Source organism: Hippopotamus amphibius, chromosome 10 (assembly GCF_030028045.1).
Source record: "Hippopotamus amphibius kiboko isolate mHipAmp2 chromosome 10, mHipAmp2.hap2, whole genome shotgun sequence".
Lineage (NCBI taxonomy): Eukaryota > Metazoa > Chordata > Mammalia > Artiodactyla > Hippopotamidae > Hippopotamus > Hippopotamus amphibius.
This window is the reverse complement of record NC_080195.1, coordinates 51,975,820-52,119,998: the sequence shown is the minus strand read 5'-3', so window position 1 is coordinate 52,119,998 and position 144,179 is coordinate 51,975,820. Positions and strand designations below refer to the sequence as shown.

The window sequence follows — 144,179 nt, the reverse complement described above, 5'->3', positions numbered from 1 at the left end:
TTGAGTTGAGACTTGATAGACAAGGAGAATTTTGAGAGGCAGAGAAGTGAGAGAAAGACATTCCAGGCAAAGAAACTATATGGGCAAATACTCACACTGAGTCACCGTTGACTCACTAACCTCAACGCAGGGCTTGTTCCTGGAATAGCAAGGAGTTTTGGGGTTCTATGCCTTAGGGTATCTATGCGGAAGTCCTAATTTGGTAGATGATAGTAGAACCATAAAATCTTGGAGTTGAAGGGTCCCCTAAGGTCATCTAATCCAATAACTCATCCAATGCCCAAATCTCTTTTAAAATCCTCCTGCCAAGTGATCATAAAATCTAGGCTCATACCATCCTAGCAAAATATACATTATTATCTCCTAAGGCAGCTGATCTTATCACTATCTGAAATTATGTTACTCATTTATTTGTTTACTCACTTATTTTCTGTCAGACTAGAACTCAAATTCCAACAGGGTAGAGACTGTCTTGCCTATCAGTGCCTAGCACAGAGCAGGCATACATTAAATATTTGTTGAAATGAACACGTTCAGTTTCAGGACAACTCTGACATGCATAAAGTTCTTAGGTGATTTCCACAAGATGGTCTTTTACATGCGAAAACTATAGTAACCCCCTTGTATTTTCTCCAAGTTAAATATCTCCAGTTGGTCAGCAGTTCCTCATGAGGTATTACTTTAGGGCCCTTCACTGTCCTGGTTACTCTCTCAAGCTCCACTTCATCCCTTTATTTTAATATTTGAAGAACAAAAGACAGTAGTCTAATTGTGTGACACCCTCCATTAAAGAGGTCCAATCACCTCTCTTGTTCCAGGTCTTACAGCGTGACCCAAGTTGGCCTAACTTTTTTAAGGTCCACTTCACACTGTTGTCTCATGTTTCTAACCTCCAGCTAAGAACCCTTCTTCCTACTGCCTCTACCCCTACTAATTTCTGGTGCTTGCTCACATCAATCCTGTTTTAACTTGTGCAGGTAGACTTTGAAAATCAAGCCCAAGGCCTTACATTTAGCAGGCTATTATAATAATCCAGGACAAAAGACACACGGTACTGAACCAGTGCAGTGTGGCCAGAAAAGAAGAGACTTACCTGAGGCATTACCAATGGAACACGCAATCCACTGATTTAGTGACTGTTAGCACACTTTCTCAATGGGTGCCTCTTCCTCCAGACCACTTATGAATTAGGAATTAATTCCCAGCTTCTCGCTCCCTCACTGTCTCTGAAGCAAGCATACTACTCTTTATAAGGCCTTAATATATTTTTTCACAGTTACTGTACAGAAGCATGTTGGAAAAAGCCAAAGGCAGCAAGATCTCTAACTGAGATGACTGACTAGATAGTCCCCTCATTATCACAATGGTTCTTCTACTTTGTAAAAGAAAGACATTTCAAATCTTACAGTTGTACATGACCCTGAAATGTTAAACCTCCAAAGCAACAAACTAAAGGACATTGTGACAATTCCTTTAATCAAGATACTATAAACTGCATCTCAATCAATCTCATTAAGAGAGGTATTTCCAGCAAAGTTTTACTTTTTTTTCAACTCATCATCTCCTAGCTTTTTATTTTGAAAAATTCCAAGCCTTCAGAAAAGTTGGAAGACTGGTACATGAGCACCTAGATTCACCAATGGTTAACATTGTGCCATATTTGTGTTATCACTTTCTATTTCTGTGTGCCACTCTTCACCATCATCTACTTCTTTATAAATGTTTCTTAAATTTTTATACAATTTTAAAGGTTACTTTCCATTAAAGTTTTACTTTTTAGGTTTAATAAGACTATTAAAATTTACAGGCTGTTCCGCTCAATTGTGCACTCTTAATAATTGTTCCAGTGTTCATTGCAAAAGAAACTTTTCAACACTTAGAGCTTTAGTGTGTTTTAAGCTTGAGCGTGTTTTAAACTTGCAATGTATACATGTATATATTTTTATTGAAGAATGATAGGGTGATCAATAAAAGATCTCCAAACACAGAAATATGTTACACAAGGTTAAAATCTGTGGAGGAAATGGAATGGAAATACAAGTTTAAGGAGGCCATATAAAATTTTCAACTGTGAAAGAAGAGCTTGTTATAAATTTTCAAAGTGAATGAGGTGGATATCAAGATACCCTGGCATTTAGATATCATTGGTAAAATTTAAAAGTGATGAAATAGATTTATCTGTAATATCCTGGAAACTATATCCTTTTGAGCTTTCAGCTTATTATGAAACATTTAAATGTCGACTTAAAAATATATTAGAAAGAACATAACTTTTCAAAAAATTTTTAGAGGTTACTGCCTAAACTACCACCTCAGAATCTTACCCTTATTCTTCCTGGCGGAGGGAGACTGTTTTATTTCTGGTTTTCAAAAAGTAGACACACACAAACACACACACACACACACACACACACACACACACACACACACACACTCATATCCTCGGGGCCTTAGATCCTCTTCCTCTGACCGCACATCCTCTCCTTTGCCCTCTAGGGATATATCTTTGGCTCGAAGACCTGTAAGCTTATACTTCACATTTTTCAACCCCCCTGTCCCCATCCCCCACTGACTTTCTTCTGAACTTTTCATTTTCTTTCAATATTGCTGAATTGCTCCAGTCATTAGGATCAGGTGGCATCTTCACCTTTTGCTCTAACATTAATTCTCAAACTTCAGCATGCATCAGAGTTACCTGGAAGGCTTGTTAAAACACAGACTACTGGGTCCCACCTCAAGAACTTCTTATATGGTATGACTGGATTAGGACGTAAAAATTTGCATTTCTAATAAAGTCCCAGGTATTGTTGATGTTGCTGGTCTGAGGACCTCAGTTTGAGAACCACTACTGTAAGCTAATGTCTGGTCTACTTACCAGAGGTCATGTGCCCTAAATGCAGGTACCATCATGTCTGAAGCTAAGAGTGGTACCAAAAGAGGTAAGCATATGAACTTTCTCAAATAGATTTCTCATACAATCTAAAAATTATTCAGAATTAGATTGTTTTAGAGCAGAATTCAGAAAAAAAAAGGCCACAAATAGGGAAATATTGGCGAAATTTCACAACACTCACCACCACCCTCCCAAAAAAATAGAGGAAATCACATTCATGGTGGATCTTCTATATGCTAAGTATTCTGCTAGGCAGGTTCTCACATGCTAACTTATTTAATCTTCACACAATTCTTATGATCTGTTTTATTGTTTATTATTATTATTAATTATAATATATTATTATTTATTATGTGTAAATAATACATAATACTTATTATTTATTCTCTTTACCCATAAGAAAATTGAAGATCAGAAAGGTTAAATCTATTGAAAATTGTTCTTTAAACTATACTAATTTCAGGTGACCATAGAGAAGGATGAAAAAAATCATTGATCTGTCAACCTCCTACTACAAGCAAGTAAATACTTCAAGAAAATCAAGTGAAATCATTTAAAAAATCAATAAAATGGGCTTCCTAGGTGGCGCAGTGGTTAAGAACCCGCCTGCCAATGCAGAAGTCACGGGTTCGATCCCAGCTCCAGGAAGATCCCACATGCCACGGAGCAACTAAGCCCGTGTGCCAAAAAAAAAAAAAAAAAAAAAAAAAATCAATAAAATGAACAAGCAGTTTTCACTAAAGGATAAACAGTTGATGCCATTCATCAGCAGAGAAGAGAAGAGAATCTGGAATCTCATTCCACCCACTACTCTTTATTGATTTTTAAAAATTTATTTATTTATTTATTTATTTATTTATTTGGCTGTGTTGGGTTTTCGTTGCTGTACATGGGCTTTCTCTAGTTGCAGCGAGCGGGAGCTACTCTTCGTTGTAGTGCATAAGCTTCTCATTGAGGTGGCTTTTCTTGTTGCAGAGTACGGGCTCTAGGTGTGTGGGCTTCAGTAGTTGCGGCACATGGGCTCAATAGTTGTGGTTCACGGGCTCTAGAGCACAGGCTCAGTAGTTGTGGTGCACAAGCTTAGTTACTCCGCGGCAATGTGGTATCTTCCTGGGGCAGGGCTTGAACCCGTGTCCCCTGCATTGGCAGGCGGATTCTTACCCACTGCGCCACCTAGGAAGTCCCTCTTTATTGATTTTTAAAAGAAGCACTCAATTTCATCAACCATAACTCAGTTCTTTCAGCATTACTGGAAAAAAGAAACTGCCAATAATAATGTATGATTTAGAAACTCAACATGTAAGCCACAAAAGAACCCTAGATTACAGAATATTCTAGTATCCCAGAGAATGAGCTGATGAACAGTAATAATTAAGGAATGTTTCCCATTGTATGGAGAAATTGAATAGTGGTGTGTGTGTGTTTGTGTGTGTGTGTGTGTTTGTGTGTGTGTAGTGTTTTCACATCATTATTATTCTCAGTGCCTGGAATCTGATAAAAAAATTACCAGGCATGAAAAAAAGCAGGATATGTTAATGTTTTGTGAAAAGATGTATAAATCAATCTAAACCAACCCAGGGTTGACATATTTTAGAATTACTGGCTAAAGATATTAAAATGGTATTCCATAGGTTCATAACTTAAATTGAGACATGAAAGTTATTAAAAAAGAGCAAGTCAAACTTTTAAAGATCAAAAGCACAATGTGTGAGATGAAAACTACCATGGATGTGATTAACAACTGATTAGACATTGAAGAAAAAAAGATAAGTAAACTTGAAGACAGCAGTAGATACTACCCAAAATTTAAAAAGTGAATTGAAAAATAGGTTAGGACATAGTCATATCTTTGGGGGCAGGGGGGTTCAACATTCAACCCACTATTCTATCTATCTATCTATCTATCTATCATCTATCTGTAGTCCTTTTTGGTTTTTCTGTCTTCCAGAATGCTGAGTACACAATAGTAACTAATAAATGCTTACTGATTTGAAAAAAAAAAAGTGAATTAAAAAATAAATATGATGGAGCTTAAGTTAGCTGTGAGACAACTTAGGCAGTAATTGGACTTCTTGAAGGAGAGGAGGAGGGTGGGCAGAAAAGTATTTGAAAAAACAATTGCTAAAATTTTGTTGAAAACCATAAACCCACTGCTCTAAAAAGTCTGGCAAACTCTAAGCAGAAGACACAAGAAGAAAACAACATGAAGAGACATAATAAGTTGTTCAAAACCAGTGATAAGGATAAAAGCTTAAAAGAAGTCAGACATTTTAAACAGAGAAAAAAATAAGAATGATAGGAAATTTCTGTTGGAAACAATATAAGTGAAAGGACAGTATAACAATATCTTTAATGTACTGAAATGGGATAAACACCTGTCAACCTAGAATTCTATATCAGGGAAAACATCTTTCAAAAACAAAAGTGGAATAAAGAAATTTTCAAACCTATAAAAGCTAAAAGTTGAAAGAATTCATCACCAGCACACATTCACTATAAGAAATAAGGAAATTTAAATTTCTACCTTTCCAATCCAGATGCCTCTATTTCTTTTTCTTGCCTTATTGCACTGGCTAGAAGTTCTAATACAATGTTCATTACAGAATGGACATCCTTGTCACAGTCCTCATCCTAAAGGGAAAAGGCATCTTTGTAAATTGTTCTTTTATCAAATTCTCTTTAGTCATCCATTTTGAACATACCATCCTATCAGGATCATATCAATTTTTTTTCCTTTAGGTAGAAGGCAAGTAAGAATCACAGGGTAGAAATTACAGAAGACAGAAAGTGACTTGACATTTAAAAAAAACAAAACAAAACAAAAAATAAATACCACTTTCTAATAGTGAGAACCATTAAGAAATGGAAATGGTTGCCCTGGGAGAGAAAGTATCTGTCTAGAAGTTCCAGAGGACCCCATGCTATGAAGAGTGTGGCAGTGATTTTAATCCTTCAGGGAGGAAGAAACTAGCTGATCTCATCAGCTTTCTTATGACTGTGGTGATTCTGTGATAATCTGAGGCTGTGAGATATTTCCTCAAAAAAGGGAAATTATAAGCAAACTATGTATTTGAATGCCTGTGGACAGTGTTACATATAGGCAATCCAATACACCACTATTCTTCTGAGCTTTTTTTAGTTTATTAAACCTGAAATTTTCTTAAGTTTTGTTTCTCAGCTTATTAACTAAATCCTGTCTTAAAAAAAAAATTTGAGAGCAGTTTTAGGTTCACAGCAAAATTGAGAGGAAGGTACAGAGATTTCCCATATACTCACTAACCCCCTCATGCATAGCCTCCACATTAATCAACATCTTCTACAAAAGTAGTACATTTCTTACAATTGATTAACCTACACTGACACATCATAATAACCAAAGTCCATAGTTTACATTAGGGTTTACTCTTGACGTTCGTTGTACCTTCTATGAGTTTGGATATACCGCTATTTTTTACAGATATATGTTATGTTCAAATTATGTGTTAAATGCCTTCTTGAAATCTTTTTCAGGGAATCTTTAGCAGTCAATTCATTGTAAATCCCCAACACTTCATAGCTCAATAAAGAAGTTCCATTGCCCAGAAGTATTTGTACCTGGTAGGATTCACGAAGCTTGCTAGAAGAAATTCTGGTTGTCAAAAGAAATTGCTGATTGGATGAGACCATAAGAAAAGATGGTGCTGAGTGTTCTGATGGTACTGGACTCTGGGGTGTGTTTGCTTGTTTGCTTTGATGGGTGTCTCTCTGACTTCATTAGGTCAGTGGAAAGTGAACAAAGGCCTCTTCTCTTGCTAATTACACCACCAGGAAGCCCCAGGTAGTTGAAATGAGAATGTTTCAAAATACAGGAATAGATACATTCCCAGAGAGAAAATAGGACAAACAACTAATTAAGAGCTGAACACTGGAAGAAAGACCAACAGAACAGCCCTAGAAACCAAAGCAGTGAGAATGAGGCCTGCAAAAGATCTTTAGTTGAGTGTCAAACTTAGATCTGGGTTGACATCCCAGCAAATTTGGCAACAATTAACAATGCATGAAATTTAGGTGGATTGGGACTCCATTTGTAGCTAATTATTCATATTTTATTATTTAAGAATTAATAAATGCAAAGGTGTATAAAGAAAAGTCAGTCTCCTCTTTTACCTAATCACTGTAACCTCAGTCAACCAAGTCCTGTACCCAGAAGCAACTTCTGTTACCAGTCTGTGGTGTCTCCTTCCACAGATAATCTATGAACATACAGACTGGGGAGGTGGGGAGGCATAACCCTAACACAATGGACACACTGTCCTGTATCTCACATTTACCTTTTAACAGCAAATCTTTGAGACATTTTCTATCTGTACATAGAGTTCTGCTTCATTTTTGTAAACAGCAGCATAGCTTTCCATTGTGTGAAAGCACAATTATTTATTTGACCAGTCTGAATATGATGAATATTTAGATTGTTTCTAGTCTTTTGCTAGCATTTTCTGCTGCTTTTTACAAAAGTATGCACCTTTTTTTAAAAAATTAATCTTTATTGGAATATAGTTGCTTTACAATGTTGTGTTAGCTTCTACTGCACAGCAAAACGAATTAAAAAGTATGCTCCTGGGCTTCCCTGGTGGCGCAGTGGTTAAGAATCCGCCTGCCAATGCAGGGGACAGGGGTTTGAGTCCTGGTCCTGGAAGATCCCACATGCTGCGGAGCAACTAAGCCCATGCGCCACAACTACTGAGCCTGTGCTCTAGAGCCCGTGAGCCACAGCTGTTGAGCCCATGCACTGCAACTACTGAAACCTACGCACCTAGGGCTCATGCTCCACAAGAGAAGCCACCGCAATAAGAAACCTGTGCACTGCAAGGAAGAGTAGCCCTCACTCTCCGCAACTACAGAAAGCCTGCACACCGCAATGAAGACCCAATGCAGCCAATAAATAAAAAATAAGTAAATAAATTAAGAAAACTTCCCCCACAAATCAAAAAAAAGAAAAGAAAAAAAAGTTGCCTTTCTCAGCTTCTGAGATGGCCCACACCCTGTCTGCGGAATGTGTTTCTCTCTCAATAAATCCACTTCTTACCTTAAAAAAAAATTTTTTTTAAAGTATGCACCTAATGGTGCCTTTTAATGAATATGCTCAGTAAAGACATAAGCTAGGAAATAACATTTCATACTTAAATTAGCTAAAAGAAAAGATTTTATTTTAGGGGTCATGGAAAACAGACACTGATATGTGTATATATATATATCTATATCTACATCTATTTATCTCTAAGCGTCATTGGAAGTATTCTCAAACATAGCTGTTTATCAGAATTTCCTTACAGTTTTTTCTCAAAATACGGATGCTGCTTGGGTCACTTTCCTGGAGATTCTGATTTAGAAAGATTGAATTAAATTTTCTACACCTAGGAGCAGGGTTGAAAGAACCTCTCTACCATCCTCACCCCAAGGTTGGATGTGCAAATACATATTGGCAGGTACCAACACTCTAGAATTGGTTCTTAGAGGAAATGACTTTTATAGACCTTGCTTCATGAATTCAGCCTTATTAAAGGATGATGCACATCACTGTCCCTGTTACACATTTTTAAAAATTTTATGGAAATAAAACACAAAGATTTCATTGTGCTAACAGAGCTATTTATATAAATCTCTAGGTCCTTATTTGTCATAACAAAAGTATAATATATAGTTTTAATACCTATGTACATACTAGTTTGATTCTTTTCCCACTTAGGTTTAGTTCTTATGCACATTTAGATACACAAATATAGATCACCAAGTGATCATTTTAATAGTTATATGCTTACGTTACTTTACTTTCTATTTTGCAAAACCAGTCCTCAAATCAGGACATCTGCATTGTGCCCAGTTTTTTCCTTTTATTAATGGTGCATGTATAAATATCATTATTCAAACAACTCTTTTGTTGTAAATTATTTCCTCATGCATTACTAAAAGAAGTTGTACATCAAAAGATAAAGAGTCTTAATAATTTTGCCTGTATAGTCTGCTCTACAGAAAGATTCTAAGTTACTGTGTTCTGAGGAATAGACCAGTATGCCTGTTTTCCCATTGCCTCTCCAGCAAGGGGTTTTATTGCTTTTATTTTAATCTGATAAATATTGTTCTATCTCATTCCTGATGAATTTATTTTTCTCTTTTTAAAAAAATTATTTATTTATGTATTTACTTATTTAAGTTCATTTTTGGCTGCATTGGGTCTTCGTTGCTGCTGGCAGGCTTTCTCTAGTTGTGGCGAGCAGGGGCTGCTCTTCGTTGCAGTGCACGGGCTTCTCATTGCAGTGGCTTCTCTTGTTGCGGAGCGTGGGCTCTAGGTATGCAGGCTTCAGTAGTTGTGGCACACAGGCTCAGTAATTGTGGTGCACAGGCTCTAGAGCGCAGGCTCAATAGTTGTGGCACAGGGGCTTAGTTGCTCCGTGGCATGTGGGATCTTCCTGGAGCAGAGATCGAACCCTTGTCCCCTGCATTGGCAGGTGGATTCTTAACCACTGCGCCAGCAGGGAAGTCCTTTCATTCCTGACCAATTTCTTGAACATATTTATTAAAAGGCATTATAATGGTTTAAGTTGACTCTGGCACCAGACTACCAGGGTTCAAATTCTTGCTCTGATATATGACTTTCATTAAGTGACGTACTTTCTTTCTGTCTTAGTACTCTATGTTTATAATGGCAACAATAATGGTACTTACCTCAAAGGCATATTGTCAAGATAAAACTGAGTTAAGCCCTTAGAACTCTTGCTGGCATTTGGTAAACACGATGTAACAGAGGCCATTATGAGTGCCCACGAGAGCTAGGAGCAGTGCTAGACTCCAGAGATAAAACTATAAATACAGCAAACACAGAAGCAGTTTCTGCACTCACAAAGCTCACAGACTAGTTGAGGATAGAGGCAATTCCAATCTGTAAGGCAGGTGTATGGCAAGGAAACATGTTGGGAAGAATGTCTGACTCGAATATTTGCTTTTTGCATTAGAGAAGCTACATAAATATTCTAAATGTTGGTTTGAGGTTCTAATTCTTCTCATATTAGTTAGTCATCAGCCATTGTCTACTTGCCCATTTTCCATATATAAAAGCAATGCTTGCTCTGTTCTGGCCACACTGACCTTTGCTTTTCCTTGAACAACCAATTCTCCTTCCTCAGAGCCATTCATTTGCTCTTTCCTCTGCCTGGAAAGCTATTCTCCCAGTATTCACATGGCCTGTTCCCTCTCCTCTTTCAGTCACTCTCCTATTTAAATTTGCAACCTTCATCTCCCAAGACTCTCTATTCTCCTTCCCTGATTTTTCTGCATTGTACATTTCACTTCTATACTAGAAAACATATTTATTTTGTTTCAGTCTCCACCATTAGAACTTAAGATCCATAGAATCAGGAACTTTGTCAAGTTTTATTCTTCACTAGATCCCCAGTAGTTAAAACAGTGTTCAGCACTTAGTAGCTGCTCAATAACTATTTGTTGTCTAAATAAATTGTCATTTATACAAAATTGACATAACACATAACAGTCTGGAGCTTATTCTCATTAAAGGTTACATCTTTTCATATTGGTATACATAGATCTTCCTCATTCTTTTTAACTACTGTATAATTCTTCAAAGTAGTAGGAACCCTAGTTTATTTAATTTTTCTTTAATAGATGTTTGAATCATTTCCAATAACGTGTAACAGTATATCTGTGTTCATGTAACTGTGGTTTTCCTATAGGACTGAAAATTTCTTTTGAGTATTGAGATTTGTCTATCATATTTATGACAAATTTTTGTTTATTGCTTATATTTTCATCTTCTGCATGTGTTAAAACTTCAAACTGAACATGAAAATACATCTCTCTCCATCCCCCACTTCCCCTTTAGTCACATATCTCAGAGATAGTGCGTATAAAGCTTATGTGATGGAAGCAAAATTTTCATAAAACATACCATTTATGACATTCCGTATACTTTGATACCTTCCATTCTGTTCTAGTCTAATGCATTTCGTTTCATTAAAAACCGCTGGTGGAGACCCTCTAAATTGGTATCAAATCACTAGTTCACTGAGACCCATGGTGTGAAAAGCTCTGCCCTCTTCTCCCCCACCCTGTGTTGAACTCAGCTATAGAAGCAGGCATCCATTTGAGTTTCCCTGTCTGGCAAGCTGGTAGCCTATTAGAACTGGAGACCTCCCTTGCACCTCAGCCCAATGAAGTAAGCTCTAGCTGTCATCCATCTTTTCCCAAGAGTTGAGACCCAGCTACCATACCTGCCAAGAATGAGCAGATGGTCTCAAACTAAACCACTGCTACAGATGGCACCCACCTGACTTTGAATGTCACTGTCTGCTGCCATGCCTTGCCTACCAGATTGATATTAGCCCCACTCACACCCCCATCTGCCTAGATAAACAGGGATATCATTTTAAGACTGTTGGCTCACTTCCATGTTGATACTGAAGGGAGGTCACTCTGTCGTATGGGAACTCTTTCTGGGCAATGCTAGCATTCAGGAAGGGACCGGATCATAACTTTCCAAGTTCAGTTTATTCACATTCCTGCCCAGCCTGAGTCTGCGAGTGCAAGGAGGGAATGGGAATGTGCTGCTGGGATCCAGGTAAAGAGTTGGGGCTCTAGCCAAACGGACTAGAATCTCAGGCAGAACTCTGGGCAAACAGGAGGAGGTCAAGTACAGACAACTCAGCATGGCATGTTGGGGTATGTAGTAGCACAGTGACACCTGTGTTGCTAAGGCCCACCTGAAACTCACAACAAATGACAAGATTGTGTCTAGCCCTTACCAGCTGATGGAGCTGGGCTCCTGCCGTGGTCAAGATCAGCTCAGGAACAGGGTGGCCCTCAGCATGTAGATTAGGGGTATCCAGGCCTTGAGCTGAGAGTGCCAGGGCAGTCAGGGACTCATAGGAAATAATCAATGAGAAAGATTCCTTGACTTCTTTAAAGCTGGGAGTATAACTCCTCTCCTGGATATCTGACTCAGGACCTGTGAGGGACTCATACCGGGTAAACAATTTAAATGCAAATTGATATGATCAGGATTGGAAGAGCAGAGCAGATCAGCAGATTCTTCTCAGTTAGGAAAAGAAGGAAAGAAACATGTTCTATTCTAGGAAAGAATTTTCTGATGGGTAAGTTTACTCACTCACCCACCCATTCATTCATTTATAATGTAGGACACACTTAACTAGGGATGTCTGCTTTCATTCACTCTTGCATTGTCAGACACACATATTCTTTCATATTTTCTCAGTGTCTTTGGATGTTAGGTAGATGGGCAGGTATAAGGTACTTGTACAATTTAAATATGCAGATTTCTCAGGCAACATTGTTTGACTTCAGTGTCAGTGGGTCCCTGAGCGCAATTGTAAAGAACTCAGAAGTCAGTTCTACACGAGAAGTAAGTTCGTTTAACTGTGTTTTTCTCTGTTGGGTAGATGATTCTGTATATGGCAGCAAAACACAGATAGCGATAAGGACGAACTCCTGAAAGTAGATCATAGGAGGTGAAAATATTCAACACCAAAACCCAGACGTCAGCAGAGATGACTATGACCTTCAAGATTTAAGAAATTGCTGGTGTCTTATTCCACTTCCTGCCTGCATTCTGAGGAGACATCACTGCACTCTGCCATCCTCAGGTAGCAAGGGCAGGAAGCTCATGTTGTCATGGTCACATGGCTTCAGTTCTGGTTTCCAATGTCTTGTTTTCATCTCCCCTTTGACAGCTCTTTCTTCCCTGTGTTGTTCTGTCAGACCCAATATGGAGCTCAGTTCTCCTGTGCTCGTGCATTCTCTCTCTTTCTCTCTCCTCTTCTCCACCTCCCAAATCTCATATGAGACATTTGAGTATGCAGTAGAGGCCATTGAAGACTTGGGGTGAAATGGAGGTTTTACAGACCCTAGATTTTGCTTACCCTAGATTCCTTCTTTGTCTACCTTTTGGCTCCCCAACTAAAACTCTTGGACATTCAGCCTGTGGGTGGGGGAGATGTTGGTGTTTGCTTGGTCTCCTTAAGCTCCCTAAAAGCTAAAACAAAGGGGCCATTTCTGCAATTAACAGCACCTAATAACCGGTAGGTGTTTTGACCTCTCAATCTTTCTTTCTATCCTTCTTATATCAATTGGAACAATTCATCCTACCCCATAAAAGGGGAAAAAATGGTCAGTTGGGTTTAACATATACTTTAAAAATCATTGTGCTAGCATGCACAAACCCTATTTAGCTGTCAATGGATTGCATGTGGTCATAATCACAGTGCTGTTTTAAAATACATAAAATTTTACTGTGGACAACTGCAAAGAGGAAAACAAAAATTGGCCCATAATTTTCCCAGATTGTCTCTGTTGATATAATATCCAGATTTTGATGATTTTTCTGCTACTTCCCTGTTCCAAGCTTGCTGGAATTACAAGGTACTCATTGGTACAAGGAGAAATGATACTTTGACCAAGAATCGTGACCTGGATCTGTCAGTGGGACCCAAAACACCAAATCACAAATTAGCAGCTGGCTGAGGTAAGGCAACAGAACAATTGAAGGTAGAAAGTCTATGAGGAAAGAGTGAAATTAAAGGTGGTCCAGGGCCAGAATTCAAGACAACCATAGAAGATGCCAGGCCCAAGAAAGGACATGCATGGAACTCAAGATCCACTTGAAGCTCTGAGATCTGAGCAAGAAGAGTTGCAAAGAGACTAGGGAGGAGAACCAGAGTGGGTGTTATAGATCCAGATGATGTGGTCCAGGAAGTGTCTGTCACGGCAGAGTTCTACTAGAGGCCCTCAGGTTTCCCCGATGGGTGAGCCTCTGCTCGTCCACCAGGCCTGGGCCTTGGCAGGCAGCTGCTGGCGCTACATTCAGTCAGGAGGCAGTCACTGTGGTTAGCGGAGTCCAGGACCTCCTGGCTTTATGGAATGATATTGGTAGACTCATAATAGGATCAGGTCAGCCAGGATCATTAAGGGTGGCTAGGAGGTCAGTCTGTACTCTTCAGTCTATAAGGCTTAGGTGAGGTTGAAGGTCAGGAAACCAAGCATAGCAGCTGTGTCGTAGACAATTTGAGTTGAAGTTCCTGTTACTTGCATCTAAAAGCACCTTAACTAATTGTGTGTGTGCGCGCACGTGCACTTGTGTGTATTTTAATGTATATAGATGTGCGCACGTGCACTTGTGTGTATTTTAATGTATATAGATGTAGGAAACAAATTCTGAATGGCTTTAGAGATAAAATGTTAAAGGTTGTTATCATAAAGGAGATTGAGTGATTTTATTTTTTTGCCTTCTCTCTCTGTTTTTCTTTTTTCTTTTTAAACAATGAACTTATATATATCAGCCAAGGTTCTTGCAAACAATAGAGGTTGATCAAGGCTGATTTAAGTGGAAAAGGAACTTATTCAAAGGATATTGGGAACTCACAGAACCACCTGTCTGTAAAACTGTAAAACTATGTTTAGGAGGAAGGCAATAACCAGGGAGCCCCAAACCGTACCTGGAACCATTCTGGTAAGGACACTGCTGTTGCTGCCACTAATTCTTGGACATCATAGCTCACGGTGCTGCCCAGCTTTAAGTGCTGGATACCACTGCTGCTGACTAGAGGCTCTTCTGCCTTCACCAGTCACCAAAATGGACATGTGCCTCTTTGTGACAATAACCCCTGCTTCAAAGTCCAGGGACTTCACATTGGTTTGACCGATCTTAGGGCACTCTCCCATGCTCAAGTACAAAGAAGCTGGAAAGTGAGAATCTGCACTTTTGCTTTCTATAGTGGAAGTCAAGGTTTGCTCCCATCAAGACTCATAGGTATGGAAAATATAGCAAGACAAATATAGAAAGGCAAAATAAAAATGAGGAATTTCCTTTACTTTTGTAATTTTTTCAAAAATAAAGCAAAACAAAACAAAAAACCCAACCCAAACCAAACCAAACCAAAATAAAAGTCTAACATCCATGTAAGCACTTGAAGAGAGAGAGCACTATTTTTGTAAATAGGAAAATTAGATGCACACATATTTTACACATTTGAGGAAAAAAATGTATGAAGTCATCTGAATGTACATACCTTTTATATTTGAAATATATTTATCTCACATTTTCTGGTTTGCTAACCAAAAGTTCAATTCAGAAAGCTGCCATTTTTACAATCTCTCTGATGAATTTATTGTTACTATAAGCTATTATTCTAATGTACCAATAGGTAAATTATATATAGTCTAATGTTTTAAGCAGCTGAGCTTCCTATAAACATGGTTAAGGGAATGACAAAGAGTGCTTCTCTACTCAGTAATTTTTTTTTTGCCATCAAAAATAGAAAATTTTAAATTGTCAAGACAATATGTACTTGGTACATTCACTAGAATTAGCAATAACTGTATTTAAACAAGCAATTTAGAGCAAGAGTCAAAGAAATCAAGTTGGATTTATTCCAGGGATGTAAGGATGGTTCAACATTCACAAACCAATCAGTGTGCAACACATTAACAAAAGGAAGGATAAAAATAATATGATCAGTTCAATAGATGAAGAAAAAGCATTTAACAAAATTCAGCATCCATTCATGATAAAAACTGTCATCAAAGTGGGTATAGAGCGAACATATCTCAATGTAATAAAGACCATTTATAACAAACCCACAACCAACATCACACTGAACAGTGAAAAGCTGAAAGGCTTTCCTCTAAATTCAGGAACAAGATAAGGATGCCCACTCTTACCACTTCTATTTAACACAGGATTGGAAGCCCTAGCCACAGTACTCAGACAAGAAAAAGAAATAAAAAGTGTCCAAATTGGAAGGGAAGAACTAAAACCATCACTATTTGCAGATGACCTGATACTTTATATAGAACATCCTAAAGTCTCCACCCCAAAACTATTAGGACTAATAAACAAATTCAGTAAAGTTTCAGAATACAAGATTAATATAGAGAAATATGTTGCGTTTCTATACACTAACAATGAACTCTCAGAAAGAGAAAGTTAAGGGGAATTCCCGGGTGGTCTAGTGGTTAGGACTTGGTGCTTTCACTGCTGGGGCCCGGGTTCAATCTTGGATTGGGAAACTAAGATCCTGCAAGCCACGTGGTACAGCCAAAAAGATAAAATAAAATGAAATAAAATAAAATAAAATAAAGAAAAAGTAAAGAAAAAATCACGTGTAAAATTACATCCAGAACAATAAAATATCTAGGAATATATCTAACCGAGGAAGTGAAATACCTATAATCTGAAAACTATAAAACATTGACAAAGGAAATTGAAGTTGATACAAATAAATGGAAAGATATCTTGTGCACTAGGATTGGAAGAATTGATATTGTGTGTCCATACTACCTAAATAACCTATAGGTTTAACGCAATCTCTATCAAAATGCCCATGACATTTCTCACAGAACTAGAACAAATAATCCCAAAATTCATATGAAACCACAAAAGATCCCAAATTGCCCAAACAATCTTGAGGCCAAAGAACAAGCCTAGAGGTATCACCCTCCCTGACTTCAGACTATTCTACAAAGCTACATAATCAAAACAGAATGGTACTGACACAAAACAGACACATAGATCAATAGAACAGAATAAAGAGCCCAGAAATAAACCCATGCACCTACAGTCAATTAATCTAGACAAAGGAGGCAAGAATATGCAATGAAGAATATACAGTCTCATTAACAAGTGGTGCTGGGAAAACTGGATGGCTACATGTAAAAGAATGAAATCAGAACATTCTCCCATACCATATAAAAAAATAAACTCAAAATGGATTAAAGACCTAAATGTATGACCAGATACTATAAAACTTTTAGAGGAAAGCATTGGCAGAACACTCTTTGACATAAATCACAGCAATATCTTTTTGGAGCCACCTTCTAAAGTAATGAAAATAAAAACAAAAATAAAAATAAACATGAGATCTAATTAAACTTAAAATCTTTTGCTCGGCAAAGGAAGCCACAAACAAAACAAAAAGACAACCTATGGAATGCAAAAAAGTATTTGCAAGTGATACAACTGACAAGGGGTTAAGATCCAAAATATATAAACAGCTCATCTATCTCAATACCGAAAAAACAAATAACCCAATCAAAGAATAGGCAGAAGACCTGAATAGACATTTTTCCAAAGAAGACATACAGATGTCTAATGCATATGAAAAGATGCTCAACATTGGTAATTATCAGAGAAATGCAAATCAAAACAAAAATGAGATATCACCTCACACCTCTCATAATGGCTATCATTAAAACGTCTACAAATAACAGATGTTGGAGAGGATGTGGAGAAAAGGGAACCCTTGTACACTGTTCATGGGAATGTACATTGGTACAGCCATTATGGAAAACAGTATGGAGGTTCTCCAAAAAACTAAAAATAGAATTACCATATGATCCAGCAATTCCACTTCTGAGTAGGTATCTAGAAACAAATAAAAATACTATTTCAAAAATATACATGCACCCCAATCTTCATAGCATCACTATTTATATTAGCCAAGATATGGAAGCAACCTAAATGCTCATCAACAGACTGAATGGATAAAGAGGATGTGACATATATGTGTATACACACACACACACACACACACACACACACAGCTGTTAGCCATAAAAAAGAATGAAATTCTGCCATTTACAGCAACATGGATGGACCTACAGAATATTATACTTAGTGAAATAAGTCAGACAAATGTCACACAAAGTCACTTATATTAGGGATCTAGAAAATAAAATAAACAAACATAAATAACAAAACAGAAGTAGCCTCACTGATACAGAAAACAAACCAGTGGTTACCAAAGGGGAGAAAGAAGGGACAGTGGCAAGTTAGGGGCATGGGATTAAGAGATACAGGCTGCTATGTATAAAGTAGATAAGTAACCAGAATATATTGTACAGCCCAGGGAACTATAGTCATTATCTTGTAATAACTTTCAGTGGAATATAATCTGTAAAAATGCTGAGGCGCTATGCTGTACATTTGAGGCTAAAATCATATTGTAAAGCAACTATACTTTTAAAAATAGCATTTTAAAATGTATCAAGAATAACACAGGGGACTTCCCTGGCAGTCCTGTGGTTAAGACTTCGTCTTCCAGCACAGGGAGTGTGGGTTCGATTCCTGGTCAGGGAGATAAGATGCCACATGGCTCAAGGCCAAAAAACTGAAACAAAGCAGAAGCAATAGTGTAGCAAATTCAATAAAGACTTCAGAAATGGTCCACATCAAAAAAATCTTAAAATAATATGGTATCCAATACATTCCCTGGAATTAGCAATAACTATATTTAAAAAAGCAATTTAAATCAAGATTCAAAGCAATCCAAAGACCTAGGTACAATAAGGATATTTGTCTGTATCTCCTTCAGATTTTCTCTCCTATATTTTCTGAATACAAGCACCAGAACAATTTTCTTTAAAATGCTGATTTCATCATGTCATTCATGTGCACAGAATCAATCTCTCTCTGTATCTTTAGGAAAAATCCAGACTCCTGAGCTGGCATTAAGACTTCTCTTCAATGTGGCAGTCCCAAATCGATGTTTCCAGCTGCATCTCCCACTCCCAAAGTTAAAGCCAAATAGGTCACTGGACAAGCCTTGTGTTGTCCTGCCTCTCTGCTCTGTTCATACGGTCTTCTCCACACAACAAGCTTTCACCAGCTCTTCCTATCCACATCAGTTTACTTAGCACTAAAAACCGGGCTCATATCTCACGTTCTGTGTGAAGACTTTGATGCTCAGCCTAGTTGAATCAATGCTGTGAATTCCTATAGCAAAAACCATCCAGCTTTCCAGTTCTTCTTAATGGTGATGTCAGATTGTGAGATGTATCGCCATTTGTTACCATTAAGCATTAAAGCAGGAGATTGTAAATTTTAAAATAATTATTGAAGCAATTTTAAGATTCTCTCTCACATTAACACTACCCTCCATCACTTGAGTCCCGATAGGCTTTCCAGGTGGGGAGCTACCTCTGCAGCACTGGTGATTACACATAACCACGGGTCTGCCCAGGAGCGCATCTCACTGTACGATGCTAAGTGCGGCATCCCATCAGTCACTCAGCCTGCCTTTTCACCCAGTACTCAGGGATCATGTTGGAGACTCAGAGGCTTGTAAGACATTGGGAGCCCCATGCAGAGATAAAGGGATGGGGGCACGTTTGAGATGACTCTAAATCTATAATGGGCTTAGTTACCTATGTGGTAGAGATATTGGGGAAGGAGTTACAGCTTGGATGTAGAGACATGCAGGAGGTAACACCAAAACTTTCAGAACAGAGAGGGGTAGAAGGGTGGATGAGAAAGATCACTTTGTAACAGAAAAAAACTAGTTTGGGAAAACATATGAGACCACCCCCACCCCATCCTAGCTTAGGGACTCCCAGAAATAGGTGGGTGGAATTTGAGAGTGGTCAGATTTCCCAAAATTGACGGTGACAGCAGATCCTGAAAAATGCTACTTTTAGCATTACTGTGACTCTATTTTATTTCAGACAGGTGTGGCTTGGGACAACATGGGTTATATTCAGATGTGTTTATTTGTCTTTTTAAGGCACACAGGAATGATAGAGAGAGAAAAATAGTTGTATTTAGGTGAAGGGGTTATGGGTAATTTTTGTGGCTTCATAACAAATTTTAAATAAAGTATAAAAAGCTTAATAACAACTGTATATAGTTATTAAGCTGCTAGAACAAAATTAAGAAATATTAAAAATTAAAATGTTATTAAACTGTTACCATAAAATTTTATATATAAAATATACATATTCATATGTGTAAATATACATAAAATGTATAGTGAAAGGCACACACTGTTCACATTGGTCTGGGAACAGTTTCTGACAGGACACTTCATGGGCCAATGCCGGCTTCCACACAGGGACTGTTGGCAGATTCTGTTAGGAAAGCCAACGTGGTTGGAGACAGAGGAAGAAAGGGTTCTATTAGGACCTGAGTAGGAGAAAAGGGGCAAGGAGTCACTTCCTGCATACCAAGAGAAAGATTAAAAAGAAGAAAGGAAACAATACAAGCTGGCTACACTCAAGGTCAGCTCAGGGTAAAATTGGGTTGTAAACAGAAAAGGTCTTCAGTTCCAATCCCATTCTATTTTTATCTCCTTGGATCTCATTTTCTTCCATTTCTACTCTGTGTCTTTATTAAAATTTATGAAAGTATGTTTCCTTTCTTTGCCTCACTTAGTTCTGTTTCTTAGAAATTTCTTAGCACAACAGCTCGTTCTCCGCCTGTCTCCTGAGCGCCAGTTCCGGCTTTATTGTCAAGTCCGCACGCCTTGCAGGCCCTCAGGAGATTCTTCACGTTGAGCTGGCTGTGAACACATCGGCTGCCTAAACCCCAGGCTGACACCTGCTGTTTTGCCCTATAGGTGTTCCTTTACCAGGGATGCACCCTGGCAATCCGTATCCCTTCATGAATGGCACGGCCTCCTTTCCCAGGTGGACTCAAGCCCTATCTTCCCTGAGAACATGCTCTGCTCTGGGAACATCGTGCTGCCCCAATGACAGAAAGCAGAGTGTGGGTGAAGTCAGCCCCAGGCCATCCTTGCTGGGCCTACTGCTGTGGAAGATTCCTGGGGTTCACCACGGTTTAGTTAGGGGCCTCTTCAGACTTTGTGAATATCATTGAAGGAAGCACAGACCTCCCTCACAGGTCCCAGGCCTCCCTATTCCCACCCCAAGTGGCTTGCTAATTCTCAGTCTGATGCAGTTACAAAGAAAACCTCATTCTTCATAGCCTGTGAGAAAACCTTCATTTTGTCTTTACCTGGTCTATATGCTACCCCAGGGAACCACAGGTATCATGGCCTGGTTAATGTTGAAAAATATTTTGAGAGCCTGACAGAGACCATGGCCTGGGGTACAGGTTGCCACCAGTTGGGGCTTTATGGTTAACTCCCAGTGAACTAAAGAAGTGTCAGGGCTGTTTAATGCCTGGACATTGCCAAATAACGGGCTTTCTGTTAAACACCTAAAGCATACACAATTGACTAATTCCACTGTGACCCTAGCTTTTTGCGATGAGACAGAGCACTGCAGAGTTTACGGAGACACCACACCCACTATGAAACACTGTAGCCTCAAGGTGTGCTGTAGATCAGTCTTCTTAGACTTTATCATGCATGTAAATCACCTGGGGATTTTTGTAGACATGCAGATTTCAATCCAGCAGAACTGGGTGGGGCCTGAGATTCTGCATTTCTAGCAAGTTTCCAGGTGTTATTAATACCGCTGCTCTGAGGACCACACTTTGAGGAACAAGACTCCGAAGGAAGCAGAGCAGGTGGAAAATATTCTAGGACGTAATTCCAAATTGTGTCCTTCTATGGGCAATTTTCTTGCAGCTGGAAAGGAAGTCAGCTTTGAGACAGACGGAAATGGCCTTCATCCATTTGGCCATGTTTCCCAAACAGATGACATTTCTTTGTGAGCCAGCAGAGATAAGGGAACTGATTAGTGTCCAAAAGGAACCCAGCCATATGTCAGCATTTCCACACCACAGCACATATACCTCCTCATATCCTCACCTAAACACACCCCATTCCTCACCCACCCACCTAGTGATTCAGCTCTTTAGGCCCTAGGACAGGGCAGAAGAGATGATGTGAAATTGCTCAGTGACTGACTAATGGTTAGTTCTGACAGCTGGGATTTTCAGAGAAGGTCGCAGGGTTCTCTTCTTTTTAATCTCCACCTGCTGTCCAGGTGGTGGGTGGCAGCTTGCTGGCCTGGGCACTATGGGAATCAGAAATGCTCTCTGCACACTTGCCATCGAGTGAGGAAGGCACATGTGGGCAAATAATGATGGAATGATGTGTTAACGCTTTTATTTATTTATTTTATTGGCTGTGTTGGGCCTTTTTTGCTGCGCACAGGCTTTCTTTTAGTTGCGGTGAGTGGGGGCTACTCTTTGTTGTGGTGCGCGGGCTCCTCATTGCCGTGGCTTCTCTTGTTGCGGAGCACAGGCTCTAGGTGCGTGGGCTTCAGTAGTTGCAGCACATGGGCTCAATAGTTGTGGCTCACAGGCTCTAGAGTGCAGGCTCAATAGTTGTGGCGAGATAGTCACTGGGAAGTTGTTGTATAACAAAGGGAGTCCAACTCGAGGATGGAAGATGCCTTAGAGGACTGGGGTGGGGAGGGTGGGGGGGACTCGAGGGGGGGGATTCCAGGAAGGGAGGGAATACGGGGATATGTGTATAAAAACAGATGATTGAACTTGGTGTACCCCCCAAAAAATAATAAAAAAATAAATAAAATTAAAAAAAAAATAGTTGTGGCGCACAGGCTTAGTTGCTCCGTGGCACGTGAGATCTTCCTGGAGCAGGGATCGAACCCTTGTCCCCTACACTGGCAGGCGGATTCTTAACCACTGCGCCACCAGGGAAGCCCTGTGTTAATGTTTTAGAAGTCTTATGACAAATATGTTTTGAACATATCTGGTGAGAGCATGGGGCTAAGGTTTGGGAAAGGACTTAGAAAAGGCTTCACAGAAGAGCAGCATGGGAGCTAGGACTTTCCCAGGTACAGAAAGAGTCATGGGAGGGCAGCCTAACCAGTGTATCCTGACGGGGCTCCTTGAGAGGAAGGCTGGGAAGAGAGGGCAGCTTGAAAGAGGAGTCCCCAGGACCAAGGTTTTCCACAGCACAAAACGTAAAGAAGGCTCTTGCTTAATGTTAGATAAATATTGGGTCGGATAGAACTCCTACTGAGGTATAAGGGTTTTCTCTTTTCATTTTTAATGTTTCTCTGAGTAATTTTAGAAGTATTTCTAGTAAAGTTAAAGGTAGATAAGAAAGAGTTGATTGCTGTAATGAAAGGGTGTTTGTGAGCTTCCCAAAGATCTTTGTCCCAGAAAGACATGAAAGTCAGACCGCGGTGCTCCAGGACAGAGCTGTAGTCCAGGGCCAGCTGCAACAGCGGAAAGGGGCGTAATTGCCATCTAGTGGCCCAAACCCACAAGTGTGAGCTCCACTCGAGGAATCTGGAGTCTCCTCAGGTGTGGAACCATTATGGTCTCGACAAGTCACTTAGCATAACCCCCTCTATCCTCTTCCAGGGTCTAGCCCCTTGGTTTGGTTATTGGAGAATACTGACCCAACTATGAAAATATCAAATGGGCAGTATTCACAAGAAATTAATTCATACTAAAGTGCAAAGAATTACTGAAAAATATCAAGTGACAGATGCTGCGCTCGTGCCTAATTTGATGGAGGAGAGAAACTGATGGCTAAACCGTGGAGAGTAGGAAAAGCAGGGGTGGGGGTGGAGTGGGGGAGTGGCTCGTCTCCCAGAGAAGAAAGAAATACAGGAAGAGGCTGCTGGTGCAGCAGCTGCCTTTGATTTTACTTGTTTACCTTCTCCTGGGAAGGGGCAAATAGAAGTGCTTGTGATATTATCTTTAGAGCTATTTTCAAACAGTGTGGCTAGAAAGGGCTGAGGTGCTCTTTGGCTGTGAAGAGTGTTTAGCATGCCTAATTTTCTTACAGAAGGGCTTTGTTCCCAGGTGCACCAGCATTTTAAACACGCTAAAGAAAGAATCCCGTATCAGTGCCCCCAAATGGTGTGGGGTGGCTCCTCTGGCACCACGAGGGGCCCTGGCATGCCCTTCTTCTGGTGCCAGCAGGGGATGGTCTGATTTACTGTTTCCCCCAGACTCTAATTCTCCAGGGTTCCTTACTATTTGCCAAATTCGTACATTACTCAGAGAGAGCCCAAGGGCTCCTTTTAGCCTGCAAAGGTAATTTCGGATGAGGAGGCTGTAGAGAGGCAGAGCCATTATAGAGCAGGTGAGAGAGAGGCCAGAGAGGCTACCGCAAGGAAGCAGAAGGGGCAGGGACCAGGGACTTGACAGCCAGACAGACCCGATTCTCATCCTGGCTTCTTAGGACCTGTGCGACCACTTAGGCAAGTTAGCTCATCTCTCTGGCCTTAGTTTCCTATTCTACAAAATGGAGGTTAAAAATAATTAGTGTTGGACTTCCCTGGTGGCGCAGTGGTTAAGAATCCGCCTGCCCATGCTGGGGACACAGGTTCCATCCCTAGTCTGGGAAGACCCCACATGCCTCGGAACAACGAAGCCCATGCACCACAACTACTGAGCTTGTGCTGTAGAGCCCACGAGCCACTACTACTGAGCCCATGTGCCACCACTACTGAAGCCCACGCGCCTAAATCCTGTGCTCTGCAACAAGAGAAGCCACGACGAGAAGCCTGCGCACTGCAACGAAGAGTAGCCCCCACTCACCGCAACTAGATAAAGCCTGCTCGCAGCAATGAAGACCTAACAAAGCCAATAAATAAATAAATTTATAAAAAAACAATTAGTGTTATTGTGAAGATTTAAAGGAGAAGAAGAATGTAAAGCACAGAGTCTGGCACTTAGTAGGTGCTCCATCATTTCCTTCCAATGCCTACCTTCAAATTTCCCTTCTAATCACCCCATTTTCTTTGCTGCTTCTCTCCATTTCTTGTTGGAAGGGTACTTCAGTCTCCATCGTTGCACCAAGATCCCCATCTTCTAGGAGTTCTCATTTGGTGTGAAACAAAAGGATATGTTACAGCTGAAACGTCTGAGGGCCTCCAGGTGGGCAGCCTTCTCCTTTCAGAATGCTCCTCTCCTCTTTGGAATCACTTCCTCCTTCTCAGACTCTGGGGCTGTCAGCGACCTCTTACTAAAAGGAGTGGGTGGCTCTGTCTGAGGCAGGGATGCTCTTTCCTGGGGCACTAGTTCTTTGGTGCCTTTTCCAAAAGAGCTCTTTTCACCTTCTGAGTGTTAAAACCTCAAATGTCTAGGTTAAGCATCTACGCTTGAGGGAAATGTTCCAGAGAGAGATCCTCAACTGCTTTTAGTTTGGGCTGGGATTTCTCATATTTAAGTAAGGTATAGGCTTCTCCCCCCCCGCCCCTTTAATTTGGTAAAATGGGAATAACATAAAATCTACCATTTTAAGGCTTAAATTCAGTGGCAGGAAGTGCAATCATAGTGTTGAGAAACCATCTCCACATCCCTCTCCAGAACTTTCTCATCATCCCAAACTGAAGTTCTACACTCATTAAATAACAACTCCCCATTTTCCTTTTCCCACAACCCCTGGTAACACTGTTCTACTTTCTGTCTCTATAAACTTGACTATTCTGGGTACCTCACATAAGTAGAATTATAAAATATTTGTCCTTTTGTGTGTGTACAGGTGTCTTTTAAAGGAAAATTATACATTACAGATTTACTCTGTCACCTATTCTGATGTTGCGCACACACACACACGTATGTGTAAAAGTAGGTATAGAATCCTATGGGTACAGCTCCAATTACAGGTTAGACAATTAGAAAACCACATCATCAAACTAAACCTAAACATCCACAAATTCTATGTAATTAAATGTAATGCGAGAGATGATATTTTGCTAATACAAAACCCCAAAGTTGTTTAAAAATAAAGTTTTGGTTCTGATTCTATGTTCAGTTTTTGTCCGCATTTTGACTTTATTTTAACGCAGAGAATAACTTTGCATACATGCGTTATCGGGAATGTCACTATTATCATCAAAGCTTGGTTTGATAGTTCAAAATAATAAGACCACACACTTAACCATAACAATGCCAGCAAGTCTCGAAGACCAATTTTAATGAAGTTTTACTAGATAATAATGTAAAATTATCTTTTCTTAGAGATAAGATTACCATTGTGATGTTATCGAAATCTGAATTAAAGGAGGCATCTAATCCAACTCTTATTAGAGTTGGGAATGAAAAAAAATCCTTTACTGTAATTACCTACCACACTTGATGCTAATGAACTGTTGCAAGTTGGTATATAGAAAGATAAGCTCTGAGCAGTAGAATCTGAATATGGAGTCATCTTCTATGGCAAGGTCTTTTTTTTTTTAATGAGATGGCAAATTTTAATAGGTATAAACCAGCAGGTGGTTCCTTCTGAGACCTCGCTCCCCACCCTGCAGACGGTCACCTCCTCCCTGTGTCCTCACATGGTTGTCCTTCAGTGCCTGTCTGTATCCTAACTTCCTCTTATAAGGACAACAGTCAAATCAGATCAGGGCCCAGCCTAAAGATGCCATTTACCTTAATGACCTCTCTAAAGACCCCATCTCCAGGCAAGGTCTTCTTGAATCCAGCATGCTTATAAAACGGTTTCAATCACCTATTGCTATGAAATAAGGCATCCCAAAATTAGTGGCTTAAGACAGCAGCATTTATTTTGCTCAGAAACCTTTGATTTTGGTTGAGGCTTGGTGGGGACAGCTTGTGTCTGCATCCTAGGACTTACCTGGTGTGGCTCAAAGACTGGGGTCTGGAATCATCTAATGCAGAGGTTGGTAAATTTTTTCTGTAAAAGATCAGAGAGTAAATTATTTTTGCCTTTGCAGACCATATAGTTTCTGTTGTAACTACTAAACTCTGCCATTATAGCACAAAAGAAGCCATAGACAAATAAATGGATGTGGCTGTATTCCAATAACACTGATAAAAACAGGCAATAGTCAGATTTGGCCTACAGGTCAAAATATGCTACCCCCTGATCTAAAGGCTTGTTCACTCACAGGCCTGGCAGTTGACATTGGCTTCTGATCCTTATCTGGGTCTTCCAGCCAGAAATCTACATGTGGCCTCTGCATGGGGCCTGAGCTGTGCTCCCAGGGCAAGTGTTCAGAGAGAAAGAGCCAGGAGGAAGCTCCAGCTTTTTTATGACCTAGCCTGGGAAGCCATGCAGCATTCTATTCGCTGAAGCAGTCACACAGGCCCACTGAGGTTAAAGGGGAGGAAATATAGACTCTATCTCTTGAGAGGATAGTGACAAGGTTCTGGAAGAGCGTTTGGGACCAGGGATATTGCTGGGACCATTTTTGGACAATAGAATCATCCACATTTACCATCTGCCATGTGATGATTCGATTCCCCCACTAGTTTTTTTTTTAACATTCAAACCATTTCAAAATCATCGCTTATACATCAAGCCCTGACATTATTCGAGCTTTATTTGTTACGAAAACATTCACAAGCACAACCTTTGGTACTCAGATTTCATGGAGCATTCTAAACGTCATCCAGATGATTGAGAACAAGTTAAAATTCGCTTCTATATTATCACTAAAATAAAAAGCCAAATGTCAAAAGAACACTCACAGAGATCTTGAGAATATCTTCTCTATTTGAGAAACTCCAACTCAAGCCTCAGGCCACAGGGGAAAACAAATTCCTCCCAGCCTTTACAGGATCCAGTCCAACTTCCCGGAGTGAAGGTCGAAAGTCCCGTAATCATAAGCTGTGTGCATTTGCTGCCGGAGTCCTCTCCGCAGAGCTCCCAGGGGAAGCTGTCATCCCAGGATTTGGTCTCATTCCCTCAGAGACACTACTAACAGCCCCTCGTTGTTTATAACCATTTTCACTTGCACTGTGGCTCTTCAGCAGCCTCTTCGCAGCAGTGAAAATTTTCTCTCCTTTATTATTGGCTGGACTTTGGATTGACATGCCTTAGCTTTCTGGATCATCTTCCAAAATCTCTGTTAGGGTTTTGCTTGGAGTCCAACCCAGAGGACTGAACACCTGCTATAGGTGGAAGAGAAAGCATGGGAAGTCTTTCCTGAGTAGCCATCTGACTTCTCTTTCTTATCTGAGCAAATAGATCTTAAGAATGCCGCCCACTCTGACAGAGCCTTGCTGAGATCTGCATTCAGCATTTTTAGTGGAGGATGACGACACAGGAAACACGTCTTCAGGTCTGGAATACCCCCATTCAGAGAATCTGAGGTGGGTGGACTGAGATGCCGAATCTGAAGTCCGTAGGGAACAATGTAACGCGTAATAGACCTCAGTGAACGTCAGGCAGGATGGAGGCAACAGCTCACACCTCTCACACCCATGCGTCTTCTTTTTTTAAAATAAATTTATTTATTTATTTATTGGCTGCGTTGGGTCTTTGTTGCTGCACATAGGCTTTCTCTAGTTGCTGAGAGCGGAGGCTACTCTTCATTGTGGTGCACAGGTTCCTCATTGCAGTGGTTTTTCTTGTTGCAGAGCATGGGCTCTAAGCGTGTGAGCGTCAGGAGTTGCGGCACACAGCCTCAATAGTCGTGGCTCAGGCTCTAGAGCACAGGCTCAACAGTTGTGACACATGGGCTTAGCTGCTCCAAGGCATGTGGGATCTTCCCAGAGCAGGGCTCAAACCCATGTCCCCTGCATTGGCAGGCAGATTCTCAACCACTGTGCCACCTAGGAAGTCCCCCATGTGTCTTCTTTCTGGGTTGTTGGATGTCGAGCTTTTCACAGTTGGTCCAGGGACTGAGGATGGGGGGCCCAGTTGGTGTGGAGCTTTGCAGACCTTTACTGAGCGGCTGGAAGGGAAGTAGCAACATATCCTGAAGGTGGGGGAGACACTTGGTTAAAGCTAATTTGCTGTTTCTATTGCATTTGATGACTGAGAGGCTGAGCTATGGGCCCTCCTTTTCTCCTGTTCATCTTCATAAGGGTTCTCTCTCTTAAGATGCTTTCCCTCTTTCCTGCTGTTCATTCCCCTACTGAGAGCCAGACCTTCTCTCTGTGACTCATGTAGTTGCTGTAGAGATAATTCTGATGTCAGAAGCAGAGGCCATTGATTTGAGAGGAGGAAAGCAACGACTATTCAGAAACAAGTCTCCTCTCATCATGCAAATACCCCTAATTAAGAAATCCAGACAGATTCTGTGTCATGGAAACATAATTTCCTTTGACTCAGAATGTTCCAGGAATTGCTGCAGGCTATCAACCTTTCTTGATTTCCTGAGTTAAATGGCTTTGCTTTCGCTCTGAGTTTTCTTGAACAAAAGTGAATTCAATCTGACATTTGTGAAATATCTTGCACGCGCCAGGAGTAGTCCTAGTGGCTTGAGAAATAGGTATGAGCAACAGAGTTCCTGCCCTCAAGGAACTTACAACCGAACAAAATAATCTTTAAGTGGTAAACCCTGGATGCTGATAGAAAGGTGAAAACTTCGTTTGGACACTGTAATGGGTTGAATTGTTCCTTCTAAATTTATGTGTTGAAGTCCTAACCCCCAGTACCTTGAATGTGACCTTATCTGGAGATAGGGTCTTTACAGAAGGAATTAAGTTACAGGGAGGTCATTAGGGTACACACTAGGGAGAGAGGCCTGGAACAGACCTCTCACAGCTCTCAGAAGGGATCAATCTTGCTGAATCTTGATTTTAGACTTCTAGTCTCCAGAACTGAGACAATAAATTTCTGTTGTTTAAGTCACCCAGTTGGTGGTACTTTGTTACCATAACCCTAGCAAAATAATATAGACACTCAGTGGCCCCCTTCTGCTTTTGTACAAGCTGGGGAGGAAAACCTTGAGTGGATGTAAATTAAACGTTTGTAGAGGTGGCATTTACTAGGCATTTGATCAATTTATTCATTCGTTTTTTACTCATCCATTTCCCGTCTCTTTACCCTGGTTTATTTATTTTTTATTACACTTACCACTATCTGGGAAATATTATCTTTTGTTTACTTGTTCAGTTTCTCCGCCTGCTTCATGATAGAGGGGCAATAAATATTTGTTGAATAAGAATTTATCCTCTCTTGTTCCCTTCCCTCTCTCTCTCCATTAATATTTAAGCACCTCTTATTCTATTGTGTACACAGAATTCCATGCTCATCCCTGTCAGAACATAAAGACATTCAAAGAATGGCTCTTGTCTCTGAGGAGTTTGCGATTTCAGGAGAGAGATGAAGAACACCTATGCAAGGGGCTGCACTCCTCACGGGGGTGAGTGTGTGCTGGGCAGCTGTTGGATTTTGCTGTTGCAGAGGGAGGGCGCAGTGGGCTGAGGTGTGCAGGAAAGGCTCACGGAGGAGGAGGGACCTACATTTGAGATAAGAGAGACAAGAGGAGAGAGTAAGGGGAGAATAGAATGTTTATAATCCATCTACTTTCCTAACCCCTGTGGGCTATGCTTAGGAAGGAGTAGGATTACTCCAGGCCAGGAGGTGGGCAAAGCATAGGGATGGAGATGGTGGCAGGACCCGGAAGCTTCATTCTGGTATCCCAGGAGATCAGAGCCAAAGCCCAGGGGCTTTGAACTCTGGCTGCACAAGAAAATCACTTTGGGAACTTAAAATACTAATGTCAAGACCCTACCTTGATTCAGAATGTCCTGGAAATTACAGGCAAGGCTTCAGAGGGAAGAAACCCTTTTAGGATGTGGATTGACAGCAGTGGCTTCTGTATGCAAGATCCAGGCCACTCTGGTCCCGTTGTGAGACTCCTGTAGTTCCAGAGTGACAGGGATAACTGCTGGAAATAAGACATCTGGCTGCATTCCAGTGCTAGGGCCCCCTTTTCCTGAGTGTAAAAGTGCCTGCTTGTGACATCAGAAGAATGTGTTGACAGATCTGTATCCTGTTTCCGATTCTCCATTATGTTTTATGATGGGAGCAGTAGCAACCACAGCAGAAACAACTGGCCTTCCATTTTTCTAGGACTCTTCAGCTTTCTGTAGGTGTTCATAGATGGGACCATCCGGAGGACTGGTTTTAAGAACTGCTGCTGGTTTTTATTTGCTTGTTTTGAGGACGTTGGGGAAATTGGGCCCAGGGTTCTTACTACGTGGGTCCCATTAGCTTGATTTCCTCAACATTAACTGCAAGCCTCTATCATAATGCTTGGCATATAGTGGACTCTCTAGTAATGAGACAGTAGGGATCCTCTGAAAGGCTAAACTTCAAGTACAGACTGAAAGAAAAACGCTGCCAAATTCCTTTTTGTTTGCTCAAGGTCCACTGGGTACAGACAGCAAGGTGGGAACAAAGAGAGAGGCGGTCGGTCTTCAAAAGAAACCTGGAAATGTTGATTGAGATCTATGACGCATCAGGCACTGCTCAAGGTATGTGGATGTGCAGTGACCAATTAGACGTGGCTTTTGACCTCCAGTCCCTGGTACTCTAGTTGGAAAGGCAAGAAATGGATGTGTGAAAAGTTAACAATGAAGGACTTATATAACAGCTCAAGATAATAAATTCCGAGATCAGTTGGAACTGGTCAGAGGAACTTGAGGTCCCTTTAGGCTGGGGTGGTTAGAAGGAGGGAGAGAGGGGCTGCTGTGAACAAAAGTGAGGGCCTGAGGTGGGCGCTGGCAAGTTCTGTACAGTAAACCCCTTTGGCAGGAGCCAGGAGGGGAGTTTTAGGCAAGTCGGGAATGGGGGAGGGTGGAGCTCCGTAAGGGAGGGCCTTGAACTCCAAACCAAGGTGAGCGTTCATCCTGCAGGACGTGGGAGCAATGAAAGCCTTCCAGCCAAGTAGAGACTTGGGTTGAAGAGATACCTTGGCCCTCCCTAGTCTGCACATATGCCCTGTGGTCTGCACCGCTTCCAGTCGTCACAGGGTCTTCTTGGACCCTTGCCCAGCATCACGTTTTGTGCCACTTAAAGGGTATGACGCTTGAAAAAACACTTTCAGCTTGGAGGACTGGGTGTGGTCTTTTTAAACAAGGGACTTGCTTGTTTTCAATGTCACATGTGTTTGGCATTGAACTTCCTGAAGGGGGCGGGAGTGATCGGGTAGCTTTAGAAAGCTCCCTTCCAGCCTTGAAGACGTGTTCGATGACTCAGCAATGGAAGGTTTTGTAATAGGCTTACAGCACCAGACCAGCTTGCTTTTCCTAAGGAAACCTTGGTGTCCTAAGAAAACCTCAGCCTGGGTCCCTGCCCTGCTGGGTTGAAATTCCTTGTCTTCTGGTAACACGCCTGTAGCACATGGTCTGGAATCAGCGCTGGGGCATCCAAAAAGGGCTTTGAAATCAAATCAGATTTGGCTCAGCCTCTAACCAGTTGTGTGACTTTGGGCAAGTTACCTAACTTTTCCCAGTTACAGTTTCCTCATCTGTAAAACAGAAATAATAACTACTTTGTGAGGTTGTCTTAAATGAGACAAGTATCAAGTGGCACACAGTAGGTACCCTATATATTTTTTTCTCTTATAAAGTGCATAATATTTCTGTAAGGAAAATAGTTGTCTTTTGGCTCCACCCTGAAAAAAGTCAGATTTCCTTGGACCTAGAGTCTGTCATACAGAGCGAAGTAAGCCAGAAAGAGTAAAACAAATACCGTATACTAACTCATGTACATGGAATCTAAAAAAATGGCACTGATGAAGCCAGTGACAGGGCAAGAATAAAGATGCAGATGTAGAGAACGGCCTTGAGGACACGGGGCGGGGGGTGGGGCACGAAGGGGAAGCTGGGATGAAGTGAGAGTAGCATTGACACATATACACTACCAAATATAAAATAGATGGCTAGTGGGAAGCTGCTGCATAGCACAGGGAGATCAACTCGATGATGGGTGATGACTTAAGAGGGCTGAGATAGGGAGGGTGAGAGGGAGTTGCAGGAGGGAGGGGACATGGGGATATATGTATAAATATAGCTGATTCTCTTCGTTGTACAGCAAAAACTGGCACAACAGTGTAAAGAAATTATATTCCAATAAAGAGATTAAAAAAAAGTCAGATTTCCTGAATTTCAACGGTACTTTTCCCTAGGCCTGCCCTAATATTTGAGTCCTACAGGTGGATGTGCTCTGCAGGGTAAGTGAGCCTGACTTAGAAGGGGATCAGGGAGAAATTTCTGTTGTCCTAGAAGTGGGCTAAAGCATCCTCACGTTACCATATTTATTTAGAAGACACTTCCATCAGGAACAAATTGAATACAGGAATGGGAATTTTGGTATAAAGCAAGAAAACATAAAGAAGCTTTTAAAATATAAAGCTGTGTTTCCCAGACAACTTCCTAAGACACATATGATGTTTACTATGTGCCAGGCATAGGTCAAATCCATAATTAATATTAATATTAATTTATTTAACCCTCCTATCTCTATGAGGTGGGTGCTATTATCCCAGTTTACAGTTGGGAAAACTGAGCCACAAAGAAGTTTTGCAACTTGCTGAAAGTCACAGTCACATGGGTGACTCTAAGCCCTGGCAGTTCATAGGGAAAATTACTGTACAAAAATTAGTGGAGAAGAGAGCCCATCGAAAATGCCTTCTTTTGAGAAAGATTCCAGGCACTATCACAAAGCATTTAAACTTCAGTGAATCAACAGCACTGTTGTTCGGTCCATGGTGAAGTACCTAAGCCCTGCTTCCCAGGTGGCCTCAGCTCTTATGAGTGGCCTCCCTGGGGTCCCCCCGAGACAGCTCTGGCAAGGCCACTCTTTTCTTGATTTCTTTTGACAAATATCTGCTGAGCATCAACCCATGCACCAGGCACAATGCTGGGTGCCGGGGACACCAAGATAATTATAACAAGTTGCAGTCTCAAGAAGCTCACAGCCTGGGGCTTCCCTGGTGGCACAGTGGTTAAGAATCTGCCTGCCAGTAAAGGGGCAGGTTCGATCCCTGGGCCACAAAGATCCCACATGCTGTGGAGCAACTAAGCCCCTGCGCCACAACTACTGAGCCTGCGCTCTAGAGCCCATGAGCTACAACTACTGAGCCCATGTGCTGCAACTACTGAAGCCCTCGTGTCTAGAGCCTGTGCTCCGCAACAAGAGAAGCCACTGCAATGAGAAGCCCGCACACTGCAACAAAGAGTAGCCCCTGCTCACTGCAACTAGAAAAAGCCTGCGGGCAGCAACAAAGACCCAACGCAGCTAAAAATAAATAAGTCAATTAAAAAAAAAAGCTCACAGTCTAGCAGGAAAGTAGAGAAATGAACCAATGGTTACATATACACTGAAGAAAGGGCTCTGCAAGGGTTTCCCTGCCCTTCTTCATAGAATTGAGCCCCACTTTCACCTCAGACTGGAGTCAGCACATTCATTTACAAGAGAGGCAATGTCCACAGACAAAGCTAAGCAGCGTGCATTTTGTTCTTTGCCTTCCTCCCTCCTTCACCACATCTCCCTCATTTCTCGCTGTTGTCTGGACTTCTTGTCCTCCTTTTCTCTTGCTTTTCTCTTAGTCACCGTCAGACCTTTTCAGGGCCTTTCCCAAGCACTTATTCTGAGCCTACGTGTCTTGCTAGTATATTTAGACATCCAGAGGTAAGTCAAAGAATGAAAAGGGTTGGGAAGCATTGACCCAGATCTTGTCAAACTCATAACAAGTTATTTTGCCTTGTGACACTGGCATTTCTTGTCTCTTTGTGACCTTGATAGTGAATTGAAAATCCCAACATGTTCCCTCAGTCAAATGCAGTTTGGCCGGGGATGCTAACATCAGAAACAATTCAAGGAAAAAGAGATCAGAGTGGGTACCAGTGGCGAGGAAGAACAAAGTTTGAGGACATCCTGTAACCTCTCTCCTGCTTTCGGTCCCAAAGCTGCCATCTCTGCATTAGACCTCCCTTAACAAAGCCCAGATGGCGTCACTGGGAAAAGTGCAGCAGCCCGAGGAGACAGAGACACTGCTTTGTTTGGGGCTCTGAGAAAGGGGACTCAGGAAGATGATGGTGAGAAAGACTGTCCTCCTGCTAATAGTGCTTGCTACTTAGTAACAGGCCTGTGAAGGAAAGCATCTTTAAGAGAACACCTTTATCACAAGAACTTTGTTTCTCTTCCATTCACTCTGTCACTCTACCCCACCTCCCTCTAAGAGACTTGGTGCTGTCATTTTCAGAATTCAGTTACCTCTGGACCTTTCAGTGATGTTGTTCCTTGCCCTTACCTCAGTCAAAGGCAGTGAAGCCAGAAGACTCTGCCTCCCTTTCTGCTGCACTGCTAGCTCCATTATAGGTTCTTTGCCTTCCTTTGTTTCCTTGTTTTCCTTTGTTTCATCCGCTTATCTGCCCAGAAATCTGTCCATCGAACATTTACTGGGCTCATACTTTGTGCAAAGCTCTCTGATGGCTACTCTAGAGGATACAAAGATGCAGAGGACACACTTAGTGCTTTCAGGAACTTGCAATCTGTGAAGGAGACACATCTAAATATAGTAACAGAAATACAGACACAGAAGAGATTTTTGTGGAATGTGCATTGACTTTTCTCTTTACCATTTTAGAAGTGATGTGATTTGTTAAACACATGCCTCCTACATCTGATGCTCTTTTCTCCTCTCTGAGCTGCAGAGAGGCCAAGTTGATCCTTTAAGGAAAGAGAGTTTGACGCAGGCCAGAGACAGGGACAGATTTTGGGATTAGAATGGACACCTCCAACCAAGATTTCCATCAGCAAAGTAACATATACTTGGGTAAGAAACAGGCTGGGCTCCATGCCAGACCTTAAGACCAACAGAGACAGGCATAGCCCCAATGACGGCAGCAAAGCAATGTCAACTTCTCCAGGATTTCTTTGCACCAAGTTTCTGCCCTTTCCTCAAGAGCATGACAATCAAGAGTGGGCCAGAAGTCATGGCATATTTATCCCTTTAAGGATTTCATCACTGGATTAGCTGGTCTTGAGTGAAAGATCTAGGGAAGAAGCTGCTGAGGAGTGGGGGTGGCACACAGTAAACAATAGATCTGGAGACAGTATTTTGGAGCAGGCACTTGTGGTGCTTGGCATACCGTTTTCAAACCAACAATAAAGAAAGAAAATATAGGGTAGATTTGCCATATCTTCAACAAATGCAAGCGTTACAAAGTCATTCTAGGTAGAATGGATGCTAGGAGCTTCTATACAACCAAGTTTGAAACATGGGCCCCAAAACCTCTTTCTCCATTGAACTAAGGGATGTCATTTTTACCTGGGAACGTTCAGGAAAGGCTGAAGAGAGAAGACGTGCTCTACCTGAGCCTTGAGGGATGTCATTCACAGGGTGCACAAAGAGGGGAAAGAAATTCTAGATAGAGGAGGGACGGAGATGTGGAAGGGCTGGGATGAGGGAACTGAGGGTGCAGGAGCAGAGAGAGTGAGAGAAGGACAGCCAGGTTTAGAGTGGGAAGAAAGGAACTGAAAGAGGTGAAGCCCAGCCACAGGACCCCAGTGGGTGGGAAGAGTCGAGGGTCTCCAGAGTTTCCTCTCCCCGCTGGGGCAGGTGTTTCTGGGATAGGAAGCTGCACGAGGAGCCCACAGAAGAATCTGTTACAAATGGAAGCATGGTAGAAGATACATCTGGAACCCAGGGTAAGCCAGCAGCAAATCTAATGGCTGCTGCATTTCCACTCCTTTGGGTGGTTCAGTCTTGTCTAGGTCCCTCCTCCCCAGCCCCAAACTACAATTTCTGAAAAGACTTGCCTTGAGAGCCATTTCTTTTATTAAGGTATCACTTGGACAGCATACAAACAGCACAAGCAGAAACTACAAGCCCACATGCAGAATAAATTATGATATTCGTATTTACAAGTAGACAACAGAAGAAGCTGTGTTACCAGGAGGGCCTCCCGGTCCAGCGTCTGGAGATTCACAAGGTGTCGGCAGCCCCGAGAGTCCGTGATACATCATCTGTGAGACACGGAGAGCTACATGCTCCCCTCCAGACACATGTAATGAGGCCCAAACTCCTGCACACGAGTGTGTGTACACAAACAGATGCACACACAAGTGGGGCAGGGAACAGCCTGTAAACAACAACTAGCTCAGCAACAAGTGAAATGGACTCAGCTGTGTTTTCCCTGAGGCTCTGGCAGGAGATGAGATCCTGGCGCTTCTACTCTCTCACCAACTCCCCGGTTGTCTTGGTAGGTGCGAGTGGGCCCCTGCGGCAGTGAGGCAGTGGAGGGCTGCTTCCCGAGGTGAGGAGCCCAGCTCTGCCATCCTGGACTGCAGGGCAAGCGCATCGCAGCTTCCTACACTACCCCTGCTTTGCTGTCTGGCCTGCCACTCCTAGAAGAAAAAGTGAAGAGATGTGCCCCAGGGAAGTCTACCCACTTGGAGTCCTGTGAGCTGTGGCCAAGTCCCACATGGGCCCCTACACGGGCCCCTCTCCAGCAATGTGATGCTGGGGAAGCTACGTCCATTCTCTAAGCCTCATAATCTCCATCTGTAAAAATGGGAATGAGCGTGTCTACTTCACAGGATCATCATAAGGAATTACTGATATTTGATATTTCCAAGTACCATGCTAGACTCAAGATAAATGTTCGAAACCTGTTTTCTTTCCTAGCTTCTCCCTCATTTCCTCCTCTCTATTTCCCCATTTTCTATTTCCAGGTTTATGTGCCATCAGTGGTCATGTAGCCCCAGCTGGCACCCTCTTGACCAATAGCGCCTCCCTGACCTCAGCAGAGATGGCCAGTGCGTGCTTCCCGCTACTGCAAAACTGCACTGGCAGAGTCAAAGCGGTGGGCCTCAGGTGCCACCCGAGCCCAGGAGAGAGATCCGGCCGGGGTGCCTGTGGCCCAATGGACACCTGGATGTCTCAGGGATGATACTGAGGTGCCACAATGGTGTAAAGAAATGAACACCAAACAGGGGTGTACAGGTGGCTCCAAGCTGAGTCTGGCTGGAGGCTGGGACCTTGGGGTAGTACTGTTCACAAACTTGAGCAGAGACAAAACCACGCCCTGCCAAGAGTGGGCCACCCAAGGACGCAGGAGACGTCTTCCCAGCAGGTCTACCACCAAAGAGCCAGCGTGATGGGTCACAGTCCACAGCTCTTGGTCTGTGGAAATTTCCTTCCATTTCTCCATCTGTCTGTCCACCCAGCCATCCATCTGGTATATACGAAGAGGTTTGTACCTCATAGGCTGACCAGGACAAAAGACCCTTTTGCTCATTTAGCACCTTTTATCCAAAGGATATCTCTGATGGGCACTCGGCTGGAGTCTTTTACAGGAATGCTGTGAGGTAGTAAGGAGACAGGCAATACCCCTTTTGTATAGATCAAGAAGTGCTCAAGGTACCACAGTGCTCAAGTGAGCATCGCTGAAACATGGTAAGGACTGGTCAAAAGCAGGGCACTGGTCGATTCCCTGAAGGCCACAACAGGCCATGGTATGGCTTGTCCCAGACGGAGCTCTATGTCCAGACTTGCACTGCTCTTCACACCAGTGTGGGTTTCAAGTCATCTTTGAAGTTCACAATAGGCTTTGAGCGGGTCCACAGCTTTTCCCAGGAAGCCAGCCCCCCAGCAGGCTCAGGGTCGGTGTCTGATGAGCCACTGTCGCTGGAATCAGAGGAGCTCTGGAAGCAGATTTCACAGTAGGGCCGGTGGCAGCGGCAGAAGACCTCATCTGAGCTGCTGGATTCGGTGTCAAGGTAGCTGCATGGAGAGGACAGGGAGGGGCAGCCTGGGGACCCTGGGGACTGCCGCAGCTGCTGCTCAGGCAGGTCTGGAGAGGCTCTGGATAGGGGTGGGGCAGCAGGACACAGTGCCCTGCCAGAACCAGAAGGCTGGTAAGGAAAGGCTGCACGGCTCCCTTCAGCTCCCTGAGGCTCTGTCTGGCACTTTCTACTGCCCTCCGGGGAGCCTGGCTTGCCTGGAGGAGCTGGGAGTAGTAAAGGTTTCCCAGAAGAGGGTCTTGCTACCCTGGAACCAGCAGGTTGGGGGTCCAGGCAGCGGCTGTCCCTGTCCCGCACATTTTGCCCAGTGTGTGCCCCAGAGACAGCCCTGTTTACCCGATGCCCCGCACAGGAGGGCAGAGAACCTGGAAAGTGCGAGCGAGCCCGCTGTGCTGCCCGCCTTCTCCTCACCAGGTATGGGCTGAAGCCCAGCTCCCTGGAGAGGGGCATCTTCGGGGGGCTGTGGCAGGCACGGCTCTTCTGGGGCTGCTGGGGACAAGACAGGGAGGAGGGGAGGGGAGCCTCCGGGCCCAGGCCCAGATCCTGGAGGACTTCCTGAAGCTTCTCCCTGATCACTGAATTGACCCTTGACGATCGCTCTGCGTGCCCCTCTGAATTCTCCAGCTGCCCCTGTCTCTGGGGAACAGAGCCTTCGCCACCTGGCATCAAACCCTGGTGGAGGACCACGGGTACCTGGTCTCTTCTTTGTGCATCCCAGCTTTGATCAGCCCGTGGCTTCTGGCCGCAGCTCAAATTTAAATGATCAGAAAAGCCTTTCAAGTCAGAAATTTTCTCCTTCTGCCCTGGGGCGGGGCTGGTGTCCTTTACAGGCCCCTTGAGACCTCGTACACTTGAGGAGGGCACTGAGGTGCTCTGGGAGTCCTGGGTGGCCGTGCTGGTATCATTCTGAGAGTCAGAGAGGCACTCCGAAGGCCCCTGAACTGCCAGGCCGTGGGCAGAGGCGGCGGCCAGGACGTCCTTGCCGTGGGACGCGGCAGGCGGGACAGCCCCCTCGGGGGGGCCACAGGTGCACTCAGCTGACATCAGCCTCACCAGCTTCTCTTTGGCATTGTTTACTTGTTCTTGCAGGCTTTCGATCACAGCATTCTTCTGTAAAACAAAAGTGAAACCATCAACAAACGATGCTGCTGAGGGTGTTCACAGTCTCCCATGGTGGAGAACGTGTGGCATCAGAAGACCGTGGTTTAAATCCCAGTTTCTCCGTATATTAGCTGGTGATCTTGGACTCTCAGGAGGTCCCTCCTTGAGGTGAAATGACATGACGCATAGAAAGCGTTCAGCACAAAAACTGGCATACGTGCTCAATGAAGGTTAACTATGATTTGCTGTTGTATGACCTTAACCCCCCCCCATACGTCCCCAGACGAAGGCCCTGTCTTCGGGAAGGGAGGTCGGGGGAGGTGCCGTCCAGCTGGCTGCCGGCTGCTGCAGCACCCTCTCCACGTTGCTCAGAACTGAGGGGTCAGGTCGCTCTGCAGGACAGCAGTCTCAACAATGTCTGGAATGGCCCAACGCTGGGTATACCTCATTTTTGCAAAATACAGCTGACCTTGAGGCACCTCTGAAGGGATGAATGAATGGGAAAACAAGAATTCTGTCTCTTGCTAAACAGCTTAGAAAATGGAAAGAACAGGGAGAAGGATGGAGAGTCCTGGGCCAAAGTGACAAGACTGGAATCGGGGGTTGGGTGGGCAGTTAGAGGGGAATGAGACTCTCAGGTTGGTATTATCACCTCCCTCAGCTGGCTTGGGGGTGGGAGAACAAAGCTACCATGTGGCCCTATCCACTGTCAGTGTCTCCCAAAGAAGTACAGGCATCAAAATTATTGGAGATGCTTAAAAAAAAAAAAAAAAAAAAAAAAAAGGATTATCAGGCCTAGGCCCCTGATAGCTTGATTTAGTAGAACTAGGAGGGAGCCCAGAAGATAACTGAGCTTGGGCAGTTCTGCTAGGAAGCTGCCTACCTGCTGCATGGCTGTTAGTTGATAAATAGGCTATGTCCGGGATGCTGGCAGGTGACAGCTGCAGAGATGTGCCCGTTCTAACTGCGAGACCATGGGGCATGAAGTAGGAGGAAGAGTAACAGCAATGGATGGGCCCTGAGCATCCTTCAGGGCTACAGCAGCTGACCGTCTAGTTCGGACCTGATGTCCGCCTTCTGAAACTACTGATCTTCGAAGGCAGTGGAGCAGGAAAGAGATCATCATGGGGAACCGATGGTCTTGGGGCAGATGACATGGGCTCGAGAGTTTGGAGAAGATAATAAGGAAGTATTTGCCCAAATACCACAATGCTGCCTCTCTGCTGTCTTCCTCTTTAGACGTGAGCATCTGCACGTCCACTTACTACATCCTAGAAATAAAAGGATGCTCCCCTTCTTTAGCATTCCTGACACAAGTCGCCTATGGACTGAACCTGTGGTTTCCTCTCAAGTAGATATGGAAGAGTTGCCCAGAAGTGACCCTTTGAGGGAACAGTGAATTAAGTAAACTAGTCCAGCATGAGTCTTCTGGCAGCAACTCTAAGGCAAATCTACTGCTCCTTACTTATAAGCAAGAAGGTGATTTTTCTGATTTTTGGTACTCCCAGTTTTGTCCTGGTTTAGACTTCTCTAATTCTCAGGAGAGAATCCTGGACCAGTGAGCAGCTGGTGAATAAGTGGACGGACCTGCCTGCCCATTCTCCCTTTCCCTCGGCCACAGAGCAGTAAAGGCTGGGTGTTGTCAGGGAAGCGTAGGTGATTCGAGGACTCGCCTGGAGCAGTGGGTGAGTAACAGGAAAACATTCATTCAGGCTCTTCATGATATCTGGGTGGTGTCAGGTATCTCTCTGAGAATCTCACAGGGGTGACTGTGCTGGCTGCACCAGAGGGATCCCGACCGACTCTTCCTTCTCACCAGCCCTTCCTCGTGAAGCCCACCTGGGACATTCTTATGCTGGCTTCAGGAGGCCCTATCACCTCACAGAGTTGGGAGGAAGCCGTCAGCTGAACAGTAGCTACCCCAGCAAGTAAACTCTGAGTGCTGCCTTTTTGTGCCATATCCATAAATCCCTTAGAGTATACTAAAATAGTGTAAACATTGAGTTGGGAAGAATACTCTTCCCCAGCAAACCAAACATCTGACGCTGGCGGGTGATGGATTTAAAACAGCAGCCTAATCAGTAAATCTCCCTTTGTACAGAAAAGGAAGTGAGACTCTGTGTTCACCATGGCTGCATACTAATCAGAGGCGTGGTTTGCCATTGTGAGACCAAAATCTGACCGACCATGGCAGCTGCATTGAAATGAGCTTATTAACAATTACTCTTGACACACCCAGGGAAGCAAAACATCCACAGGCGTGTTTCATAAGGTGCAGGCCACAGGGAGAAACAGAATCTCTTGTTTCTGTGTTTCAAGGAAGAAAAGTAATAGGTGAGTTTCCTCTGCTGCAGAGTGTAGAGGGAGGTTCTTCAAGCTCTGGGAAGGTTCTACCTGCTGGCCTCCACACAGCCTGGGAAGTCAGGGATGGGTGCTGCCCCGAAGAGCTTCTGGGGACCATTGTCATAGGGGAAGGGAGGCAAGAATGAGAAGATGGACAGCCCAGATCATGGGAAAGTAGGAGGAGGACACCGGAGCGGCAGAGGGGCTGCAGAAGAGGGAAATGCAGCCACGAAGCTGGAGTCAGGCAGGCAGGAGCGATGCTTGCGTTTACCCACTGGGCAGTGCTGGAGATGGGGATTCAGATACCGGAAAGTCTCTAGGCCTGCCACAGGGCCCTGGGATGGGCTGCTGGTTTTCAGGCCTGTCCTGGGAAAGAAGTTCCAGGTGTGGGGTGTTGGGGGCATCTGCTCCCTATTAGGGCCCTTCCTCTGCAGACTCGAGGCATCTTTTTGGATAGAGCAGAGTCAGTCACTGCGTGGGAAACAGGGTAGCATGGCAGGAGCACAAACAGCATGTCACAAATTACCATAAGGCTAAAGAGTCAGGCCACTTGGCTGTTCCAACATTAGCTGACTGTGAATGAAAACCATCCTGGTGTTCTCGCCAAGTTTCTGGCCTTCTGTTTAGCTGAAAAAAATGCTTCTTTGAAGACTTCACAGAGTATCAATGGCAATGCTACTCCCTTGCCAGGTGGGGAGAAATCTGGCTTTGAAAAAAGGTCCTGAATGCTTCGTAAATAGTTAAGAAATGGAGAAGTATTACTCTAAAGGATAAAACATGTGCAGAACTGAGGGAATGGTGTGAGAGACTGAGGTCGTCTGGGGTGCTGCATCCCTTCATTGGTTGTGTTTCTTAGGTCCCCATCACTCCATTTTTTCGCACAGGGACTATTGATACGCAGGTGTCCATCCAATACAAAAAAGCATAGTTTCCCAAATAGCACCTACCCAGGTATGTTCTGTACTAAAAAAAAAACCGAATATGATTTAGTTAGTGCAAAAAAACTGATTAATTCCTCTGGGCCCCAAGCCTCCTCTCTGAGGCAGTGCCGTCTCAAGTTTTCCCATGTGTTTTCTTCAAGCCCACACCACTCTGCCCAGTTCTGGGACAGGTGCCAATTCTGGCACTGGAACAGAAGAAAGAAGGACTGGGGGCTGCCTTGTCCCCCTCTTGGTGCTACTATGATATTCAGAGGCTCTATTCATCCCTCCTACCCATCTTTAGACACTTCTTAATTTTCTGGGTTGGTAGATGATTAAGATTTCTAGTTAGCACCTGGGAAAGACAGTGAGGGGCCCCACAGGGTCCTGGAAACAAGGGCACTACTCTATGTAAAGAAAGAATGTATCGTACAGCAGAAGCTGGCATCCACTACTACTCAGGGCCTTTATAATGCTGTTCCCCCGACTTGAAATGCTTTTCCCCGCACTCTTTGCCTGGCCAATTTGTAGTTAACCTTCCGCTTTCCGCTCAGAGAGTCTTTTCTGACCACTTTAAATTAGGTTCCCTTGTCCTCACCACCCATTACTCTTTCTTCCCACTCTGAGTTTTCCCCTTCATAATTCTGACCACCATTTATAACTCTACGGTTACTTGATTAGTATCTATGTTCCCCGCTACACTGTGAGCCCCATGAGGGTAAGGACTCATTTGTTTTGTTTGTCAGCACTTAGCACAATGCCTGGCATGCGTCTGTCTAATGAATGAATGAAGTGGGTGAGGGTCGGCAGTAGGGGGGCACTGGGGAGACGGTGAGGTTTCGCGTGCTGCTAAGGGAAACGGGAATGCCTAGGAAGTGGGGAAATGGGAGGAGGAGAACGAATGTCAGCAATGAGGCATCTGGGGCCCACCAGGGCATGACTGGCGTTCTTTACAGAGACTCCAGCAGGCAGAGGGGTCCAGCTTACTTCAGTGAGGAGTCTCTCCATGGAGTTCTTCTCTCCTCTAACGCGGCAGTTCTGTTCCTCACCATACTGGGTGTGCAAGCTTTTGCTGGGAGTGCTGAAATATTTGGCCATGCGTCTGATTGTTTGGGTTTCCTCTTCAAATGCCTTCCATTGCTTCAGCTGTTAGATAAAAGAACACATGTTATTTATTTAATTACCCAGAAACACATTCTCTCACTCTTTCTTAAAAACACCAGGGAAAGACAGTGCCACGGACACACAAACGCACAGACTATTCTCTCCTCAAAGTGTACTTTACTCTGGAAAGTTCGCAGACAGCGATGATAGACGGTTTAGAGAATGTTAAGGTTATATCGTTTAAAAGATGCCAAAGGAAGAAGATGACAGGTTGAGGAAACAGAACAATCTCAGCTGGACCCATCTACCTAGCCACTGCTGCACTGGTCAAAGAAAACCAGAGCTGAGCTGTACTTCTAGAGCCACATTCTCCAGCCAGCGTTCAGGAGCTATAACAGGGTTAAGCAATCTAAACGCTGTATGTTTCAAATGAAGCTGGTTTTAGCTGGATGTAGCTGTTCTTAATTATTCTCACGTGTTGAGTAATAGTGTGTTTATTGCTATTGAAAGCCTAGTTCCTTCTAGAAGACTTATAACTCAAATCAGTAATCAAGGTTCAGACAAACAGAAAACCACAGATGTCAATAGAAATCAATAAAAATAACAGAACATTAGGTTTGCAACCTGACTCTTTTTTTCCTTGACAAATGAGGAAAGACTCAGAAGCAGGATGACTTGTCTAGGTCCACACGGCCTCTTAGCAGCAGCAGTCAGAGCTGTAACCAGGGCACTGTGCCGCCCTGCACGTCCTCAACACCGCTGATGAAGAGAGACTGCCAACTGTGAGGGTCCTGGGGACCATTTTGCAGGAGATACTGGTTTTGAGAACCCGTCTGCGGATGCACGGGTTTAGTTGAACAGGCGTGGAGCTGGTCTAGTTTGATAGGCATAGGTCTGAACAGAGAGCATGCACAAACGGGTGCGCTCCTGAGCCTCTGGGACACGGCCTCCTCCTGGCGATGCCTGCGACGTGATGCCAGGGGATCCCGCAGTGCAGGAGGCGTCTCCTTTCCCCTGAGGGATTCTCATACTTAAGAGCCCTAGTGAAGGACGCCGGGCACTCTGGCACCTCAGCCCTAGAAATGATGCCGAGGTGTCTGTGGGGAGTCTCACAGGGATCCTGGGATGTCTTTGCTTGCTCATCAAACACTTACTGAGCTATGACCGTGGAAGGTTACCCAAATCTGGTAAGTCTCAGATAGGATTCTAAATCCCACCATCAACTCCAATACCATGTTCTGCCCAAGCCCTCTTGGGTCCTCTGTTAACTCAGCATGAGTCCTTCATGGTATCAGGAGTCATGTGACCTGTGCTGGGTGAGGCCGGGAACCTGCCCTGTCAGGTGCCCTTCCCGGAAGGCCCTTCCCTAGGTTGCCGTCATCTCACCACCCTGCTCAGGAGTTACCGGAGCCCAGCACTGCCGGGTCATTCTATGGCTGCGGGTGGATAGTGCTGGCTCCCCGCGCTGCTCTCCTAGCACAGACCCTAGCCGTGTCGCAGTGTCTCTGAACTCCCCGGGGGCCCCTCATTTCCCTAGCCGCACAGCTTTTCCCTTCTCTCCTCCCAGCACCTCCAGCCCAAGCCCTCCCTGCAGAGCCGCTGGAGGAGCTGCTCAACATGGGTGTTAGGGCACTTCCAAGGCTTTTGGTCTGTCTCACCCTAAGCTGGCTGGGTGGAGCTAGGGTGCCGCTTGACTAAAGCCTCCTACCCAAAGCCCCCTGCCTCTCCAACCCCCTCTCCCTTAATTCCTCATTTGTGCAGGTCCTGGTCCTTAAGACTTGACTCCATAGGATTTCTGGAATATGGCTATAAATGACCCTTAGGTCACAATTTCAGGACCTCTCCAGAAAATGGCTCCCCAAAGATGTTTCCCTTCCAATCCCAGGAACTTGTGAATATGTTACCTTACGTGGCAAAAGGGATTTTGCAAATGTTATTGAGTTTAAAAATTGTGACATGGGGAGATTATTCTGGATCATGCAGGTGCACCCAACGTAATCACAGAAGTCCTTATAAGAGGGAGACAGGAGAGGAGATGTGGCAATGGAAAGAGAGGTCAGAAAGAGAGATGTGAACACGGAAGGAGGAGCCATGAGTCGAAGAAGGCAGGAAAAGGCATGGAAACAGGTTCTCCCCCAAAGCCTCCAGAAGCAACGCAGACCTACTAACACCTCGATTTCAGCCAAATAAGACCTGTGTTAGATCTCTGACTTCCAGAACTATAAGATATTAAATTCATATTGTTTTAAGGCACTCGGTTTGTGGGAATTTGTTATAGCAGCAACAGGAAATCAAAATAGTGGGATTAAATCTCAGGTCTTTAATGGGGTGCACCAGGGCCTTCAGAAGTTCATCCCATGTGCCTCTCTCACCTCCTGCCACTCTCCCCTTGTTCCAATTTGTTCTTCAAAAAGAGCAAAGACTCAGGGTGCTCCAAACACCTCTTTTCTCTCTCATACCTCTCTGTCTCTGTCACAGGGTCTCCCCCGTCGGAAATGTCACCCACTGCCCTTCCCCAGTCTGCTCTGTAAACTCTTCTCACTCCTTCTTCAAGATGTGCCCAAGCTCCTCATTTTCTGAGACGGTGTCACCGAGTTCCCAGACAGGCTGGGGTACCCCTTCCTTGGCATCGTGTAACATCCTCAAACACTTAACACATGTGTTATAAATCCTTTCACATCTGCTCCCAACTAGCCCTAGAGTAAGGCTGTGTGTTTAACTGCCTGTTCCCAATGGTTAATAATTGGGTGGATAGATACACAAACAAATGAAGGAAGCTCTCCTTTAAAAAGCTCATCTGTCTGGTAAGGGTGCTGAGACATTTACAGAGGATTACATGGCAGAGTAGAAAGTCGTGAATACCTTCCTGCAGGAGCAGGTGAAACACTTGGTGTGTTTAGAGGATAAAAAAATGGGACCCCCTTGCATCTCAGACGTGGAGGGAGGGAAGGGAGGTGTGTAGGAGGATGGGTCACATTTAAGTCACAAAAGCAGAGGCTGGGCTCCCTGCTGGTGATTACCTCAGTGTTTGGCATAAACACTTAGGCATTTCCTGAGGACCTGTGGAGAATGTTACTTGGTCCACATAGCTCTTCAGTCACGTCATCTATTTCACCCAACTTTCGGGCACAGCCTACCTGCCCTTGAGATGTCTGTGCCTTTGCTTTCACGAATCCCTCCCATCACAGTCCAGTCTGGAGGCTCAGTAGCAAGAAGGAAGCCTGCCTCCCTGTTCCCTCCCCTCCCCACGTGGCTCTTCTCACACACTTCTCCAAATTTGCTCAGCCATCCTACTGTCCTGGGGATATCCTGTCTCAGGTCTCACAGGAAGACTCTTTCTTCAAGCAAAGGCCACTGAATCAGAGGGGAAAACCAATTCAGGGGCACACAAAAAACCTGAAAAACCTCAGTTACTTTTATATTTTGAGAAACAATTTACCTGCTAAGCCTAAAATACAATAGATTATAAAATATATTTTTTAGTTTCAGATCATGGTCAGTTCAAGAGGAGGAAAAGCATGAGAGAGAATAGAAAAGAGAGAGTATGAGAAAGGAAGCTCAAGACAGCTAGAAGGACTGAGACAGAGAGAAAGAAAAGAAAGGCCAACACGGTCCATCTGCCCAGTTCCAGTACTCCCAGACCCAATAATTCCATTTCTACTCCCACTTCAACAAGCCAAGTGCTTGTTCTTAGTTCAAACCCGGAAGTCAGATTCCAAGCTGGACTTCATCCCGCATTTTTATGTCTGTGTGTAAGATGGAAATGCACCTAAATGTGCATTTAGTCTGAGATGCTGAGGATTTAAACACCAAGGAAAGTGGAAATCTTGTATCTGAGGCTTAGGATGCAAGAGAGACAGATGCGAGTGTGGAGAGAGGAAACCTAAATAGGGTCGCATCAGGAAGTTTACTGATTCACTTAATTTTCAGATGGAGGTCTTGTTTTAGATCAGGAAGGCTTTCTTCTAATAGTTCCTTGGTGATTGCTTCTGCTCTAAATTATCTTGTTCTCTTTCAAAGACTCCTATTAGCTCTAAATCATACCTTTAGATCTGCTGGCCAAATTTTCTTATCTAGACTCTCATTTTTTCTATGTCTTTGTTTTCTGTTTCCTTAAATTAATCCATTAATTCATTATTTTGCCATGTCCAATTGCCTATTCAATGTTTCTATTGGTGTTTTACATTTAACACAATATTTTTCATCCTTATTCAATACTTCATGGTCTAAGATTATGTCCTTTTCATGAGAGTTTGCTTTAGTCAAAGAGAGGCAATATCCTTTGAATCCTATTGACAAAACTAACCACACACCTTCTAAAAACCTTCTAATTTACTTCAGAGGAAGGCAGCTTCTCTGAATCTTCAGAAATTTGTGGTCCTTTTATTGTGAACTGCAGAATCTCTTCATAGAGCCTTCCCCCTGAATTTACAGTCTTACGTGGGGAGAGTTACAGTTCCCTGGTATAGCAAATACATCCTCTTGGCTTTTCCCTCATCATCACAAGAGGGCTGCCACAGCTCCATGCATCAAAAACATTCAAGGTAGGAAGAAGGCAGAAGAAGTGATACCGGCCACACACATAGCTTTTTTAGGAAAGCAAGAGATTTCTCAGAAAAGCTTTGGTGTTCAAAACTGGGTTACACGGGTACACCTAGCTATAAGGGAGGCTGGCAAAGCAAGTGTTTAGCCCTTTCAGCCTATACAGTGGAGGTGATCAAGGAAGAAAGGGTTTAGCAATAGGTAGATGGGTTACCAATCAACAATGTTGGCCCCAGAGCCTAAGAGGCGGGCTTCCCAAAAGTCTCCTCCCCACTCTCTTTTACCCATCTCCCAGGGAGGAACAGCCCTGGCTTTTCATAGCCCTCTTCTGCTACATCCCAGACAAATAAGACTCAGCTCTCAATGGCTTCCTTCAACCCAGTTCTTAATCTTAACACTGAGATTCAGGAAAAATTCCTTCAGTTTCTGGCTCAGCGGCAATGCCTGTCCTTGATTTTTAGTGCTGCTGCTGCAGATTTTTCCATATTTGTTCATTCCCTTGAGTATTTTAATGAGAATTTATGAAAGGGAAGAAGAGTAAAGGGCCTCCATCTGTGTCATACTACTGTGCCCCAAAGTGCGCTCTTCCCTTTTATAAATCCACCAACCAACACCAGTTAGCTCCCTCACAGAGAAGTCATACATGGTCATCTGGTAATTGCAATGGAAATAAGGAGGGCCTCAAGGGAGCTGTGGGGTGAGGGAAGCCTCAGGAGGAAGGAAAAGAGAACTAGAAGGGACCCAGGAAACGTGCCTAATGCCAAGTTCGTTGACTTTGATGTATGTGGCTCAGTGGTACCCTGGGGCATCATGTGAATAATTTAACATCACTTTCCTTTCAGAGCCTATGGATTCCTTCACTTTTCTCTGTGACTCCCTTTCTTTCTCTTTGCTGTCTGGATATTTCTCCTTCTATCTTCCTCCCTCGTTCGATTTTTTTCTTAATCCTTATAATAAGAAACACATTTTTAATTCAGTTTTTATCTTTCCTTATTATAAAAAGTAAAGGAATGTTCTACATTTTCCTCTAAGAAAAAGAAAGAAAAAGCATTTTAAATTGCATAAAGACCCAAATGCACTTTTCTCTGTGAATGTGCAATTGCAAACAGGAAAGAAAGAAAGGTTCCTCACTCCCAGGCTAGTACAAGAAATGACATTATCGGGATGAAGGGGGATTGGGGATGCGTAAAGCGAACTGGAAGGGGGGTAGAAAAGCAGATCTGTGAGGCAGCCGTCTGGGGCAGAAGTGGTGTCACTACTTGGCTACACTGGTCAACCCTGCTTGCTGATTGGGATCAGAGTGGCTCCTTCAGGACAGCGAGGAAGGAAGAACAGAGAGAGTCAGCTCACTAGGAACCCCACCTTCCTTCTGACTCTCTAATCAATGGCACCCAAAAGTCTCAAAACTTTTGGAAACAAAGTGAACACTTTACTATGCCCAGCGAAGTCTCTGGAGTGATGGGATGGACTGGTCCTCCGAGTTCTCCCTGGAGCGTACCTGGGGGACGAAGATGAAGCAGTTGATTGTGGTTGTGCAGATGAAGATACCTCCAGACATGAGTCCAAAGACCAGGTTGGGCCAGGAGTGCAAGTATCTGGTGACCACAAAAAGCAGCCCAGCAGCCAGCACCACGAGGTTGACGCCAACCATGATGGTTAAAGACTGATTCACAGGAGGAGAGCTGACATGGTCCGTCAGGCCAGCCAGGTAGGCCCCATAGAGCAGCAGCAGGCCCTGGAGATGGAGAGGAGAAGAACTGGAGTCTCAGAGAAGTGAAATATCAGGCTTGACTTCAAAGAGCAGTAGGGTTGGGACCAACTTCCTCAGCTGTAAAACAGGGATAACAGTACCTACCTTCAAGGGTTGCTAAGGCGGATTTACTAAGATAGCACTTGGGACTACTCTCAGGGTGATCCCCTGACGCCTCGTGTATGCTTACTACATTTCACTTTCCTCTCCTTCTCTGAGAATGAGTTTATCAGAGGTCCGTAAGTCAGCCATCAGCCAGGACTCTGCCAGGTTGAGGCACAGGACAGGATGATACAGGCGGGTAGGAGGCCTACAGAAAGCACTGCCAGGCACCAGGAGGGCAGGGGCGCACTGTCCTGCAGGTGGTGAGGGCTTCCGCCTCCACCGTGTGGTTCTGCACTGCACAGAGCTGAGGGGCACGCGGAAGCTGAAATAGCCCTGTGGTCCCCTTGCCAAGCCATGTGCCACGGCAGGGGAAACACTGGAGGAAGGGGGTCTTTTTTCTGATTTTCCCAAAGGCACCATCTGCTTGCCAAGCCCTGCACCTGCAAGACTGCATCTGCCCAGAAGGGATGCCTTTTTCTAACTTACACAAAGGATCTCTATAGGCTAGCAGCAGCTCTGTGCCAGTGGGTGTTTATAGGAGATGGAGAAAGAAAAAAGAAGAGAACAAAGGCAGGCCGGGACCTAGACAGGACTGTGGGACAGGCACGGACAGCAAAGGCCTCATCTACACCCTTCACCCTTGTTGTGACATTCCCTGCCCCGCCCCCAGGAACCCAGGGCCCTGTTCTTTCCTCTTTGTCCTGAATGTAAACCTGCTCTCAGATTTCTCATTTGTACTACACAGAAAATGGCTCACAGCTTCCTAAAGTGCTGCTTCTCCTAGAAGGAGCTGCACTTACACAGAAATCAAAGCTTTAATCAATAATATATAATATACAGATTCAATGTATGTTTGCTTGACTAGGGGCAAAGCTCTGTGCTAGGGGTAGGTGTAGGTCAGGAAGCAGTGTTGCTAATTGGAAGGCATGGTTCTGGCTTTTAAGAAGCTCAGTCTGGTTGGGAGATTTAAGGCAAGCACACAAACATCGATGTTTTATGACACAGAATGTGAAGATGCCACAGGGGAGAAGGTGGGGTGGGAACTCTGGGGAATCAGAGGGAGAACTAAAAATGAAAGTAAGGTCAGGTTCAGCAGGGTACCTGCCAGGGACCCTGAAATCACACAATCTGCCCAACTCCGTCTGCAGGGATAGCCCTGAAGACAATTGTTTGGCGGACTGGCTGTGCCTACAGTGAAGGAGTCAGCACAGCAGAGATGTTGTCTGGCTGCCCCAGATGCTCAGTGTCCCAAAGGGGGCCTGAGGGCCAAACGTGGCCACCCTGAGATCTTCAACGGCTAGAGGACAACACGTCCGCAGGCCGGCGGGGCCTGACTTTTGGATAACTGATGCCATCAGCTGGCATTTGGCAGAGTTTGATCATTAGTAATTTAATCAAAGGCGAGTAAATTAATTCTATGATTTTGAAATGCTCGAATCTGACTCTATTAAAATGTTTTAACTCCATTAAAATTCTTGCCAAAAGGTAACGAGGTATGAATACAGCGTCTATACGTGCATGACTTGTGTTTGAGGGAATATTTGTGTGTCACTTGTGCTCACTGCTGAGAAACGTGGAGTAGGTGGCAGTGGCAGGCTCAGAGGGGAGTCTGGGGGCTTAATGTGCAGATTTGGGGTTCTCCTCAGGAACTGCTCATCGACCAGGGAGCCCATGGGGTCCTGGCTCAGTCAGCTTCCTGACGCTCAGCGCTCTTTCCCCTTTGTCTTTCTTTCTACAGGAAAAATATTGCAGTGAAATAAAATGGAAATGGGATTACCTAAAAGGCAATGGAGAAGATAAATCAAGTTGAGTTGCAGAGGGAGTTGCTATGGGGGACATGCTGAGTTTCTGTGCCAGGGAGGATGTGCTTTTCTACAGGGGCTCAAAGAACTGTCGGGGGTGGGGGTGAGCAGTGGAAGGTTAATAATAATAACATCTAACATTTATTGAGCTCTTACTATGGGCCAGGAGTGGTTGAAAACTCAACATGCGTTAACCCTTTCAAAACTCAGAACTGTTCTGAGAGGATGTTATCATTATCCCCACTTTACATATGAGGGAACTGAGGCTCAGGGAGGTCAAATGAGGTTCAGGGTCAGCTGGGAAGGGGCTGAGTCATTATTCAAACCCTGTTCTGTCATATTTTGAAACTCATTTTCTTAACCACTAGTAAGAAACTCGAGATCAAGAGCTATTCACTTCCTACCTCTTTCTCTTAAAAATATTTCTATCAAAGTTAATACATGCAACATTTCCCTGTCCCAGCCCTACCTATCCTCAGGCCTATTTCTCAGAAGCAAGCACTTGAACATGTTCCTAGTGGTAAAGGGAGTGATGTTTACCTTCAGAGGTCACCTATTTCTACAAGACCTCCTTTTCCTCTGCCAGCAATCAGTCAACCAGGCCCCTCTCTCCTGAGAGTCAGCAGGCAGCCTTTTGCCATGCAGGGCTTGCACTGTTCATTGAAACAGGCCTGCCCTAGGTAACCCCCCTTCCCAAGCCAGATTCTCTGTCTCTCCAAGCTGAAAACCAGCTAATAGGATAGTTGGTTCTCCTTTAGTGTCCTGTGTAGGTATCCTGTACCCTCTGGAAATAACATCCTCTTTTTGCCACTTAACAGAGACAAATGAGTCAAATGATGGGAGGTTCAGGGCAGTATGGGAGACACTTTGAGGTAGCCGGAACTATTCAAAGGACACTATGGATGTTGCCATCTGTCTTAGGGCCAGCCGTGCTTCCAACCAGAGTGAGAAAGTTAGGTGGGTGGAAGGCAGCAGGATACCTTGACACAAATTTTGAAGAAAGACACAGGAGGAGTAATAAGGACACTTAATAGGTTAAGCTGGCTAGAATGTCTCCTTATAATTCCCCTTGCAGGTAGCTGGGGAGAAGACTTGTGTTGCCAAATCAATGAAGAAAAACAGACCAAGAGAAGGGAGAAACAGTGGGTGAATTCCACATGATTTGGGGAAGGACTGAATGAGGGAGTCCAAAGATTTGGAAATGTGACCCCCAAAACAAATAAAAAGTAGTAAAGGTCTCTTCTGATTTCAATACTTCAATACATCCCAAGGAGATGAGGCTACCAACCTTGCATCCTAAAACGAGAGCAATCCAGACATCGGAGTACCGGGAAGCACAGAAGTGTGTGCTGGTCAGAGAGCAGGACACGTCTCTCCCTGTCACCTAGGAGGGACACAGAGTCAGGACTGAGGGTACCCACAGTTACCAGGAACACACATGCACAGCAGATCTTTGTAAACATTCTGGATTGTGAAATCCTCTACAGCACGTAATTTCTCCCTTAATAGGTAAAAATGAAAACATTTAGGTGACTACATTAAAATCTAAATGAGAGTAACTATGAGTTGGAGGAAAAGACGACCAAGTTGGGCTGATATGTGGATGCTTGGTGTCATCAGGGCTCACCCTCTTATGAGCTTTGCTACCACAGTGGTTCAAATTAGTGCATCAGCAAAATTACAAGTTATTTCACATCCTGTTCCTGCTATTTGCTAACAGTTGAAACCTTCAATATTGAATCTGCACTGCCGAGATTCCACTGTATTCCTCAGCCCCTTTGTTAGGCTAGAGACACAACGCTTCCTATTAATTGAACACTATATACTGGGCATAGTTGAGTCCTCTGCCTGCATTGTTTCCCTTGATCTTCACCAGAGCCCTATGAAACAGGTAGTATTATCATCTCCATTTTACCTATGAGGAAACAGAGACTTAGACAGGCTAAATAACTTTCCCAAGGTCACATGGCTGGTAAGTGGTAGAGCTGGGATTTGCATCGTGGTTGACTGACTCCAAAGAACATCTCAAAATACTACCTTTACCTTTCAACAGTTAGGGTAAGGAAACTCTCTGTAGCTGAAAGTTCTCATTATTGATAATGTGGAAGCAGAGATAACTGCCAGGCAGATTCCTGTGTGCTGACATCTCAGTGGATGCCGCTGGAAAACACTTGGGGCGGGAGGAGCAGTGGGAGTGGCAGCAGACCCTGCAGACAAGGGGCAGGTATTCAGGGCGGCCACAGCTCCCTAATCACTGTTCTCTTTGGGTCATTTATCTTCTTGTTGGGAGGATGTCCACACAGTGAATGCTACTGAATGCCCCGTGCACCCACAGAAGCCAGTCCCTCCAGTTCAGGAACTAGATCCTCCAGGGATCGGGCCCCTCACCATCATACTGACACTGAGAATCTGGAGGCACTGGATGGGATCAGTCAGCACCCACGTCATGAGCAGGATCACGTCAGCTGTCACCAGGGCTGCCACCAACCCCAGTAGCTGCAGGTCTTTGATTATCTGCAAAAGAGTCAAGGTCATAACTTTCCTTTGCTCACCGACTATACAACACAGGGCCTAGAGTGTGCTCTGAGTTCAAGGTGCTCTGAGTTCAAGGCTCCAGGGTTAAACTTCCAAAGGGGCTTCAAATCCAGCCATCAAAGATGAAACAGACACTAAACACATGCAGCAATTTCTATGTCCATATTATCATTAGAACCATTAAACATTTTCATTTGTTTCCATTTTCATATGGAAAGGACAACCTTTCCACATTCCGCCTTTTCCCACAAAAGATTTCAAGGGATGTTATAAAATAAGTACAGTATTATTTCTAGATATGTTTATATAGCACATAGAGAGATGTGGAAATTTTCACATAAAACTGTTACCATTAACCTGGAGGGTTGGATTGAGAGATGATGGTGGTGGAGGAGAGATTATTGTCTTTAAACATGTGTCAATCATTTGACTTAATACAAAGAGAATGTGTTATTTTTTCGTTACAAAAATAAAATTAAAAAAATCTATACAGCAACAGGATGAAAAATATTAGGGAAAAGAGACAATAAGGAGAATTATGATGAATGCTCAGGTGAGGAGAACACACAGCATTCAAGAATTGGGGCAGAAACGTGGGTCTGCATTTTTGACAACCAATGAAAAGAAGGAAGCACAACTAGTTACACAATTCATGGTATTTGTAAGATAAAAACATATCAGTTGCTGAATCAAAATGCTCCAAGCCAGTGATTAATGAGAAAATCTTCAAATCAACCAGCAAAATATGACACATCATGATATATACAGAGGACCAAAGATACGGAAGACATCAGATTTCTCATCAGATACAAGGACAAGTGGGAAAACAGTGGAGGGAAATCTTCAACTAAAGAAAAAAATATTTCAACCTAGAATCTTATATCCAGAAAAAATATCTTTCAAAAAAAAAGGTGAAACAAGGACTTTTTCAGACAAACAAAAGCTCAAAGAATTCAGCATTAGCACACCTGCATGAGAATGTTAGATATTCTTGAAGCAAAAGGAAAATAATACCAGATGAATATAGTCATCTACACAAAGAAATTAAGAGCTCTGGAAATGTCAACTTCATAGAAAAATATATGACTGATATTTACTATTTAAATATCTTTAAAACATAACTGATTGTTTAAACAAAAATTAATAACAATTGTGTGGGGCTTGTAACATATGTAAAAGTAAAAACAACACAAAGACTGGAAGGTGGGGAGATGGAAGCATACTACTATAAATAAAATACGTATGCCATAAGTAAATGCCAATTATATAATTATACACAAACTATTCCAGAAATTGAATTGGAGGGAATACTTCCCATTTAATTCTACAAGGCTGGCATTACCCTGTTACCAAAATCAGAAAAAGATTTTATAAGAAAAGAAAGCTATAGAGCAACATACCTTAAGAACATGAACACAAACATTATAAACAAAATTTTATGAAAATGAATCCAACAATATAAGGGGATAATACATAATGACAAAGTGGAGTTTGTTTCAGGAATGCAAGGTTGGTTTGAGATCCTAAAATCATTTAATGTAATTCACCATATGAGCAAACTAAAAAAGAAAAGCCATATGATTAATAGATACAGAAAACATATTTAACAAAACCCAACATTCTTTATAGAAACTCAGTAAAATAGAAATGGAAAGGAATCTCCTCAATTAGATAAAGGGCATCTATGATAAAACTATGGCTAAGACAGAATGTTTTCCCCATATGATCAAGAACAACTCAAGGATGTCTGCATTAGCACTTCTATTGAATATTGTACTGGTGTTTCTAGCCAGTGCCATCATATAAGAGATTGGAAAGAAAATGTCTTTTACAGAAGATATGATCATCTATGTAGAAAATCGGATGGAATCTACACAAAAGCTACTAGAACTTGTAAGTAGTTTAGCAAGATTGCAGCGTGTAAGATCAGCTTATAAAAATCAATTATATTTCTATATTTTAGCAACAAAAAATTGGAAAAGTGAAATAAAAAACAGTAACATGTATAAGAGCAATAAAAATATAAAATACTTACAAATAAATTTGATAAAAGATGTGAAAGACCTCCACTGAAAACTACAAAAAAATTGCTGAGAGAAATTAGAAAAGACCTAGATAAATGAAGAAATATACTGTGTTCATGGGTTAAAAGACACAACATTGTTATGAAGTCAGTTCTCCACAGTATGATCTATAGATTCAACACAACCTCAATCAAAATCTCAGCAAAAAATTTGCAGAAATTGGCAAACTGATTCAAACATTCATATGGAAATTCAAAGGACCTAGATTAGCCAAAACAACATTGAAAGAGAAGAACTAATACTCCCTGACTCAAGATTTAATATAAAGCTACAATAATACAGTATTGGTGTCAAAATAAACAATGACATTAATGAGACAGAGTCCAGTAATAGAGCCACACATCTAGAGACAAATGATTTTCAACAAACATGCAAAGGTAATTCAGTGAAGAAAGGACAGTCTCTTCAACAATAGGTGCTGGAACAATTGGATTGACATACATAAAAAAATGCACTTCAATCTATAGGTCACATCATATTTCAAAATTAACTTAAAGTGAATCACAGACCTAACTGTAAAAACAAAAACTCTTAAAACCTCTAGAAGTAAACATAGGAGAAAAGTTTTGGGGGCCTTGGGTTAGGCAAAAATTTCTTAGATCTGATACCAAAAACATGGTCCATTAAAGAACAAAGCAGCAAAGATAAAATAAGAAACATCTTCTTTTTGAAAGACGTTCTTAAGTTAATGAAAAGTCACAAACTGGAGGAAAATCTTTGCAAATCATGTATCTGATAAAGGACTGTATCCGGAATATAAAAAGAACCCTCAAAACCTAACAGTAAGGAAAAAAACCAACTAAATTAAGAAACAGATGAGAGATTTGAGCAGATATTTTACCAAAGAAGGTATATGGATGGCAAATAAGTATATAAAAAGATGCTCAACATAGCATCAGGGAAATGCAAATTAAAACACAATGAGATTCTACTACACATACCTATTAGAACGACCAACGTGAAAAAGACCAATTGAGTCTAATGTTGGGGAGGATGTGCAGGAAAGGGATTCATACACTGTTGGTGGGAGTGTAAAACGGTACAACCACTTTGGAAAACGGTCATGCAATTTCTTTAAAAGTTAAACATATACCTACCATATGACCCAATTATTCTATGCTTTGGTTTTTAACCAAGACAAATGAAAGCATATGTCTACACAAAGACTTGTACACAAATGTTCATAGCAGTTTTATTTTTAATAGCCTCAAACTGGAAACAAACGCAAACACCCATTAATAAGTGAATGGATAAACCAACTGTAGTTATGTCTACACATTGGAAAATTACTCAGCAATAATAAGGAAAGAACCATTGATGCAAGTAACAACATAGATGAATCTCAAAATAATTATGCCAAGTAGAAGAAAGATAAAAATACATACTGTATAATTCCATTTATATAAAATTCTGCAAAATGCAAACTAATCTGTAGTGGCAGAAAGCAGGTCAGTGGTTGCCTGGGGACAGGGACAGGAGATATAAGAAATGGAGACAGGAAAGGGAAATGACAAGGGTGCATGAGGAAACATAGATTATATCCCACGTTTCATAGTATACACATACATCAAAACATATCAAATCATATACTTTACATATGTGCAGTTCATTGCATGTCAATTATATCTCAATAAAGCTATTTTTTAAAAAAACGAAATCCGTGTTCTAGAGAGACAGATGAACTTATTGTCCTGTTTGGGCAGCTCTATCAGGAAACCTGATAAATGGGGGAATGTGGTTAGGGTGACACCTGATGTCAGGCACACGTAGGCTATCTGGCTGCCACAGCTTCTAGGGTTGATTCTGTCTGCTGAATGGCTGTGCTCTTCCTTTTTCACTGCTCCAGGCTTATCCTTCTTAGTGCAGAGAATGGCCTTCTTAAATGGAAAAGAATTGGGCTCCAAAGAGGGAAATAACTGCTTATCTGCAATAGCATCTCTGTAATCACTCCTCCTCTTTCCACTTTCAGCTCACACCTGTGCCAAGCAACAGCCTCTCTGGGCATCTTGCTCCTCCTCAAACAGGTGCCAGATATGGGCCAGCTCACACATCCCCCAGTGCAGTACCAGGGCTTGGGGTGCATATGAAGCAGAACCTTTGACCTATCACCCAATAGCACTGACACAGGCCACATGACTCTAAGGTTTGAAGTAAGGAGCAGGAACTTCAGAACATCATAAAAGGGCCAGACCCAGTAATGTGGCACAAGTTTCTCTAGCTTTTAATCAATAGCGGAGCTGCTGTCTGTGATCAAGCTGTGTGTACTTGCTGCCTACTCACCACTCTCTTGTCCGGAACCCTCTGGGTAAACACCTTGTAGAGTCGCCAGCTCTTCCCCAGAATGGGGCCAAACACAAGGGAGGTCCCAATGCACAACATGGACAGTCTTATCTACAGATGGAAAGGCACAGATGCAAGAGGCATGAGAGAAACCTTTGTGGTTCTCCACACATTCTGATCTGTAACGTCTCAGTCCACAGAGGACCTCACTGACTCAGTGTTCCAGAGATCACCTCTGAAAGGCTTACGCCAAGGATAAAGGTAACCACCACCCACAGGAGCAGCTGCTTTTAAAAGTTATCAAAACTGGCATCATATTCAAAACAAAATTGAAGACTTCACCTACCTGAATGAGAGTTTCCATTGAGCTTCCTGCTAAAGCACCTTGATCATGAATCCCAAAGAGGTAAGCACTACTGTAAGTCAGACAACTGCCCAATAAGGTCACAATGTTCAGATTGGGACTGGACATCTTCACAATCCTATAGGAAACCAGGAAGAAAGACACCTACAGTCATGACCTTTGCCCTGGGTATGGATAAACACAGTCTCCAATGCAGCCTCAGAGTAAAAGGCCATAGGGAAGAAACCACTTTACAACCCTGTGAAAATTGTTATGATTTATTTAAATTCATTTTCAAAAAGACCTAAATTCTGGTATTTCTTGCTTGTATAACTCTAAGTCTTTTAAAGAAGGCCAACTTCCTAAAAACAGGTGGTATCAGAGAAGAGTTAGGATTTTTCCATGAAGTTTACAGTTGCTAAGAGACTGCTCTATGCAGCCTAGTGAATAAATAACTAGCAGGTAGATACCTAAAGAGATACAGTTTGGAGCCTTTAAAAATGAGCTGTAAGGTAAACTACTATTTGAAAAACCCAGACAAAGATACCACAAAAAAGAAAATTATATGCTAATATCACTGATAAACATAGATGCAAAAATCTTCAACAAAACACTAGCAAATAGAATCCAATAATACATTAAAAGGATCATACACCATGATCAAGTGGGATTTATCCTAGGAATGCAAGAAATTTTCAATATCCAAAAATCCATCAGTGGGATACACCACATTAACAAACTGAAGAATACAGACCATATGATCATCTTAATAGATGCAGAAAAAGCTTTGGATAAAATTCAACATCCATTCATGATAAAAACTCTCCAGAGAGTGGGCAGTATAGAGGGAACCTACCTCAACATAATAAAGGCCATATATGACAAACTCACAGCTAACATCATACTCTATGGTGAAAAGCTAAAAGCATTTCCTCTAAGATCAGACAAGGATGGCCACTCTTGCCTTTTTATTCAACATAGTTTTGGAAATCCTAGCCACAACAATCAGAGAAGAAAAAGAAATAAAAGGAATCCAAGTTGGAAAAGAAGAAGTAAAACTGTCACTATTTGCAGATGACATGATACTCTACATAGAAAATCCTAAGGATGCTACCAGAAAACTATTAGAGCTCATCAATGAATTAAGAAAAGTTACAGGATACAAAATTAATACACAGAAATCTGTTACATTTCTATACACTAACAACAAAAGAGAAAAATTAAGGAAACAATCCTATTTACCATCACCTCAAAAAGAATAAAATACCTAAGAATAAACCTACCTAAGGAGGCAAAAGACCTGTACTCTGAAAACTATAAGATGCTGATGAAAGAAACAGAAGATGACACAAACAGATGGAAAGATACACCATGTTCTTGGGTTGGCAGAATCAATGCTGTCAAAATGACTATACTACCCAAGGCCATCTATAGATTCAATGCAATTCCTATCAAATTACCAATGGCACTTTTCACCTAATTAGAAACAAATTTTTTTAATTTGTATGGAAACAGGAAAGACCCAGAATAGCCAAAGCAATCTTGAGAAAGAAAAATGGAGCTGCAGGAATCCAGCTCCCTGACTTCAAACTACACTACAAAACTACAGTCATCAAAACAGTATGATACTGGCACAAAAACAGAAATATAGATCAATAGGACAGGATAAAAAGCCCAGAAATAAACCCACTCACATATGGTCAATTAATGACGTGACAAAGGAGGCAAGAATATATAACAGAGAAAAGACAGTGTCTTCAATGGGTGGTGCTAGGAAAATGGGTGGACAGCTACATGTAAAAGAATGAAATTAGAACACTCTCTAACACCATACACAAAAATAAACTTGAAATGGATTAAAGACCTAAATGTAAAACAAGATTCCATAAAATTCCTAGAGGAAAACATAGTCAAAACACTCTTTGACATAAATCACAGCAATATCTTTTGAATCTGTCTCCTAGAGTAATGGAAATAAAAAGAAAAATAAACAAATGAGATCTAATTAAACTCAAAAGCTTTTTCACAACAAAGGAAACCATAAACAAAACAAAAAAAGACAACCTATAGAATGGGAGAAAATACTTGCAAGTGATGCAATCAACAAGGGATTAATCTCCAAAATATGGATACAAACAGCTCACACAGCTCAACAGCAACCACCACCACAACAAACCCAATCAAAAAATGGGCAGAAGATCTAAATAGACATTAATCCAGAGAAGACATAGGGACAGCAAAAGGCACATGAAAAAATGCTCAACACTACTAATTATTAGATAAATGCAATAAAAACTACAATGAGGTTATCACCTCACACAGGTCAGAATGACTATCATCAAAAAGTCTACAAATAATAAATGCTGGAGAGGGTATTGAGAAAAAGGAACACTCCTACAGTTCGTGGGAATGTAAATTGGTGCAGCAACTATAGAGAACAGTATGGAGGTTCCTTAAAAAACTAAAAATGGAGCTACTATATGATCCTGCAATCCCACTCCTGGGCATATATCCGGCAAAAACCATAATTTGAAAAGTTACATGCACCCCAATGCTCATTGCAGCACTGTTTATACTAGCCAAGACATGGAAGCAACCTAAATGTCCATTGACAGATGAATGGATAAAGAAGATGTGGAATGTACATACAATGGAATATTAGTCAACTATAAAAAAGAATGAAATAATGCCATTTGCAGCAACATGGCTGTACCTAGATTATCATAGTAAGTGAAGTAAACCAGACAGAGAAATACCAATATCATATGATATCACTTATATGTGGACTCTAATTAAAAATGATGCAAATGAACTTATATACAAAACAGAAATAGACCCACAGACATAAAAACAAACTTATGGTTACCAAAAAGGAAAGGGGGAGAGGGATAAATTAGGAGTTCGGGATTAACATATACACACTACATATAAAACAGATAAACAACAAGGACCTACTGTATAGCACAGAGAACTATAGTCAATATTTTGTAATCACCTATAAGGGAAAAGAATCTGAAAAAGAATGTATATATATACACACACACACACACACACACACACACACACGTATATATAACTGAATCACTTTGCTGTACACCTGAAACTAACACAACATTGTAAATCAACTATACTTCAATAAAAAATAAAATAATAAAAATAAAATAAAATGAGCTAGTAAACTAGTATTTGAAAAAAGTTTGGAGAGTTTTTCATCCACTATTTATTTGACGTGTAAATTGCTTTCCTCTCTCTGCTTGAGCAAGAGAGGAAGAGAAAGCAGGGATTAAAAGCAGAAAATTTGGGAAGGGTTGTTTCTTGAGTGATTTTTAAATGAGGTTACAGAACACTTTGAAGATTATAGGGAAATGGGGACAATCAGGGTGTGAGACAAATCCTGGGCACCAACAGAGGCTTAGGACAAGGTAGACGTGTGTGACTTGGTTAACCTGAGGGGAAAACCAGGCTCACGTTGGACTGTGATTGATAATAATTAAGAAGTAAAAGTAACTAGGAACAATTAAGAAGTAATGTAACTGTACTTCAGAGTTTTAGTCTAAATAGTGTATTCTGCCTAAATGCCATATTTATACTACTAGTCATTTGGTAATTATACATTTATTTTTAAATAACAACTGAGGGGGAAGCATTCTTATCTATGTACCTGGAATACCTGGCTGATCACCTTAAAGGCCAGAGCCAAGGCAAAACCAGCTACTTAGTACAGCCTATTTTAAAGACAGGCAACACACCTAGGAGGCATGAAACAAACAGTTTGGCAGTGCTGGACTTGGAGCCATCACAACCACCATTGGCCCAGCCTGATTCCTTCACAACCGGCAATAATTACATCCACACCCACAAGAACCCCAAGCCTCTGCTTGCGACTCCGGCCCCAGGTACCGTCACCATAGGCCAATGAGTCCAGCTGAGCTTTACCCAGTCTTGGAGCAAGAACCTTGATTTTTTTTTTTCTTTCTCTGAAAGTGAGAACAACTTTCATGTATCCCCCTTGTAAAACAGGGAGAGTAGTAATACACCCTCCCCTCCTCCACAGACCAAAACGTGGTGAGGATTCCATGAGGCAATACAGCCAAGCGTGTGGCACGGGCCCAGCATGCAGTGAGCACGTCGCCAGCACGGCTGACAGTATTAATGATCTCATCATATTCCAGGCTTTAGACACCTGGGAATCGCCTTTTCCTTCTTCCTTTCCCTTCTCCACCTCTTTCATTACCACCTCTACTCAATCAATTGCCAATTTCCTTCCCTTGTTATTTCAAAATCTCTCTGTGCTGTCCCTCACTCTACCACATTTATCCAGGATCCAGTCATGTTAGGAGAAATGGAACTGGAGTCAGGCATCCTGGCTCGGCCAATCTTAGCTGTGTGACTTTCATCCAGTCACTCAGCTAGTCTAGGTTCCTGTTTCCTCATCTGTGAAATGAAGATAATATCCTCTTTTGTATCTACCCACAGGATATTGTGAGGATCAAATGAGGTGTGTGCTAAAGCTCTTTGAATACTCTAAGGCAATGCAAAAATACTAATTTTTAGATTTTTTTGGTGTAAGCTTCAGCTCTCTCTAACACCAGTTTTTCCCTGTCCTAATACACCTTGCACGTTACTTTCATATTTATTTTCTTAAAATACCACCTTCACCACTTAGCAAGAGAGCTACATGTACAAAGGACATTTTTCTATTGTTTACCTTAAGTTTTCTGTATCGCCACTTAAGATTTAGCCCTATCCTACCAAACCACTTACTCATCAGGCTTCCATCCTCAGGCATCAGGTCTTCACATGGGCTTAAAGAGAGTAATCACCCCTAGTTGCTTCGTCTCCTCCCATAAGAAGGGGGAATATGTGGTGACTATTGACTGCCAAAATAACAATGATTATCAGCAGCTTCACAAAGCATTTGTTAAGAAAAGTAATACATTAGAGAGACCAGTGCTGAGACTGATTTAGAAAAGAGGGCACCACTGGCCGGGACTGGCCACTCAGTGCAGCGAGAAGCTTGGGCAGGGCTGCAACCACTAGGTGGGATCCCGCAAGACCAAGAACTGAGGCTGTTCTTCCCCAAGGCCACTCATGAGCTCTTAGGCATCAGCCAGGAAAATCTGATGATGAGGTTCTCACCAAGCAAATGCCCAGGTTTCACAGCCACATGTCTGTGTTGTCTAGATCACTGATGGGTAGGTTTCTTTCTTAACTCCTCTCTGAACCATTTTATTTGAACACCACTGTACAATCAGGTCTCCTTTGTGTAATTCAGTACTGCGTGAATCCTGATTTAGAATTCCTCCCCCTCCTGATTTCGTTAGGAGGAACTCAATTCAGTTTTTTTTTAAAAAACAAAATATACATTACATAGACTTCACATCTTAGAAGTTGATGAAAATTCATTTTCAAATGGACATGTTAGGGACTTATATATGTATGTTTTGGTATTTTTCCTAAGCAATTTTACTGAAAACTTGCCCCAGAAAAAAAATCAATGGAAGATGATTTACCTATTTTGTTCAGCCAAGTTAACACCTGTGAAGTCACTGAAAGGTGAATCATCTCCAATTCAGCAGGTGAATTATGTAAGTGTGGAAAATGTCTTTGCTACTTTGATAGGAATTCAACCACCAATGTCATTTATATTTTTCTATTGAACTAAAAGATGAAGACTGCAAATGCTGAATATTTTAATCAACCACAAACATAATTTCTACAAGGGAAGAAAATTGAAATATTATCTACTTATAAATAGCCAGTTCCATCTAGATTACTTGTGTTTCATTTATGAAGACATAAAAAGCCCAGACTGGGTTACTGACACTCAGAAACAAGGTGGGATATTTTTTTAAAGGATTTTATAGCCATCTCGCTATCTTTTTTTTCTTCATTTATTGCGTGGCAATATAAGGCAAGAGTTTTCTTGATTTCTTTCTTCTCAAGGAAGGTCTCAGTACATACAGATAAATACCCATCTACATCTCAGAGCCTGTACAGACCTGGATTATCATTTCAATAGCCTTTAATGAATTCAGATGCATAAATGACATCTACCAGTTCATAATATGATGTTTTAAAAACCTTTATCAAATATCAGTTTCTGAAACTGGACTTTCATTACACTTGGAGTTATGGAGACCGATTGGTATCCTGTTGTTTCTTCTTAATGATGCTAAGGACAGGGTTTGGAAACATAGGCTGTGAATGGGGCTGAGGGTACTTCTTGGCTTGCTGTTACTATTAGAAAATTCTCCTCAAGTGTCACAGGACCATGCTTTCTAAAATGCTACATGAGTTGATATAAATGGTATCAACTTTAAACATATCTAAAACCAAATATGAATAGCTTTCCAAAAAGCTTTTTAATAAAACAATTAAGATTAAATTGTGAAACATACTGAATTTCTTTTTCAACCCACTGTTTTTGATCCATGTTACAATGAGATTATAAATGTAACTCATCTGGATATGGTCCAAACAGTTTATCATAATTTCATCTGGTGTGTTTCAGCAAATGTGATCATTTTGCTTATTTCTAATGCATTAAATTCAATTCAAATTCTAGATACTTCAAACTAGTATTTGTGTGACCTGTAGCTATTTATATTCAAACTTTGTATTATAAGAGTGAGAGCAGCCTGGCGCTGCTTCTTCCTCTCCTGCCTGGGCCACCATCCTAAGAGACCGCCCTAGGAAACTTTCAACCTCCAGAGTTTAAATTCTTTAATCATAACAACTTCACTTTCAGACACTCATCCCCAGGGTCACACCCTTGGTCTCATGATCATTCAGAATGGTTCCACTTCAGAAAATTTAAACACCAATATCCCACTCTCTGATCTCAACGCATCCAAAATTTAACTCCTAGTCTCCCCCTCAACCTGTTCTTACATTCTTCCTCAGTTCAGATAATGGCAACTTCATCTTTATATTTGTTTGGACCAAAAGTCCTGGAGTCATACCTGACTCTAGCTCACCTCCCACATGCAATCTGTCATGAAACCCTATTGGCTGTATCGTTAAAACACATCCAGAACCCAACTACTTCTCACCACCTCTGCTACCACCACCCGGATCAAAGTCTGACTTTGCATTTCTCATTTGGATGACTGCACTAGCCTCCTAACTGGTCTCCTTGCTTCTACTCCGGACCCTCCCAAAGTCTATTTTCAACACAGCAGCCAGAGTGATCCAGCCACTTCTCTGCTCAGAACCCTGCAGTGGCTTTCCATCTCACTTGGAGGAAAAGCCCAAGTCTTTACCAGGGTCTACACTGCTTACACATTTGGTCCCCGTTCTCTCTCTACCTTGTTTCCTACCTCTTCCCCTTGCCCACTCCACACACCTCATTTCTGTTTCATGAAAATACCAGGCGGTCTCACACGTCAAGGCTTTGAAGTGGCTGTTCTCCCTGCCTGGACTATTTTAATTCACATATCTGTATGGTTCATTCCCTCTCTCCCTTTATGTCTTTGTTCAAATGTTACCCTCTCAACCAGGGCTATATGACAATCCCACTTAAAATCACACTCTGCCACTAGATTCCAAATCCTTGTTACCCCACTCTACTCTCTCCATCCCCATCCCACCATAGTACTCATTACCTTCTAACATGTTACATAACTTACATATTTATTATTCTTGTTGTTTACCGTCTTCTCCTGCCAGTTAGAATTGTTCACGATGTACTCCCAGCACTGTAACACTACCTCCCATATTGAAATCATTCAATAAATACTTGATGAATGAATGACTGGGTCTCCTATCCTCAGCCCTCTATTCTCACAGGCTTACATCTAACACACGTGCCCACTGACAACCTCCAGACTTCCAGTTCCTTGGTTCTTTAGCTTCCTCACAGTCTCTCTTCCTTTCTCTACCCAGTTTCAAACCTCTGGTTGGTTATATGAACTGCTCTCTCAAAAACACCCAATTCCCTTTCCAAACAGGCCCTTCTGCTGCACATGCTCAACAAAACTCGCATCAAAAGTACAATCCATTGATGTTACTCAGCCATAAAAAGAATGAAATATTGCCATTTGCAGCAACATGGGTGGACGTAGAGATTGTCATACTAAGTGAAGTGTCAGACAGAGAAAGACAAATATTACTTATTGTGGAATCTAAAAAAATAATACAAATCAACTTATTTACAAAACAGAAACAGACTCACAGACATAGAAAACAGACTTATGGTTACTAAAAGGGAAGCAGGGGAGGGATAAATCAGGAGTATGGGATTAACAGATACACACCACTATATATAAAACAGATAAGCAACAAGGATTTACTGTTTAGCATAGGGAACTGTATTCAATATCTTATAATAACCTATAATACAGAAGAATCTGAAGCTGTACACTGGAAACTAACACAAATTGTAAATCAACTATAGTTAAATTAAAAAAAATTACAGTCCACTGTCAGCTTTTACATCCAGGCAGCTGACTGCTGGGGGAGAAAATTGTATAACCTTGTGGACTGTTTCCACCAAAATCAATCAGCCAAGTCTATTGTACTACCAGTCAATCTTTTTATTTGTTCTATAAGGTATTTCTTCACATTTCCTTTGTGAGTGACTCACTTCATCGGATTCAAAGAAGTAAGAGCACATGTCTGTCTAAATGATGCTCTTAGTCGAGGCTTGGTGCCCTCCTCTATGTCCTTATACTACTCCAGGGTATATGTGCATCAATACAACTGTCATGTTATGTTACCAACGTTTTGTTTGTTTCACTAGACAATTTCTACTCCCCCAAAGCCAGGCAGTTTCTTATTGGTCTGTATTTCAGCCCCTGGCACAGGCCTTGGAAAATGGCAAGTGTTCCATAACCTTGTTAGATGAATGAATGAATGCATTAATGGACATGGAAGGCCCATTGTTTTTTCCTTTCTTTGTCCTCTTCCCTAATCTCATTTTCCCCGGCAACGCTCTCCTCTGTGAGGTGGAGGGATGAGGCTCTCATCCTTCGCAAAGTGTGCCAAATGGCCATAAAGTGGCAGAGATCCTTGACAGTTAGAGGGAGAGTCAAGAGCTGGTTCAATGTTTCTGTGCTAAGACAGGAGGGCTACATTCTGGGCAATGGAAGGAGTTTCAGGAGGGTCCCCTTGGTCCCTCCTGGAATGGCTGAAAACTCCCTGGCATTACCGAACACACAAGGGCCAAGGTATTTCAGCTGCCGTGGACTTCCACAGACACAAGGTTTCAACCACTTGGCAAATCCCCAGACCCCAAACCCTCACTGAAAAGCCTTGTCCTCTGGGTGGGCCCCTCCTCTGCATCCCCTCTCATGGTGCCGAGGGAGTCTAAAAATAAATGAGAAAAAGGATCCTAATGGGATGATTGCAAAGCTTTTGCTTTCCTATTCCTTATTTCTAGGAAAGGGGATGTGTATACTCACACAGGCACACGTGTATGTGTTCACTTGTCTCCAATGAAATCAGGCCACTTGAAAGATTCCTTTCCATTGGCTGAATTCATCTTGGAGAATCCCCCCAGAAAATGCTTTTGTCCAATATGTCTCTTACATCACGTGTCGAGGGCCATGTAGGCCCAATGATATGATGACAGCCCTTGTTGAGCAATTGATTCATCCATGAGACTTCATCTTCATGACCACACAGATTACAGGGTCTCAGCTGACATCTGCTCAGAGGTTAACAACACGTGTCCCGTTCTGACTTCAGAAAATCTGCTGATCTTGATTTGCTGCTTACAGCTAGGATGCAATTCTCTTTACATCCTTGCAGGCAGTAAACGATGTTTTGTCAAGAACTAAAACACTCAGCCCTGCTTCTTGTCCTGAGTGGGCCTGGTCTCTCTAAATGTGCCTGCTTTCCTGTGGTCGTAAGTGCCCGCAGAATCTTGTTTTACATGGACAGTGTGAGCTCCCTACTTACTATTCTGTCAATTCAAGCCTACAGCACTGAAGCTAGAGAGGAACCGGATGAATAAGGACATTCTGCCTGCAGAAGAGCTAAATGGTTAGCAGTGGTGTGACTTGATGAAATCTAGGGCCCCTGCCAGCTCTTCCTTTCTCACCTTAGTCCAGAAGCAAATTTCTTATCCCTGTTTCTGGCTTATTAATACCCTGCATTTCTGCTTCTCTACCTTAAGGAGGACAGTAGGCTGACCTGGTTACCAGAGATGCATTAGAATTTATGTCTCAATCAGTCAAGCAATCAATCAATCAATCAATCAATCAAAATATTTAGCTATTAAGTGCAAAAGAAAACTTGGTAGATATCCTGCCCCCAAATTTCCCTTTAACAGATGACCTTAGTGTCTCCATGTTTTACTGATTATTACCTTTTCAATGAACTTTCTGCATCAGACATTAATTCAACAATTCTTAAATATCTACTTGTCAAGGTATTAAGAAGAACCGGAGATAGGAAAGCAAATGAGATATAATTTCTGTCCTCAGCTCATTAGGACTCCATCTCTCAGGTTTCTAATGTTTTCACTGCAAAGACAATTTTCTTATTCTATCATCTTTTAAAATAGAATAAAAATTTAATTTAATATTAGTTATTTTCTCAGTATACAGAGTCATTTAACAAAATCTATCTATATATAAATTTATGTTTATTATGGATATTTTTATGTGACTATGAATAGAAATTTCCAGTATACAAATTTCAGAATGCATAGCTCTCCCGGACTATAAACAAGCCTAAGGATCACTTTTAAAATGCAGCCTTGCAAATATTTTTAAAGCTGAAATGTGTATATTTAGATATAAGAACCAATGCCCATTAATTACTTCATTATATCAGCTCAAATTTAGGACGGTGGTGAGAAAGCATACTGATAGATTCAAGATAAGCTGGTGATGAGAGGGGAAAAAAGGGTACCAAAGGATATCCTTACTAGAAAGAAGCTTGAATGGCTTTAATTAGGAGTATTATGGCCACACTCCACACAGATTTTTAAAAAATTAGTTTCTATGTGTCATGCACTTGTAATATATTTTAAATGTGTTTTTAAATGCCGGTGGCGGGGCGGGGGGACACTTAGAAACACAAAAAATCCTCTTCTGTCATATAACCTCAGACCCTAGAGGTTAGGGATGTGTTGTAATTTATGAGGCAGCAATTTCAACTTCTTTTCTCCCCTTAGCTGTGGGGAAGGCTTTAAGCAATTCCTAGCGGGAGACTTGTAGCACTTCCCAAAGGGCAGAGCAGATGCCCTGATGTTAAGTAGAGCGTAAAGCACAAGTACAATTGGCCACAAGAAACACCCAATTACAGGGTGTCTGCTCGGAACCAAAATATTATCATCTACCAGGTGACATGTAAATTGATCTCTCTGAGGCACGAAAGACTCTCCTGCCATCCTGGGGAGGTTTCCTTTCCCTCTTCCCCTTCTTTCTCATCCTCAGGTTTGCGGCATCAGAACTTTGGGCCTTAGTGAATCTGAGTGAAATCCCGAACAGCTACAACTGCTAGAATCACTCCGCACTGGGCCAGAATCTGGAAATCCATGATGCTGGGACTAGGTTTTACTTAGCTTTGTCTCTAGCACTGTCTATAGGGTCCTGAACCTAGTGGAAACCTATTAAATGTCTGTTATCCTGGATAAATCATGAGTCTTGGAAGGGTACATTGAAGAGAAAAAGGGGGCTTCTAGAAAGGCAGAAACTGCTTGCTCCCCACCAGTGTCCCCCACAAACTGCCCAGGACAGGCTTTGAGTCTCAGGGTTCTAAGGAACATGGCTTAAACCAGTGAGTGAGCCCGACTCCCTTATTTTAAGATGAAGGGACCTGTGTGCAGTTTTACAGCCAGATAGGGACCACATAGGGACAGCTGATCCAGATGTCCTTACTCCTGGTTCCTTCCAGTGTTCTTTCACTCCCCCCTACCCCCCATCCGCTCCGGCCACCTGGGACCTGTGTCCATCCTACAGATCAACGAGCTTCTGCGAGGGCCTTCCTGACCCTAGTTTCTAATATCCTGCAGTAGCTCTGGCAGGCCCAGGGTTTTCACCTGCCTTCTAACTTTTAGCTGGAATTTACCATCATGAAGAGACAGAGGACTCCGAGTCCCCTGGAGTGCCTTCCGCTGGGCACTGCCTGCCTCTTCCAATTCGGATTGCTGGCCTGGACCTCGGACCTTGGCAGGCTTCCCTTACGATTCCTGGCTCAACCTACTGGCTGCAACCCCACACTGAATTCTTGCGACAGCTGGCTTCGGGCTCTTGGTTTCCATCATTGTCTAGTGTCTCCAAGTCTTGGCCCCAGCAATGGCCTGGAAGTCTGTGCCCTAGGCTGTGACAGGAGTTGCATATTCTGTCCTGTAATCTGATGTGAAAGGAACAACTGTTGGTTAGTCCGTGTGTGTGTTTAAGCAGCTTTCATGGATTAACATTGAGGTTAATTCTGAGGTAACAATGTCATGGAAAAAGCGTGGCTTTGAAATCAGACTGACTAGATTGACTAGCTATGTGTGACGGGTGATCTGTCTAACCATGCTGAGGCGGGTTCTTCATCTCTACTGGGGAAAATAATGTTTATCCTCCTGAGTGCTGTAAAGGTTAGAGATGATGTAGCTACAGTAAAAAGCAGATAGAAGCCTGTGATAGAAAGTAACAACTATTACTTTTAAGTTAAATTGTCTGTGTGAACACGTATAGGGACTAAATGCTGATTTCATGATGTCTGGAGTACTGAAGGATCCTGAAGCACCTCCGAGTCATCAAAAATTACATTACAGTCAGAATCATCTGAATACATATTTTCTCTACTTCTTAGAATATTGGTAATTATACAGAATAATATTAAAAAGAGTAGGCCACATCAATTATATATTTAATATGAGCCAGGCTGTGCTCTACATGTACTACCTAATGCAATCATCACAGCATTCTGAGATACATAGTATCATTATTCCTATTTAAAAAATTTTTTTTAAACTTATGTTTATTTTTATTTTTTGGCTGCATTGCCCAGCATGTAGAAGCTTAGTTCCCTAACCAGGGATGGAACCTGTGCCCCCTGCAGTGGAAGGGCAGAGTCTTAACCACTGGACTGCCAGGGAAGTCCCATTACTCCTTTTTTTTTTTTTCACAGCAAAGCGAGACTTTAATGTTGCTCTTGCAAGACCGGGTATCTGCCAGACAGGCACCCCATCACTCCTATTTTTAAACAGAGAAATGGGATTTAGCAAAGTTCATTAAAGTGATCAAGAAACATGCCTAGTAAGTGATGGAGCCGGGATCTGAGGTGGAACTTTGATTCCAGAGCCTGAGTTCTTACACCATTTAATCTTTCACTGTACACACATTTAACTTGTTAAGGGATGTTAACTGTTTTTTTTGTTTTTGTTTTTGTTTTTGGTCGCACCGCACAGCATGTGGCATGTGGAACTTCCCTGACCAGAGACAGAACCCATACCCCCTGCAGTGGAAACACAGAGGCTTAACCACTGGACCACCAGGGAAGTCCCGGATGTCAACATTTCTTAACCTCTCTCTCCATTTTCCCACCTAGGCTGACTGAGGAAAGGTTTTCCTCCCACTCTCCCCACATGGGAAACTGCTGAGGAGGAAACTTTCACCTCCCTCTCCATCTCCAGTACTTACTCTTTCCCGAGCAAGCAGGAGTTGGTAGTCAGACTGGAGAGAGGCTAACAGGCCTGGGCCACGTTCTACCAAACGATCTCCAAGGCAGGAATTTCCATTCCACTTCCCTCCTTTCCCATCTCCATTGGGCAATGAACTCTCCTCCCTTCCCGGGTCCCATTTTAGTGTTGTGTCAAGCAGTGCTTTCTAATTTAGCTTTCACCAGAAATCCCTGTGCTTTCTTTTTCTCAAAAGACTTTTTCTTTCGAAATTATTTGACTCACAGGGAATTGCAAAACAGAACAGAGGGTTTCTGTGTACCCTCCACTCAGCCTTCTCCAAAGAGAACATATTACATAACCAGAGTACATTATCAAAACCAGGAAATCGACACTGGTGCAACACTATCAACTAAACTATAAACCCTATACGAATTTCACCAGTTTTTACATGCACTCTTTGTGTGTGTGTGTGTGTGTGTGTGTGTGTGTGTGTGTGTGTGTATGTATCTATGAAATTTATCACATGTATAGATTAATGGATTGAAAACTACCACCATAATCAGGATGCTAAACTGTTCCACTATGCAAACAAAACAAAATCTCCCTCCAACTACCCCTTTTAGAGTTACACCCTTCCTGCAACCATAACCCCTGGGAACCTCTGATCTGTTCTCCATCACTACAAATCCATCTCTTAAGAATGCACTATAAATAGAATCATACAGTACGTAACCTCTTGTGATTGGCTTTCTTCCCTCGGCATGATGCCCTGGAGGTTCATCCAAGTGGTTGCGTGTGTTAACAGCTTATTCCCTTTAATTGTTGGGTAGTGTTCCACTGTATGGATGTACCACAGTTTGTTTACCCATTTACCCATTGAAGGATGTCTGGGTTGTTTCTAGGTTTTGATCATTACAAATAAAGCTGCTATAAACATCTGTGTACAGGTTTTTTGTGTGAAGATACATTTTGATTTCTCTAGGGTAAATTCCCAGGAGTGCGAATGCTGAATTGTACAGTGAGTATATGTTTGATTTTGTACAAATCTGCCAAACTGTTTTCCAGAGTAGTGGTACCATTTTACCTGCTAGCAATGTATGAGAGATCCAGTTTCTCTACATCCTTGCTGACACTTGGTCTTATTAGTATGTGTGCTTTTGGCTAGTGTGGCACATGTCAGCCTTTAAGAGTAGAAACCTTGGACACCTTCTGACTATCAGTGCTGTGTTTGTATGCACTCTAACTGGGCCGAACCCTGGAAGGGTGTAGAGTATGTTTTAGGTTCCAAATTATTATCAAGAGTCTCCTGGGAGAGAAAAGATGGCGGCGAAGTAGAGGGACGTGGAACGCATCCCTCTCCACAGATGCATTGGGAATGCACGGAAGGACGCAGTCATTCCCACAGAGAACCAGCTGAACACCAGCAGACGGCCTCGGACACCAGAAACGGCTGCAGGGAGCCCGACATAGCCGGTAGGGAGGCATCTACGAGGGCTCAAAGAGGGTGAAGCAGCGGAGCTGTGGCAGACGGGAGGGAGTGAGAAACATATGGAGGGTCCGCAGCGCAGCTCAGCGTTCCCGGACCGAGACATCGATCCGCGGCTGAACGGAGGGTCCAGGAGCGGGAGCGTGGGAACCGGAGAGCTGGGTCAGGGTGAGAAACATTGTTGCCGGTAGGGTGACGGACCGAGAGGACAGGAGGGAGGAGGTCCGCGGAGAGGAGTGCCCGTCCCTGAGAGCTGCCCGGCCATGATGGCGGCTGGAGGCTGCAGGCTCACGGGCGGGGGGTGGAGCCGCACGCGTAGCCTCTCTCTCTCTTTCCGCGCCTCTGCAACAGGCAGTGGAGAGACGCCCTGCGGGCCACCTAAGGCGCTCAGGGATAACAAGCACTCTCAGGCACTCGGGCGGGGCTAGATTAAAACCCCTTGCAACGCCAGCAGCAGGGAGGCTAACGAGAGAAAAAAAAAAAAAAAAAAAACAGCATCAAAAAGAAAAAAACCCCGAGAGAGGCCCAACTCTAAGACTTTCTGTGTACACCTGAGCCACAAGCGCCCTCTGCAACAGGCACCTCCAAGCCTGACTGAAACAACAGTGCGCCACTGCTCACTCACTCCCAGGAGAAGGAGCCACTATTGTACCCTCTCCCTCCCCACACACCAACGCTTACAGATGAACAATAAAGGAACCTCTGCTGGTCACAGAATAACGCAAAAAAACCCAAGGCAAGGAGAAGGACACTTACAGCTGAGACGCTAAGGAAACAGAAATAGTAGTATCAGTACCTATTGAACTGGTCCATTCTGGGATCAGTTCTGGATTTTTTTTTTTTTTCTTTTTCTCTCTCTCTCTTTTTTTTTCTTTATTAAATACGATCTTAGCCTTAAGGGATCTACAAGTTTTATAACATAATTTTTTAATGATATTTTTTATTCTTTTTTTTATTTTTATTTTTTTGCCTTTTTATATACTTCTATATCTAGCTAAGTTTTTGGTAGTACGGACAAAATATCTCTCATACTTTCCTTTCATCCCTATCTTTTATACATTTCTATTCCTTTCTTTTTATTTGCATATTTCCAACCACATTACGCTCTTCTGTTCCCCTTTCTTCCAGACATTTTAAGTTTATTTTATCTTAACATACTTATAAGCAACACTATCGGTCTGCTCAGACTCCTTGCTCTATTCTCCAGATGACGCACTGCCTTGGTATTTAATATTAGGCTTTTGTCTTTATCTTAGTTCTTAGTACAGTTGTCTAATTACATTCTGAGAATCTCCATTCTCTCTGGTGGTACTCCAGCTCTTTTCTATATTTGATCCTAGCTTACAAAATCTCCCTGGATTGATGTTTGTATGTGTAAGGTATTATTTGTTGTTTGTTTGCTTTTGCTTTTGTCTCTGATTTGTTCTGTTTCAGTTGTCAATTTCTGCTGGGTTTCTCTTTGAATATCTGATAGCACACTGGGGTTCTGTCAGGTCTTTCTAGAGCCTTATGTCCTAACGGATTCAGTAATTGTGTGTCTTATACATGTATGTGTTTCCTAGACTTAATATTCGTTTAATCCAATACTTGGACATTAGTCTGAGGCTTGGACAGTCTTCTATAAACACCTCTATCGCCAGGACAAGCAACCCCAAAAGTTTGGACAACCACGAGGAAACAAAGAAACACCACGCAGGCAAAGGAGCAGGAAAAAAACCCACAAGACCAAAGAAATGAGGAGGAAATAGGAAAAATGCCTGAAAAAGAATTTAGAGTAATGATAGTAAAAATGATACAAAATCTCGATAACAAAATAGAGAAAGTACAAGAAACAGTTCATAAGAACTCAGAAAAACAAACAGCAATGGATAACAAAATAACTGAAATTAAAAATACACTAGATGCTATAACCAGCAGAATGACTGAGGCAGAAGAATGAATAAGTGAGTTGGAAGATAGAATGGGGGAAATAACTGCCACAGAGCAGGAAAAAGAAAAAAGAATAAAAAGAATAGAAGACAGTCTCAGAGACCTCAGTGATAACCTTAAACGTACCAACATTCGAATTATAGGCATCCCAGAAGAAGAAGAAAACAAGAAAGGGTCTGAGAAAATATTTGAAGAGGTTATAGTGGAAAACGTCCCCAACATGGGAGAGGAAATAATTCACCAAGTCCAAGAAGCACAGAGAGTCCCATACAGAAATAACCCAAGGAGAAATACACCAAGACACATATTAATCAAACTAACGACAATTAAACACAAAGAAAAAATATTAAAAGCAGCAAGAGAAAAGCAACAAACAACATATAAGGGAAAACCCATAAGGATAACAGCTGACCTTTCTACAGAAACTCTGCAGGCAAGAAGGGAATGGCGGGATATACTGAAAGTCCTGAAAGAGAGAAACCTACAGCCAAGAATACTCTACCCAGCAAGAATCTCATTCAGATTCAATGGAGAAATCAAAAGCTTTCCAGACAAGCAAAAGTTAAGAGAATTCAGCACCACCAAACCAGCCTTACAACAAGTGCTAAAGGAACTTCTCTAAGTAGGAAACACAAGAAAAGGAAAACACCTACAAATACAAACCCAAAACAATTCAGAAAATGGTAATTGGAACACACATGTCAATAATCACTTTAAATGTAAATGGATTAAATGCTCCAACCAAAAGACACAGACTGGCTGAATGGATACAAAAACAAGACCCTTCTATATGCTGCCTACAAGAAACCCACTTCACACCAAGGGATACATATAGACTGAAAGTCAAGGGATGGAAAAAGATATTCCATGCAAATGGAAGTCAAAAGAAAGCTGGAGTAGCAATACTCATATCAGACACATTAGACTTGAAAGTAAAGACTATTACAAGAGACAAGCAAGGACACTACATAATGATCAAGGAATCCATTCAAGAAGAACATATCACAATGGCAAATATCTATGCCCCCAATATAGGAGCACCTCAATACATAAGGCAAATGCTAACAGCTATAAAAGGGGACATCGACAGTAACACAATAATAGTGGGAGACTTGAACACCCCACTTACATCACTGGACAGATCATCCAAACAGAAAATAAATAAAGACACACAAGCTTTAAATGACACATTAGACCATCTCGACTTAATTGATATTTATAGGACATTCCATCCAAAAACGACAGACTACACGTTCTTCTCCAGTGCACACGGAACATTTTCCAGGATAGATCACATCTTGGGTCACACATCAAACCTCAGCAAATTCAAGAAAATTGAAATCATATCAAGCATCTTCTCAGACCACAACACCATGAGACTAGATATCAATTACAGGAAAAAAACTGCAAAAAATACAAACACATGGAGGCTAAACAATTCACTCCTAAACAACCAAGGAATCACTAAAGAAATCAAAGAGGAAATCAAAAAATATCTAGAAACAAATGACAACGAAAACACAACAACCCAAAACCTATGGGATGCAGCAAAAGCAGTTCTAAGAGGGAAGTTTATAGCAATACAGTCCTACCTTAAGAAACAAGAAAATGATCGAATAAACAACCTAACCTTACACCTCAAACAACTAGAGAAAGAAGAACAAAGAAACCCCAAAGTGAGCAGAAGGAAAGAAATCATAAAGATCAGAGCAGAAATAAATGAAAAAGAAAGGAAAGAAACCATAAGAAAAATAAATGAAACTAAAAGCTGGTTCTTTGAGAAGATTAACAAAATTGATAAACCATTAGCCAGACTCATCAAGAAAAAAAGGGAGAAGATGCAAATCAACAGAATTAGAAATGAAAAAGGAGAAGTAACAACGCACACCTCAGAAATACAAAACATCATGAGAGACTACTACAAGCAACTATATGCCAAGACATTGGATAACCTGGAAGAAATGGATACATTCTTAGAAAAGTACAATCTTCCAAGACTGAACCAGGAAGAAATAGAAACCATGAACAGACCAATCACAAGTACGGAAATTGAGGCAGTGATTAAAAATCTCCCAACACACAAAAGCCCAGGACCAGATGGGTTCATGGGAGAATTCTATCAAACATTTCAAGAAGAGTTAACACCTATCCTTCTCAAACTCTTCCAAAATATTGCAGAAGGTGGAGCACTCCCAAACTCATTCTACGAGGCTACCATCACCCTGATACCAAAACCAGGCAAAGATGTCACAAAAAAAGAAAATTACAGACCAATATCACTGATGAATATAGATGCCAAAATCCTCAACAAAATACTAGCTAACAGACTCCAACAGCACATTAAAAAAATCATACACCATGATCAAGTGGGTTTTATCCCTGGGATGCAAGGATTCTTCAATATAGGCAAATCAATCAACGTGATACATCATATCAACAAATTGAAGGATAAAAACCATATGATCATTTCAATAGATGCAGAAAAAGCTTTTGACAAAGTTCAACATCCATTTATGATAAAAGCTCTCCAGAAAATGGGCATAGAAGGAAATTACCTCAACATAATAAAAGCCATATATGAAAAACCAAAAGCCAACATCGTTCTCAATGGGGAAAAACTGGAAGCATTCCCTCTAAGAACAGGAACAAGACAAGGGTGTCCACTCTCACCACTATTATTCAACGTAGTTTTGGAAGTGTTAGCCACAGCAATCAGAGAAGAAAAAGAAATCAAAGGAATCCAAATTGGAAAAGAAGAAGTAAAATTGTCACTCTTTGTAGATGACATGATATTATATATAGAAAACCCTAAAGACTCTACCAGAAAACTGCTAGCACTCATTGATGAGTTTAGTAAAGTAGCAGGATACAAAATTAATGTGCAGAAATCTCTTGCATTCCTATACACTAACAACGGAAGAGCAGAAAGAGAAATTAAGGAAACTCTCCCATTCACCATTGCAACAAAAAAATAAAATACCTAGGAATAAACCTGCCTAAGGAGGCAAAAGATCTGTATGCAGAAAACTTTAAGACATTGATGAAAGAAATCAAAGACGACACAAACAGATGGAGGGACATACAATGTTTCTGGATTGGAAGAATCAACATCGTGAAAATGTCTGTACCACCCAAAGCAATTTACAGATTCAATGCAATCCCAATCAAATTACCAATGGCATTTTCCACAGAACTAGAGCAAGAAATCTTACAATTTGTATGGAAACGCAAAAGACCCTGAATAGCCAAAGCAATCTTGAGAAGGAAAAATGGAGTTGGTGGAATCAGGCTTCCTGACTTCAAACTATACTACAAGGCCATAGTGATCAAGACAGTACGGTACTGGCACAAAAATAGAAAGGAAGATCAATGGAATAGAATAGAGAACTCAGAAGTAAGCCCAAACACATATGGGCACCTAATCTTTGACAAAGGAGGCCTGAGTATACAATGGAAAAAAGACAGCCTCTTCAATAAGTGGTGCTGGGAAAATTGGACAGCAACATGTAAGAGAATGAAATTAGAACACTTCCTAACACCATACACAAAAATAAACTCCAAATGGATTAAAGACCTACATGTAAGGCCAGACACTATAAAACTCCTAGAGGAATACATAGGCAGAACACTCTATGACATCCATCAAAGCAACATCCTTTTTGACCCACCTCCTAGAATCATGGAAATAAAATCAAGAATAAACGAATGGGACCTCATGAAACTTAAAAGCTTTTGCACAGCAAAAGAAACCATAAACAAGACTAAAAGGCAACCCTCAGAATGGGAAAAAATAATGGCCTATGAAACAACGGACAAAGGATTAACCTCCAAAATATACAAGAAGCTCATGAAGCTTAATACCGAAAAAGCAAATAACCCAAACCACAAATGGGCAGAAGACCTAAATAGACATTTCTCCAAAGAAGACATACAGATGGCCAACAAACACATGAAAAGATGCTCAACATCACTCATCATTAGAGAAATGCAAGTCAAAGCCACAATGAGGTATCACCTCACACCAATCAGAATGGCCATCATCACAAAGTCTGGAAACAACAAATGTTGGAGAGGGTGTGGAGAAAAGGGAACTCTCCTGCACTGTTGGTGGGACTGTAAGTTGGTACAGCCACTATGGAAAACAATTTGGAGGTTCCTTAAAAAACTACAAATAGAACTACCATATGATCCAGTAATCCCACTCCTGGGCATATACCCAAAGAAAACCATAATCCCAAAAGAAACTTGTACCATCATGTTTATTGCAGCACTATTTACAATAGCCAGGACATGGAAGCAACCTAAATGCCCATCAACAAATGAATGGATACAGAAGATGTGGCATATATATACAATGGAATATTACTCAGCTATAAAAAGGGATGAGATGGAGCTATATGTAATGAGGTGGATAGAACTACAATTTGTCATACAGAGTGAAGTAAGTCAGAAAGAGAAGGACAAATATTGTATGCTAACTCACATATACGGAATCTAAAAATGGTACTGATGAACTCAGTGACAAGAATAAGGATGCAGATACAAAGAATGGACTGGAGAACTCGAGGTATGGGAGGGGGCGGGGGGTGAAGGGGAAACTGAGATGAAGCGAGAGAGTAGCACAGACATATATATACTACCAACTGTAAAACAGTCAGTGGGAAGTTGTTGTATAACAAAGGGAGTCCAACTCGAGGATGGAAGATGCCTTAGAGGACTGGGGCAGGGAGGGTGGAGGGGACTCGAGGCGGGGGAGTCAAGGAAGGGAGGGAATACGGGGATATGTGTATAAAAACAGATGATTGAACCTGGTGTACCCCCGAAAAAAAAAAAAAAAAGAGTCTCCTGTATGCCAGACACTGTGGCAGGTGCTAGGAAATAAACAAAAATATTATATTTGAATTTGAGGACTCAATATGAGGCAGAGAAGGTAGATAGTGGATAGGTAAATATGATTATGAAACAATGTAGTAAGTATTATGGGTATATGCAAAGTGCTGTGGGTATTGATAAAGGAATTGTGCCTTAGAACAGTGGTTCTTAAATTTGAGAATTGATAAGAATCACCTGAAGAGCTTGTTAAAATACATATCTGGTCATCATCCTCCAGAGGGCAGATTCAGCAGAGTCTACAGTAGGGCCCCGATAATCTGTATTTCTAACAAGTTCTTAGATGCTACTGATGCTGCTGGTTCAGGGCCCACATTTTGATGGACAAGAGTTTGTCTTAAAGGATGAATAGGAGTTTATCAGGTGAAAAATGAGAAGAGTCATGAAACAAGGAAGAGCCGGAGCAAAGGCTAGGTGATGAAAGTGCATGGTATACTCTATCTAGGAATGACCATTACCTTGTATGATGAAAGTACAACTTAATTTAAAGGAAATAAACAGAAATTGTAGCTTAAGGCCAGACTACAAAAGATCTTAAGTGCTTATCTTAGGAGTTGGGTAGGCAATAGAAGTCTATGTTTGAAAAAAAAAATGCTGGCAAGAGGGCAGAAGCTGAATTGGAAATGGACAAGACCAGTTAGGGGGCTACTGAAAGAATTCAGATGAAAAGTAGATCAGGACTACACTTGGGCAATGGATATGGATGATAAGAGACCAATTTGAGAGACACTTCAAAGACTAAATGTCTAAGACTTGGTGATTAACTGGACGTGTAGGGAGACAAGGAAATCCAGAACGAGGAGCGGATGGATGGTAGTGCTATCTCAAGATAGGAAACACATGGAGGTAGAGAAAGATTAGTGGTAAGACATGAGTCTGGTGTTTGGTCATCAAATCTGAACTGACCAAGAAACATCCATGTGACAATATCAATTATGAAGTTAGAAAGTGGGATTTGAAAAAGGCAGGGCTGGGGGATATGTCACAGGAGGGATTAAGACCAGGTGAGGCTATAGTGTAAGAAGTGAATTAAGACTGGAACCCAGGAGGATATCAACATTAAACGGGTAAGTGGAATACAGGAGCCAGTGAGAGCAGCTCGTAAGAAGCAAAGAGGTAGAACCAGGACAATCATGTATGGTAAAGTCAAGAACAGAGACGTTACCAGAAAGGAGGAACAGAGGAGATGGTTAAGTGTTTTATGGCTTGAGGCTAAACAGGATGGCATCTAAAAAGAGTTACTTTAATGACCTCCTCAAAGGCCATTTCAGTGGAATCAGGGCATGGGTTGAAGAATGAGCTGGAGATGAGGAAGTGGAGGCGGCTAGTGAAGACCACTCTTAAGAAGCTTGGTGGTAACAGGAGGGAGAGGACTGGGGCAAGAGCTTCAGAGAAAGGCATGACCAAGAGAAAAATTTCTTCTGGAGGCCCTCAAAAGTCTCGAGAGGAATGTCAACAGTTTCCAGTGGCTAATCAACATTTATTTGTCTACCTGACTTGAAATACGCAAAACACAGAAAACTATTTGATCAACGACTACTGATCCATTCAGAGGAGGCAATTTGAGTGTAGTAATCACTGTGGTAACTTTCTCAATAAATTCAGAGGCACGTTAATTAGTTAGACTTATTGTCTTTGGTCTCTGAGCACTCCCTGTGCCCCAATATTAACACCAAAAGATCCCACTGTTATTCTAGCTTCTTCCTTTTAATAGATTTAAATAATCCCGTTATGTGCTTTGGACTCTCTTCAAAGGTGCTTCTCAGTCTTTTTTCCTATTGTGCACCTAACCTGACATACTCTGTGGGCTCCCTGATCTCCTCTGGGTAGCTTTTTATATTCTTTGAGAGATGTCTTTTTCCCTCCACAATAACCACTATGACTATCACATTTCTAAGTGCTTGGATTTTTTTTTCTTTTTTTAATTCTCAGTTACTCTTTCCCTATGCTTCCAATAAAATCTCTTAAAATAGTCTCCAATCTTCTTTTGACTTTCAAAACCCTACCTTTCCATTTTCTCCCAGCTAATACTCGTATTTTGTCATTGTTTCCCTTTGAACACTGAGTAATTGAGATAAATTTTCTGGGCTTATGGACTGAATGCACCACGATAACTCACATTAATTTGCTCGCCCATGGTTACCTCCTAAGACCCAACGCCTAGTCACAAGGCAAGAACGTCAGCCAGGACATTTTTCTAACTGTAGGTGGTTTGAAACCTTCTGTTATAGGAAAGTTCACTCTATCAAAAATCTTTGTTAGGGAGGGAGGGGATATGGGGATATATGTATAAATACAGCTGATTCACTTTAAAAAAAATCTCTGTTAAAAAGCTCACTTCTACCTCTTGAACTGATTAGGCTTTTCACATTTAGTTCAATTTTTAATACCTGGCATAATTTCTAAGTTTCTAAGGCTTTAACATTTCTATATTGGTATCATCAGCTTGATCATTTCATCTAAGGCACTGGTTCTCAAACACTGGAATCTACCTGGAAAGCTGGAAAAAACTGCTGCTACTGGAAAAAACTGCTGCTACTGTCTCACCCCCAGACATTCTGATTTAACTGGTCTAGGGTGAAATCTGGGTATAAGGATTTTTAAAAGCTCCCTAGGAGATTCTAATATAAACCAAGTTTGAGATATCACTGGTTTAAGTATACTCCTAAGATAATCTAATTTTAAAAATTGTGAAAGGATTTGAATAGACATTTCTTTAAACAAATGATCAGTAAGTACATGAAAAGATGCTCAACATTATTAGCCATCAAAGAAATGCAAATCAAAACCACAAAACCACTTTATACACAGAGGATGGCTAGAATAAAGAAGACAGATAATAATAAGTGTTGACAATGATGTGGAGGGCACTGGAACCCTCAAACATTGCTAGTGAGATTGTAAAATGCTAGAGCTACTTTGTAAAACAGCTCAGCATTTATGTAAACCCAGCTACCATATGGCCCAGAAATTCCACTCCTAGATATACACCCAAGATAAAGGAAAACATAATGTCCACACAAAAACTTATATGTGAATGTTCATAGCAGCATATTATTCGTAATAGCCAAAAGGGGGAAATAACCAAATATCTATCAACTGATGAATGGATAAACAAAATGTGGAATATCCGTGCAACAGAATGTTATTCAACCATAAAAAGGAAGTACTGGTTCACACCACAACATGGATGAACTTCGTAATCATTATGTTAAGATTACGCTGCGTGAAAGACACCAGATACAAGGGCCACATGTTGTATGACTCCATTTATACATATTGTCCAGATTAGGCAAATTTATAGAGATAGAAGGTAGACGAGAAGTTGCTAGAGGCTAGGGGAGCGACTAAATAGGAAGGGACTGCTAACAGGTATGAGGTTTCTTTTCAGGGTAATGAAATTATTCTGGAATTAGACAGTAATGATAACTGTCCAATCTTATGAACAAACTAAAAACTACTGAACTGTACACTTTAAAAAGATGAATTTCATGGTATGTGAATTATACCTCAAAAGAATAAGTATATTCTTATTGTTCTCTTACGTGTCTTAGGAATTCCTACCCATGGGGATTTGAGAAAGACTCTCCTTGCCAATAACATTCCTATTTTACTATTGTTTGTTGTATATCTCACACAAAACTAGGCCACCTCCTTCCCTTTCTGGTGAGAATCTAAAGCCTAGGGTAGTCTCACAGTGTGCCAGAATGAAACATCTTGCTTTGGTCACCTATACTAAAGGAGGATATGAGAAAAATAAATAAATTCTGGAGAAGGAAAACTAAATGGCAGGGTCTCTATAGAATGAGGATAGACCACGCTGCAGCTTGGAAAGGGGAAGGCCAATGGGGATATGATTAAAACCTATTAAATCACAAAGAGATCTTGTGTAGCATAGAAAATAATCCTGGAATACTTGAAAGAAAGAATACCATTTAAAGGTTCAGAAACGCAAAGTTAGGACATGAATAATAAAGTAACAACTTCACAAAACAGGTAATGATAGAAGGATGACCATTATCATTATTCCCCTGAGAGATGGTACAGGCAATAAAATACAGTTTCAAGGAAATGGCCCCATAATAGACTATTTTATCAAAATAAGTTACTACTAATAGGAGTTTTTATTTTTCTCTTTAAAATTTAAAAAGATTTTAATTGTTGTAAAACAAAAATAAAATTACATAGAATAAAACAATGTAGAAGTTACGACCTTAATCATGTTTAAGTGTACAGTTCAGTAGTGTTAATTATATTGACACTGTTGTGTAACCAATCTCCAGAACTTTTTCGTCTTGCAAAACTGAAACTCTATACTCATTAAACAATAATTTCCCATTTCTCCCTCTCTCCCCTACAGCAGCTGGCAACAACCATTCTATTTCCTACTTCTATGAGTTTGACTAACCTTGATATCTCATGTAAGTAGATGCATACAGTATTTGTCTTTTTGTGAGTGGCTTATTTCACTTAATGTCCTCAAGATATATCTGTTTTGTAACATAGGACAATTTCCCTCCTTTTTAAGGCTGAATAATAGTCCATTGCATGTATATCTCACTTTCTGTTTACCAATTCATCTGTCAATGGACACTTGGATAGCTTGTTTTTCTTCTTTGGGGGTTGGGGAGAAGATGGGGCCAAACACTAAAGTTGGTATCCAGACAATTAACCAGTCTTCTCCTAATAAGGTGCCTGGTATCACTATCAGAGACAGAAAGATGGTCAGAATCGGGGCTCAAATGGTGGCCAAAGAGTTTAGACCAGAAGAGTTTGAGTTCAGGAGGCTAGGCAGACTCATAGGATTAAGACACAAAAACCAGATACTGGGAACATGAAAGGAAGAACAAGCAGTGGTAATTTAGGGACTGAATATGCAAGGATGTCTAAAACCAGAAGATCATTTTGAAGAAGAGAAATACAGAAAGAGTCAACAAAATGGTGAACTGTAAGTGAGAATCAAAGTCCATCAAGCAGGGTCAGGAAGTACAGAAAATTAGCCAAGGACCCAGTGAATGAGGGGAGGTACCAGAAAGGGAGGGTATACTACAGGCTAATGTAGGTATCTAAGGGAGAGGTCTAGGTTTCTGGCAGGCAGTGTGCCACCAGGAAAGGAATGAACAGACTCTAAATAGACACTGGATGCTCCCCTTTAGCCTGTGCCCTAGAGCACGCTGATTTGATAGAGAGAGGCAGAAAATGAAAATAGATAGGCCAGACCCAGGAAATATATACTGCATTCTGGAGCTGATTCCCGACATCCAAAATGGTGTGGCTACTTTGGCTTCCATCCAGGCTGGTGTCAATATTGGATTTGGTGAGGCTGCAGGGATATCTATGCAGTGGGGATGCTTGGGGTCCACACAGTGTTAGTTATTGTCTGAAAGTTGTTAGTGGGGCCTGCCATAACGTGAATTTAGTACTAATTTAGACCACTTATCTTCTTGTGCCTAGAGCTAAAGTATGCCCAGATTCTAGGGGTGGGACCAAACTGATAGTTGAAAGTTAAGGGGGTGGGCAGTTACAAAAAGAAGAAGGGTATAGAAGTTAGAAGACAATCAGCTCTTTGCAATACTAGGCTATACAGTCATGTTATGGGTCCACTGTGAAATTTCTCAGGATGAGACATAATTGTTCAGATGTCACATAAACAGTATTACCAGTTGGTTTTACTTTTCTCTCTTTCTTCTTCTTTTAAAGAGTTTAGAGTAAGGACTTCCTTGGTGGCACAGTGGTTAAGAATCTGCCTGCCAATGCAGGGGACACAGGTTCGATCCCTGGGCCGGGAAGATCCCACATGGTGTGGAGCAACTAAGCCTGTGCGCCACAACTACTGAGCCTGCACTCTAGAGCCCGTGAGCCACAACTACTGAGCCCTCATGCCACAACTACTGAAGCCCGTGAGCTCTAGGGCCCATGTGCCACAACTACCTAGCCCACGTGATGCTACTATGAAGCCTGCACACCTAGAGCCTGTGCTCCACAACAAGAAGCCACTGCACTGAGAAGCCCACACACCACAACGGAGAATAGCCCCTGCTCACCACAACTAGAGGAAAGCCTGCGTGCAGCAACAAAGACCCAAACGCAGCCAAACAAACAAACAAAACCAACCCTCCAAACAAACAAACAAAAAACAAACAAAAACAAAAAACCCCAAACCAAACAAAAAAAATTTACAAAAACAAAGAGTTTAGAGTATATAAGTATATGGATGTGCAGAGAAAATAAACATCCCTTCTAGAAAATTATATTCACAGATAAGCTTCTCTAATTTGCCAGTTCTTCTCCGCTGAGGCATGCTTTCCAGCAAACAAAACGTACTAATAAATCTATCAGGGGCAGAAAGGCAGTGGGGGACAGCTGCAGCCGCAGCACCCAGGAGTGACAATGATTAATTCCTACATCTGCTCAGTCAGATAGAAACAAAGGTCACTGTGCATAGATTAGCATCCCGATCACCACCTCCTCCCAATACACACACACACACACACAGGCGCACAGGAGAACAGCATCTTCCTCCATTGATCACGGCAAAATTCAAGATGCCTGAAACATGTTTACTATCTGGAAAACTCCCTCCCCTCCCAGAAAGCAAGCTCTTTAAGGGGACAGAGATGGAAGAAGGAATAGAATAGGATCAGCAACTGATTAACGTCAGATTACTGTCTAATCGTGTTAACATCCAAATTAAGTGAAAATCTGATGCTCAGCTACATTTACAAAAGCAAAGGAAACAGGAAACTTAAGAACAAATCCTGATGCAGTAATTTGATCAAAGTAAGAAAGGCTATTATGGTGAAGCAGTTGAACACGTGGACATCTGGCATTACGTAACGAAGGTATTCAGAAGTTGACTCTTTGTCCTCATGTTCAACAGTCCCCTGAAGACATTGCTGCTTTCTATTCATGACTCCTACACTTGTAGATCCCTGACAGGTTGACTTTAAAAAAAAATAATCTTGGGCTAGGAAAGGTATTTTTTAAATTCACAAATTATAAATGTTTAGCTCAGTGAATTATGATACAGAAAACATTTATGTAACTATCATCCAAGTCAAGAAAAAGAACATTTCAATACCTCAAAACCTTCACTCATAATTATTACCCTTTCCTTCCTTTCTAGGGTAAACCACTATCTTGACTTTTTTTTCCACTAGCTTGACTTTTAACACTATACTTTAGTTATGCCTGCTTTTAAACGTTATTTAAGGGGAATCATATGTGTTCTTTTGTGGCTAGCTTTTAAAATTCGTGAGATTTGGCCATGTTCCTGGGTGTTAACTATAAGTGGTTCATTTTCATTGCTGAATAGTATTTCATTGCAAGCATATACCATAACCTATTTATTCCTTTTACTACTAAAGGATGGTTGGGGTGACTATAAATAATGCTACTGTGAATATTCTTTATTCAACTTTTGGTATAAATGTGCATACGTTTCTCATGGGAATAATTTAGAAGTGGGTTTGCTGGATCACAAGGTACATGAATTGTTAATTTTAGAAGATATGCCATATAAGGAAAATAAATACTAGGGATGTAATGTACAACATGGTAAATACAATGAACACTGCTGTATGTTACACATGAAAGTTGTTAATCGAGTGACTCCTAAGAGTTCTTAGGAGAAAAAAGTTTTTCTATTTCTTTAATTTTGTACCTATATGAGATGATGGATGGTCACTAAACTTACTGTGGTAATCATTTCATGATGTGTGCAATTCAAAACATTATGCTGTACACCTTAAACTTATATAGTGCTACAAGTCAATTATATCTCAATAAAACTGGAGGGAAAAAATTTTCACAGGACGAAAAAAGAAGATTTGCCAAATTACCTTCCAAAGTGGTTATACCAATTTGTACTCTCACCATGAGCAGATAAGAGTATCACAGCTTCACACCTTTATCTTAACATTATATTTAAAAATTTAAGTCATTTGGTGTATATCGCATAGTTTTAATTTGCTTTTCCCCAGTCATAGGCAACCACTACTCTACTTTCTGTCTACTTAGATTTTTTTTTTTTGGAGTCTATTTAGATTTATCTATTCTAAGCATTTTATATAAGTGGAGTCATAAAAAAATATGGTCTTTTTCTCAAAAAGAGAAAAAAAATCCAAACATAACACTAAAGATAGGCTTCAAATCAAAAGGGAAGAGAACAAAAGAAAAAAGGAACCAAAAAGAACTTTAAAAAACCTGCAAACGGTTAACGAAATGGCAATAAGTACATACCTATCAATACTTTAAATGAAAATGGACTAAATGATCCAATCAAGAGGCATGGACTGGTTGAAATGGATACAAAAACAACACCCATATATATGCTGCCTATATGAGGTTCACTACAGATCTAAAGATACACACAAAGTGAGGGGATGGAAAAAAAATATTCCATGCAAATGGAAATCAAACAAAAGCTGGGGCAGCAATACTTATATCAGACAACATAGACTTTAAAACAAAAACTGTAGCACGAGACAAAGGAGGTCATTACATAATAATCAAGGGATTAAGCCAAGAAGAAGATGTAACAATTATAAATACATATGTGCCCAACACTGGAGCACATATAAAAGAATTTATATTTATATATATAATAAAACTTGCCATCCCAAAGCAGTAGAGTACACATTCTTTTCATGTGCACATGGAATATTCTCCAGGATAGATCATTTGCTGGCCACAAAACAAGTCTCAGTAAATTTAAGAAAACTGAAATCATATCAAGCATCTTTTCTGACCACAATACTCTCAGACTAGAAATCAATTACAAGAAAATATATGCAAAATACATTAACATGTAGAGTCTGAACAATATGCTACTAAGCAACCAATGGATTACTGAAGAAATCAAAGAAGAAATTTTTTAAAAACCTGAAGACAAAAGAAAATGAAAACACAACAATCCAAAAACTATGGGATGCAGAAAAAGCAGTTCTAAGAGGGAAGTTTACAGTGATGTAAGCTACCTTAGGAAACAACAAAAAATCTCCAATAAACAACCAACCTTATATCTAAAGAAGAACAAACAAAACCCAAAGTTAGTAGAAGGGAAGAAATCAGAGATCAGAGCAGAAAGAAATGAAATAGAGACTGAAAAACAATAGAAAAGGTCAATGAAACTAACAGCTGGTTCTTTGAAAAGACAAAATTGATAAACCTTCAGCCAGGCTCATCAAGAAAAAAGGAGAGAGAGGCCCAAATCAATAAAATCAGAAATGAAAAATGAGAAGTTACAACTGACACCACAGAAATACAAAGGGTCATAAGTGACTACTACAGGCAACTATCTGCCAATAAAATGGACAACCTAGAAGAAATGGACAAATTCTTAGAAAGGTACGATCCCCCAAGAGTGAACCAGGAAGAAATAGAAAATATGAACAGACCATTAACAGTAATGAAATTGGATCAGTGATTTAAAAACTCCCAACAAACAGAAGTCCAGGACTAGGTGGCTTCACAGGCGAATTCTCCCGAACATTTAGAGAAGAGTTAACATCCATCCTTCTGAAACTATTCCCAAAAATTGCAGAGGAAGGAACACTTCCAAACACATTCTATGAGTCCAGCATCATCCTGGTACCAAAACCAGACAAAGATACCACACAAAAAAAGAAAAATTACAGGCCAATATTACTGATGAACACAGGCGCAAAAATCCTCCACAAAATACTAGCGAACCACATCCAACACATTAAAAGGATCATATACCGTGATCAAGCGGGGTTTATAATAACTTTAAATGGAGTATAATCCGTAAAAATTTGAATCCCTATGTTGTATGCCTGAAACGGATGTAATATTGTAAATCCACTATACCTCAATAAAAAAGAAAAGTGCATATATTACAAGTGTACAATTCCATGAATTTTTGCAAACTTGACACACCTGTGCAAACAGCATTCAGATCAAGAAATGAACATTACCGGTGTCCTAGAAGCCTTCTTTTTGCTCCCTTCTGTCACTATGCTCTCCTGCCTCTCCCCTCAACCTCCAGGTTACTGCTATCCTGACTTCCAGCCTCACAGATTAGTTTTGCCTGGTTCCGTATTTCATGTGAAGTGGAATTATACAGGCTGCACTCCTTGCGCTCGGCTTCTTTCGCGCAACGTTATTTTTGTGAGGGTTCTCCATAGTGTTGCATGTAGTCACAGACTGTTTATCCTCAGGGTTATGTAGTAACCAAGCAGTGAATATACACCATGATGTATTTAGAAAACTGTTGATGGACAGCTGAGTAGTTTCCAGTTTGGGCCTATTAGAAATAGTGCTGATGAGAATATTCTCATATATGTATTTTGGTGAATATATATACATGCAACTTTTGCTGGAATTGCTGTCACATAGGGCATGATGACGTTCAGGTCTGGTAGATTCTGGACAGCTTTCTAAAGTCATTGTTACAATGTGAACTCCCACAGCAAGGCATGAGAATTCCAGATGCTACCCATCCTTTCCAACGCTTGGTTTTTCAGTCTTTTCTTAAATTGTAGACATTCATGTGAGTATATAGTGTTATCTGATTGTGCCTTTACTTTGCATTTCCCTGATGACTAAGGAAGTTGAGCACTTTTTCATTTGTATATTGGCTACCTGGATATATAACTTTTTGAAGTGACTATTCATATCTTTTGCTCATTAAAAAAATTGTCTTCTTTGTGTTTTTCTTATTGATCATAGTCCCTTATACTGGATAAAAATCTTTTGATGATACATGCATTGTGAATATATTCTCCCATTCTATGGCTTGTTTTTTTCCTTGCTAAGTGGTGTTTTTTAGTGAACAGAAAATATTTTTGATGTTTATGTAAAGCAATTTAACAGTCTTTCTTTTATGAACGGTACATTTTGTGTTCTATTTAAGACATGTTTTCCTGCCCTAAGTTCATGACAATATTCTCCTATATTATCTTCCTGAAGCTTGTTTGACTTTTACATTTAGATCTATATTCTGCCTGCAGATGATTTTGTTGAGGTTAGGATTCAAATTGCATATTTTCCCCATGTGGATAGCCAACTGAAGTAGCATCGTTTAATAAAAGTGTCCATACACGCTTGGCTCTATTTCTAGGTTCTCTCTGTTCTGTTCCATTGGTCTATTTGTCTATCCATGCCCACAAAGCAGACTTAGCCTGTCTTAATTACTAGCTTTATAATAAACCTAAATATCCAAAAGAGGAAATCCTCTCACCTCGTCCATTTTTTCCAGGCGATTTTTGACCCTTTGAATTTCCATATAAATTTGAGAATCGATATGTTGAATTTCACCAGAAAAGAAAAAAGGTTGTTGGAATTTTTATTGCAATTACATTGAATCCATATACTAATCTGGGAGAAATCATATCTTTACAATATTGAGCCTTCTGATATATAAAGATAATATATCCTTTATTTATTTAGAACTCCTTTAAGTTCTCTCAAAAATATTTTATGATTTTCCATGTAGAGATACTGCATATCTTTCCCTAGTGTATTAGTCAGGGTTCAGTCAGAGAAGGAGAACTAGTAGGCAATATACAGATTTGTCACAGACAATTGGCTTATGCAATTTTGGGGGCTGATTCAGCTTAAATTCCGTTTTTAGCCGTTTGTGTTCTTGAATCAAGGCATCCCAAGGAGCAGGCTTTTATTTAAGGGAGTGCTATAGGTACTTCTAAATGTTAAAGGTCTATTCTCAATAGAGCTGCCAGTTTTCTTGTTAAACGTAAGTAAAGTCACATCACTGCTCAGTTCCAAACCCTACAATGGCTCTCCACAACATGAAGTAAATACCAAAGTCATTACATTGACCTACAAGAGACTACAGGATCTGGCCCCTGTCATCTCTCTGATTTCATCTTCTCGTATCCTCTGCCTCATTTACTCTGCTCCAATCACCCTGGCCTCCTTGCTTTTCCTTGAATACTAGATATGTTCCTACCTCAGGGCCTTTGCATATTCTGTTCCCTTTGCTTGGAATGGTCTTCACCTCATGACGTGCTTTTTATGCCCTTCAATCCATATTTAAATGTTACCTTCTCATTGAGGCCTTCCCTGGCTAAACTCTAAAACAGCAGCTACTACCCTGATAGTCCCCATTTATTTTCCTTGTTTTATTTTTCTTTTCTGCACATATCACTAACATTCCATTTATCTGACAATTTATTTTATTTTTTTATTGCCTTCTCACCCCTCTAGGAAAGGCAGGTCCATAAGGGAAGGGATCTTTTGCCTACTTTGTTCTTTGATGTAATCCCAACATCTAGAACAGTATCCGATACATTGCTAATTCAATAAATATTGTTAAAACAGGCACATTTGTAACAACTCAATTATGAGAAGGCTTCTAAATGTCTAAATGTACAGAACTCTGTGGCCAACAGGGCATCAAGAGCAGACAGATTTTAGTTGTATGACAAGACAGAAAGGACAGTTTAGAGTGAAGGGCCACAACCAGGAGAATTGGAAATCTGAGGCTCTGGGTGTCACTCCCTGGACTCCTGAGGGGATCAACCACCAAGAGGGAGAAAGGAGAACAATGGAAAGCAATTGCTTATCTATGGCACAATTTAATGTAGAATTGATACTGTATTAAAGAATGAAGGTGTCCATCTTCTAAGAAGTTACCTTTATCATCACAGTCTATATTCTAGGCCATTTAATTTGTTCATTCAGGAAACATGGAGCATAATCCAGGCACAATGGAGATACCAAGATCAATAAGATGTGGTCCTAAACTCAAGGAGTTCACTATCTGGTAAGAGAAACAGAGCCCCCATCCTCCCAATCCAGTAAGCTGTGATGGGGTAATGGCATGCCTCTCTTTAATTGTGGGTGCACAAAGGAGGGTGTGTCTACTTCACCTGGAGAAGATATTATTTTAGGCCCGACTGCAGAGTGGACAAACAGCATGAGAGGACTTTGTGGAAACGACTCGTGCATTTCTCTTGATTCTGCCTCATTAGCTTTTGCTGACTAATGCACATTGCATCCCACAGCCAGTACCCAAAGAAGACCTCATCTCTGTTCACAATCCGAGATCTTTCCACCTCCTTTCTGCTTCGCACCTCTTTTCCAGCACTGTTTCTGAGTGCCAGGGGCTTCTGACCTCATGATACACCCCCTGTTTTTGACTCTGTGCTCAATCCTTTGGATGCGATGACTGATATAATTTTTTCCAGCTACAAACCTTAACTTTCGTCTTGGTAACGCTTTGCAGCATCTGTCCCTGGTCACTCTGCCCCATTCATTCCTTGGCCCTGCCACACTGCCCCCAAATTGAGCGATAATGGGTGGTATTTATTCTAGGCCAGACGGGCTCCCCTTCTTCCTTCTTGGCCAATAACCATCAAACTGAGGATTATAGCGAAGATCTCAGAAATCCTTGTAGGGCACAGTATGAACACAAACTTTGTCGTAGCCAACAGGATCAGTACTGCTTTCTTTTCTTCTGGTCACTTTCCCTTCAGCTCCAATTACTCAAACCACACAGAAGACAGACCTGAAACAATCAATACAAAAGGAGCACAGCTCCTATCTCTGGCACAAAGCATTATTTTTTGAAAACCTATTTTTAAAAAACAGAATGTACTTTTTGGCCTTGCTCGTATTTTTCCACTCAGGTGATGCCTTTGGAGCTCCCAGGAGCCCTTAATCACATTTTACGTAGTATCCTGAGCACAGTAGGTGTTCAGCTCAGTAAATATTTACTGTTGACATTGATAGATAAACCTCACTCAGGTGATAATATAAAGCTTTCGGGGATATTGAGGTCTTTTTACGATAATGAAATATAATGTGAAACCGGGGCAGTCAGAGAGAGTCTCAGGAGGGTACAATAATAACACGCTTGAGATATTGGACTGCATATTGGACTTTCTGAAGGCAAAGAGAATAAAGAGAACAGGGTACATGAGGTAACATGAATGAACTGCCTGAATTCACTAAATGTTGAATGTAATTCAACTTGGCCAGATTCTGCCAGAGGACCTGGATGAGGACCCTACCTAGGAAGGAGACATGGTAGAGTGAGCAGGCCACAGGGATGGACATATTGCAGCCATTTACCAGCATCTGGGTCTCTGGCTGCCACTCCAGCCCAGGGTGCGGGCAGACGTAACAGATGCCTCCACGCAGGGTTCCCAGTGTTGGGAGAGGCAACCTGCCACGTGCTCTGAGCAGCTCTGCACATTCTTGCTGGGTTTGTCCGCAGGCACGGCCCTGACGGCTCCTTACCCAGACCAAGTCTCAGGGCTGTGTGTGCAGTGAGCAACCTTGAGGGGTGAGGTAACATACCCCCCAAAGAACAGGCTTGTGACGACTCACTATAAAAGTGGTGACTTGCCCGGGCTCAGGTTCCTTTCCTTTCACGGCAGCCCCCTGCGTGTGCAAGCACCATCCACCATGGGCCCTGCATCATCCCCACGGGACCGGGGCACGGGAACCCGTGGAAACCCAACAAGAAGCCCTGACCACTGCTTTTTACCATCAGTAATGAAGTACTTTATTTCTTTTGCTAGCCTAAAACATTAACAGGTTAAGTTGTTAACTGTAAGTAGGGCAAAATCTCATACCCGACACAATCCTTATTCCTCACACTTCTTGATTTCCCAGGTAGTAAAACCCCAACTACTGGGGATTATTGTGCGAATGCTGCTTTCAATTCTGAGAAGTAACGATATGTAAATAACTACCATCTAAATCATTATTACAAATGACAATGAGATAAGGTCTTAGAATAACAGATAGTCCTTTAATTTAGCAAGTTTAGCTTCATGCAAAATGTATGACATGGCCCTTGTTTTGCACATTTCAGAGGAAGCACCAGGAGAGCCTCCCTTTAGACCTAACAGATCTGCTTTGCTCCAAGAGTTAAGTTGGTCCTTATTAAACTGCATAAGGAATCTAGAAAAAAAGAGGACATTCTCCCATATCAGTCATTAATATCTAGCACAGTTAACAGATGGGTTTTAGGTCACCTAGCAGGGCCCTTTGGAAAAGGACACCAAATATGGTATACTTTTCACTCATGAGAACCTTCTCAGAAAAATAAGAATGTTTATAGACTACATTTTAAATAGCTTTATTGGATGTAACGGACATAAACTGTATGATTTTTTTAAGAGTACATGATTTAAGTTTTGATATTTGTATATACCTGTGAAATATTCACCACAATCAAGGTAATGAACCATCACCCCCAAAAGTTTCCACATGTCCCTTGGTCATACCTCCTTCCTGCTCTTCTGTGCTACCCCCCACCTGCAGGCAACCATTTATCTGATTTCTATCACTACAGATTAGTTAACAATAGATTAATTTTCTAGAATTTTGTATAATTGGTATTATATAGTATGCAATCTTTTTTGCCCATCTTCCTTCACTCAGCATAATTATTTTGATATTCATCTATGTTGTTCCAAGTATTAACAATTATTTTAATGTTGAGTAGTATTTCATTGTATGGATAGACCACAATCATTTATCCACTCACTTGTTGATGGATATTTGCATTATTTCCAGTTTTTGGCTGTTACAAATAAAGTCATGAACATGGTATACAAGTCTTTATACAGATGTATGGTTTCATTTCTCTGGGTAAGAACCTAAGAGCAGAATGATTAGATCATACGGTAGCCCTATGTTGAACTTTTAAAAAAACTTCCAGACTGTTTTCCAAAGTGGTTGTACCATATTACATTCCCACCAGCAGTATATGCCAATTTAGCCAGTCTTTTAAAATTTTAACTATTCTAATAGGTGTGTAGTGGTATTTCATTGTGGTTTTAACTTGCATTTCCCTTATCACTAATGGCGTTGACTATCTTTTCACATGTTTATTTGCCATCTATATATCTTCTTTGGCGAAGTGTCTGTTCAAATCCGTCACTCTTTTTGTGGTTGTCATTGGATTATTTATTTTATTATCAATTTTTAGTATTATTTATATATTCTGGATACAAGGTCTTTATCAGATACATGACTTGCAGGTATTTTCTTCTAGTATGTGGCTTTCTTTTTATTTTCTTAAGATTCTCTTTAGAAAAGAAGATGCTTCTAATTTTGATGAAGTTCAACTCATCAATGTTTTCTTCTGTGGATTTTACTTTTACTAGTTGTACCTAATAAATCTTTGCTTATTACAAGCCCACAAAATTGTTCTCCTATGCCTTCTTGGAGAAGTTTTACAGTTTTAGATTTTTTTAGATTTTATAGGTAGGTCTGTGACCCATTTTGAGTTAATTTCTGAATATGACACAAGATGTAGATCAAAGTTCATTTTTGCATATGGGTATCCAATTGCTCCAGCACCATTTGTTGAAAAGATTGACTGTCCCTTCTCCACTGAATTGCCTTAGCACTTTTGCTGAAAAGCAGTTTCCCATATATGCGTAGGTTTATTTCTGGATTCTATCTGTTATGTTGATGTATATGTCTATCTGTACACAATACCAAACTGTCCTCATTACTGCATTTTTGTAACATCTTGAAATCAGGTGGTCCTAGTCCTCCAACTTTATTCTTCTTTAAAGTTGTTATGAATCTTCTAGGTCCTTCATATTTCCATATGAATTGTAGAACCAGCTTGTCAATTTATACAAAATAAAGGCCAGCTGAACTGTGATTGTGACTGGGTTTAGTTTATAGATCAATTCGGGGAGAATTAACAATATTGAGTCTTCTAACCCATGAACATGATATCTCTCCATTTATTTAGAATTTCTTTAATTTCTCTCAGCAATGTTGTGTAGTTTTCAGCACATAAGTATTTTACATTGATTGTTAGATTTATCCCTAAACGTTTCATATATTTTGATGCTACTGTAAATGGTATTGCTTTTAATTTCACTTTTCAATTGTTTTTACTACATAGAAATACAGTTGAGTTTTGTACATTGATCTTATACCCTGCAATCTTGCTAAACTAATTTATTAGTTCTAATTTAAAAGAAAAAAAAAGATTCCATTGAATTTTCTACATAGATGATCAGGTCACCTGAAGGTAAGCCATTTTAGTTCTTCCTTCCTAAATTAGGTGGCTTTTATTTCTTTTTGCACTGGCTAAAACCTCCACTGTTGAACAGAAGTGGTGAGAGCAGACATCTTGCTTCTGGTCACCATGGGAAAGCATTCAATCTTTCATCATTAAAACTGGTAGGGAGTTTGGTTGAGGCAGTTCAGTTGAGGGAGTTCTTTTCTATTTTAGTTTGTTGAGATTTTGTCAGGAATGGATGTTGAACCTTATCAAATGTTCTATGTCTATTAGGATGATCACATGGTTTTCTTTTTTAGTTGGTAAATATGGTATATGATATTGATTGATATTTGGATGTTAAAACAACTTTGCATTCCTAGAATAAACTTCTCTTTGTCATGATGAATTATACTTTTGATATTGGTTGTACTCAATTTGTTAAAATTTTGTTTAGAATTCTAGATCTATGTTCATGAACATATAGTTTTTTTCTCTTCTAAAGTCTTTGTTAGATTTTAATATCAGGGCATCCTCCTTAGAATGAGTTAGGAAATGCTCCCTTATTTTCAGTTTCTTAGAAGAGTTTGTGTAGAACTAGTAATATTTCTACAATACAGACACAGTTTAGCAGGGCGCCTCTGGCTTGGGGTCTCTCACAAGTATACCCCTTGGTGAGCCAAGGCTGCAGTCCTCCAAGGCTCGACTGGGGGAAAATCGGCTTCCACGCTTATTCACACTGCCCTTAGCAGGCCTGCTGACATGGCTGTTAATAAGCCTCAGGTCCTTGCTGGCTGGAGAATGGAAACATCAGCTCCTTGCCACGTGGGCCTCTCCACAAGGCGGCTCACAAAATGGAAGGTGGCTTCCCTCAGAGTGAGTGAGTGAAAGAGCGAGAGGGATCCAAGCTGGAAGCCATAGTCTTTTTGTAACCTTATCCCAAGTGACTAAGCAAATCATTTTAGTGATTGCCTACCAAGGTTGTTCATGACATTAACTCATTATCCTTCTAATATTTATAGACTCTTTAGTGAGGATAGCTCTCTAGTCCTTACTTGGGTAGTTATATCTTCTCTTTTTTTTTTTTTTCCTGATCACATGGGCTAGAAGTTGGTCAATTTTATTGATCTTCATAAAGTTTTTGGTTTCATTGTTTTTTTTTCTGTTGTTTTTCTGTTTTTCATTTTATCAATTTCCAGCTGATTTTTATTATTCCTTTCTTCTGCTTAGTTTGGGACTTATTTGCTCTTGTTTTTGTTTTTAATGTTTTATAAGGTGGATCTTTCTTCTTTATAATACGGATTTTAGTGCTCTAATTTCCCCTGAAGTATTGCTTTAATGGCATCCAAAAATTTTTGATATGTTGTGTTTTCATTTTCATTCAGTTAAAAATACTTTCTAGTTTCCCTTCTGATTTCTTCTTTGACCATGGGTTATTTTAAAGTGCTCTATTTAGTTTCCAAATATATCAGAATTTTCCAGCGATCTCTCTGTTATGGATTTCTAATTTAATTCCATTGTTAGAGAACATACTCTATGTGATTTGAATCCTTTTAAATTTAATAAGACCTTTTCTATGGCCCAGAAGATGATCTATCTTGGTAAATGTTCTGTGTGTACTTGAAAAGAATGTGTCTTCTGCTCTTGTTGGGTGTAGGATTATACAAACGTCAATTAAGTCAAGTTGGTTGGTGGGGTTGTTCACGTCTTCTATATCTTTACTGATTTTCTCTTGTAGACTACATTTTAAAATGTTATCAAAAATGCAATATTGGTGACTGAACATGAACATTACTACATTATTTTTATTTTATTAAAATGTTTTTCTTACTCTGGCACACATGCATGTACATACACACACACACACACAGAGTCACAGTCACAAATTTAGGGACCACAGACCTGGAATGAAATGAGGCATTTAACTGATGCTGCACCTTTGAGCAAATTTTCCTATTTAAGAAGGCACTTTTGAAACTGGGTTATTTTATCTTTCCTTGTCTGACCTTGTAAGCTACTTAATTGAAAAATGTGTTTTTACTCATGGTGCCTCTTAATATTTTATTCTTTATGCCAAGTCATGCTCCTGCTGCAAGCAAGACAGGCAACAAAATCTCTAATAGAATGAAAGAAATATAGGTGCTTCTACTATAACACTGTTTATAAGTGTTCCTATTTTAACAGGACATATAAATGCTTTAAAAAAAAAACCTTGCATTCTACAAAATTGTGTATAAAAATAATGGGTTATGGGAGAAATAGTATGGGGCCATAACATATGAAACACATTTAACTTTGTAACCAGAATACAAATAAAAATAATAATTATCTCAATTAAAATACTAGTACTCAGTAAATGTCCACCACCATGTGTACCCAGGATCACAGATGATTTTTCTAGCCTTAAATCTGAAAGATACAGGTCCTTAAGGGCATTCACCTCCAACAGATATAATAACATTGTCACAGAAATCTAACTTGGATTTGTGTTTTCTTCAACAATAAATTGTTTTTAAATACAAGGGAAATGCTTTTTCCACGTCTTCACCTACTCCTACAGCTTCATCAGATAGCATCACATTGTAGGTAGAATACCAGTTCTTGAAGCCATTGAATCAGCTACTGCTCGCATTGCCATTGTATTCTTAGCTTAAGGCTTCCTTCTCTAACTGTAAGAAAGCTTGCCTCTGAATGCTTTAAACTATTGATTTGCTGGGGAAAAACTACATATGAACCAACGATTTTATTTTCTTAATTGCCCGTTGGGTAGTAATTTGCATTATAGAAATGTACTGTAGCTGAAAACAGTATACTCCATAGTTTTCTAATCTTGAAATCAGTGATTTTCCTAGTCATTTTCTGGGCAGCAGCTACTGTTGGGATTTAAATCTCCTTCTTCCCAGGATCACTGAAAACATGTTTACTGAGCACTTATTATATTCCAGTCTGCTCTAAATGCTGGAGACTGGTGAGCATGACAGACAAGGTCCCTGTGTTCATAGACTTTACATTCTGGTGGGGGATACAGACAATAAACAGGTAAATCAATAAATATCATAATATCAGAGAGTGACACTTGCTATGAAAAAAATAAAACAGGGTGATGCGATATGGCATGAGACATAGGGACTGGGTGGCCATTCTGTAGAGAGGCTACCTTAGATAGGATGATCAGGGAAGTCTTCTCTGAAGAGACGACATTTGAGCCAAATCCTATCAGAAGAGAAGGAACTAGTCACGGGAAGATTTGGAGAAGACTGTCAGGCAGTGTGAACAGTGAAGGGACAGTAAGTCAAAGGCCTTAAGATGGGAGTGGGCTTAGTGTGTACAAGGAACAGAATGAAAAGTGGCTGGGAAGGCTTCAGGGGTACACCCAGGACTGAGTGCCAGGCCTCACTGCCATGCTGAGCTTGACCCAGCAGATCAAGCCACCGTTGCCTAACAGCTCCATGTCCTCCACGCCTCAGATGGCCAGTGGCACCCCAACATCCCCGAAGACAAATCCAACTGAGGGACCCTCATCGGAGCACCAAACCCAGGCAATGGAGCACAATACACATGTCTCACCACACAGTATCAGGCTGGTGTGGGGCCAGACGAGTTTGGCACCTCTGAGGGAGGTGTTCAAATCTGACGTGGGCTCCATCCAGGGAGAGAGGGCTAGAGCAGAGCTTCCCAGGAGGCAGACTGGGTCAGCTGGGGCAGGATGACAGTACAGAGTGGGAGAGATGGGGTGGGGCTTGAAGGGGGGAAAGGACTGGACAGCATTGAAGGCAAAATTCTGCAAGTCCCTTCAGAAAAAAGTCCTCACTTTGTTTCTTTTGTCTGTCCGGGTGCCGTACGCACTTACCTGTATGAGCCAGTGACTTGCCAACCAGTCGCAACTGTCTAGCAGAAGAGCCGGGCAGTGGGGCTTCACAATTTTTGCAGAAACCTTAGCTTACCCAGACTGGTGCCAACTGTGCTGCCCTGAACTCTACTGTTGCTTTGGAATCTTTCTCTACATGCTCTCTATTTTTAATACAAATACCTCATCTTCTCAGAAGGATCTCACTCTCCTTTATGAGGAGAGACCCTTCACTCTCTTCTTTGGATATCCTTGTAGCAGTTAGCACAACAGTGGGCCAGCTCTTTCTCCTCCTCACAAGGGAACTGTACGGCAAGGCCAGGCCTCCTTCGGGGGGAGCTTCTCGCATAGCTTAATGCCACAGTAGGACACCAGCTTTGCTGATACCAGCCAGCAGCTCATGGTGCCAAAATGACATGAACACTCTGGGTTTCACCTTTCGGGGGATGGGAGAGGAGAAACCAGGCACAGGGCTGCCTACCTGTTCTTCCTGCAGCGAATTGTGAAGCCAAGAAAGAAGGCTATCAGCAGAAGTCCACAACTGAGGAAAGTCCACACAACACCCAAGAGGGCAGGAGATAATGAAGAAACGGTCTTACTGCTGTGGTGGGAAGAGGTCTGAGAAGAGAATGAAGAGAAGCTATTAGGAATGAAGGCTCGTCTCTAGGTCTAACATGAACTGCCCCATCACCTCCAGAGCTGGGACATACACGTCCTGCATAAGCATCTCCTCCTTGCACTCCTCCCCCCTCCACCCCCACCACCATCATCAACTATGATAACAACAACCACGTGTACATCTGAGCAGCCCTGACACCCCACGGCTGCTCACTTACAATCGTTGTCCTGCAGAGATCATGAAGGGGTCTCCGCTCCAGCTCCTGCCCAGGAAAACCATCACACAATTCAGAGCAGTTTATTTCAGGCTCCATGTCATCATCCGCCCCTCCTGGTGTGTGCTTATTCACAGTCTCGGTTACCCACTGGCAGATAACCAGCAGATCTTGGACTAAGACACAAGAGCAACTCAAATCTTCTCTTCAGAGGTGCCATTTTGAAGCCGACTCCTGGCTCAGAATCTGGGATGAACCATCCATTCAGGGGGAAGCGGAGAGTTATTTCACTAGGCTCCTTCCTCAGACACCCTCCAGGCTCTCCTGGTCCCCTGCTGCCAGTGCGGACAGCGTGAGTCAAGAGTGGGCATCTTAGTAACCATCAGGTCACACAGAGCGATGATTCTGGCTTGCCACCAGATGGCAGTCACTGCTCCAAGTACTCTCAGGTCTCGAAGGAGAGGAAAGCAATTAAACCTGTTAACAAACAAATGTTATTCATATACATCATACACAAATAAACACAAACACACATATATGTGTAAATGGCTTATTACAGAGGTTTTAAAATATTTTATACATTTTAAACTGTAATCATATTTTTATGTCATTATATGTTATATGTAACAAAGGTTTAAAATACAGTATATATTTAAATATATTTTATAAATAAATAAAGCCTCTTTAATAAACAATACTTTAAAAACAAAGACAAAGCACACCTAACAATTTATAGATATAAAGCTCTACAGTCCCTCTTCAGAGCTATACAAATTTTAGTTTAGATATGTGAGCACATCTCCCTTTTTTCCCTAGTGGAAACCTCCCTGTCCTTCCAAGATCTTTCTCTGCAACTTAGGGATTAAGCTCTGTCTGATCCTGGGTGACAGTAAGTTCAGGTACCCCACACTGTCTGCGTACATTGTCTGTTGGCTGGTCCTGTTCACTCCTCTTAGCTCACTGAATGGAGGAACATTCTATGTCCAGTCAGCTGGCATCTCAGAAGGATACACAAGCCCTTTTCCAAGAGTTTTTGTTTGCTTGTTTTTAAACTGTTGGACTACTAGATGTGAGACAGGCTACTCAGGTAACAGGGAGAGTAACTGAGGGTTCTAAGAACTCCTACAGGGTAAGCGAGTGGCCAGAGGATGGTGTTATTTCTTTCAGAAGATGATTGCAATATGAATACTGTGATCTAAAAAGAAGCTGTACCTCGCAGAACAAAAGCAGAAATACAGAGAGGCTCAAATTAACTCTAGCAGAAAAGGCAGACACGTCCTCAATACTTTAAAGCAATCTATCCCGTAACAGAGAAACAGATTTGAAATTTTACCAGTGGAAATTTAAAAGAGGATGCCACTTCTGCTTTGTGCTTCTGAAACAGCTTAGTAGTTTTTTTATTGTGGAGGAAAATTGGAAGAGGAAAAAAAATCAATTAATATTAGTCCAATAGCCACTGAATACAGACTTGTGTTTAAGCCAGAACAATAGTGACAGGTGTAGAATGCCATCTTTGGATTCTGCATGCTTAGACATGAACAATATAGCACCAGGTGCTGCCCATATATTAGCCTCTCATATCTTCCTGAATTATTTACCAGGCTCGTTACAATGAAATCCCAAGAGAACTAAAATCCACTACCTCCTGTCAAGACATTTAAATTCTTATGCAGTCTGATCAGGTTACTGAATGCAAAATTAAGAAGTAAATATAAAAATATGACTATTTGCATCTTAATTTAGTTGAAAATTTAATTGCTAAAGAGATAATTTTTTTCCCTTTGTCTTAAAAGCTGGACATCCCCTATTGTGCTTTCTAGCATAGCACTATTGGCAGCCACAGGGAGGATTATACTGCATGATGGATTGAAAGAGCTATTTTTCCTATATTGCGCTTTTAATCATACTGGCAAATAAGTACACATATTTAAACCATTATTAAGTCCCTGTTTGTGTGTCCTCACATCATATAGATGTGTGTGTGTACACACATAAAATGTCATTTTGTTACCACAACTGTGTCACGTGAGGTAAACAACACACTTCCTTATTTTCACATAAGAAAACCAAAGAGCAGGACTTCCTAGGTAGCACAGTGGGTAAGAATCTGCCTGCCAATGCAGGGGACACGGGTTCGAGCCCTGCCCTAGGAAGATACCACTTGCCACGGAGCAACTAAGCCCGTGCGCCACAACTATTGAGCCTGTGCTCTAGAGCCCATGAGCCACAACTATTGAGCCCATGTGCCGCAACTACTGAAGCCCATGCTCCTAGAGCCCGTGCTGTGCAACAAGAAAGGCCACAGCAATGATAAGCCCACGTGCCACAATGAAGAGTAGCCCCTGCTCGCTGCAACTAGAGAAAGCCCATGTGCAGCAACGAAGACCCAACACAGCAAATAAAATAAATAAATAAATAAATAAATTTATTTAAAAAAAAAGAAAGAAAACCAAAGAGCAGAGAAGTAGAGAATCTTGCTCCAAATCTGCAGAGGCAGGACTCAAATCCAGGGGTCTACAATGCAAGGTCAACATCCTCCCAGTTAATACTCTGCGGTGGGCAGATACCCTGGACTGACCTCACCCAAGAAGACACCAATGGTCTGTTAGGTTTCTTCATGTTTAGTTCCTAAAGCTTCACATCTATGGGTTCTCTCAAGTGTGGTACATAACAGTGTGTCTATGCCAGTAACTCTCAACTGGGGCAATTTTGCACCTCCAGCGGACATTTGGCAGTGTCTGGAGACATTGTGATTGTCAAAACTGAGAGGAAGGTGCTACTGACACAGAGTAGGTAGAGGCCAGGGATGCTGCTAAACATCCTACAATTCACAGAATGGTCCAAATAACAAAGACTTATCCAGCCCCAAATGTCAACAATGCTAAGCCAGAGCAGCCTTGGTCAACACTGTGGATCTCAGAAGGGCTAACAACCTTAAGCCCAAATCATCTTTGAGAGATTCTGTGAACACGATGGGATTGTCCATCTGAACACAAATTTCTGAGTATATTCTAAAGGTCACCTTGGACAGACTGAACTCACTGGCAGAGAACTTTGAATGCTAGCCCCCGCCTCCAGTCCATGGATATCTAGTGTAGGAAATTTATAAACCATGATCGTAGGCTCCTCCATGAGGCAGGCATTCAATTCCAACATTAGCACACATTCACAGAGATTCACACATGAGGAGGTAGTGAAATGGTGAATGGCTTAGTTGAATGATTTCAAAAAGTACTGAATGATTGGGAAAGTGGGTGGGAAGTAGTGTGTCAGAGGGGATAATAGTGAGGCATCTGACCATAAGATAGATATAGAATCCAAGTCACAGAGAGGTCTGCCAGGCTCCTCTAGGAGCAATGCCCTCACCCTTCACCCCTCCGACAAAGTCTATAGAGGTAGACTGTCTAGTCAACAGACAATAGCTGACTCAAGACCATGCAGTGGTAGGGCTTATGATTTATTTGACAGATTATAGAATCCTGCCCAGTGATTAGGATCAGGAAAACAGACACTGCATCAGCCACACTGTTCCCAAGAGTAAGATGATCCTTTATGGGTTCACAACTCTCAAGAGCCCCCATACCTTTCCACAAAAATCTACCCTATTCTTCTACACATTATTTTTGGTTATTGAAAAACTAATCATACAATGACTGTCTCTTAAAAAGTTGTTTTGCAGTTGGTAGAACTTCTGCTTCTGCTCATGAAGAACTGTTACTGGAATTGCCTTCCTGCTGTAAACAACCTGAAAACCAGAAAAAATATACAAAACAACTCTTCTCAGAGATTGGATAACAGATTTCACAGGACTTTGGAAAACAAATGAGGTGAACCTATGATTGACTGACAAATATAAAGTGAAATATAAATATTCTTTCAATGACTATAATTGACTCCAAGTTACTTCCTGAAGGCAATTTCCAGGCCACAGCATAAGGGAGGAAACCCAAAGAGAGCGCAGAAGTCTTGCTAAGGTAAGGAGAATAGATTGGAGTTTAGGCACATTGAAGCAAACAAATTTGTGAGGCAGAGTAATGAAGAAGAGGGAGATACCAAGAAAGAGAGTGCTCTGGAAATCTGCAGGGAATCCTCACGGTCTCTTTCTGAGTATCAATCCAGGTATGAGAGAGAGGAAACTACTTGAACTGAAAGAAATAATCACTGGTAGGCAGTAGTTGGACAATTACTGGAGTTCACACAGGGTTGGGAATACTTTGTGTTCCCACCAGGCACAGTGGAGAGACCTCATGATATACAGGACACTGGATACAATTCTCAGAAAAAATGGAACTAGATAAACCCTAGACTAGAAACTACTGTGGGTCTTCCCTAACAATGCTTAAAAGTAAGCCTTAAAAGGATCAAATTGATCTGCAAAAAACTTAACTACATTCCAGAACAAAACCCAATCCTTGTTAAAGGAATACAACAAGAGCCAGCACTCAACAACATAAAATTCAAAATGTCCATCATCCAATAAAAATTATCAAGCATGCAAAGAAGCAAGAAATAAGACCTAGAACAATGCATTAAATATTCAATAGAAACATATAGAAATAATAAAAATGACACAATTGTCGCACAAGGACCTTAAAACAACTATTATAAATATGCTCAAAGACATAAAACAGAATTTAAACAAAATGAAAAGAGAAATGGAAAATATAAAAAAGATCTAAATAGAATTCTAGAGATAAAAATATAATTGTAAAATTAAAAATGCAGTAGATTAGGCACTGTAAAAATAAAATATTGGTTAGCTTAAAGACAAAGCAAAAGAAATTATTCAAAATGAAGTATGTAGAGAAAAATAACTGATAAAAATGGACATAGCCTCAGTGACTTATTGAACAATAGCAAGTGGTCTAACATTCATGTAATTGACGTTCCAGGAAAAAGAGAGGAAATATTGGAAAGAGGTGATGACTGCATTTTTTTTAACATTTGATGAAAAGTATAAATCTATTGACTCAAGAAGCTCAACCAACTCCAAGCAGAATAAACACTGAAATGTATGCATGTGTGTGTGTGCGCACATGTGCACGCACACACACACACACACACACACAAAGATACATCATAATGAAATTACTGAAAACCAGTGATAAAGATAAAATCTTTGATGCAGATTACGTACAGAGGAACAACAGTAATATTTACAACAGATTTCTCACTTGAAATTATGTAAACCAGAAGAGAATGGAATGACAATTTATTTATTTTATTTTATTTTTATTTATTTATTTATTTTTTTTAATTTAATTTTTTTTTGGGGGGTACACCAGGTTCAATCAACGTTTTTATACACATATCCCCGTATTCCTTCCCTTCCTTGACGCCCCCCCCTCGAGTCCCCCCCACCCTCCCTGCCCCAGTCCTCTAAGGCATCGTCCATCCTCGAGTTGGACTCCCTTTGTTATACAACAACTTCCCACTGACTATTTGGAATGACAATTTAAAAGTCAATCCAGAATACAATATCCAGTGAAAATGTCTTTGGGAAATGAAGGTAAAATAAAGACATTTTCAGAAAAAGAAAATCTAAGATATGTGCCCTACAAGAAATGTAAGAGGAAGTTCTTCAGGCAGAAGGAAAATGATACCAGATGCAAATCTGGAATAAAGGGTGCTAGAAATGGTGAATGTGCTGGTAAATGTAAAATAAAATGTTTCTGTTATTTTTTAAAGCTATGCTCATAAGCATGTACCTGTTAGGAAAGTACACATATAGTGAATTCTCCTTTACACCCATATCACCTATATCCTTTCATTTTTCAAACACAACTGCCTTGGTTCATATGGTCAGTGACAGGTGAGTTGGTGCCTGTGTTACCAACAATGAAGCTGAATCATAAAAGGCGTCCAGGGCTATAAAGTGATGAAATGAATGTGTACAGGGATAATGAATACATAAATGCAGAACTCCATGGTTATAATGTTCCCTTTACCTCCACACTCTGTAGCTTCCAATATTCATTCACCTAATAAATTCTTTTTGAGCCCCAACAATATGAGAGCCACTGGAATACGGTGGTGAGCAAAAGAAAGATCCCTACCTTTCTAGAATTTGCATTACCATGGGGGAGTCAAACAGTGAGCAGTGGACATAATACTTACATAAACAGTACTTTGAAGGTGTAAAGGACAACAGAGGAAAAGGTAGATCAGGGCAAGAGCATTTGGGAATGCCAGAAGGGGAGTGAAGCAATTCTAAATGAAGCTGCCAGGTTTGACTACACAAACCTAAAAAATTAAATTTATTGTGAAAATTATGACAGCTTTCCACATGAATCTCACTCCTGTTATTGCAGGGATGAGTGGTATTGATGATAAAAGAACGACTCTATTCAGAGTCATCCGACAGCCATCAGTTACACAAACTAAATTTGGGGAGAGTTTGCTTTTTTTCCTTTCTTCAGCAATTTCTCACATTTCAGGCAACCGTCATACAGTATTGAGAGCTCTGTTTAGGACCAGCTCCACCATCTACAGAACCTTCCCATGCACATCCTCACCTGAACTTTCCCTCTTTGATCTAATTCCATTAGATGTTCAGATCTCAGTGATTCCTGAGTGTTTTCCTTTGTTGCCCTGGTGTGAAGTTGTATTTAAAATTATTTTTTAATTGATAGATATTTTTGAAACTCAGAAAAGAACAAGGAAGAAAATAACAAGCATCCAAAACTAAGCATTAATACCTTGGATATTCATTCCAATTCACCTCTCTCACCTACCAGCACCCCTTCTCCTGAGAAATATCACTCTACTGTTTTTTTAAATAAATAATATTTGATTAATATCTCAATTTTTAAAAACAAATGAGGAAATATCTAGATACTTCTATGATTTCCACATCACATTGTTTTAAAAAAGCAAGATGCAACAAAATGCTGCCTTTTGTGTAAGAAAGGAGATGAAATTCATTTACGTCATTGGCTTATTTTCAAAAAGAAACAATGAAAAAAATAAAAGCATTACTGACAAGAGAAGGAAAATATGGAAGGCAAAATAGAACTCTCAATATTTATAGCTTTGACTCTGAAACCATATATTTTACTTAATTTAAAAACAAAATTAAATCGAAAAGAAGAAAATCAATATCTAGAAATTCAAAAACAAATTGAAACAAATTAACCTATCATCAGTTGATGATATAACCACATAGAGAATTATTTTAAGTAACAGTAATTTGATTATATACCCAAAGGACAACAAAAATCCCACAAAGAAATCTTAAACTGCATTAAGTGGGTGTTATTCCTATTTTATATAGACGGATATACATACATATACACATATGCACATCTATCTATTAGATAAAGCAAATAAGTAATTATGTTCGTGTCATTGGGAACCAAGATTTTCAAAGTAAGAGAGTAAAGCTATACACATAAAATAAAATGAGTAAAAATCTTTTAATCTTTTATTTAAATGGGAAATATCTGCATGGACTCAAATTTTTTCTTTTTCTAAAACATTCATATTTCCTATTCTGTTAACTGAAGTCTGGAAGTAAGTACAACTCAGTAACAATAAGCATTCCAAGTGCCAAGACTATAGTCTCTAAAACCATTTTTCAATAAAAGGAATTAGGTTTCTTTAGTGAAATAGCCAATTTAAGTTATGCAGCTGGAAGTATATGAGACGAAACTGGGACATTTTGTCATACTAGAAAATAAAAAATTATCGGACTACAGAGGCTACAGAATGTCAAAGGGATGCAGGAGTCAACAGGTTTCCATTGGTCAATGACAGGATAATTTAAGCATCAAAAAGAATAATGCACTGTAACATATACGGCACATAGTAGGCATGCAATAAATGATTACTGAATAAATGACTGAATTTATTTCACATTGTAGTTACAAGCAAAATATTGTTGAAGGTGTGGCCTACAACATTGACTGAGTGGCTCCTCCATGAGGACAGATGGTGTAAATTTCTCTTCCTTTCAAATACGAGGAAAAGCTACCTTTTTCTGGAACAGTTTAATTATGTTTCTTTCTCTTTTGGCTGCTGGGTAGCTTGGAATCAAATATGTGGTTCACTTACAGCAACTGTGCAGTGCTAGGTATTTCTGGCTCATTTTATTATCCTATGACTATTTTCCTTTTGTCTGGATTGCCTTACCTCTTCATTTTTCAACCCATTACATGTTTTATATTAAAAACAGGAAAAGGGACAGTTGAAGTAATAGGGATGTTTCTACCCAATGTGAGCAAATAGATACATTATTTGAAGTATATCAGCCTCAGGTTACCCTAAGAAGAGGTAAGTCAGAACCACATGCAAATTAATCCAAAATGTATCTATTGTATTTAAACCATCACCAATAGCATTGTACTAGATATTTACTAAGGTTCCTTCCGGCACTAATATTGCCTGAAGTATTACCTCCACATTAACTATATTAATGTAGGTAGCAGACACACGGATAATTATAAACAACAGGGAATGTAAAATACATTTTAATTGTTTTTGAATGCATTGTATTATGTTCTGCTAGCAGATTTACGAACATCCTGAAAATGGGTCACTTATACTAACTGTAAAATTCATGTCTATTTCCTGAGCATACACTACTCTTCATGGGGGCAGCAGGCAGGTACAAGCAGGGCAGAGGGGATTAAACCTCCTCTAAAGACCACATGCCACGTAGATCCTCAACACTGGCTCACAGTTGTAAATTCTTTCTAAGAGAGCATGAGATTAGGGTGGGAAAGTATTGTGTGTATGTGAACACAGTTCAGTCTGGGAAAGTAAGTGAAGTCAAGAATGTTGGAGCTGGAAGCAACCTCAGATATAACAGAGTCCAATCTCTTCATTTTATGGGTCCGAAAACTGCCCCACAGAGGTTGGGAAGTACAGGATCACACGGTGAGTGTAGGAACAGAATCTTGGTCTCCCAAGTTCAGTGCTTTTTCTATACGACTTTAAAGGGCCTTTAAAGGAAGTTATGGTTGGCCTTTCACATATTTGGAACATCTGGGCAAAGGCCTGGACTTGGCGAAGGGAAGATGGAGACTCTGTGTGTACACAGGGGAGTGTCACATGGGAATGGGGACCAGAAGGAAGGCAAGTTTGATTTGAATCCACAGAATGTGTGCAGGACCAGTGGAGGCAATTGGAGAGGGCAGGGCCATAGTGGTAACAGCTCTAGGGCTGCAGCTAAAAGTTTGTGGAGGAGGTCCAAGAGAGAAAAGGAACACTGTGGAAGGGGAAAGAATATTCTCTTGGGAGAGTATAAGTTTCGGAACTTATACATTTTCTCCCCAGCAGTGTAAAATGGGCTGAATTAATCTGCTTCTCAGAACCTCAGTTTTGCCTTATAAAAGAAGGAGAAATTATAAAAGTTCCCTTTTAAAGCCTTTGAAGTGCCTCCAATTAAGTTTTCCATATACTTTCATGATTTCTGAATAATTGTCCCCAGGACCCTGGAGCAGGGCTCGATGCAGGGAATCTTGATTCACTGGAGGCAAGAGCACGGAGAGAAGAGACGCTACTCCAAATACATCCCTCTTAGGGGACTTCAGGAGCAGAAGGGAGTCACTGGGTGTCCCTTGGCAGGGGTGGGGGGTGGACAGGGTTGGGGGAAGGAGAGTGGACTTGATTCACCACTTTAATGTGAGTCTTAGAGAAAACAAAGCTTTGATCCGTGGGCTCTGTATGAATTCTTGGACTATACCACCGTTCTTTCCTAATCTTCCTAATCCCTGAGTTCTAAAGCCTCTTCTCTCCAGGGCTTCCCAGCTCATAGTCAGTGATTTTTCCACAACCTAGAGCACATTTTGGCTCAAGATTACAGAAGGCCATACTCAACCTTTTAATTTGATATTACTTGTAACTTTTCTTCTACTAAACCTGATTTCTCCCTTTGCTTACAGTGTTTAAATATTTCTGGCTGTGTGGTAGAATTAAAGTGAATCCGACCAGACTGGCTATTGGAGTGGGTCCCCCACAGGATCTGAAAAACAATGCTGTAAGCAGCAGGTTTACTGTAAACAGGAGGTCAACTGAATGCAGGGCACACCCCAGGGTCCCTGGGCCAATTCAGCCTCCATCCTAGTACACTGAGTTTGGCTTCATTTCATACATTCTAGTGAGACAGGCTGGGACCTGGGACCCTTTGCTGCCCTGCTGCAATGCTTGCACATGGATACACCTCTCCTCCAACAACAAAATACAAAGAAACTGTATGAGACTGAAAAAAACGTGGCATGCACACTTGGGGCAAATTCTGGACCCAAAAGATACAAAGAGACCAAAAACCCAACTGCCACTTTTGCACCTGCCCTCTGCACACAACACTACCTAAGGGGTGGGCAAAACACCAAAGCCACCCCTCCGGCCTGACCCCTAGACACACCCCATATAAGAAACAGGCTCGCTCCCCTCAGGGAGTGAGCAAAGGAGGGAATCTATTGTTTGTTCTTGCTCCCCCTGCTACAGCAGGGGCCCAGATAAAGCCTTGCCTGAATTTACTGTCTGGCCTCTAGTCAATTTCTATTGACTGGGGGAAAGCCCAGAACCCTGGTTGGTAACACTAGGACCACTGGGTATAATGAGTGATATTGCAATGGACAAAGCCGAAGCTGAATTTAAGCCTCAGCTCCATCATTTTCTATCTGTGGTGCCAATTCTCAGCTGCCTCCTCAGTGAAATGAGGATAATAGTATCTACACCTCATAGGTTTTGTTGATGATTAAGTCATATGATGTCCAGGATGTATGCAAATGTAACTAATATACTAGATCATCAATAAATACTGGCATTAGAAAAACAAATGCTGTATGCTAACTCATATATATGGAATCTAAAAAAAAAAATGGTACTGACAAACCCAGTGACAGGGCAAGAATAAGGATGCAGATGCAGAGAATGGACTGGAGGACATGGGGTTAGGGGGGCGGGGGGCGAAGGGGAAGCTGGGACAAACTGAGAGAGTAAAATAGACATACATACGCTACCAACTGTAAAATAGATAGCTAGCGGGAAGTTGTTGTGTAACAAAGGGAGATCAACTCAATGATGGGTGATGCCTTACAGGGCCAGGACAGGGAGGGTGAGAGGGAGTTGTGGGAGGGAGGGGATATAGGGATATATGTATAAATATAGCTGATTCACTTTGGTGTACCTCAAAAGCTGGTACAAGGGTATAAAGCAATTATATCCCAATAAAGAGCTTAAAAAATAAAATAAAATAAAATAAAATAAAATAAAATAAAATAAAATAAAATAAAATACTGGCTTCTTTCATTTCCACAATAGAGAAGGGTCATCTATACAAATGACTTGGGTCCTACAACCAAGGTTATCTTGTTTCTCTAAAGTTTCTAATAGAATCCCAAGTTCTAAATCATTGTTTCTTCTAACATGAAGAGTAATGATCTTTATATTGTATTTAAAATCGGATTCTGTAAGAATAATGAATTATAGATCCCTGATGGTAGAGACCATGATCATTAATTCAATAAATGTTGATTGATCAGCTATTATGTGCTGGTCACTATGCTAAGAGCTAGGGATGCAGCAGGGAACAAGACAACGTGGTCTTGCTCTAGCACCTAGCACAGTGTCTGGTACATAGCAGGTGGTCAGTACATATTTGTTGAAGTGAACCCAGAGATGTTTAGAAAACATTATATAGGATAGGAGTCTTATACTCCTGGGAACAATCCTCAGGACATCTAGGTACTCCTATAACTCAGCAGAAACAGGAGGTTTGATTCATAAAGGAGGGCTGGAAAATCCCCCTGACTACCATGGGAGAACCTCCTGCTTTCAGAGACCTGCCCTGGAGTGGTTTGCGGACTCTTTCCATACTCTCAGGAATAAACCGGCACAACCGCACGAACTGGGCTGTGAGTCACTACTGCCTTATAGATGGATCCTAGAGACCTGTTAATATTCTACACTATTGCCAGGAACTGGAGTTGGGAATTTAAAAAAAAAAGAAAAAAAAAAGCCCAGCAACGTACTAAAACCTTCACCAGCTGCCCAGAGTTGCACTGTTACCTAAAAGCACTTAGGTACTATTATGCAAATTATACATGCATGATTTCCATAAAAACCAGTCACAAATGTCAATTAGTGCTCATTAATATGCAATAAAATTCTCATTTGAAAACTATTAAGAGCCAAGAATGAATTCCACTTGGCTGCCCTCCTTTAATGAGAACTGCTGTTAAGTGCTTTATGCTATCTCTCATCAGCGAAACAGTAAGGTGTCATGACAAACCAAGCTTCAGGCAACAGAAAGACCAGAGAGAAAGATCATTTGAGGTTTTAGAGGCTGGTTTTGGACAACTCAAGTTTTATGCTGCTATAGCTGCTATAGCTGCGACCTCAGTCCTGTTGGGTAACCAGAACACAGGCTGAGTGAATTCATTAATCTACTTTGCAAACAGAGCCATGGTGACACCGAGTATTCCTTTAAAGGAGGTTTGTGAGGGTACCAAACAGCTGGAAAAAAGTAAACAACACTTCCTTCCTGAGGTTCAGTCTGTTCAGGAAACAATGTTCTACTCCTCAAAAGAAGCAGAGATCCAAGGCCCTTGGAATTAATGGGACTCATCCCTGAAAAGCCTTCTGGTTAGAACTTTTATGAGTGAACTTACATGCTGTGTCTCCAAATTCCAGTTTCACCTGGACATTGGATTTCTTTGAACTGTTGTTCACTGTTGTGCAACCCAAGACACTTGTGTGAGAGTGACTCAGGCTCTTTGAGGATAAAGAAATGGAAAATATAAGCTATCAACACTGTTCATGTCACAGTTACTTCCTTATCAAAATGTCCTAAACTTGGCTTGGAAGCAGAGTGTATAGAATCAGCTTTTCTAAGTATAGTTTAACCCAGTAGTTAGCAAACTTCAGTGCACATCAGAATCACCTGGAGAGTGCCTTAAAAACACTGGTTGCAGGCCCTTATGACCAGAGCTTCTGATTCAGGAGGGCCTAAGAATTTGCATTTCTAGCAAGTTCCCAGGTGATGCTGCAGCTGTTGATTTGGGACTCATACCACAAGAACCTGAGTCTAGCTCAAGGAAATATAAGGCTTTCATCAGAACCACACAATCCTGGAAGAACCTTTAACTTGTTACTCCAAGCTACTGTGATGAGGCTGCACACGTATATAGATCAAGTCACTTGACTCATTCACTAGAAATTAATTTCAGGGAAGTACTATTGAGAAATTAGACACCTAGAGCGGCACTCAATTTATTCATTCTTCAAACCATGATTCTTAAATAGTTTTTTGGACATGAAATGTGGATGAAAACTATTGACCCTATTCTGAAAAACACACAAATAGGTAACATTTTATATACAAAATCAGGAGAGGGGAATCAGCCCATCCATCAACCCCTCCTACAAACCCCACTCATGCTGAGTGAGGAGGCTCATTTCAAACCAAAACTCACCTGAAGCTAGAGATAAAAGTTTTTTAAATTAAGGTTTCTCTTTATATTGTTCTCATAAATCAAATATTTTCTTGTGGCTACCCATAAGTATGGTGCATTAAAATGATGAAGGGTATGAAAAACTGTCACCAATTAAAACATTTTAATAATCCTTTTAAATATGTTTATTCTTTATCTAGACAATAATCTTTTTCTTTTAACTGGAGTATTCTATTTATTCTTAAGATAAGTACTGACATAATGAGTTAAAACCTATTATGTCACTATTTGTTGTATTTTTCCAACACATTCTATGTTCCCTTTTTGCTTTGGCATTTTAAAATACTTTGTATTTGTATTTTATCCCATTTTCCTATTAGCTTTTTTAAAAAATGGTTCTATTGAGGTATAAATTACACACCATAAATTGCACATATCTAAAGTGTCAATTTAATAAGTTTTCACATATGCATACACCTATGAACAGGTGAAAATAGGTCAAAATAATGAATAGGAAGTGATAGTCCTCCAACTTTGTTCCTTTTTTCAAAGTTGTTTTGGCTATTCTAGATACTGTACATTTTCCCATGAATTTTAAAATGAGGTTATCATTTCTACAAAAAGGTCATCTGGGATTTTGATTGGGATTGTGTTGAATCTATACATAAATTAGGAGAGAATTAACATCTTAACAATATTGAATCTTCTAACCCATTGTCTTTCAGCTCACCTGCTATAACAAAATACCATAGACTAAGTGGCTTATAAACAACAGAAATTTATTTCTCACAGTTTCGGAGACTGGAAGTTCAAGATCATGGTGCCAGCAGGATTGTGTTCTGGTGACAACCTTCTTCCAGTCTGCAGATGGCTGACCTTGTTATATCCTAACATGTTGTAAAGAGAGCTATCTAGCTCTCTGGCCTCTTCTTATAAGGGCACTAATCTCATTCATGAAGGCTCCCCCCTCATGACCTAATTATCTCCCAAAGGCCCTGTCTCCAAATACCATCACACCAAGGACTAAATTTCAACATATAAATTTTGGGGAGGACACAAACATTCAACCCATAGCACCCGTGAACAAGATATGTCTCTTCATTTATATAGGTCTTAAATTTCTCTCAATAAGGTTTTGTAGTTTTCAGTATATGGGTTTTGCACAATTTTTATCAGATTTATTCCTGAGTATTTCATATTTTTGATGCTATTATAAATTTTTTTAACTTCCAGTTTTGATTGTTCAACATTGGTGTGTGTGTATATATATATATACACACAAATGGTGTCTGCGTATTGATACTGTATTTTGTAACTGCTAAACTCATTCATTAGTTCTAGTAGCCCTTCTGTAAATTCCATTTAATTTTCGAAATAGATGATCAGGTCTTTTACAAATAAAGACAGTTTTACTTCTTCCTTTCCAAATTGGATGCCTTTCATGTCTTTTTCTTACCTTCTGCCCTGGCTAGGACCTCCAGGACAGGGCTGAATAGAATTGGTGAGAGTGGACATCTTGGTCTTGTTCTTGATCTCAGGAGCAAGCAATCTGGTCTTTTACTATTAAATTGATGCTGGGTGTAGGTTTTCCATAGATTCCCTTTATCAGGTTAAGGAAATTCTCTTTTAGTTTGCTAAGACCTTTTCTTTAATAGATCTGGGCTTTCACATTCTCTCATACATACTGAATAAAGTGTGGTAGTTTGTGTCTTTCAAAGGGTTTGTTCTTTTCATCTAAATTTATGGAATTATTAGAAGAAAGTTGTTGATAATATCTATAGATTTGTAGTGCTGTCACCTCTTTAATTCATGGTATATAGTGAATTGTGTCTGTTTTTTTTATCCTGATCAGTCTCACTAGAGGCTTACTGATTTTATTGATATTCTCAATAAATCAGCATTCACTTTGATTTTCTATATTTTTTTGTGTTGTCTATTTTATTGATTTCTGCGCTGACATTTATTATTTCCTTTCTTCTGCTTACTCTGGGGCTCATTTACTCTTTTTTGTTCTAGTTTCTTAGGATGGACGTTGAGGACATTGAGACTTTTCTTCTCCTAAGTCCTTAGCATTATACATTTCCACCTAAGTACAGGCATACCTCAGAGATACTGAGAGTTCAGTTCCAGACCATGACAGTAAAGTGAATACTACAACAAAATGAGTCACATGAATTTTTTGCTTTCTCTGTGCATATAAAAGTTATACTTACATTACACTATAATCGATTAAGTACGCAATAGCATTATGTCTAAAAAAAATCCAATGTATGTACCTTAATTTAAACATACTTTATTGCTGAAAAATGCTAACAATCATCTGAAACTTCAGCAAGTTGTAATCTTTTTGCAATTATAACATCAAACACCGCTAATCACAGATAACCATAACAAATATACTAATAATGGAAAAGTTTGAGATACTGCAAGAATTACCAAAATGTGACACAGAGACACTAAGTGAGGAAATGCCATTGGAAAAATAGCACCAATAGACTTGCTCAATGCAGGGTTGCCACAAACCTTCAAATTGTAAAGAACTCAATATCTGCAAAGTACAATAAAATGAGGTATGTGTATACAGCTTTTTATATGTACTTTTTATTTTCATTCGGCCCAAACTAATTTCTCATTTCCCTTTTGATTTCTTCTTTGCTTTATGAGCTATTTTGAAGTGCATTATTATTTCCAAATTTTTGAAGATTTTTATTATTGATTTCTTAATTAATTCTATTGCGGTCAAGAACATACCTTGTATAACTTGAATCATTTTAACTGTATTGAGACTTGTCCTTACAGCCCAGAATATGGTCTATCTTGATAAATGTTCTATGCGTACTTGAAAGGAATGCATATTTTGCTGTCAATGGGTAAAATGCTCTATATCAATATGTAGAGTTCTATATCTAGATCAATGAGGTCAAGCTGATTGATTATGTTGTTTCCTTCTTCTATACCCTTAATTATTTTCTGTCTTCTTGCTACATCCATTACTGAGAGAAAGCTAACGAAATTTTGGCCTACAATTATGGATTTCTCTATTTTTCATTGAAGTCATATCATTTCTACTTCATATATTTTGGAGCTCTGTTATTAGGTACGTAATACTCTTTGCTCTGTGATCTACTTTATCTGATGCTAATACTGCTACTCAACTATATTTTGATTAATGTTAACATGGTTAAAGTTTTCCACCCTTTTAATTTATTTTTGTCTTGCTACGTAAAGTCTGTTTCTTATACATAGCATATAATTGGCTTTGCTTTTTTATCCTATTTGGAAATTTCTGCCTTTTAGTTGAGGTCCTTTATATCTAAAGTAGCTATTGGTATATTGGTATTTTTAGGTTTAAATGTATCATATTGTTATATTCTTTCCCTTTTCCTCCTTTTTTTGCCTTTTTTAAGGTGAATTGAGTATTTTTAATGATCCCATTTTATCTCTCTTTTGGCTTATTAGCTCTACTTCTTTTTTTGTGACTGTTTTTGTGTTTATAAATACATCTTTAACCTATTGCAGTCTACCCTCAAGTGATATCACATCACTTCAAGTGTAGTATAAGAAGCTGACCAAGGATGTACTTCCATATTTCCACTACCAGCCTTTGTACTGTCATTGTTATACATTTCCTTTTACATATGTTATAAACTCCACAATACATTGTTTTTATTCTTTAAACTGTGAATTATACTTAAAAGAGGTTAAAATAATAAAAATCTTATGTATTTTCCCATGTAGTTACCATGTCTGGTGCTCTTCACTTTTTTGTATATATCCATATTTCCTCCTGGTATCACTTCCTGTCTGCTGGAAGCACTTCCTTTAACATTTCTTGTAGTGCACATCTGCCAGTAAAGAATTCTTTCAGCTTTTCTATATCTGAAGAATTCTTTTGCCTTTGTTTTAAAAGATATTTTCACTGGGCATAAAATTTTAGGTTGAAGGTTTTGGTTTTTTTGTTTTGTCTTTCCAGTACTTTAAAGATGTTGCTCTACTGCCTTTTTGCTTGCAATTTTCCCTGATGAAATCTCTGAAGCCTCTGCCATTCTTATCTTTGTTCCTCTGTACTAATGGTTGCTTGAAGAGTTTCCCCTCTGGCTGCTTGAGGATTTCCTGTTTATCATGGACTTTGAACAATCGGATTATGATATATTTGGTGATTTTTTTTTCCTTAGGGTTTGTTAAACTTTTTGGATGTGAGTCTATAGTTTTCACCAAAGTCAAAAAACACTTCACCCATTATCTCTTCAATATTTTTCTGTTCCATCCTTGGGGTATTCCAATTACATATATTTTAGTTTCTTATTACTCTAAATATTCTTGAGCATTGTTTTAGGATGCAGTTAAATTAGTTGGGAACACTTTGGTCCATTTGGGTCTTCTTTCAAGATGCTAGGCAGAATCAGAGCAGTGCTCAGTCTAGGGTTAATTACTCTCCACCGCTAAGGCATGACCTTTCAGAGTACAGTGCCCAATATTATATGAATTATGAGCTTTTCCAGTCTGACCAGTGGGAAGTGGCAGTATTCCCAGCCCTGTGTGATTGGCATGTACTGGGCCCTCTAATCCTTTTGAGTGGTTCTTTTTCCCTCCCTAGGTAGCTTCCTCACACTCATGTGCTCATAAGTACTCAGCTTTATACTTGAGGTATACTCTGTGGGAATCTCTGGAGTTCTCTCTGAGCAGCTCTCTCCTCTCCAATACTCTGTTCTGCAAACTCCAGCTGCCTTTGGTCTCCCTAGACTTGAAGCCGTCTTCTCAACTTAGGGAGTCTATATTCTCCCTTGTCGCACGGTATTCTGGGAAGTATATTTTGGTATGCCTCCTTTTGTTTTATTTCACTGAATATCAAAGACTATATATTAAAAATACAGAAGCTCTGGATCATTTTCTCTTTTCCAAACGATATGTTTTTTAGCTTCTGTTAGGGTGCTAGGATAAAACTGATTTTCTTAATCCAATCAGTGGCTAATCTGATTGGGGACTGGATTTCAACTGTTTATAAGATCAGGTCTGTTTCTGGGCTAACTCCTCAGGAATAGTCCTTCAGGACTACCAACCAAAAGCTTAGGGTGTTTGTACTAGTCAGGGTCGTCCAGAGAAACAGAGGCAATATTTTATGTATAAATTAAAAAGATTTATTATAAGGTTCTAGCGCATACAGAACCTTAATTATGAAGGCTGAGAAGTCCCATGATCTGTCATCCGCAAGCTGGAGACCCTGGAAAGCCACTGGTGTAGTTCAAAGGCCTGAGAGCCAGAGAGCTGATAGTGTAGATTCCAGTCTGTGTCCGAAGGCCCTGAAAACCAGGAGTGCCAAGGGCCAGAGGAGATCAGCGCCCCAGCTCAGCAGTCAGGCAGAGAAATTTCAGCCTTCCTCTGCCTTTTTTGTGCTACTCAGGCCTTCAACAGACTGGATATGTCCACCCTCATTGAGGAGGGCCAACTGTTTACTGAGTTCACTAATTCAAATGCTAATCTCTTCCAGAAACACCCTCACAGATATACCCCCAAATAATGTTTAACCAGATATCTGGGCATCCTGTGGCCCACACAAATAGACACACAAAACTAACTATCGCAGTGTTTCTCAGGCCCTTCTACTTTGGTGGACCTGACACTCCCATCTGAATCTCCCCAGCACAGTAAGACTGTAATTGCTCTGGTTAGCTTAGCTTTTTAGCACCTGCTTTCTGTTTGGCTTTTTACCTCTTGGTCTGGGCTACTGATACATTGGTGAATGACTTGTAAGGAAAATGGCTCAAATTCATTGGGCTGATTCCTCTGTGCCTCTTTTCTTTCCATGATCATGGCCTCTTATGTCCTGGCTCACTTAGTATCCTTGAATTCCCCCTTTTTCCCCCTCCCCAGCCCTATCAGGCTGCAGAATGTTCTGCTCAGCTTCTCTGACTCTTAGCTGCTGCTTTTTACTTGAGTTCTTAGCTTCTCCTCACATGCTACTTAATAAATGGTAACTGTCTCAAGGAAAAATGCAGCCCAGAATGTGGGGCACTCAGTGAATTTCTCTTCTTTCTGAGGTCTTAGCTCTCAAGCACTGGCTGCCTTAGTAGGTCTTTTATGCCTTCAAATAGATTATTGAAATCCAGCTTTTCTAGATGTCCCCTCTGGAAGCAATGGTCTACTACCAGGTAGTCCATTATGGCCAGAAGCAGATGTCTAATGTTTTATAAGATGTTTAACCTTAATTTTTTTTTAACTGACAAGACCAAACTGTTTAAAGATAATCTTTACAGACACAAATCACAGTGCAAACAGTATAAGATATAACTATCCTCACTATTAACTATGAGACCAATTAAGATACATCACAGAATCCCTAAATTATGAGACAAACCTATTGCAGTGATTGGTTTAACTATCATTATTACTCCATCAGTGCATATTTGAAAATTAAAAGTTGATGTAAAAGTACATATTAACACAAAGGATGATGCTTATTCTTCAGGTTTATATATGTCCAAATTAAAGTTAAAATTTCTCCGTAGAAATCAATCACAATAACGTCTCGTTTTCTTTTCTTTAGTTTTCAATGTAGGACATAAAAATCCATTTCAAAGCTACTGAGTGAAAATCGCAGCAGGTGTTACAAAAGCTAGCAGCAAAATGTCTGCCATAGGACTTCATTATTTTGTTCCCTTTGCTTAGCTAATGTCTGCATTCTGAACACAGAATCACAATTGGGTTTCTAACATAGATTAGAGACCACAGATTTCCACAGTGTGCTCATGAGCTCACAGGCCCACCCAGCAGCCTTCAGCCGAGGATTTAAAAATCCCACATACTTCTTGCTACTTTGTCAGTTCACCCTTTATATCAATATTTCACTTGTTCATACTCACCAGCTTCCCTTAATACTTTTCTGATATTTTCTCCAGCCCTGGTGTGGTTAGGAATCCTACTCCTCTCCAGTCTTGTGGGCTAGACTGAATTTTTTACATGCAAACAAGAGCAAAACTAAAAATGAAAGCCAAGTAGTCCTGGAAAGCTCACTATTAATACCAGGTTGAGTAAAATCATTTGTTTAAAAACATTCACATCTGTTGCTTGGCACTGATCCTTAAGCTCCAAGACCCCTACCTTCTCAACTAATTATCCTCATGTCAAGTAACCAGTTGTAGTTGATTGACTATATACTCATAAAAATCTCCAAATCCCAAATCCCTCAAAATAGAGGGAGAAGACTGGGATGGAATCAAAGAACTTTTCTCAATCCAACTATTAAGGAAAGGACATAACAAAAACCTAGCAGATACAGTGTTGTGAGGAAGCATTGTAACAGCCTATTCTCTCTGAAAGCATCCCCCCTCCTCCCCGCCACTGATCATGCTGCTCCTGCCACAGATGAAGACCATGTATAATTCCTCAGCGTGGAATAAACGAGCAAGGGGAATTGTAAACAGTCTGGCCAACCAGAAGCAATAGAGACACAATGCAACCAAGACACTGCAGACCCTGCTCCCCGCCAAGCTGATATAATCCACACTTGGCAAGGATGAGTTCTCACTGCAGGGCTCTCCTGCCTAAACACACAGGCTCCCCTGGAGAAGAGCGGTGGCAGAGGGGAGAGCAGGACAAAAGGAGGGAGGGAAACAACTGCTGTAGGGGAGGCCCACAGTGAGCAGGAAAATTGTGTGTGTTCCCAGTTTGGGGAATTTTCCTACGGAAACGCCAGTTTGGGGAACTTTCCTACGGAAATAAAAACCAAAGTGTAAGGATAAATGCAGGGTGTGTACTGAGGTATACATTTTTGTGTAAAAAAAAAAAAAAAAACACTGGAGAGGAAAACCCAGAATATCAATCAATATAAAAATAATGGGAAAAACTATGGAACTTTCTCAAAGGAGTATTGGGTAGCTATTAAAAACAGTAAATTGGATCAATTATATGTATATATCTATAATGATATATATATAATATAATAAATAAAATGAAACAGAGTAACTGTATTATATGATCCTATTTACATATGAAATAGAAAACAACTCTACCCATGTTTGTTTGAATGTAGAAAAGGGGTGAAGAAGTGGTTTTGTCAGGAAGATGGAGGGGAAAGTAGGTGGAGATTAGTAACATTTTCTTTATATACTGCTATTTATTAGACTTGTTATAATGAGTGTGTATTACTTTTATAATTTAAAAATGTAACACATTAAAAATATAAAAAGGATTTAATGAGACTGCATTATTACAAGTAATGCCAAACCCCAGAGTTCAGTGGGGTGTATAGTTCTCTGGCATTTGCTTTAAATGGATCTTGGTGGGTAAAGGTAGACAGCAACTTCTGCTCCTGGAGACAGACCTCACCACATGTCCCTCAGTAGAAGCCAATTAAAACACAGAATCGACCGTGCCTCTGGAAAAGGCCAGTGGTTGTGAAATGAAAACTACATCTACCTCTCAAAGGCTCAGCCGCAGAGCTTCCCAAGGGGCCGCCTGAGCCCGTGCGCAGCGGGCAGCGGCGTGGATGGGAACAGAATAGGCTTTTGTCTGGGAAGATCCCACTACTACAAGGGTAGACAGCTTTTGTTGGCTCCTTTTCCAGATCCCAGAGGTGAGATGCGCAAGGCTGGCGTGCTCGCTTCAGAAATAAATATTAAACTCTGTGCGGAAGATGCTGCCACCCAGGTTTGAAGGGTTCCGTGTTAGCACCTCGGTGGACGACTGAAAGCCAGTTGTGGGACTTCCAACTGTCACCTACAGGATGGCATTAAGGCCTTGGAGGTGTGACACTTGGCTTAGTATTTGCAATTTGGTTTCATGCTAATGGAAGCTTCCAGATCCTCGGGGGGGGGGGCGGTGGGGGAAGGAGATGTATGATATTCAATAATGAACAAAAAATATTCATAAGTTAACAGCCTGAAAAAAATTAACTTTTTTGTTCATTCCTCTTTCAACATGATTTTTTTTTCTATTCTTGTACCATCCTACTGTCCTCCATCTATGTCTCTTCTTTCTCCCTACTTAGCCCCATAAAAGATTTTTTGCTGATTATCATAGAAATCCACATTTACAACAGCAATCATGGAATCCCACTGCTGGTAATATTTTAGAATGGTTTCTTCTTATCTTTATACTTACCTTCTAAAGTGGGTTGGCATCTGTGTATCTTTGCAAGTACAGCTGCATGTCTCACATACATAACTGCTATCATGAATGCACATGAGAGAATGTGATGGAAGCGTGAAGGGGGTCTGGACGGTGTATTACTGTGGGATCTGCCTGGCTGTGGCGCCGCTATGTGCTCTGGCGTGTCAAGCCTGTATTCATATTCCACAGACTGACTGACAGCAGCCTCATGTCTCAGCCCTTCTTTTCTCCTCACAGCTGCCTTGGAAGTCAGCAACATGTGCATGTAAAGATTCCCATGGGTGGTTATTTGATGTTCTTTCATCCCAGTCTTTCACTTGCAGATAATTGGGTACCTAGCACGCCAGCAGGTCACTATTCTCTTCCCTTTCCTATCTCCCGCCATCAACTTTCCTGTTCCCTCTTCACTCCAATCTCCCGGGTTTATCCAAACAGCATCCAAAAGCAGGTAACCATCACCAGCCAGGCACAACACAGAATCGTTGAAATGTCCATTTGGAAAAGGCACTCAATTAAGCATGCATCTTGTTCACCTGTTCAGAGGAAATACTACAGCTAATGTGGCCCTTGGAAGATTCCACTTTATGCAAAAACTCAGGAATTTCTTAAATTAGAACCAAGAAGGACGGTGTTGGTCTGGAGTCTTGCCATTTCCCTAGTTAAGACTTTCACTTCTGTCTCCTCTCTCAAGGTCTCCCCAGTTACCCCCGGATAATCAGGATGGTGAGCTGACAGTGCTGACTGGTAGCCTGACACTGCAGCCCAGGCAGGTGGCAATGGGAAGACCCACGGTGTTCCTTCCTGGGTGTTCCCAATGTCACTCTAGAACAGCAGCAAGAGAGCAGTTCCAAACAGCAAGGCCCTGGGCAGAATCATGAAGTTTCTCTAAGAGGTCCTCCCATGCCTTTTTCTGTCCTCACGCCAAGAAATCGCTTCTCCCCATCAAAACTCCAGAGCTCTCCAGCGAATCTACACATAGGCAAAGTTCCTCAGCACAGCCCTGAAAACTGACCCTCCCCGGACCATCACTTCCACAATTATTTCTTCCGTATCACAAACACCATACAGTGGAGATGACTGAGAGGTTTCACACCCTTCCCTCCCTCCCTATTTTTATTATGGGTTAAAAATAAACATCATGAGGCAGTTTCGAATAGGAATCTGTAATGTGATGGGAGAACACATGTGGAGGGTGGCCGAGCAGGCCTGTCTAAGCGTTGTCCATCTGCATGGCCTCCACCCTGTATTGCCAGTTGCCTCTCCAGTCACTGCGCAGTAGCCTGGTCGAAGCAGGCCTGAACTCTGCAGAGATGGTCTGGCGGACTCATCGCGTGGTCCTCTGTTGCCTGGCAACCAGCCTGAAGTACACTGACCCAGATTTAGATTAGATAAGGGGGTCCTTAGGCCTTCTCAACTCCCCCTCACTGAGGCAAAGTGGCCATGAAAGAGATCAGAGGATGCAGCACACAGCCTACGAATTCAGTTTGACTTGGGGCATTCTGAGTCTCTGTGTGATGGGTGAGATCTGTTTCTGGTCAGTCGCACGAGTGTGCTGAACGAAGCTGACCTCCTCCTGTTTACATCCCTTAGAGCAGACGGCACAAAGTCTCTAGATTGCATTGAACACAGCAGAATATTCTGGAAGTGCCTTGGACATAAACAGACCTCAAGCCCTTGCTTGGGCTGGAGGGACTGCCCAAGAATTGCTCAAAATCTGACCCAATAAAAAGTTACATGGTTCCCTACAACAAACAGACCAAAGTCCATGCTCTTGTGTCCTTTACAAGTTGGCCTTCAGCTCTCCTGTTTTATCTCTTACTGCAAACCTGCCCTGACCCTCCCTGACCCCTCTCTTCACCTTACTCAAGGCACACTAGCACTCTGGCCCTGACTCGACCAGTGTCTGCTCAAGTTACTCTGTCTGTCTGGAAATGCCCTTGCACACCACAGCTGCCAGAGAGCCACACCTCCTTCAGAACTTGACTCAAAAGGCACTTCTTCCTTGGAGGAAAATAACAATTCCTCCTGAAATAGCTAGTTCTCTCCCCCCTACCTGGAAACACTGGCTAGCCTCCACTTCTTCTCCCATATTTTCATAGCAGGTGTGATAACAGAGCAGGTAATTACAGCACTCAGCACAGCTGTCTTACACAGGCCTTGTCTACACTGGTGTGAAAAGAACTATGTCCTTTAAAGTCTGATTCCTTTATTCCTCTATCTGGAATGAATGCATTCCATCTTAGTTAATCCCTCCTCACGCTGACAAACTCTATCCCCCCATCCCCTCTGTACTCACACCCTCAGGGGCACTTCATTAACAGGACCTGTTTTCCCCAAGTTACTGTGGTCAGTCTTTCTCCTGATCCAGATACTATCAATGCCCATTCTTCTGTTCCTCTTTCTCCCTCATCCCTAGAAAGCAAGGTGCTCTGCAAGGTGGGTTCAGTACCACCAATGTTCTCTGGCCGTTATCATCTGTCTCCGAGTAGCTCATGATTATGACAAGTGTCTCCGAAAGACACCTTGAGAAGTCTAGATGGAAACCAATGCCCCATGGAAACACATAAATATTTTATCAGGCTCTGAACAAGACTCTCACTCATAAATATTTAAACCGCTCGAGAGCCGAATGCTCGGGGGCTGATTAGAGTCAACTTGTACTGGGATGGGGAGCTGAGAGGAGGACGGGAATACAACAGCAACAGCAGCAGGCACTCTACAGTCCCTTTTAAGGATCTAGAAACATTGAGAGTGCACTTGAGGGCTCCCCAATTTGCCGGGACACTCGTTTTCAAAGTGTTCTCCCTCTGCAGTGGGAGGGAGGTCAGCGCCCAGTGGGGCTGTCGAGGGAAGGCACCTGTGGGACTGCAGGCAGGCTGCCACATCGGGCACAGGCACCGTAACCTTTCCATACTGCTCTCAGCACTGGTGGCACACAGATTTTCAAATAAAGCACATAGGACTCGAAATGAGGCAGATGCTATAAGAATGTTCATGGTGGCTTTATTCAAAATAGCCCCCAAAAGGAAACAACCCAAATGTCCATCAATAAGAGAATGGATAAATAGAAGTGTGGAATACCATCTTGGAATAAAAAGAAATCAACAACGGATATACTCAACCACATGGATTAATCTCACAGATATTGGCTGAGCAAAAAGAAGCCAGACGGAAAAGTACATACTGTGTGAATGCATTTATATGATATTTGGGAACCAGCAAAACTTCAAGGTTGCTTCTGGGGGGTGGGGGTAACTAGAAAGAGGCATGAAGGAAATTTCTGGGATTGAAATTTTTTATATCTTGTTTGGGATGAGGGTTTGTCAAAACTAGCCCAGCTTCTAGCACAGGATTCAGCTTCAAAGCACCACTGATCTCCAGGATCATCATTTACCTATAAAATATTGATTAACCTGAATTACGTACAAGGACTTCTAGTATGTTACCAAGGGTTCTGCAACCCTTATGGGAGGCAATGTCTTGTCTGTGTCATTTAATTATCTAATTAATTCAACAATTATTTATTAATTGCTTACAATGTGCCAAATAGGAACACAGCCATGGATAAAACAAAAAAAAATTTCTTTTCCTTATGAAGCTTACATTTGAGTGATGATGAATAAAGAAACAGATATACTATTTAATGCTGGGTAATGATAAGTGCAGTGAAGAAAGCAAAAGCAGAGTCAGAGGACAGGGAGTGACAAAGCATGGTTTTGCAGGTGGTCAAGGAAGACCTGATGGAGGAGTTCACATCTGAAAAGAGCCCTGAATGACTGAGGAAAGAAGCAGTGCAAGTATTTGAGGGAAGAGTGTTCAGGCAGAGAAGAGCAAGGAAGACAGTAAAGTGAGAGGAGAGTTATAGAATATAAGGTCAAAGAGGCCAGATCATATAGGGCTTTGCTAAGGGCTTTGGATTTTATTCCAAGTGTGAGGGATTTTATTCCATTGGAGGATGTTAAGCAGGGGAGTGATATCCAACTGAGGTTTGAAGAATAGGAAAAAGGAAGCAATGAAGAGATATGCCTAGGATTCTTAGGGAAGAGTGAGAAGAAGAAGATCCTTTTTCCCCCTCCTTGAAATCTTAATATCCTTCACACATCTCTTTCTTAATCACCTGCTGATTCAAGTTCTGTACATCTGAAATTTTTCACAATAAAATGTTGGAGGAAAAAAAAAGAGAGGTAGGGACTTGCATCCTTTATCAGGCAGAACTCATCAGTAACTAAATGTGAATGTTATGGTTCTCAATGCCTTTCTGCAAAATAAAGGCGCTGATTTTTAACTAAATGTGGAACATTCTTTTCAACTTTCAAATTCAACTTCTGGGCCCAAGTCAGTCCATGTTCTATTGTTTCTGTGGAAAGGCAGAGCCTCAGTGCTTCTTTCTTCTCTCCCCTGCCCCCACTTACTGTGTGAAAACCTACAATGGAGTAGAAAGATATGCAAATTTGGGAGAAGCAGGGACTTATCAGAGAAGTTCTATACCACCCCAACCCCATCTGGAAATGTCCTTATGGTCAAACAACAAAAAAAGGAAATATTAAAACCCTCAGCTGGAAACAAACGGTTAAGTACCTACTCTTCTCCCCAGAGAATCTCTTTCCCTCCATTATCACTCGCCCACTGTTTTGAGAGCCTTCTAGGCTGGAAGTTGCTTCACCCCACCCACCCCGCGTCTCCCCTGGGCCACAATTCTGCTTTCACTAGACTTGGAAGTTCTCTATCCCCAGGCTACCGTAACTCTGCCTCTGCCAGGCTCAACGCTAGCCTTTATTGGGGAACAGGGAGAAGCTAAAAGCTGGAGGGGGAAGAGAAGGGGAAATACAGGGAGCACTCCAGAGACACTGGTGGCCCTGAAGTGGAATTGGGTTGGCAAAATTGGGACCAGAGAGCTACCACTCCCCTCCCGAGGCTGTCTAACGCAAGCAAAGCCTGCCAAAGCATTTTCTTCTCCAGACTCAAACTGCCTTACACTATATACAACCACTTCCTCAGCCATTTATCCCCACACCCATTTGCTCCAATTGCAGCAGAGACAGAAGCTACTGTTTTGCAAGCCTGGATGCTACCCAGGCTGCTGGGAGGCCTTCTCTGCTGCATTTAGCCATTGGGGGAGAAATGTTAGCTTTCCTTTGTAGGCCTTGCTGCCTCATACAATTACATCAACAAAGTTTCCAGCTTTTCATCCCCAGCTGAAAATCTTTCACTTTTATGTAGGGGGTGCAATAAGTTAATATTACCCTCCATATCCTGGTTAAAGGACTATACTAGGAAAGACATTTCATTATAGGCCAGGACATAATTAGCCTATTATTCATGCACGCAGGTACCTAGAAAACCAACAAAGGGAAGAGTAAGAGCATACCATGACGTCTCTCCCCCACAAACTCCGATTCGAAAATGTTAACAACAAAACCCAACTTTAAAGAAAAACCTCAAGGTTCATATTCTGCCGTGTCGCACGTATACCTAGATATACACCATTCAAACACCGAGTTCTAAGTGGCCACAAGGATGCTGCAGCTCCCGGGCGACTCTCCTCTGCCCAGAACAAGGCAGTTCGACAGACTGCAGTGCCATAAAACTTTCTCCCTTCAGGACTTCACAACCCCCACGAGGGAGCCCACCCTACCCGCCCCCCGGCACCCTGGGGTGCACGCCCCCCCCCCCCCCACCAGGCAGCTTTGGGGACAAGCTCGGCGAGGAGGCTCTGGGAGGTTTCAGCAGGCTGTCGCTCGTTTACCAAAACCCAACAGCCGCAGCCCCTCTCCCCGACAAGTACCAGTACTCTCCTCTCCTCGGGGCATCCCTGGTCAGTGACCCCGGGCTCGCCTCCAATTTCTAAGATAGTTTCTTTACCTTCTCCAAAAAAAAGCTGCCCCAATGCTGGAGAGGAGAAAACGCCCTTCCCCCCTTTCCACTTTTTACTTGAGGATTTAAGTGTCTGATGTCCTGCGGATCTATCGTGTCCACGCAGAGGTCCTACAAACTCCCGAACGTGGGCTCCTCCCAGGCGCGCCGCTCACCTCGCCGGGTCCGGGACCGCCGAGCAGCGCCGAGACCGCGGCTGGCGGCGGGACGCCCGCGGTGCGCGGGTCTCTCGCGGGTTCGCGGGGCAGGAAGGGCCGGGGAGGGGCGAGGGCAGCACCGCGGGGCGCCGCGCCCATCCCCGCGCCGGGCGGCGGGCGGCGGGCGCGGAGGCGGCGGGAGCACGGCGCCGGGCTCCGAGGTCTGCGCGGGGCGCACGGTGCCTCCGGGGCCGCCCCCGGCCGGGCGGTGGCGGGGCCGCGCCTCCCACCCCTCCCCTGGCACCGCCCCGCGCGCCGCTCCAGACCGCGCGTTCGGCCCGGGAGGCAGGCAGGCAGGGCGGGCGGGTCTGGACGGCCCCGAGCCCCGGGGACCCGCGCGCCGCGCCCTCCTGCGCTGGAGCGTGGCTGCCCCCGGCGCGTCGGCGGCGCAGCGGGCAGAAGGGCGCTCAGGAGCAGGAGCTGTGCCTGAGATTTTACCCAGGACCCTCCCAGGTCTCTCCTCCTAGACAGCCAGGCCCTTTCATTTGGGACGTGCGGAAAGCGAGGGGGTCGCTTAGTCAAGAAGGCCCGGGGCTGTATCTTCTCCTCCGGGCAGCGCACTTCAGAGACCAGAACCAGAGCTCCAGCTCTGTGGTCCAGATTGAGGATTCGTCCTTCCCGTCTCTGTGGGGCTTTTATTTTACCTCAGAATTTCTCCTCGCTCTGAGCCCATTCTTCTCACCAGCCTCTGTATGTTCTGCAAGACACTGGAATTTTTCTCCCAACGTGGTTCCCACCTTCAGTCCCGGTGTACTTTTTCTCAAATTGGAGTGTCCCCAAGCCCTCAGTTGCCAGGCACAGAAGGTTTTCCATCTTGCACCAAGGCCTGCCCTGTTTACCTCGGAAATGTTTCTGGAATCTTCCCTCTTCTCTGCATTCCCACATCGCTGCTCTTGTGAGACTCCGATTCCCTTGGCCCGAATCGTTTTAAGTTTTCTTGCCTCCTATCTCTCCCCACTCCCAGCACAGAACTAAGAATGTTGCTCTCCTGACAAAATAAACAAAACATATCCCCCACACGCCCCCTACCCCCACCACAGACCTTCAGTAAATCCCCTCTGCAATTGGAATACAGTCTAAGCTACTTTCCCAATTGGGAAACCAGCTTACTTTTCCAACCTTCTGTCCACTCAAGGCTTGTGTGATACCCGTTCTTCTGAGCTGGGCCAATTGCCATTCTTTGAATACACCCTGGGTGTTTAATGCCCCTGTGTGTTTTGCACACTCTGTTCCCTTATCCTGGATTTCTCTTTATTCCCATTTTTACCTGTTGAATTGCTCCCAAGCCTTCAAGATCCAACTAAATTGCCTTCTCCCTTTAACGAAGTTCTTCCAAATCTTCCCAGTCATTTCTGGGAGATCCACTAATGTCTCTTTCGCAGCACTCTGTGCTTCTGTTACAGGGCTTAGTAAGTCTGTCTGTATGTTACAGCTGGCTGTGTCCTCTTGTCTCCCCAATGTCAAGGCCTGTAAGACAGAAGAGGTTCCTGACTCAACTTCACCCCCATGGCAACCATTCTTTGGTTGTATATAAACTGTGCTTATTGTAAAAATTCAAATACATAAAAGTATAAGGAAGGAAATAAACCCCCAACTCACTAAAATAACCACTGTTTATGTTTTGATGAACATATTTTCACACATCTCTTATATGCACATGTCCATCCTTCATATATGCACAAATGGAATCATTTCATGTATGCTATGTTTAGGACACCCTCTTTTTTAGTCGTCTCTTTTCTTACCTGATTCTCCTCTCACTACTCTCCCTCATTCTCAACTATTTAAGAAGTTAAGAATGCTAATATAACCATATATATATATATATATATATATATTTACAAAGTGAGTAATAGTGTAAACATTCCTCTGCTTCTTGCTTTTCTCATTAAACAATGTCATAAAAATCCTTCCAGTTCAGCTGGTATAGCCCTGATTCATTCTTTTATTTTACAGGCTGCATAATGTTCCACATTACGGATGTACCAAAATTTATTTGAGTTTCCCTATTCATGACATTCAAATTCTTTTTAAAAAAAATTGCCACTGCCATCAGTGTTTCAATAAACACCCATATATATATATATACATATACACATGTATATATGGTTATAGTAGCATATATATATATATATATATGCTATAGGATATATATATATCCAAATGCCCTGGTACTTTAATTTTTGAGGGACTGATTCCCAGGTATGAGATTAAAATATTATTAGATTGCTTTCTAAAAGGCTGCAACAATTTACTTTGCATAATTTAGCCATTCTGGTAAGTGAATGGTGATAATTTGTTGTTCCTTTAATTTTATTTCACTGACTACTAGTGAAGCTGTTCACGTATCTTCTTTCTTTCCCCTTTTGGGTTTTCTGTTCTGTAAATTGCTTATTCATATACTTAGTTCATTTTTCTTTTTGAGTTACTGGCCTTTTTCTTTTCAAAGTGTAAAAATTTCTTGTGTGTTATAGATAGTAACTCTGTATTTGCTGTATGTTAGTATGTTGCATGTTTTGCAAGTATTGTACTTTCTCCAATCTCTCATTTACATTTTAACTTTGTTTGGAATTTAAAAACCAACTATAACTTATTCCAGTTTGTGTCAAGTTAATATCACATGCCTTATAATGAGTAAACATAGCACTTAGGAAACTAAAATCAATTTTGCAGTTTCAAACTTCCTTGGGAAACCAGTCTCCTATTTCAATATTTAAAAAATTTGACATACCATCCTACTCTATAATCCCATACTCAGTCACTATTAATCCACATTGCCCCATTCACAAATATACTTCTGTTTATAGTATAATATAAATTTTCTATGTATAATTACCTGGCAGAGTCATATTAAATAGACCATTTTGAATCATTACAATTCTGGTTAACAAAATGTTAACTCATTTAGTGGTCATCACTTATTTATTTTTGCCCAAACCCACTTATTTGGGAAAACGTCTTCTATGCAGTTCTCGAGGTCTGCCAATCTTGGAACCCTACTCTTTTGAACATAATGGTGGGCATGACCCTACTAGAACAGATATATTCTATGTCCCAGGAATTTGAATCTTGAATTTTAGATTGACACTGTCTTAAAATGACTGTCCTTAATCTTAACCACTAAAATCCTCAGACCTGCTTTGTTTCTTTTCATTGTATGTATTCAGTTATTTTCTTAGTGGCTGCCCTGGGCATTGTAGTTAACGTCTATACTTAAAATAATCGAATTTGGAGTAATACCAACTTAATTTCAATAGCATACAAAGTTTTGCTCCAATATAGCTTCATTCCCTCCTCCCTCTTTTGTAATATACTATTTTCACAAAAATATTTATATCCTTTTTGCACTATAAGCTCATCAACACAGTTTTATAATTAATTACTTTTTCATGCTGTTTATTTTAAAATCAAATAGGAGAAGAGAGTGACAAACAAAAAATACCTTTATACTGTCTTTTGTATTTATTTGTGTAATATGTTTACCAGTGCTCTTTATTTCTCCACGTGGATTTGAGCTACTGTCTAGTGTCCTTTTATTACAGCCTGAAGGACTTCCTTTAGCATCTGCTGAGGGCAGGTTTGCTAGCCACAAACTCTTTCAGTTTTTTTTCCCCTTGAGATGATTGAGTTTCTCCTTCATTTCTGAAGGACACTTTTGCTGGATATAGAATTCTTGGTTGACAGTTTTTTTCCTTTTAGTAGTTCGAATATGTTATCCCACTTCCCTCTGGCCTCCATAGTTTCTGATGAAAAGTCAGCTGTTAATTTTATCGACAATCCCTTGGGTATGTAGAGCCATTTTTCTCTTTCTGCTTTAAAGATTCTATCTTTGGTTTTCTAAAGTTTGACTATGATGTGTCCAGGTATGGATCGCTTTGTGTTTAATGTACTTACAGTGTGTTGATCCTCTTGAATGTGTAGGTTAATTCTTTTCATCAAATTTGGGAAGTTTTAAGCCATCATTTTTTCAAATATTGTTTTTGCCCTTTTCTCCCTTCTGGGACTCCCATTATGCTTATGTTCATATGTTTGATTGTGTCATACAAGTCTTTGAGGCTTTCTTCATTTTTCTTTTTTCTTCTTTTTGTTCTTCGGATTGCATTATCTCAATTGACTTATACTTAAGAGTGCTGATTCTTTCTTCTACCTGTTAAATCTGCTGTTAAGCCCCTCTAGTGAATTTTTTATTTCACTTATTGTAGTTTTCAACCTCAGAATTTCAAGCTGGTTCTTTTTTTAAAATAATTTCTGTCTCCTTATTGATATTCTAGATTTTGTGAGACATCATTCTCATTCTTTTTTTTTTAACTCTTTATGTGTGAATTCTTTTAATTCTTTGAACATAGTTATAATAACTGACTTAAAAACTTTGTCTAGTAAATCCGAAATGGATTAAAGTTATCACTGGAACTCTGACCAAGTTAAGCCCCTAAAGGTCCCCCCTTCCCATCAGTATGCTAATCCTTCTTAAGAAAAAGATACTCTCCATACTTCATCCTCTTGGCTCCTCATCTTGACTTCCTTTTAATTATGTTCCACTAGGAATTTAAAATAAGGCCCCAGAATTTTTACTTGAAATTGACTTGAAAGCCACTAGAATTTCCAAGCTTCCCACACTTTAACCAACTAGTAGCAACAGGAATTGAGACTCAGCACCCAGCTCAGTTTCCTAAGATGTTCCCTGCCTGACCTCAAATTGACCTCCAAGTGTTGGCTCCAAGTTGCACTACCATGTTGAGAGCTGTGGATGGTTTGTGAATGGTACATTCTAAGAATGGACTATTATCAAAAGTATGGCATGTATACTTTTGTTATTTTTCAACAAATGTCTATCAATTGTAGGAGATAACAACCTCTCCCTTTCCATAATTTCTTACGTTGGTCCAAAACATAGTTCTGCTTTCTCAGAAGTGTTAGGGAGAAAACATCAATCCTTTGTTCTTTCACCTCCTACTTGTTTCTTATGGGAAATACAATAATTTGTGTGATTGTTATTTTAGAAAAAGGATCACTGCATTTACATAGCCAAGTCTTTCCTTGGCTTTCCATGGAATGATCCTGCCCACAGGAGAAATGCATTCTTCTCTTCTTCATATGGTAGACTAGCAAGAACAGACCCTGCTTCTATAGATGGCCTGTGTTTGTATAAGTTCTGCCTGTGCTTGTGTGGTTTGGCTCATTTTGGGAGGAAGGAGTATGAAACACATTTTGACCTTTAATCCAGGCTCTGTTCTCCAATCTAACATTACCACAAAAAACCTGATATTTGGGGAATTCCCTGGTGGGCCAGTGGTTAGGACTCCACAGTTTCACTGCTAAGGGCCCAGGTTCGACCCCAGGTTGGGAAACTAAGATCCCACAAGCCACACAATGCAGCAAAAAAGAAAAAAAAAAGCTGATATTTGGATTATAGTCTGATTCCTGGATTTATATTTGTATTGTTCAGAACTCAGAGGCAAAAGGGATACAATTCTTCTAGCACTCCAATTATTGGTGCTCATTTTGTGCAATATATTGCTGGGAGCTATGAGCTATGAGGAATTCAAAGGATTATGTACATGGTCCCTGCCCTTCAAGAAATTTGTAGTTTTGTAGTACTGTAGAGCCAAGACATTTAAACAAATAATAACAATTCAAATGAGAATATCATCATCAAATATTCTGGAATCATTTTCTGGTTTAAGGTTTTGTGATAGGTACTAAGGACACAGATATGTTACAGTTTCTGCTCTCAAAGACCACACAGAGCAATCTTCAGAGAGAAAAGGGAACTTGACCTCATTTAAGAAGGATAAGATTTCAAAGGGCAGAGATGGGAGAGGATTTTCCAGGTAGAGGAAATCACATGAGCATGAACTCAGATGAAGGAATCAAGGCAAGCTGTCCATTTTTGATAGAACTGGAGGGATCTTTGAGGAAAGCAATGAAAGATAACTGGACAGGTAGATTGGAACTGGATTGTGTGGCTTCTTGATTTCTGGCCTAATCAGAGGCATTAAAGCCTAATGGTTAAGTCTCAGTGGTTCCAGGTAGAAAAAAAGGCTCTCAATAGAGGCAAAATGTCTTAAGAGGAGGAAAATGTCTCCAAAATAAATACTTTCCTCTATAATTTACTTGGTATACAGTTACAGAATATTAAAACTGGAAAAGACTTTAGAAATATTCTAGTTCAACATTCTCATTTTTAAAATGAAGAAAGAAGCTCAGAGAGGTGAAATAAATATTCATACCTAGAAAACTTAAAGATGATGCTAATGTGAGAATTCTATCCCAAGAAATAAAAGCAGCAACAGCATCATCTTTGAACAAAAAAGGGAGATGCTCTCCAAAATTCCAGTAACACAACAGGTAAAACTGTTTCAGGAACACACATTAAAGAATTTCTTATAAAGCAAGGGAAAAGATTTCTAGTCCTTACCTGTGTGGATACTGGTCTTGTGTGAGCCAGAGGGATTGAGTCACAGTAATTAGGAAATTATTTTTTAGGTGGTTTTTTTTTTTTCCGTTACAGTCATGTTCCTAAATGACTCTTAGGTTAACTTTTCAATCCTCAGCAAGCCTTTAAAAGGTAAGAGACATTTTTGGTTGGTGCTTGCTGGGATGATGGGAGGCCATTGGAAAGGTCTGCCGTTATGAGTCTTAGCAGGGAACCTGTCTCCTAGGCCTTATGTGTCAGACAGTCAGTTCTGTGGGACAGGCAGGAACAAGATACAGAGGGGAACACCTGTGGGAAACAGAAGTAAACACTGTATTAAGAATAATTAAATTAATAAAATGGACAGTCTCCAAACTACTTTCGTCACCAAATGTTTAATGCACTGTGGCCCCACATAGCCAGAGGGAGACTTTTAATGAGCACAAGACTCCTTGAAACTAGAAGTCCAGAATCCAACACAGGTGAGGCAAGCTGCCAGTCCTTTGAGGTTGAGAAGCTTTCTGGTTGTCCAGCCCTTCTTGGGCATAGAAGTTGAGAAGGGCTCAGCCCAAGTACTCTTTAGCAGATGTCTCTTTTGCTTTTTTTAAAAATAAACTTATTAGTTCACTTAGCATACAATTTACTCATTTAAACTTTACATTTCAGTAGTTTTCAGTATATCCACAGATATGTGCAACCATCATCATAGTCGATTTTAGAATAATTTTATTACCTCAGAAAGAAACCCTAGTTGATGGGAATGAAATGTAGAATTACTATATGATCCAGTAATTGCAATTCTGTGTATATGCCCAAATGAATTGAAAGCAGGAACTCGAACAGATATTTGTATACTCATGTTCATAGCAGCATTATTCACGAGGCAAAAGGTGGAAGAAAACTAAACGTCCATCATCAGATGAACAGATAAACAAAATACTGTATATACATACAACAGAATATTATTCAGCCTTAGAAATATGCTAAATATGCTAAATTATTCAGCCTGACACATTCTACAACATGGAAGAAAATATTATGCTATGTGAAATAAGCCAGTTACAAAATGACAAATATTGCATCATTTTACTTAAGCAGGATCTAGGATAGTCAAATTCATAGAGACAGAAGTAGAATGATGATAGATGCTTGTGGTAAAGTTACTAAAACAGTATGGAAATATAAAGTTTAGAATGTATTTCATAATTACTCCATATAAGCATATCTTCACTTAAGAATATATCATGACATTTTTCATGTTAGCATACAAGAATTTGTTTCATTGTTTTTAACAGTTGCTTAGTACTATAGTCCATTATATGAATGTGCTGTTATTTGTTTTAGCTTTCTCCATCTATAAAATTTGTGTAGCTTCTACTTTTTCACTGAAATGACACAATCAATATATTTACACTGTTTCTTTGTGCTAGTTTTTCCTGGAAGTGGGATTTCTGGGTCAAAGGTTATGGAAATACAGTGTTGTGTAACCTGCTTTAAAAAAAAAAAACCTATTAATATGTTATGATCCTCTTTTCAGGTCATTAAATATTTAATTTAGCTGCCTAATATAATTTATGAATGTATTAAATTTTATTTTTCCAATCTCCTAACACTAGAAATGGAGTTATTTCTAGATTTTCACTTGATTATTTCATTATAAACAACTTTGCATTAAATATTACTTTAGCTAAATCTTTGCATGCATGCTTAAAATTAGACTCTTAAGATGAATTCCTAGATATAGAATTGCTCATTCAAGGAGTATGTACACTAAAAATACTAACGTTTATGTTTTTTCTTATTACAGAAATAATACACAGTCATCCTAGATTAGAAAAATATAGATAGGCAAGAAAATCAAACATGCATAACCTCATCACCCAAAGGTAACCATTGGTAACTATTCTGTCTGCATACTTTTTCTTTACATGAATGCAAACAGAGAGTATATGCTGCTTTGAACTACCTATAATAAGCACCCTTTCGTTTATCCCTATTATCACTTTTAACATCTGCAGTGTTCTATCTTATAAATGTGCCCAAATTTATTTGCACAGTCCTTATTGTTGGGAATTTAGGTTCTTAATGTACACAGCTTGAAAACTTTTCAGGTGAATGCAGTACATACAGGAGCAATCATCTCACTGTCAAGAGGCCCTGAACAAAAGGTTCCTGCCTCTTTGTGGATCTGTGGGCCAGAGGGAGGGAGGGAGAGAGAAGGGTTGGTAGTGGAAACGTACTGACTCACCGTAGAGAAAAGTGCTTCAGCCAAGGCCCCCAACAAGGAGGACTCTGAATGGAGACATCTGGGTTAGGAACGTGGATATGTGTATGAGCATGGCTGGTTGGGTTAGGGAGAAGGAAGGCTGAGTGCTTGACTGCAACCCCCTCCAGAAAACAGCAATGGATTGGCAGTGCATCAAGTGTGGTGTGGGGAGGGCAGCTGCTCCCTGTGATGTCTGCCAGGCAAAGCCCTGTAATTTTCACTGATCGGTTTTAAAATATCACACACAGGATTTTGGCCTGGAGGTGGACTCTTCAATAAATAATGACAAAATGCAAAACTTATCCAATATCCCTTCCCACCAGAGTGTGCAAGAGTGCCAGTAGAAATGGAAGTTTGCCCGGGACCCACTAGATTAGACTGAAATTATGTCTTTTGGGGTACATAAACTGACATCTGAGGGCAGGACAAAGAGTTCCAGCACGACTGGGCAACTGAATGAGCCCAAGAATCCTAGGCAGACTGAGTCAGGACCTGATGTAATGGGTCATCTCCTTTTGGAGGATGAGACTGAGTCATCTCCATTACGCGCTTAGCTGAGGGCTCTACTTTTGGAGTGAATTCTAAGCACATGCTTTGTGAATGCTTGCCTCTTCTCCATGACCTAAGAAAGCTATGATAAATCCCCTAAATTTTTTCTTAAGAAATAATCTCTCTTGGTTTGTCCCACTTGAGTTTCCTCTAAACCTTTTTAGATATTTTAGTTTAATTAATTTTTTTAATTTTTTGGCCGCACTGTGCAGCATGTAGGATCTTAGTTCCCTGACCAGGGATCGAACCCATGCCCCCTGCATTGCAAGCACAGAGTTTTAACCACTGGACCACCAAGGAAGTCTCCCTTTTAAATATTTTTAGCTTTCACTATTTCACTGAGTAATGGATTCTCTCATTCCATTTCCAGTGTATACTGCGTGTACTAAATTTTTCTGCTTCGAGATTTAAATACTTTGAAATGTAATGGAGAGTAAGCACTGTCTGGTTATCTCATCCACACCCTTCATGATTTCAGAAAACTTTTACCACAAGTCCCTTCAGTCTTCATTGTTATGGCCTGATCTATTCCTTCCCCCCCCCCCCCCCCCCAATTTATTTATTTTTTCATCTTTTGGCCATGCTGCACTGCATGTGGGATCTTAGTTCCCCAACTAGGGATTGAACCTGTGCCCTCTGCAGTGGAAGTGCGGAGGCTTAGCCACTGGACCATGAGGGAATTCCCTGGCCTATTTCTTTTTAATTCATTAGATGGATGATTCTCAAGCCTATTGGCTACCAGAGGTGGACCTTCCTGTTTCACGAAGTTATTGGTCTGATTACTCCTACCACTGTTATTGTTTAAAGTATCTATCACAGGAAAGCACTGTTGTAGGTTCTCAGAGCGGGACACATAGTTGAATAACTTATGGTCCCTGATGAACCTACTATTCTCTTCCCTTGGCCTGTGGAAGTAACCCACTGGGCCAAGTCTTTTGAGCAGAGAAAAAGGAAGACATTCCAGGTGAACACTCTCTTTGCTAGGCCCCAGGGCTGTTTGACTCTTCAGTAATGAACATAGATAGAAATTAATTTTCTTAACTCTTGTTGTCATGGAAGTAGATCCTCCATAAGGGTGAGGGTGATTAGACCTCACAATTCTAACTTTTGCCTAGAGATTCTCCCTCAGCGTAAGGGGTTCTGACACCAACTACAGAGAGTTAGGCAAACTTCACAGGTCAAGGGCATAGTCCTCCACAAGACTGTCTTTACTTCAAACACCAGCTGTAAGTTCAGGGGACTTCAGGCCACCTTCTTACTTGCTGGCTGCAAATTTAGGAGTTCCCACTGTCCTCTTAGTTTTGATAATATTCTAGAATGACTCAGAGAATTCAGGAAAGTGATATACTTACAATTACAATTTTATTATAGCAAAAGGATACAAATAAAAATCAGTGAAAGGAAGAGACATGTAGGGCAAGGTTGGGAGGGTCTCAAAAGCAAAGCTTCCATCATCTTCAAGGATGCATTGCCTTCCTGGTCAGCATATCAATGTACGACAAAATACAACACAAAAGAAAACTCACCTGAGCTTTGGAGCCTAGAGCTTTTATTGGCATTTCCCTAAGTAGGTATGATTGATTGAATCATCACCCACGTGGCTGAACGCGGGCTCCAGACCCTTCCCCTCCCTGGAGCTGATATCACTTAAAACCCAGCCCTCTAATCGTATGGTTAGTCTTCCTGGCCTGTGTAGCCCACATCCTGAGTCAGGTCCTTAGCATTAACTATCAAGTGTGATCTGGGGAGCCAACACAAATAACAAAGACACTTTTAGCACTCTGAAAATTTCAAGGATTTGGAGGTGACCTCCTAGGAACTGGGGGCAAAAGCCAGCTAAATTTTTTATTATACAACCCCCTTGGCATCTCTCCCCAAGCACTTCAACATGAGCCTCAAGGAGTGCTAGCTTCTCCTCTACCCTCCAGGCCCAGTATTCACAACAGACCCACTGCCTTCTCAGGGCTGACAGAGGCAAGACATTCCTCTGTAGCCAACTATTAGAGGTCAAGCATATCTGCATAAAATAGTCCAGCATCTACACAGCAAATACACATATGATAGCAGGGGGATTGGGGCTCTGTATCCCCAGTCTGATTTCTTTCTCTTCCTGCTCCTGTAGATGACAAAGCAAAGTGAGAATTTTGGTTCTGCCAGGGGCTTCGGTCTTCAGAAATGTTGAAGGGAGTATTAGGGAGGGTTTGGCAAACAGGCATTCCCATTTGCTGTTGAGGGTAGTGCACGTCAATACAACATTTTTGGAAAGTGCTTTGTAAGTAGCTAAAGGCATGTAACAAGAAATTGAGAGGGACCCAACTGACCACCATGAGATGGGGTCAGATGCTTCCCTAGGGCTTCTTGAAGGAAGCAAAGCTGTCACTACTATCCTCAACACACCTCAACAACCATGTTGAGTCAATTTAAGAAGACGGGAAAAGAGTGGGAGGAATGATGAGTGGTGATCTTGTGAGAAAAGACTACCATCATCACTGTGAGAGCCTTTTCCCTTCTTCTTTGCGAGAGGGAAGGAGGGATGATTTCCCCTTCCTGAATCCAAGTGAATATGGACTCCAAGAGTGGCAAGGACACTTGGTTGTTCTATGGAGTGAGAGGAGAGGACCCTACAGAAGGTTTCTGAGCTTGGATTATCTTGCCGGTACTCCATCCAAGAAAGTTACCATTCAGGGAGCAATAGCTGTGACGTGGACCTCGGTGGTCCAGTGGTGGGAGCTCAGGAAAAGGCTGTTAGAGCCTTGTTGCCCACACTGGGGTCTGTGCAACAGAGATGGAGGCCTCAAAAGACACCTCCAAAGAATTAAAAATCTTGATGCCTGCCACACAAATAACATCAACCATCCGCCTGGACAGCCAGAGAAATAGCACAGCCAACAAGACACATTTAAAGTCAAGAAGCGTTTACTTTTTTCCCACCTCCATTCCTCCTCTGTTTCTATCATTGAAAGAGCCCTTCCAAGTATCTCAAGGGAAAGAGAGTGTTTTGACTCACCTTTGAAGTTTTAAATGGACTGGAAAGTTATGGAATCTGCTCAAGATGCCCTTAAAAGCCCGAAGGGTATTCAAAATAGCACAGTTGAAAATGATGGTTTTAGAAATAAAACCATTTCACGTTTAGACTCTACAAAGAAGAAAGTCTTTTAAATAAACCAGTTACATGCATATGCTCTTTGATCCTGGAATTCCACAGTTAGGAATTAAGACTAAAGATATAGTAGCTAATGTATGATACGTTATATATGCAAGGATGGTTACTGCAGCATTATCTGTAATAGCAAAAACAGCAGTAACAAAAAGAAAAAAACAATAGCAACAAAAAAACTAGAAACAATATGATACTATCAACAGGATACTGGTTAAATCAATTCTTTTATAACCATACATTTAAAAGCAACAAAAAGATTGAGGTAGAGCTGTATGTGTTGACACAGAAACAGCTCCAAGATATTTTGTTAAATGAAAAATCAAAGGCTGCACAATGTGTATAAATCTTTAAAAATAAAAATCCTGCTTGTATAAATATTTAAAAAATATGTACTGTGCATACTGTATATACTGATATAGAAATTAAAAATAACTCTGGAAGGATCCACAAAAACGTAAGATTGATTTCCTTTGGAATAAACGACTAAGAGACTTTAATTTTTCATTTGATACCTTCAGGTGCTATTTGAATTTGTTACTAAGGACATGTGGGGTTTTTTTTAATGTAAAAATTAAATAGACTGTACAACAATGTGAGTATACTTAATGCTACTGAACTGCACACTTAAAATGGTTAAAATGGCAAGTTTTATGTCTACTTTTCCACAATAAAAATGTAAATAAATATATGTAAACTCATCTTAAATA

General features: G+C 41.1%; 1 protein-coding gene across 2 annotated transcripts; it reads right to left on the bottom strand.

Moving 5' to 3' along the window:
• Positions 1-36,106: 36,106 nt before the first annotated feature.
• On the bottom strand, positions 36,107-102,746 carry GPR156 (G protein-coupled receptor 156). Of its 2 annotated transcripts, none has more exons than XM_057697993.1 (9): positions 102,507-102,746; positions 102,152-102,288; positions 58,992-59,127; positions 58,646-58,756; positions 54,135-54,260; positions 53,035-53,130; positions 49,588-49,824; positions 43,431-43,589; positions 36,107-39,189 (listed from the first exon to the last, which is right to left on the bottom strand). In XM_057697993.1, exons 1-9 carry the CDS (start codon positions 102,600-102,602, stop codon positions 37,840-37,842), a joined length of 2,448 nt encoding a protein of 815 aa, XP_057553976.1. In that variant the 5' UTR covers positions 102,603-102,746; the 3' UTR covers positions 36,107-37,839. The 2 variants fall into 2 exon arrangements, with proteins under 2 accessions (XP_057553976.1, XP_057553977.1); XM_057697994.1 differs by having other exon boundaries at positions 54,147-54,260.
• Between the last annotated feature and the right edge of the window lie 41,433 nt (positions 102,747-144,179).

Bases quoted from the DNA above. Each gene is read 5' to 3' on its own strand.
- GPR156 (XM_057697993.1), bottom strand. From the start codon at position 102,602: ATGGAGCCTGAAATAAACTGCTCTGAATTGTGTGATGGTTTTCCTGGG. The intron at 54,261-58,645 runs GTGAGTAGGCAG...ACTCTTTTGCAG, and splicing joins GGGTTCCGGACAAGAGAGTG to ATAATCAAAGACCTGCAGCT. The intron at 49,825-53,034 runs GTTGGTAGCCTC...CTCCATCTCCAG, and splicing joins CTCTCGTTTTAGGATGCAAG to GGCCTGCTGCTGCTCTATGG.